Genomic DNA, 144,179 nt, shown 5'->3' on the forward strand with positions numbered 1-144,179 from the left:
TTATTTATAAGTTCCTGTCATGCTGCTGCCTTCTTTCATAGATGCCCTGCCCCTCATGGAGTAGTCTAGTCACAGTCTGCCAGCAGAGGTGGTGCTGAGCTTGCTGCAGGCTCTGCCCCACTGCTGTGTGAACTGCCTCAATAGTGTCGGACTGCCTCGGTGGTGGTGGACGCCCTTCCTCCCACTGAGCTGAATGATCCTGGGTCTAGCTACATTTGCTGAGAAACTCTCAATCCAGAGGGTTTCAGATTGTTTGTTTTGTGGGGGTGGTACCTGCCAAGCCAAATCGCCTAGCTCCCTATCTCAGCCCCCTTGCCTTTCAGTTGAATGGGTGGCTGTATTTCCCTGGTATTCCAGGTGCCAGTTGAAATGGCCATCCAGACTTGTGTGAGTTTCTGTGCCCTGACACGGCACCAGCCAAAACTGTAGTGCTAAAAACTTGTGGTGCTTTTTGGCCCAGGAATCTCCTGGTCTGTGGGCAGTGAAAACTTGTTTGGAAATGCAGTGAGCACTAACCCTCTGTAGTGTTCTTGCTGGGAACTGCACTGCGGAGCCGTTCCTATTTGGCCATCTTGGACCTTAGGTCTTGACCATCTTTTTATATGGCCATTCAAACTCTCTCTTTCACTACTTGCTAGTTCATATTCCTTCCCTTATTCATACTGGCTGTTTACCTTTTTCTTAATAATTTGTAGTTGTATATATTAATATATCTATACTCTGGACACTAGCCCTTTGTTATTAAATGTATTAGAACTCCCAGTTGGTGGCCTGTCTTCATTTTGTGGTGTCTTTTTTTTTGTACCAAAGACTTTAATGTTAATCTAAATAGTTTATATTTTTCTTTTTAAAGAAGGAAATAAATTTGAGGATGTCCTGTCTTCTTCACTGCTTACAATTCCCATGAAAATGTTGAAAAGGGGAAAATTGATGATTCACTTCTCTGACTATGATAATAAATAATAAGTGATGTTAATAGGGAAAAACCCAGATGGTTTTTAACATTTTTATACTAGAGCTTTAAAAAGCTGCTTAAATGTCAATTTGTGCTAAATGACATGCTTTAAAAGAGGCCTGCAAAATTAACTATCGAGGTTATAAATCCTAAGAAAAAAACCAAAGCTTAGGTCACATGAATGTCTGCCAGGCTGGGTAATTTTCACTTTAACCACTTTTTAGTTGACAGCAGTAATCCGTAAATGTTGCAACCTTATTATATATAGGACAGGGTGGCTGAGTCATCTTGATATTAAAAGGAAGGAGTTTAAGTGTGTTGTGGATTATCTTTATGCTATAGTGTTAATGAGGAAGATATATTTGAAAGGAACATAGCTCAAAACAATGGGTCTAAAACATTTTTACTCACATTTCATCTACATAGAAAGGGCGATCTCTGGTCACCATGGTAACCGTTTTTACACATAGACTCATTGGTCACGTAAGGACACCAAGTAGACTAAAAATAAAAACTCCAAATTTTACATTTCAAGACCAAGAGTGAATCCTCTCACATACAAAATATTTCCATAATTAAACATCTCATAGGCCCTCATTTTTTCTCCAAATGGTGTATTTAACTCTTGATGGAAACATGCATATGTTTCTGACATTAATTCTGAAAACTTGCTTATGACATTTAAAATAAAGTCGTGGTTTTGAGTTATTATTAGCATTCATTTTTTTATATCAATGCATGACATTGGGATAAAATTCAAAATAATAAACTTTTAGAATAATAATTTAAACAATTTATATTTCTTCTCTTTTAAAAGTGATCTTTTGCAAACTCCTCCCTTCTTCCCAATCCTCTAGAGCAAGCTAAGCTCTGTATCATTACAGTGACCATCTCAGAGGGTGAGACTTTTATTGGCCCCATTGTTGAGGAAGCCAGCAAACTGTGTGCATCTAGCATTGGTCAGCCAACTCCTGTGTTTTTTCTGGATGTTGATCTAGCACTCAATTCTGTTTGATTTTGATCCCAGTTCCATATTCTAACTTGTAGAAGAAACCCAGACTTTCTTGGGTTCTGTGACATCTTTGACTTTTGACTCAGACCCTGGGCAGTGTTATGAGGCCTCAGTTGTTCTCTAGGTGGCTTGTTTCCTCAACCCTGTGCTAACCCTCAAGCTGATTCTTAAAACCTGTATTTTAAAAAATGTTTATTTTGTATACTGTTGAACCTTTGTATTCTGGAGTTTCACATCTGCAGATTCAACCAACTATGGATCAAAAATATTGAAAAATTATAATAGTAAATACCAATACAACAATAAAAATAATTTAAAACCAACAAAGCATAACAACTATTTACATAGTATTTACATGGTATTATGTGTTATAAGCAATCTAGGGATGCTTTAAATTATACACAGGGATGTGCTTAGGTTATATGCAAATAACACACTATCTATATCAGGGATTTGAGCATCTGCAGATTTTGGTATCCATGGAGGTCCTGGAACTAATCCCCCTTGGAAACCTATCCAAGAGAAAATCTGGGGATACATATACAGTACTAAGGTTACTATAGTGAGGCAGATTAGCATATCTGTCATCTCATGTAGTTGCTTTTTGTGACAAGAGCAGCTAAAATCTACTTATTTAACAAAAATCCCTAATGCAATAAAATTTATTAACTTTAGTCTTCATGTTGTATCTCAGCAAAAATCCCTAATGCAATACAGTTTATTAACTTTAGTCCTCATGTTGTATCTCAGCTCTTTAGACTTTTTTGTCTGCATGTCTGATACTTTGTGTCCTTTGTCCTACATCTCCCCATTTCCTGCCGCTCCCTCAACCCATGGTAACCACTGTTTCATGGTCTGGCTCTAAGTACTTGAACTTTTTTAAAAAACATATTCTACATGCAAGTGAGATCATACAATATTTTTCTTTCTGCATCTGGCTTATTTCACTCAGCATTTTGTCCTTTAGGTCCATGTATGTTGTGGCAAATGGCAAAATCTCCTTTTTAAGGTTGAATAATATTTCATTGTGTGTGTGTGTACACATGCCACATTTTCTTAGTCTGTTTATTCATCAGTGGACATTTAGATTATTTCTCTATCTTGGCTATTGTAAATAATACTGCAGTGAACATGGGAGTGCAGATATCTTTACAAGGTGGTGATGTCTGCTCCTTTGGGTATATATCCAGAAGAGAGGTTGCTAAGTCATATGATAGTTCTATTTTAAATTTCTAGAAACCTCTGCATTGTTTTCCATAATAGCTATACCAATCTACATTCCCACCAACAGTGTACTGTGTCCTTTTTCTCGAGATCCTTGCCAACATTTGTTATCTCTTGTCTTTTAAATAATAGCCATCCTTATGAGTGTGAGATAATATTTTACAGTGGTTTTAATGTGTGTTTTCCATATAATTAGTGATATGAAGCACCTTTTCATAAGCCTGTTGGCCATTTTCATGTTATCTTTGGAGAATTGTCTGTTCAGACCTTTTACCCATATTTTCATTGGGTTATTTGTTTTTCTGTTATTGAATTATAAGTGTTCTTTACACATTTTAGATATTAAACCCTTATCAAATATGTGGTTTACAATTATTTCTTCCCAGTCCCTAGGTTGCCTTTCATTTTGTTGATTGTTTCCTTTACTTGGAGAAGCCTTTTAGTTTGATGTAGTCCCATTTACTTATTTTTGATTTTGTAGCTTAAGCTTTTGTGTGATAACCAAAAATTATTGCCAAGGTAAATGTCAAGGAGCTTTCCTCCTATGTTTTCTTCTAGGAGTTTTATGGTTTCAGATCTTATATTTAGGTCTTTTATCCATTTCAAGTTGATTTTTATGTATGGTATGGGTCCAGTTTAAATCAGTTTACCCAGCACAATTTATTGAAGAGACTCTTCTTTCCCCATTGTCTTCTTGATGCCCTTGTCAAAAATTAGTCATCCATATATCTTAGTCCATTTAGTTTTGCTATAACAAAATACCTGAGACTTGTTAATTTACAAAGAAAAGAGGTTTATTTGGCTTACAATTCTGGTGGCTAGAAAGTCCAAGAATATGCCACCAACATCTGCTTGACTTCTGTTGCAGGACTTGTGCCACGTCATAACATGGCAGAAAAGCACAAGGGGAAGCAGGCATGCCAAAAGAGGCCAAATAGTGGAGACAAACTTGCTTTATAACAACCTACTCTCTCATGCAAATCTGTTTCTGTAAGAATGAGAAATCACTCACTCCTGAGATATGGCATTAGTCTATTTATGAGGAATCTGCTTCCATTATCCAATATCTCAAGTAGGCCTCATATCACAATATTGCTACATTGAAGATAAAGCTTTTTACATAGAAACTTTTGGGGAACACACTCAAACCATGGCACTCTATATGTTTGAATTTATTTCTGTACCCTATATTATGTTCCATTGGTCTATGTTTTTGTTTTTATGCCAGTAATATGCTGTTTTGATTACTATAGCTTTATAATATAATTTAAAATCAGGAAATGTGATGCCTTCAACTTTGTTTCTCTTTCTCAGTATTGTTTTGGCTATTTAAAATTTTTCTGTGGTTCAATACAAATTTTAGAATTAAAAAAATCTATGAAGAATGTGATTGGAATTTTGATGGGGATAGTGTTAAATACATATGTTGGGGTAGTATGGATATTTTAAGAATATTAATTTTTCCCATCCTTGAAAGTGATATATCGTAGCATTTATTGATGTTTTATTTAATTTCCTTCATTAATGTTTTATATTTTTTAGTGTACAAATCTTTCACCTACTTGGCTAAATTTATTCCTAGTTATTTTATTTTTTTGATGCTTTCATAAATGGGATGGTTTTCTGGATTTCTTTTTCATCTAGATCATTATTTTTGTATAACAATGCTACTGATTTTTGTATATTGCCTTTTTATCCTGCAGTTTTACTGAATTCATTTGTTGAAACCATTTGTGTGTGTGCATGTAATCTTTGGGTTTTTCCCCAAATAATAATATTATGTCATCTGCAAATATAGAAATAGGTAAATAGAGAAATGTATACATTCCTGGGCACATGCATCCTCCCAAGACTAAACCAGGAAGATGTTGAATCCCTGAATAGACCAATAACAAGTTCTGATATTGAGGTAGTAATTAATAGCCTACCAACCAAAAAAAAGCCCAGGACCAGACGGATTCACAGCTGAATTCTATCAGAGGTACAAAGAAGAGCTGGTAACATTCTTTCTGAAACCATTCCAAACAATAGAAAAATTGAGACTCCTCCCTAACTCATTTTATGAGGGCAGCATCATTCTGATAGCAAAACCTTGTAGAGACACAACAACAACATAAAGAAAATTTCAGGCCAATATCCCTGATGAGCATCAGTGCAAAAATCTTCAATAGAATACTGGCAAACCAAATCCAGCAGCATATCACAAAGCTTATCCACCATGATCAATTTGGCTTCATCCCTGAGATACATGGCTGGTTCAACATATAGAAATCAATAAATCAATCCATCACATAAACAGAAACAATGACAAAAACCACATGATTATCTCAATAGATGCAGAAAAGGCCTTCAATAAAATTCAACATCTCATCATGCTAAAAACTCTTAATAACAAGACATTGATGGAATGTATCTCAAAATAATAAGAGCTATTTATGACAGACCCACAGCCAATATCATACTGAATGGGCAAAACTGGAAGCATTCCTTTTGAAAACTGGTACAAGACAAGAATGCCCTCTCTCAACTCCTATTCAACATAGTATTGGAAGTTTTGGCAAGGGCCATCAGGCAAGAGAAAGAAATAAAGAGTATTTCAAGTAGGAAGAGAAGACATCAAATTGTCTATGTTTGCAGATGACATGATTCTATTTTTAGGAAATCTCATCATCTCAGCCCAAAATCTCCTTAAGCTGATGAGTAGCTTTGGCAAAGTCTCAGGACTCAAAATCAATGTGCAAAAATCAAGCATTCTTATACACCAATAATAGAGAGCCAAATCATGAGTGAACTCCCATTCACAACTGATACAAAGAGAATAAAATATCTATGAATACAGATTACAAAGGATGTGAAATACCGCTTCAAGAAGAAATACAAACCACTGCTCAAGGAAATAAGAAAGGACACAAACAAATGGAAAAACATTCCATGCTAATGGATAGGAAGAATCAATATTGAGAAAATGATCATACTGCCCAAAGTAATTTATAGATTTATTGCTATCCCCATGAAGCTGCCATTGACTTTCATCACAGAATTAGAAAATTATTTTAAATTTCATTTGGAACCAAAAACGACTCCTATAGCCAAGGCAATCCTAAACAACAAACAACCAACCAAAAACCACAAAAAAAAACCGAAAACAAACAAACAAAGAAACAAAGCTGAAGGCATCATGCTACCTGACTTCAAACTATACTATAAAACTACAGTAACCAAAACAGCATGGTACTAGTACCAAAAAAGATATATAGACCAATGGAATGAAACAGAGGCCTCAGAAATGGACACCACACATCTACAACCATCTGATCTTTGACAAACCTGACAAAAATAAGCAATCAGGAAAGGATTTCCCATTGAATAAATGGTGTTGGGAAATCTGGCTAGCCATATGCAGAAAACTGAAACTGGACCCCTTCCTTACACCTTATACAAAAATTAACTCAAGATGGATCAATGACTTAAATGTAAGACCTAAAACCATAAAAACCCCAGAAGAAAACCTAGGCAATACCATTCAGGACATAGGCTTGGGCAAGAACTTAATGACTAAAACACCAAAAGCAATGGTAACAAAAGCCAAAATTGACAAATATAATCTAATTAAATGATATAGCTTCTGCACAGCAAAAGAAACTATCATCAGAGTGAACAGGCAACCTACGGAATGGGAGAAAATCTTTGCAATCTACCCATCTGACAAAGGACTTATATTCAGAATCTACAAACAACTAAAACAGATTTACAAGAAAAAAAAACAAACAAGCCCATTCAAAAGTGGGCAAAGAATATGAAAAGATACTTCTCAAAAGAAGAACTTTGCAGCCAACAAACATATGAAAAAATCCTAATCATCACTGGTCGTTAGAGAAATGCAAATAAAAACCACAATAATATACCATCTCATGCCAGTTAGAATGGTTATCATTAAAAAGTCAGGAAACAATAGATACTGGAGAGGATGTGGAGAAGTAGGAACACTTTTACACTGTTGGTGAGAGTGTAAATTAGTTCAACCATTGTGGAAGGCAGTGTGGTGATTCCTCAAGGATCTCGAAATAGAAATACCATTTGACCCAGCGATTCATTACTGGGTATATATCCAAAGGATTATAAATTATTCTATTGTAAAGACACATGCACATATATGTTTATTACAGCACTATTCACAGTAGCAAAGAGTTGGAACCAACCCAAATGCCCATCAGTGATAGACTGGATAAAGAAAATGTGGCACATATACACCATGTGTAGCCATAAAAAAGGATGAGTTCATGTCCTTGGCAAGGACATGGATGAAGCTGGAAAACATCATTCTCCACAAACACAGGAAGAGAAAACCAAACACCGCACGTTCTCACTCATAAGTGGGAGTTGAACAATGAAAACACATGGACTCAGGTAGGATAACGTCATACGCCAGGTCCTGTCAAGAGATGGGGGTTAGGGGAGGGATAGCATTAGGAGAAATACCTAATGTAGATGATGCGTTGATGGCTGCAGCAAACCACCATGACATTTGTGTAGCTAGGTAACAAACCTGCACATTCTGCACATGTATCCCAGAACTTAAAGTTTAATAATAATAATTTAAAAAGCTGGGAGCAGTGGCTCACGCCTGTAATCCCAGCACTTTGGAAGGCTAAGGTGGGTGGATATCCTGAGGTCAGAAGTTCAAGACCAGCCTGGCCAGAATAGTGAAAGACTGCCTCTCCTAAAAAAGCAAATACAAAAAATTAGCTGGGCATGGTGATAGGCACTTATAATCTCAGCCGCTAGGGAGGCTGAGGCAGGAGAATCACTGGAACTCATAAGGTGGAGGTTGCAGTGAGCTGAGATTGCACTATTTTACTCCTGCCAGTGCAACAAGAGGGAAACTTCATCTCAAATAATATAATTATAATAAAAATAATAATTAAAAATTATCAGGAAATGATGCTAACCTTTGTCAAATGCCTTTTCTTCATCAATTGAAATGAACATGTGGTTTTTCTCTTTCATTCTGTTTACATGATATATCACATTAATTGATTTGCATATGTTAAACCAGCCTTGCATGCTGGAAATAAATTCCAATTGGTCATGATAAATAATCTTTTTGATATGTTGCTTAATTCTGTTTCCTAATGTTTTATTGAGGACTTTTGCATTGATGTGCATCAAAAATATTGGCCTGTAGTTTTCTTTTCTGACAGTTTTTCGATCTGGCTTTGGTATCAAGGTGATACTGACCTTATAAAATGTGTTTGGAAGTATTTTCTCTAGCTCTGTTTTTGGAAAAGTTTAAGAAGTGTTGGTAATAATTCTTCTTTAAATATTTGGTAGAATTCAGCTGTGAAGCTATCTGGTCCTGGCCTGTTCTTTGTTGGAATATTTTCAAACCTGTTTTAGATAGTGATATGGAGCAACTTTAAAGTGTTATAAAGATGTTTCCCCCGATAATGGTGTTTTCTTTTTAGTTAAAAAGGTTGATGTGTCAGATTTGGGGAACAGGTGTATTTCAGTGTTCTCTGTCTCCCTCAGATAGGTTGTTCTCATCTTTTTTAATGTGGGGAGTTCTTTTTCCCAAGACAGACCAGCCCTGGGACTCTTGGCTTTCAAATAAAAGCCTTCACATTTTCCCCCAGAGCAAGGAAAGCCCACAATTCCCTAAAACAAAGCCCAAATTACTCTCTTATGAGTGAAACAAAAATACAGGCCTGGGTGGAGTGGGGGTGGGGCGCACTTAGCCATATCCCTAAATGATGAATAGCGTATGAGGCTTTTGTTGCTGTTGTTGCTATTATTATGGTTTTCATCATTGTTAGTTTTTTTTGTAGTTCACCAGCAAACAACTCACCTTTTCTTTTCAGAGGGTACCTCAGCTTCCAGGTAACAACAGTGTGTGTTAAGTTCTGTAATGGCTTTGCATGCAATTCCCACATGCCCCGTTAGCTCTTCTTGTTGTATCGATCCTTTGACCATTATGTAATGACCTTCTTTGTCTCTTTGATCTTTGTTGCTTTAAAGTCTATTTTATCAGAGATGAGAATTGCAACTCCTGCTTTTTGTTGCTCTCCATTTGCTTGGTAAATCTTCCTCCATTCCTTTATTTTGAGCCTTTGTGTATCCTTGCATGTGAGATGGGTTTCCTGGATACAGCACACTGATGGGTTTTGTTTTTTTATCCAGTTTGCCAGTCTGTGTCTTTTGATTGGTGCATTTAGTCCATTTACATTTAGGGTTAATATTGTTATGTGTGAATTTGATACTGCCATTTTGATGCTAGCTGGCTGTTTTGACTGTTAGTTGATGTAGATTCTTCATTATATTGATGCTCTTTAGCATTTAGTGTGATTTTGGAATGGCTGGTACTGGTTGTTCCTTTCTATGTGTAGTGCCTCTTTCAGGAGCTCTTGTAAAGCAGGCCTGGTGGTGACAAAATCTCTGAGTACTTGCCTGTTCACAAAGGATTTTATTTTTTCTTCACTTCTGAAGCTCAGTTTGGCTGGATATGAAATTCTGGGTTGAAAGTTCTTTTCTTTAAGGATGTTGAATATTGGCCCCCACTCTCTGGCTTGTAGAGTTTCTGCCGAGAGATCTGCTGTGAGTCTGATGGGCTTCCCTTTGTGGGTGACCCGACCTTTCTCCCTGGCTGCCCTTAGTATTTTCTCCTTTATTTCAACCCTGGTGAATCTGACAATTATGTGCCTTGGGGTTGCTCTTCTTGCGGAATATCTTTGTGGTGTTCTTTGTATTTCCTGAATTTGAGAGTTGGCCTGCCTTGCCAGGTGGGGGAAATTTTCCTGGATGATATCCTGAAGAGTATTTTCCAGCTTGGATTCATTCTCTTCGTCCCCTTCTGGTACACCTATCAAACGTAGGTTAGGTCTCTTCACATAGTCCCACATTTCTTAGAGACTTTGTTCATTCCTTTTTGCGCTTTTTTCTCTAATCTTTGTTTCTCATTTTATTTCATTGAGTTGGTCTTTGACTTCTGATATTCTTTCTTCTGCTTGGTCAATTCGGCTGTTGAAACTTGTGCATGCTTCACGAAGTTCTCGTGTTGTGTTTTTCAGCTCCTTCAATTCATTCATATTCCTCTCTAAGTTATCCATTCTTGTTATCATTTCCTCGAATCTTTTTTCAAATCTTTTTTCAAGGTTCTTAGTTTCTTTGCATTGATTTAGAACATGTTCTTTTAGCTCACGAATGTTTCTCCTTACCCACCTTAAGAAGTCTAATTCCGTCATTTTGTCACACTCATTCTCCGTCCAGCTTTGTTCCCATGCTGGTGAGGAGTTTTGGTCCTTTGTAGGAGGCGAGGTGTTCTGGTTTCGGGTGTTTTCCTCCTTTTTGCACTGGTTTCTTCCAATCTTTGTGGATTTATCCACCTGTTGTCTGAGTAGTTGCTGACTTTTCGATTGGGTCTCTGAGTGGACGCCCAGATTGTTGATGATGAAGTATTTCTGTTACTTGGTTTTCCTTCTACCAGTCTAGCCCCTCTGCTGTACGACTGCTGAGGTCCACTCCAGGCCCTGCTTGTCTAGGGTACACCTGTAGTAGCTGCAGAACGGTGAGGGATGCTACCAGTTTCTTTGCTATCTTTGTCCGAGAATGGTGCCCGCCTAATATCAGTCTGATCAGTCCTTTTTGAGGTGACTCTGGATATACAAGGGTCAGGGAGCTGCTTGAGGAGACAGTATGTACTTTATAGGAGCTCAAGTGTTGAGCTGTGAACTCCGTTGTTCATTCAGGGCTGTTAGGCAGGTGTGTTTAATTCTGCTGCAGCACAACTCTTAGAACCCCTTTTTTTCCTCAGATGCTCTGTCTCGGGGGGGTTGGGACTTTCTTCGTGAGTGTCCGTGGCACTATCCTGCCCAGCTAGGAGGCAGTCTAGTCACTGTTTGCCTGCTGAGGCTCTGCCCTGCTGATGTGGTGTGGGCCCTGTTGCTGCGGGCTCTGCCCTGCAGCCGCAGGCTCTGCGGCAGGCCCCGCCCTGCTGCCACCAGCTCTGCCCTGCAGCGGAGTCTCTGTTATGGTGTGTTGCCTCGGCAACGCCAGGCTGCATCAGCAACGGGAGTGTACCTCCGTAGGGGTGAATATCCTCAGTAATGGCGAATGCCCCACCCCCACCCAGCTGCACCATCCTGGGCTCAGCTGTGCTTGCAGTGAAACTCTTCACCCAGAGCGTTTCCAGTTGCCGTTTTGTTTGTCCCTGTGGGGGTGAAACCTGCCGAGCCCGCTTGCCTGGCTCCCTGCCTCAGAGTGCCTTTTTTTTTTTTAAGTTGAATGGATGGCTCTCTCCCAGGTGTTTCAGTCACCCGCTGTTAGAGCACTGGGATCTGTGTGATTTCCCGTGCAGCTAGCCACTGCGCTGGCTCACATGCCACTTCCCAGGAATCTCCTGGTCTGGCTCACTGTCCAAGTCCCGTTTAATCAGATGGATATGCTAATCTGCTCTCCCAAATCTCAGATTGCCAGTTTAGCAGGGCACCTGGGCCTGTGTGTTTTATGCGGATTGTTGGGGAGTGCCTGCGCTGTGGCGCCACGGGCTGAAGCGGCTGAAACAGCCTAACCGGCTGTGCTTGCATCCCATGTCTTTCCTACACCTGGGACTTTCCCCGTTCTGTGGGCAACAAAGATCCGTCTGGAAATGCGGCTTTGACTCACCCTCTGAGCATTCACTGAGAGCTGCGATCCCGAGTTGTTCTTACTTTGCCATCTTGAAAACCCCCACCCGAGATTATGCCTCTTGTAAAAATAATCATTATGGCACATAAGCAGTCTGTTGATGAGTCACAGCCACTAATTTATTTCCCAAATTATTTTGGTGATATGCCTTTTTATAGAATGACTGTTTACAAAACACTTATTAGCATTTATGAATTATAGTTTAAAAACATTAAAGCAGCCCAATTTGTAAGTTCAACTCAACTGGAAGTAATAGCAATGTTATTTTTTTTTTTTTTTGTTAATGTTATAACAGGGAGCATACATATAATGCATTAATTCCTCATTCTAAGAAACAGATAGAGTGCACAATTGCTTCATTTTAAGATTATTTTAAACTTAAATAACAGTATCTGGAGCAATATTTTTTAGAGACCTTGAAGTCTTGTGAGATATTTAAATTAAAAAGCTGATATAGAAAAATCTTAATGAAAAGTGTTGTTCCTTTCTGCATTAAAAATTCCTTTTATCTTTTAAATTATACAAATAATAAAGATATATCTTTTCTATTTCTTTATTGTGCTTTGTGGATAATGTTTTTTAAAAACAAATTGAAAGTTTGTGTCCACCTGAGTATAAAGTGCGTCTATTTATGGCATGTTTTACAACAGCATGTGCTCACTTAAAGTCTCTGTCACATTTTTTTATTACTTGCAATATTTCAAACATTATTATTATATCAGTTATGATAATCTGTGATCAGTGATCTTTGATGTTACCATTGTCATGGTTTAAGGGTGCCATGAACAGTACCCATAAAAGATGGTGAACATATTTAGTAACTGTTGTGTGTCTTCTGACTGCTGTACCCACCAGCTATTCCCCAATCTCTTGCCCTCTCCTTGGGCCTCCCTGTTCCCTGAGATACAACAGTATTGAAATTAGGCCAATTAATAATCCTACAATGACCTCTAAGTACTCAAGTAAAAGGAAAAGTTGCATATCACTCACTTTAAATCAAAAGCTAGAAATCAGCTTAGTGAGGAAGGCATGTCAAAAGCCGAGGTAAGCCAAAAGCTACGCCTCTTGTGCTAAATAGCCAAGTTGTGAGAGCAAAGGAAAAGTTCTTAAAAAAATTAAAATTGCTACTCTAGTAAAACTCACAAATGATAAGACAGTAATCAGCCTTATTGCACCGCATGTTCTCACTCATAGGCGGGTGTTGAACAATGAGAACGTGTGGACACAGGGAGCAGAGCATCACACACTGGGGTCAGTTGGTGGGGGGCTATGGGAGGGACAGTGGGGGCTGGGGAGGAATAATGAGAGAAATGCCAGATATAGATGAAGGGGAAGGAGGCAGCAAACCACCTTGCCATGTAAGTACCTATGCAACAACCCTGCATAATCTGCACATGTACCCCAGAACCTAAATTACAATAAAAAATAGAAAAAAAAGAATGTTTGGATGGTCTGGATAAAAGATCAAAGCAACCCCAGAATTCTCTAAGTCAAAGCCTAATCCAAAGCATGACCCTAATTCTCTTTAATTCAATGAAGTTCAAGAAAGGTGAGGAAGTTACAGAAACGTTTGAAGCTAGCAGAGGTTGGTTATGAGGCTTAAGGAAAGAAGAAACCATTCCCATAACATAACCTGTAAGGTGAAACAGCAAGTGCTGATGTAGAAGCTGCAGCAAGTTACCCAGATCTAGCGAAGATCATTCGTGAAGGTGGCTACACTGGAAAACTGAGTTTTCATGTAGACAAATCAACCTTCTACTGGAAGAAGAAAATGCATTCTAGGACTTTCTTGGCTAGAGAGAAGTCAAGGCCTGGCTTCAAAGTTTCAAAAGACTAGCAGCCTCTCTTATTAGGTGCTAATGCAGCTGGTGACTTTAAGTTGAAGCCAATATTCATTTATCATATTGAGAATCTATGCTAAATCTACTCTATAGAGTATAAATGCTCTATAAATGGAACAATAAAGCCTGGAGGGATGACAGCACATCTGTTTACAGCATGGTTTATAAATATTTTAAGCCCATTGCTGAGACCTACTACTGCTCAGAAAATATTCTTTTCAAAATATGACTACTCATTGACAGTGCACCTAGACACCCATGAACTCTGATGGAGACATACAAGGAGATGAATGTTATTTTCATGTCTGCTGATACAACAGTCATTCTACAGCCCAACGATCAAGAAGTAATATAGACTTTCAAGTCTTATTATCTAAGACATATACTTTGTAAGGCTACAGCTGCCCTAGAGAGCGATTCCTCTGATGGATCTGGGTAAAGTCAATTGAAAACCTTCTGAAAATAAATCACTATTCTAGATTCTATTAAGAACATTCATGATTCATGGGAGGAGGTAAAAATATAAACATGTGCCTGGGAATTGGCTTGACTAATTATCTCTATCTCTCTATATCTATATCTCTCTGTAGATCTCTCTCTCTCTCTATATATATACATATGAACTATATATATATCATAATATAATATATAATATGTATCAAATGTATATATTTCATATCTGTGTGTGTGTGTGTGTGTGTGTGTGTGTGTATGAAATCTCAATGTGAACAGGAGTTTGGGGGAAGTTGGTTCCAAGCCTAATAGATGACTTTTAGGGGTTCAAGACTTCGATGGAGGAAGTTACTGCAGATGTGGAAATAGCAGGAGATCTAGAATTAAAAGTGAAGCCTGAAGATGTGACTGAATGGCTACAATCTCATGATAAAACTTTAATGAAAGAGGAGTTTCTTCTTATGGATGTGCAAAGAAAGAGGTTTTATAAGATTGAAATTACTTCTTGTGAAGATGCTATAAACATCGTTAAAATGGCAATAAAGGATTTAGAATATTACATAAATGTAATTGATAAAGCCGTGGCAGGCTTTGAGAGGATTGACTCCAATTTTGATAGCAGTTCTACTGGGAATAAAATGCTATCAAACAGTATTGCATGGTACAGAGGAATCTTTCATGAAATGAAGTCAATTGACCTGACAAACTTCATCGTTGTCTTATTTTAAGTAACTGTCACAGCCACTCCAACCTTCAGCAACCACCACCCTGATTAGTCAGCAGCCTCCATCAAGATCAAGGCCAGACTATACCCTGGCAAAAAGATTACAACTTTTTGAAGACTCAGATGATCATGAACATTTTTTAGCAATAACGTATTTTTAAATTAAGGTATGCACTTTTAAAGCCATCATGCTATTAGACACTTAATAAACTACAGTATTAAAGATAACTTTTATGTGAACTGGGAAACTGAAAAATCGGTGTTATTTGACATATTATGGTATTTGCTTTATTGTGCTGACCTGGAAGTGAACCTGCAGTATGTCCATACATGAGAAATTTCCTGCTAAAAAGTCAGACAATAAGGAGTAATATGGAGGAATAAGTGAAAAGGTGAGTTTCTTTGTATGAGTACATGTTATGTCTTACAGACACAGACATTTGTCTTCTATATATTATGATCATTTTCTGCTGGATGGAACAAGGTCCATCCTTCCTCTCTCCTTTCTTTGTGGTTTTTTTTTAAAAACCATATAGAAGCTGTAAGTTTTGGTACAGTACAGTTTATCAGCCTTTCTATTTATAGATTCTCCTTGTTTTCAAATTCCTTTATGCATAGATATTTAATTTTATGTTTGGTGGGGAGAAGAGTTTAAGTCTTCCCCAGTTTAAGATATAGCTGGTTGTTGCATCATTTTTAGGAAAGCACCTCATTTACACCTAGATGTTAAACATTAGCTTTAAGTATTACATTCCCATCTATATGCAGAACCATTTTGGGGCCTTCCAGCCTATTTCACTAATCTGCTTTTGTATATATCAGTTCCAATTACGTTAAACACTCTGTTTTTATTATCTAAGTTTATAGTATTTTTGAATAAATGTTAGCGTAGTTCTAATGTTTTTTCTTTTTCAAACATTTTTAGATATTATTATTTTTTCTTCCAGATTAACTTTAGAATCAGCTTATTAAGTTACATACGCAACAAAAGTCTTATAGAGATTTTGAATGAGATTACATTAAATAGATTAATTTGGAGAAGACCTCTAAGAATGGGTGGGTCTCTCTATTCAAATCTTATTTTATTATCTTCCTCAAAATGCATTTGAGGAAGATAATAAAATGCAAATCTGTCAGTTGCATTTTATTATCTTCCTCAAATGCATTTTGGACATTTTTTGCTTTTGAGACAGGGTCTTGCTGTTCTGCCCAGGCTAGAGTGCAGTGGTGCCATCTTATTCCCTGTAGCCTCTGCCTTGCAGGTTGAAGTGATTCTTGTGCCTCAGCCTCCTAAGTAGCTGGGACTATAGATACATATCACCACCACACCTGGCTAATTTTTGTATTTTTAGTAAAGACAGGGTTTTGCCATGTTGGCCAGGCTGGTCTTGAACCCTTGGCCTCAGGTGATTTAATAGAGCTGGGGTTTTCATCATGTTGGCCAGGCTGGTCTCGAACTTCTAGCCTCAAATGATCCACCTGCACTGGCGTCCCAAAGTGCTGGGATTAAAGGCAAGGTGCCCGGCCCATTTTGAATATTTTTGATAAATGTGTTCATTTATATTTTATACTCCTTTTGCTATTATAAATGGTAGTTTTTTACTTTGTTTAAAATGGAATATTACTTGCATATCACAAGGCTATAAATGTTTTTATGCTGATCTTATATCTACCTATGTTACTAAATCCCCTAAAAATTCTAAGAGTTTTCAGTTGGTTTCTCTTGATTTTCTGTGTAAGCAATTATATTTCTCTGCAAATAATGACAACTTTATCACTTTAAAATAATTTATCTCATATAGTTAACTACGAAATTGCTTTGGACAGGAGGTCAGGTATGTGAACTGAATAGTCCTGGCAATAGTGGAAATCTTTGTTTTGCTCTTGGTATTAATGGAAGTACTTCCAATGTTTTCACGGTGAGTATGATGTTTGTTTTCTGTTTCTAGTGGATGTCCTTTATGAATTAAGAACATGTCCTACTATTCCTAGCTTGATAAGATTTTGTGTTTTATTGTTTTCAGTCAATAGATGCTAAACTTCCTTGAGTAGTCTTGGGCTGCATAATCTATGGCTCTTCTTTTAAAATCTGTTCATGTAGCAAATTGCATCAATTGATTTATGAAAATTAAATTACCCTTGTATTACTGGGGTAAATGCTACTTTGTCAGTCTATGAGTCTGTGTTTTTAGTGGAAAGGAGCAAACCAACTCATGCTAAGTTGAGCAGAGAAGCCTATGAAAAGCTATCAGAGAACTCTTAGAATCTCTGGGAGATAAAAAAATTGGGCTTACAGGCTACACAGTCCGGAACAAAGCCTCCCATAATTTTATAGAACTGGTCTAGTGAAGACTCACTGCAGAAACTGCTGCACACATACACCACAACTTTTCTCGCCTAAGTTGGACTGTGGATACTCTTGTTGGCCTCACCACCTTTGTACTTGGATGTAGCCTTTACCACCAAGTAAACGTATCCTGGGCACTCTCTGCTTCTTGTGCCAGTTGCTTCCAACTTGATGTCTAGGGTGGTGGTGTCTTATGGGCAAAGCCTAGGCCGTGTATCTCTTATTTTAGCTTCAAGGAAAGCTTGAAAAGAGGGCATGGGCAGCTTCTTTGATGAGCATTTGGGAATTCCCTAAACCAAGAAAATGCCAGATACTATGCCCAGAAGAATGACTAATGTTCCCAACAATTCTGGTATGTTATTTTGGAAGTAAACTGCTGGATGCAGTTTGCTAATATTTTATTTAGGATTTTTTACATCAATGTTTATGAATAAGGTCATCCATAGTGTTCTATTATTGAGCAATCTTTATTTACTTTTGATATAAACTTATGCTCTTCTTATAGAATGATATGGGAAGATTTGCATGCTCTCTATGTTCTGAAAAAGTTTATATAACATAGTAATTACCTGCTTTTTATAGGCCTAGCACAACTTACTTATAAAACCATCTGTGACTGGAGCCTATCTTTAGGATAAAGCTTTGACAACTCTTACAATTATTTTTTATAATTATTGCTATAACCATGCTTCCCCCCTCTTTCTGGTCTAGTTTGATAATATATATTTTTAAAAATAATTCAACTGTATTTTTAAATTAACTGGTATTGGAAAGTTTGGCATTCTCTTATAGCTTAAGGTGCAATCCCCTGTGCACCTGTAGACATACCTCTTTTCTCATTATGAAGAAAGTTTATTCTCATTATGGAAATTGTTTATTTTTTCTCTTTGGTTACAGGTTCAAAATTATTGTCTATTTTATGAGACTTTTGATTTGATTGATTTTACTCCTTTATGTTTTCTGTTTCATTCTTTTAAATCTTTATACATTCCTTTTTCTTCTTTCTCTGAAATTATTTTGTTATTGTTTCTCTAGCCTCTTTATTAGGATAATTTATTACTTTAATTTCTTTACTTAAAATGATAAATTATATCACACAAACAGAATATGCAGAAGGATATATCTGTATTCCACACACAACTTGGACGAGTCCTAATAATTTGCCAAATTTGCTTCATTTATTTAAGAAATAAGATATTTCAGGTGTTAAGTCTCTGATGTATCCTTCACTAGAGATGACTACTATTCTAAAGTAGGTATTCATCATGTTTTTTTTTATTTAGTATACTAATGTATGCCCACAAGCAATATAGACTTTATGTAAGGTTTTAAAACTTTGTGTAATTGGATATCCTTTAGCAAATTGATGTTGTTTTGCTTAATGCATTATGTGTTTAAAATTTATCATCATGTTGATGAGTCTGGGGAAAATGCTTTATTTGGGATAATACTAAAACAGCAGAAGAAGGTGATATAAGAGTTCAGACACTGTTGCAGAGTGCAGGCAGAACTTCAGTTGCCATCAGGTTTGGAAATCAAGTGCCATCTTTGCCATTTTTTGTCCAAAGTTCTTTATTAAGTTTATTCAGAATTTTCTTATGGTAGCCAAGTGAAAATTATTTAGATAATGTGATTAGCATTATTAAAATTTGCTTCTTATTTAGGGGCCATAAATTTTGTAAAGGCTGTTTTTTTTTTTTTAGCTTAAAATTAGGGCACTAAAATCATTTCAAAAATAGTTGAATTTTCTGAGTGTAGGGATAACTTAAAGTAATACTGGTGAATCTGCTTAACACTGTTCTTTAGAATATCATGAATACTGAATGTTCATCTACCTCTTTTCTTAGATTTCTTTTTTCCCCTTCTCTCTCATCTGTTATACTCCATCTTAATTAAATACAGTACAGAACTAAAATATCTAATAGCTTGATGTTCCCAGTTCTAAATTTTAATACAGAATACTTTTATTTCTTTTTTAGTATAAAATTTTTTTGAAGTTTTATTTAGGACAGAAATGTCAATTTTGAAATGGAGGATGTCTCTTCTTCTGATTTAAGGCATTTGAAACTACCATAAAGTCTTGAAATTGGCATTTTACATAGTGTTTCACAGAAGATCCAATCTATAAGGTTGTCCTAAGCTAGATGGTTTGTTTGCATCATGGCATCGAATCTTTCATAAAAGCATTCTATGATGTCTCCACATCAAAATTATATATTATAAGTTAAAGTGTTATGTGCAACTCAGGAGGCTTCCTTAAAAAGGAGTGTGTCCTTCCTCACACATCTTGCTTCCTGATGACTGGAATGGAAGCAGATAGTTGGAGCTTGAGTAGGCATTGAGGACCAAGAGGTGGTATTCATGTATTGTGTGCAATGGAGCAACAAGACAAAGGAGACTGGTGATCATGGAGCTACTGTGCTGCCCTGTATATTTTGCTTTCAGGCTTTATGGAGTATTTTTTCTGAAAAAGTAGACACAACTTAAATCTACTTGCTAACCCTATCCTAATGGCAGTATTTACCCATGTATCTACCCTCGTGCCCCACTCCCCACTAATGGTATAATCACCAGTAATTCTTACTTTTGGGGGGCATTGAGACAGGGTCAGCTCTGTCACACAGACTGGAGTACAGTGGTGCATTCTTGGCTCACTGCAACCTCTGCCTCCTTGGCTCAAGTGATCCTCCCTCCTCAGCCTCCTAAGTAGCTTGGGCCACAAGCATGCACCACCATCCCTGGCTAATTCTTAATTTTTATTTTGTAGAAATGGGATTCCACTGTATTTCCGGGCTGGTTTTGACTTTCTGGGCTCAAGAGCTCCACCCGTCTTTGCTCCCCGCAGTGCTGGGATTGAACTTCCAATAGACTTCTCACCACAGTTCACTACCTGCTTCCAAGACCTAAGAATGGTTGTGCCCTGGAATTGGCTCCTTCTTTAGCAGGAAGTACAAGGGCATTTTGAACAGGATAGGAAGATTCTCTAATTAATAAGAACAGTTAGTTATAGGTGTCCTGTGGCTACTGGATAGTCTACTTGGAGAAAGTGGGGATGGAGAGGTAGGAGGACTTTATGACTCCTTTGTCTGTAGAGTTTTATTTCTGTTTTAATAATAGGCTGTCTGAACTGATATCCTGAGGGCTAACTGATGCCCATGCCTTAGTCTTCAGTCTTACTGAGTCTTCTCATTTCTGATTCCTTGCTTTCTGGCTTCTTAGATCAGGTTTGACTCCCAAGCTTTGGCCAGCCCTTTCATCCCTTAGATTTCTTACTGGCTCCTTATGAGAGACTAGATGTTTTTCACATTTCAATCTTGATTGAGCCAAATATTCAGTGAGTTGTAAACATGGAACATTTTATTTAACATCATATAGTCATTTATCAAAATGCTTTTTTGACATTATGCCATCTGTTTACATTGATAAATACAATAATAAATTGCTGTATAAAACATAAGCAAATATATTGTCCCATATCACACACTGACTTTTTAAAGAGAACTCATGGCAGAAATTTCTCTCAAATCTCCATGCCAGAAAAAAAAAGAGTTGTATTTGTTCTTAGTAATGGAAATGTTTTTCTGCTATGTCTCTGTGACTTCTGTGTCTAGATATTAATATTAATATATAAATGTTAAGTGTCTATTCTTACTTTTACTGTAATAAATGCAATCAAAATTTGTGGTTTATCTATAGCTTACCTGTGATTTTATTTACTTTTTCACCCCAATTTTATAATCTCATTTTTAACCTTTCATGTGTCTATTCAATAAGTTACCTTAAATTCTTTTTAGGAGAATCTATGATAAAACATATAATCATAATTTGAAGTCTGCATCATTAATTTCCTGCATAAGTGACTCAAAGTTGTACTAAGTGTTGCCTTTACCATCTATGTCCAACATTAGCCTAATTTCTGCATCATCAGCAGGAATGTTTGAAGCAATTGTGATCTAAGAGATATCAATTATAGATATCAATCTACAAGTATTGGAGTCTGCTTGTTGAGGTTCTACTGAGTGTAAATTCGATCCTGTGGATCTGAAAAGGATTGTGGGATATAAGCAGATGGAACCAAGGGACAGAAGCCTGGGGAAAGTGATCAGGCCTGGAGACCTACAGGCAAGATTTTGGAGTTTATACCAGAGGTGAGAGCATTAGCAGTCAGCATGGGAGATGTCTAGGGAAAGGTAAAAACAGAAGAGCACAGCTCTAGAGACTGAAGCCTGGGGGAAGCTCTCCAGGAAGAGAAGGAGTTTGAAAAGGATACTGACTGGCGTGAGATGGTATCTCAATGTGGTTTTGATTTGCATCTCTCTGATGACCAGTGACGATGAGCATTTTTTCATATGATTGTTGGCCTCAGGTATGTCTTCTTTTGTAAAGTGTCTGTTCATATCCTTTGCCCAATTTTGAATGGACTTATTTGTTTTTTTCCTGTAAATCTGTTTAAGTTCTTTGTAAATTCTGGATATCAGCCCTTTGTCAGATGGGTAAACTGCAAACATTTTTTCCCATTCTGTTGGTACCGATTCACTCTAGTGACTGTTCTTTTGCCGTGTAGAAGCTGTGGAGTTTCATTAGGTCCCATTTGTCTATTTTGGCTTTTGTTGCCAATGCTTTTGGTGTTTTGGTCATGAAGTCCTTGCCTACTCCTATGTCCTGGATGTTTTTGCCTAGATTTCCTTCTAGGGTTTTTATGGTGCTATGTCTTATGTTTAAGTCTTTAATCCATCTGGAGTTAATTTTAGTGTAAGGTGTCAGGAAGGGGTCCAGTTTCTGCTTTCTGCACATGGCTAGTAAGTTTTCCCAACACCATTTGTTAAACAGAGAATCCTCTCCCCATTGCTTGTTTTTGTCAGGTTTATCAAAGATTGTATGGTAGTAGATATGTTGTGTTGCCTCCGATGCCTCCGTTCTGTTCCATTGGTCTATATCTCTGTTTTGGTACCAGTACCATGCTGTTTTGATTACTGTAGCCTTGTAGTATAGTTTGAAATCCGGTAGTGTGATGCCCTCAACTGTGTTCTTTTTGCTTAGAATTGACTTGGCTATGCGGGCTCTCTTTGGTTCCATATGAAGTTCATGGTGGTTTTTTCCAGTTCTGTGAAGAAAGTCAATGGTAGCTTGATGGGTATAGCATTGATTCTGTAAATTACTTTGGGCAGTATAGCCATTTTCACGATATTAATTCTTCCTAACCATGAACATGGAATGTTTCTCCATCTGTTTGTGTCCTCTCTGATTTCGTTGAGCAGTGGTTTGTAGTTCTCCTTGAAGAGGTCCCTTACGTTCCTTGTGAGTTGTATTCCAAGGTATTTTATTCTTTTTGTAGCAATTGTGAATGGCAGTTTTTTCTTGATTTGCTCTTTAAGTCTGTTATTGGTGTAGACGAATTCTTGTGATTTTTGCACATTGATTTTATATCCTGAGACTTTGCTGAAGTTGCTTATCAGTATCAGGAGTTTTTGGGCTGAGGCAATGGGTCTTCTAGAAATACTATCATGTCGTCTGCAAATAGAGACAATTTGGCTTCCACCTTTCCTATTTGAATACCCTTTATTTTTTTTACTAGCCTGATTGCTGTGGCTAGAACTTCCAGTACTATATTGAATAGGAGTGGTGAAAGAGGGCATCCTTGACTAGTGCCGGATTTCAAAGGGAATGCTTCCAGTTTTTGCCCATTAAGTATGATACTGGCTGTTGGTTTGTCATAAATAGCTTTTATTACTTTGAGATACATTGCATCGATACCGAGTTTATCGAGGGATTTTAGCATAAAGGGCTGTTGAATTCTGTCAAAGGCCTTCTCTGCATCAATTGAGATAATCATGTGGTTTTTGTTTTTGGTTCTGTTTATGTGGTGAATTACGTTGGTAGACTTGCGTATGTTGAACCAGCCTTGCATCCCCGGGATGAATCCTACTTGATCATGATGTATAATCTTTTTGATGTGCTGTTGCAATTGGTTTGCCAGTATTTTATTGAAGATTTTGCAGCTATGTTCGTCATGTATACTGGGCTGAAGTTTTCTTTTCTTGTTGAGTTCTGCCGGGTTTTAGTATCAGGATGATGTTGGTCTCATAAAATGATTTGGGAAGGACTCCCTCTTTTTGGATTCTTTGGAATAGTTTCAGAAGGAATGGGACCAGCTCCTCTTTGTGTGTCTGGTAGAATTCGGCAGTGAACCCGTCTGGATCTGTGCTTCTTTTGTGTGGTAGGCTCTTAATTGCTGCCTCGACTTCTGACCTTGTTATTAGTCTATTCATAGTTTCAGCTTCCTCCTGGTTTAGGCTTGGGAGGACACAGGAGTCCAGGAATTTATCCATTTCTTCCAGGTTTACTAGTTTATGTGCATAGAGTTGTTTGTAATATTCTCTGATGATGGTTTGAATTTCTGTGGGATCTGTGGTGATTTCACCTTTATCATTTTTTATTGCATCTATTTGGTTGTTCTCTCTTTTCTTTTTAATCAATCTGGCTAGTGGTCTGTCTATTTTGTTGATCTTTTCAAAAAACCAGCTCTTGGATTTATTGATTTTTTGAGGGGTTTTTCGTGTCTCAATCTCCTTCATTTCAGCTCTGATCTTAGTTATTTCTTGTCTTCTGCCGGGGTTTGAGCTTTTTTGATCTTGCTCCTCTAGCTCTTTCAATTTAGATGATAGGGTGTCAATTTTGGATCTCTCCATTCTCCTCATATGGGCACTTATTGCTATATATTTTCCTCTGGAGACTGCTTTAAATGTGTCCCAGAGATTCTGGCATGATGTGTCTTCGTTCTCATTGGTTTCGAAGAACTTCTTTATTTCTGCTTTCGTTTCATTGTTTATTCAGTCCACATTCAAGAGCCAGTTGTTCAGTTTCCATGAAGCTGTGCAGTTCTGGTTTGGTTTCTGAATTCTGAATTCTAACTTGATTGCACTATGGTCTGAGAGGCTGTTTGTTATGATTTCAGTTGTTTTGCATTTGTTGAGCAGCGCTTTACTTCCAATTATGTGGTCAATTTTTGAGTAGGTGTGATGTGGTGCTGAGAAGAATGTATATTCTGTGTATTTGTGGTGGAGAGTTCTGTAAATGTCTATCAGGTTTGCTTGCTCCAGGTCTGAGTTCAAGCCCTGGATATCCTTGTTGATTTTCTGTCTGGTTGATCTGTCTAATATTGACAGTGGAGTGTTAAAGTCTCCCACTATTATTGTGTGGGAGTCTAAGTCTCTTTTTAGGTCATTAAGAACTTGCCTTATGTCTCTGGGTGCTCCTGTATTGGGTCCATATATGTTTAGGATCGTTAGCTCTTCTTGTTGTATCAATCCTTTTACCATTATGTAATGGCCTTCTTTGTCTCTTTTGATCTTTGTTGCTTTAAAGTCTATTTTATCAGAGATGAGAATTGCAACTCCTGCTTTTTTTTGCTCTCCATTTGCTTGGTAAATCTTCCTCCATCCCTTTATTTTGAGCCTTTGTGTATCCTTGCATGTGAGATGGGTTTCCTGGATACAGCACACTGACGGGTTTTGGATTTTTATCCAATTTGCCAGTCTGTGTCTTTTGATTGGTGCATTTAGTCCATTTACATTTAGGGTTAATATTGTTATGTGTGAATTTGATACTGCCGTTTTGATGCTAGCTGGCTGTTTTGCCTGTTAGTTGTTGTAGATTCTTCATTATGTTGATGCTCTTTAGCATTTAGTGTGATTTTGGAATGGCTGGTACTGGTTGTTCCTTTCTATGTGTAGTGCCTCTTTCAGGAGCTCTTGTAAAGCTGGCCTGGTGGTGACAAAATCTCTGAGTACTTGCTTGTTCGCAAAGGATTTTATTTTTTCTTCACTTCTGAAGCTCAGATTGGCTGGATATGAAATTCTGGGTTGAAAGTTCTTTTCTTTAAGGATGTTGAATATTGGCCCCCACTCTCTTCTGGCTTGTAGTGTTTCTGCCGAGAGATCTGCTGTGAGTCTGATGGGCTTCCCTTTGTTGGTGACCCGACCTTTCTGTCTGGCTGCCCTTCGTATTTTCTCCTTTATTTCAACCTTGTTTAATCTGACAATTATGTGCCTTGGGTTGCTCTTCTTGCGGAATATCTTTGTGGTGTTCTCTGTATTTCCTGCATTTGAGTGTTGGCCTGTCTTGCTAGGTGGGGGAAATTTTCCTGGATAATGTCCTGAAGAGTATTTTCCAGCTTGGATTTATTGTCTTCGTCCCCTTCTGGTACACCTATCAAACGTAGGTTAGGTGTTCTCACATAGTCCCACATTTCTTGGAGACTTTGTTCATTCCTTTTTGCGTTTTTTTCTCTGATCTTGGTTTCTCGTTTTATTTCATTGAGTTGATCTTCAACTTCTGATATTCTTTCTTCTGCTTGGTCAATTCAGCTATTGAAACTTGTGCATGCTTCATGAAGTTCTTGTATTGTGTTTTTCAGCTTTTTGAATTCATTCATATTCCTCTCTAAGTTATCCATTCTTGTTATCATTTCCTCAAATCTTTTTCCATATCCTTTTTCAAGGTTCTTAGTTTCTTTGCATTGATTCAGAACATGTTCTATTAGCTCACAAAAGTTTCTCATTATCCACCTTCTGAAGTCTAATTCTGTCATTTCATCACAGTCATTCTCCGTCCAGCTTTGTTCCCTTGCTGGTGAGGAGTTTTGGTCCTTTGTAGGAGGTGAGGTGTTCTGGTTTCAGGTGTTTTCCTCCTTTTTGTGCTGGTTTATTCCCATCTTTGTGGATTTATCCACCTATCGTCTGTGTAGTTGCTGACTTTTCGATTGGGTGTCTGAATGGACACCCAGATTGTTGATGATGAAGTATTTCTGTTGCTTGGTTTTCCATCTACCACACTAGCCCCTTCGCTGTATGAATGCTGAGGTCCACTCCAGGCCCTGCTTGTCTGGGTTGCATTTATAGCAGCTGCGGAACAGTGAGGGAAGCTACCTGTTTCTTTTTCTGCTATCTTTGTCCCAGGATGATGCCTGCCAAATGTCAGTCTTTTGGATATAGAGGGGTCAGGGAGCTGCTTGAGGAGACAGTCTGTACTTTATAGGAGCTCAATTGCTGAGCTGTGAGCTCTGTTGTTCATTCAGTGCTGTTAGGCTGCTATGTTTAATTCTGCTGCAACAGAACTCATAAAAAAAACCCTTTTCTTTTCTCAGATGCTCTGTCTGTGGGGGTTGGGGCTTTATTTTTGAGTGTCCGTTGTGCTGTTCTGACCAGCTAGGAGGCAGTCTAGTCACTATTTGCCTGCCAAGGCTCCACCCTGCTGGTGTGAGTTTTGCCCTGTTGCTGCAGGCTCTGTTCTTTTGCTGCGGTCTCCGCCCTGCTTCCTTGGGCTACATTCTGGGGCAGAGTCTCTCTGTTGTACCGGGTTGCCTCGGCAACGGCAGGCTGCGTCAGCAATGGGCATGTACCTCAGTAGGGGCTGATTGCCTCGGTAATGGCAGACGCCCCTCCCCAACAGAGCTGCGCTTTCAGGGAACCTCTCCACCAGGAGCGTTTGGAATTGCCATTTTGTTTGTCGCACTGCACTACCTTAAATGCTGTGTTTCTGGAATCTCCTGGGCTGGCTCACTGTCCAAGTCTCGTTCAGACTCAAGTTCAGCCCTCTCAAGTCTCAGGCTGCCGGTTCAACAGGGCACCCAGACCAGTGCGCTTTGTGTGGAGCGCTATGGAGTGCCGCTGTGCTACAGCGCAGGCCGCTGCTGCACTGGCTGCCGGCTACACCAGCCAAAACCTTTGCCTGGTGTCCCACGTCTCTTTTATACCTGGGAATTTCGCCGTTCTGTGGGCAAGAAAGATCCGTCTGGAAATGCGGCCTTGACTCACCCTTTTCGCGCATCCACTGAGCACGTTTTCCATTTTATTAATTTGCTTTTGTTTTTGTTTTTTTTCAACTACAGTGAGAACTAATGATTAAACATATGAACTTGGAGAGAAAAATGAGATTCTGAAGCTTGGAATGGAGGAAAATGGTAGAAAATGATCAGACAGAGAGCCCAGGAAAATGACAGTTTAAAGGCAGAAGTGGCATCTCTTCTTAAAGAAAAGATAGGAATGAATGGAGGTAAAGACAGATATTTAATGTAAATTGAAGGTGAGATGAAAGAATATATAAGTGATGGCTCAGTATCCTCAGGAAAGAAAGAAAGAGAAGGTTTTAAATAATCATGTGTATAGAGGAGAGAGATGGGTTACTTTTGATATAAACAGCCACTGTACAGTGAGAGGAGTCAAAAAGAGTGACAACAAAAGAACCCCAAAAGTGTGGAGAAAGTCAGTTCAACAGTTCCAGAAACTCTGATGAAAATGTACCTTGTTAAGACATTGTGCTAGGCACAAGATCAGAGAAGATACAGTCTCTTTCATCATAGAAATCACATTTAGTGGGAGAGCAGCCACATGGACCAGAACCAGTTTACAGTAGATAAAAGTGAAACATTAGCATAGTCACAGGATGAGTTTCAACAATGTTTGCCAGACTTAGGATAGGAGGAGAGGATGTCGAGTTGGGGGCTGTGAAGATTCAAGTCTGCCCTTGATCTTATGGTGTATTAAGAATTCTAAGCAACATTGATCTTGGTGAACATGATAACCAGTCGAGGAAAGGAATACAAATAGTAAAGGAAAGCACTTCTCCTATGTGGAGGGAGAGAAAATGGTGTCAGGTGAAGAGGTATTATCTCAAACAAGACCATCAAGTTAGACATCTTTCAAGGGATAAGAGGCCCAGAGGTTAAGCCTTGATAGTGGGTCACTGAGACATTGTGGAAGGAAACAGATAAGCCAGAAATGTTGTGAAGATGTAATAAGGGCTGCACATGTCATAATGGGATATAAACAAATAGGAGGTATACAGGGCTTGTGGGGAGTTGGTTCCCCACAAATCTGAGAGAAACTAAGACACATAAAAGTCCTACTCCTCCATGAAAGTTTCTAAAAACAGGAGTTCTGATTCTAAAATTGTGTCCATTTATATTGGTTTATCTTTTTAAGACATTTTGTTGTTTCAGAGCTACCTTGCCATGAAGATTCACTCCCTTTTCTTTGCTCTTTTATTTCTTGGCCTGCTGTCTTCCTCAGGTAAGCCTTTAGTAATAGTAAGGCAAGCATTAGAGTGAATGAGAAGCCAGTATGAAATGGCATAAGCAACCATCTATTGCCAGTATTACTTAGTAGCTGCTCAATGAACATTTGTTGGATGAATTTGTTTAATGCATGAATTAGTTTTTCTTTCTAGTCTAAAAATAATAGAATTTGAAGAATTCCATGATTCCCTTACTATTTCATACCAAATTTCTCATCTCAGTGCTGGGATAGAATCAGGTTATTTCCAAGAAAGAGAATTTAGAGATTATCTCCTCTGCCCTCTCATTTTATAAATAATTATTTTGAGAGCTTGAGTCAGATCCTCTAACTCCTAGTACACCACAAAAATGTTATATCCACTCTCATCTTTTTCTACCTAATCTAAATAAGTACAAATGAGAGTTTTGTTGTGAGCCTTAAATGTGCGAATTTATGTCAAGGGATTTTTAGGAAGTACTTGGCAACTAGTAAGTGCTTAAGAAATGTTAACTAATATTATTAGTATTACTATTTTCACTTTTTTTTTTTTAGTTTATCTTCTTCAGCAATTTCTTCTTTCGGTTCAGAATATCCTCAAGCAGGATGACCCTGGAGAAAAACTGTGAAATTATTGAAGTTTATCTTTAAAACTATAAAATGATAAGGACCTGATAGGGTTAAAATGGAAAGAAAGGAATGGTGGAGAGAGATAATGTTAGGAAGATGAAAACATTGATGGTGTTGCAAGAAAAGGGTGGAGGAGTCAATTATGGCACAGACGGAATTTGTGAGGTATTTGGAAAGTTGTGGTGCTGCTAATAGAAATGTGGATTGAGGGAAAGGGAGCTGATTGAGATGAAGCTAGTGAAAATGATTTTAGAAATTGTTACCTTGATGTGACAGGGAGACATCTAACTGGAAATAATACAGTAGAGCTATGAGACGAGGAAGAAGCTTGTGGCTGGTGATAAACATTGTGGGATCCATCCAAAAAAAGGATAGCAATAAAGTTATGTGAATGAATTACTACCTCAAGGGCAATTCCCCCTGTCTCCTTTCTCTTTCTCTTGGGCCTGTTCTAGACGTGGTGGTGAAAAGCATTTGTATTAGTGGAAGACAAGGGCAACACAGAACACATCCACTCTCTCGCCTTCCTTTTTCTTCCTTCTCCCTCTTCTTTTGATTTTTTTGTTTGTTTCTGAACATATAAGGAAGCTTATAAATTACATACAGTGCATGAGTTTTTTAAAAGCGAAATAATTAGTAAGAAGATTCAGGTAGAGGAAAATAAAAATAGAAATTTGCAAGAGTGATGATGTCGTTTCCCAAAATGGCCCTGGGTGAGGTAACTGAAAGTGGAAGGTAGTGGAAGTCCTTGATGTGGATTTCAGATAGGAATGGAGTGGCATAGGTTACCTCCTGAGAAATTGAGCCTAAGATTTATGCCCCAGTGGCCCTCTCCTGCCTGCAATGGCAGAACATCCAGCATGCATGATGTTCAGTACTGATCTTCCAGAAAGCCCAGCATCAGGTTCTCTCTTAGGATTATCAACAGACCAAAGGGAGGTCAACTGCTTTTCTGCACCAAGTGAGGTGTGCTGGAAGGCCCTGTCAGTCCTTTCTGAAATATATTTTTAAATCTGATTAAAAACTATTTTGCTACCATGGGCCATTCTCACCAATATTCTCCCTCAAAACTTTATATTTGAAGTCTCTGGTAGAACTTTGTAAATATATTTGCAAGTAAATGTATCCTTGTTTTTGTTCATCTTTATGTTTATTTTTAGGAACTGAAGATGCTTATGAAGTCATTAGTATCATGGAGTGTAAAAATCAAACACTGTGTAATTCTCAGAATACAACTAGACACTGCTCGGATAGGAAGGAGATTGGACTATGTGTCTTGCGTCTTGGAAAAAATGCAAAGCGACTCACTAACCATAAAGAAACAGCAAATTAGGAAGACAGGATGATCAATTTCCTTGTCTTATTAAAATAAAGTCTGCTTTCTTTTCTCTCTCCTTTTATTCTCTAGTGACACATTTATTTATTCATGGTTTAGACAAAAGTTTATCAAGAAACTTTTCAAGCTTAGGATGAATTATAATGAGAACCAACATTTCTTTAGTTCCAGCAGATGAGAAAATACATACTTGAGAAACCAAAAGAATAGCTATCCTATTTGGGTTGTAGGGGAAGGTTTTGGGAAGTGTGAAGCAGGGGAGGGAAGGATCTGAGGGGACAACTATAGTGTGAGATACAATGGTAAGGGCAGATGTGAAAAGAGGTTATCAGGTTTTACTGTAGATTTCAGTGTTTTGCAGAAGATTTTGGTAAAGACAATTAGCTTTTAAATTTTTATTTTTTGTTAAAATCTTTGATTATAACATTTTAGCACCTGCATTACTAAAGCGAATACATTCTCCAGCTTTACAAGCCACATGCACTCTACCCAAACCAGACCTGAAAAGGCAGGAAAGTAATTGTTGAAGCCAGGGACTCCTTTCCACTGTTCCTAGTGTCTATGATGCCGATGAGACCTGCAGCCCAGCACCTTGTCCTACACAGATCCTGATTCCACTATGCTAGCTTCCCTCTGAAACCACTGTGTTAAATTTTTAGGAAAATACAGTATGATGGAGCAATTCCAATTTGGGTAGAAGAGACCAACTACCCATGAAGTAATATCTTCATTTTTATTATTTTTTTCTTTGAGATAGAGTCTCCCTTTGTCACCCAGGCTGGAGTGCAGTGGCAAAATCTCAGCTCATTGCAACCTCCACCTCCCAGGTTTAAGCAATTCTTCTGCCTCAGCCTTGGGAATAGCTAGGATTACAGGCTCCCGCCACCATGCCCGGCTAATTTTTGTATTTTTTAGTAGAGAACAGATGTCATCATCTTGGCCAGGCTGGTCTCAAACTCCTGGCCTCAAGTGATCCACCCTCCTCAGATTCCCAATGTGCTGGGATTACAGGCGTGAGCCACCGCTCCTGGCCTGCATTTTAAATAGGAAGCTTATTGCTAGTAGGTGAATTTCAGACTACGTAACTAAAGAATTTCAGGCAAATATAGGAAGGTCAGTGAGGATTCCGGCTGGAAACTGAGATACTGGAAGAAGTTCACACTGTAAGGGCAGGGCTCCAGCACTGAAGAAGAGGTCTGGAAGCATCGGGGACAGGAGCAATGAAGGAAGGCTTCAAATGACCCCTCAACCTGAAGGCCCATGCCGGGAACATCAGCAAGGAGAACACAAGAGAATGCGAGGGAAAAACACAGCAAGTCAAAAACAATGGTTTTTCTTCTATTATTAAGAGGATGGAAGAGCAGCAGTAAGGCTTCTCAACGGAAATACTCATACTGATGAGCATAGAGGAAGAGGTTTTGTTTGCCCTCGTAAGAATTCAGGGTGGCAGCTGCAGGCCCTGCCTTTGGGGTCCAGGTGATCCGCTAAAAGGAGATTGTCTCTTCCCTGGGTCCCTCCCCTCCCCAGGTGAACTGGGTCCCTTTGTGATGCTGATGAAAACGCCTACGAGGGGGATGTGACAATGACTCCTACCTCTCACCCCAGACCTTTCCACCCCAAGGTAGGCGCTTCCCGCTCCCCATCTTGGGACCCAACCCCAGGAAGTCAGATATCCTTGCCCAGCAGGTTGCCTGGCTCCAGGCAGTGGAGGAAGCGGTCTGGGCGCAGCCAGGTGCAGGGCGCGGTCTCGGCGGCGCTGCTCGTGGCCCTGGACAGCTGGTCAGCTAGCGCACACACTCCTGGATGAAGGTAACCCACGCGGGGGAGATCCGGCTCCCAGGTGGCCATCCTAGTTCCCACAAAGCCCTCCCTGTTCTTTGGAGCTGGAAATTGTAGCCTCAGTCCCCATACCCAATGTCCTGTGTGCTTTTTAAAAGGTGCGTTAAAGACGTAAAATGTACTGTTGATGCTTCTCATGCTATAAATGCATCACTTCCTGTTTCTGTACTCAGTAACCCCTTCCCTCACATACCTGGGGCTGGATTCCCTAGTTTTCCGATTGGTCTCCCAGTGTCAGGCTTGCTCTCAAATTCATTCTTCATTCTTCCACTAGAGAGATGAGGATAGGGAAGAGGGGAGGGTGAGAAGAAGCTGGAGGAGAGATGATTTTATGGCTTATCCATTTGCATGTGTGTGGAGGCGGAGACTGAATTTTAATCCATGTGTTTACAGATATGTGAACCCAAGCAAATAAATGAAAATCAGTAACAGCAGCAATGGCAGAAACAACCAAGCAAGACGATTATCATAACACCTGCGGTGCTTGCTTAATTGCCTATGCGAGATGGGTACTATTAGTATCACCTGTGTACGGATGCAGAATCTATGGCACCTGAGAGATTGAATAACCTTGGGATCATGCAGGTTGCAAAGGGTGATGCTGGGATTCAGATCCAAATACTTACCCATTCTCCAAAGAAAGCAACCAGAAACAATTGTATAATTTGAAGATACAAACTTGAGGCAACCTATGAAGACAAAGGCTGGGACAGGCACATAGCAGGCAATATCACAAGCTTGATTGAGTAAAAATTGGGAGTTCTTCATTTCCACAGAAGTATATGTGTTGCCTTTTAAGCAAAGTGGTAGTGTTACCAGAAAGAGGTCCTGATCCTGACCCCTTTCCACTTCTTGGATCTCACTTTTGGACGAATCCATAAGGTGAAAGCAAGTTTATTAAGAGAGTAAAGAAGTAAAATAATGGCTACTTCATAGCCATAGCTGCACTGAGGGCTGATGGTTGGCTATTTTTATGGTTATTTCTTGATTATATTTAAATAAGGGGTGTATTATTCCTGAATTTTCTGGTAAAGGGATAGGTAATTCCCAGAACTTAGGGTCTGTCTCCTTTTTAGACCTGATAGGATAACTTCTGAACGTTGCCATGGCATTTGTAAACTGTCATGGCACTAGTGAGAGTGTCATTTAGCTAATGCCATATAATTAGTGTATAATAACCAGTGAGGATGACCAGAGGTCATCATCTTGATTTTGGTGGCTTTTGATTGGCTTCTTCACTGCATCCAGTTTTACCAGCAGGGTCTATGTGACTTGTATCTTATAATACTAGTCCTGCTGACCTCCTGTTTCATCCTGTAGCTAAGAATACCTAACCTCCTGGGAATGCTGCCCAGTGGGTCTCAGCCTTATTTTACTCAGCCCCTATTAGAGATGGAGTTGCTCTGGTTCAAATGCCTCTGGCAGTAGGGAGCAGGAAATAACAGGAATTGAAAATAATATACAGAACAGGAATGAATTTTAAAACACAGTCCCTATTTACAAATATGCTTTCAGTTTATAATATCTCCAATGGACTCTAAAAATACAGATATATTATGAGAGACTCCAAGTATTTTAAGAAAAATATGTGCATTAATATCAGAAAGACATCAATTGGGATGTATCTGGATCTAGTCACATTAAGATAAGACAATGATACCAAAAGGCTTTGAGCCTAATCATGATACATTCAGTAGTGTAATGCTTTAATCTTGGGGTTAACAAGCTAGAAAATAGAGTGCATATCAATATATTTACTTGTGAATTTATAGTAATTGGTTGACCAAAATATATGTTAGGCAATGCTTGCTTATTTTTCAAGCTATGTTAATAAAATGAATTTGAAATTCAGATCTTAAAAAGCAAAGAAACAAAAAAATTGCCATTATCGAGTTCCCATCACCCTGAGCTGCATCCTGGATGTCCTGCCAGCTGAAAGATATCTGAGAGGCTATACCAGAACTAATTAACTAAGCAGTCTTGGGACCTCCCCAGCCATGGCCAAAGAAACAGATATTGGAATTTTTGTTCTTTGAAAATTTTTGCTTTCTGAAAACAAGTAGCTATATTTTGGTTTCAGCTTAATTTAGCAAGTTTACTGGATATTTACTGTTTTTTTTGCATGGTCTCAGTTTAAACATAAATCTGTATTTGGGAGTCTCTTGGTCCTATTCATGTAGCAATACCATTTATGCTTCAAATAGGTGCCGAGATAATGGGATAATGTTTTATCAACCAAATTTACCAAGATCATATTTAGTGCTGGTGATGGGGAGGAAAATTGTTATAAGCTTTCTAAAAAACTGTCAGTATGAATCAGGAAACTTTAAATGCTCTTAATATTTTTTTCACCATCTAAATAGATTTCATTAGTAAAAAATAACCTTTTTTAGTCACATGGTCTCATGTAGCATCATGGCTACAATGGTAGTGCGAGTCCTGGGACAAAGAACTTTGAAAGGCTCTAGTGGTAGCCATCGGAACAGTTCTTTAAGAGATGCAATTTTATTAGTAAAGATGTTACCTTTATTATAAACAACTCAATTCCTTTTAATAACTAACCAGAAGAGATGCAGTGATATAGATAAGCCATATGAGCTATATCAGTATGTATATATATTACATATGTTATAAACCTAACAATTCCACTGCTAGTATTATACATGAAGTAATTAGAAATGTGAAAGAGATTAAGGTATATTTATTGCTTTTTTTCCCTTTTAGTTGAAATTCTCTTTTATATGACCATATATGTTGGAGTTACTCACTCTTCTCATTTTCTACTTTTTCACAAACCCCCTTCATCTTGCCTATAACTTCAGTTATTTTCTGCCTGTAGAGATTTGCACATTTACCTCTCATCTCAAAGCACAGCAAACTAACTAAATTGACACTTACTACTTGGATGTCTCAGACATTTCAAATTCAGTAGCCCCAAATTGAACTTACGTTTTTCTATCTGGTCTCCTTCCAAGTTCCTATGAGGAAACAAGGTTATTTCTATACTAAAGATACTCAGTGACCTCCCACTGCTCTTAAAATAAGGCTCTGACATGGTAATTATAAGGGTGAATATTAAATTTTAGAAATTAGTAGGACCAAACCAGGTAATTTGTTAAATATCATCCTTTTTCCTTCAATTTTAGGTTGTTGAATATTATACTAAACTGCTGGACATACTAAACTAAGTAGAAATACACCTGATATCTGACCCCAACATTCTTTTAGCTCAATTGGTAATTCTTAACTTTCTTTCCAAAGAAACATATTATGGGTAGCAATAAGGTGATCCTTAAAACAGAGTTGAGTTTCTGGAATGAAAAGTGCAAAATGCATAATGATTTGTATTATTGAGTTTTATCAATGATTATTATCCTACAAAATATTTTCTCATGGATATAAGGTAGATTATTTTGTTTGTAACTCAGGAAAACCGCTGGTACATGATCAGAAATAGATGGGTTATTTAGTTAGCATTCCTTAAGTCATGTGTGTAGCATCATTCTCTTGGATTCACCCTTGCAAAGAATTGAACAAAATAGAAGCCAAAGAAGCACACAGAAAAACAAAATCAATCCACTCTGCTCAAAGAGCACACAGTCTAGTGAATATGATGAACATGAAGTCAACTTTGTAGTTGTGAGAGCACTGGTTCTGAGAGCAGCACTTCTCATCAGGGGCTGTACATTAGATTCACCTGAAGAGTATACAGACGTTCAGATGCCCAGGCTGTACTTCAGAATCTCTGAAGGTATGATTCACAATGTGCATTTTTAAAAGCTTCCCAGGTGATTTCAGTGGACAGTAAAGTTGGAGAATTAAGTATGAATGCAACACTTGGTTAATGAATGCCTTTCTTTTAAACATTGATAGCCTTAGAGATGAGACTGAGTTTAAAACAAATGCATATTTTATTTGAATTTAAAAAATATTCAAAAGTGGGCAAAGGATATGAACAGACACTTTACAAAAGAAAACATGTATGAGGCCAAAAAACACGAAAAAATGCTCATCATCACTGGTCATTAGAGAAATGCAAATCAAAACTACATTGAGATACCATCTCACACCAGTTAGAACGATGATCATTAAAAAATCTGGAGACAACAGATGCTGGAGAGGATGTGGAGAAGTAGGAACACTTTTACACTGCTGGTGGGAGTGTAAATTAGTTCAACCATTGTGGAAGACAGTGTGGCGATTCCTCAAGGACCTAGAAATAGAAATTTCATTTGACCCAGCAATCCCATTACTGGGTATATATCCAAAGGTTTATAAATAATTCTATTATAAGGACACATGCACATGAATGTTCATTGCAGCACTGTTTACAATAGCAAAAACTTGGAACCAATCCAAATGCCCATTGATGATAGACTGGACAGGGAAAATATGGCACATATACACCATGGAATACTAGGCAGCCATAAAAAACGATGAGTTCGTGTTCTTTGTAGGGACATGGATGAACCTGGAGACCATAATTCTCAGCAAACTGACACAAGAACAGAAAAATCAAACACTGCATGTTCTCACCCTTAGATGGGTGTTGAACAATGAGAACACATGGACACAGGGAGGGGAGCATCACACACTAGGGTCTGTGGAGGGATCTAGGGGAGGAACAGTTGGGGGTGGAGAGTTGGGGAGGGATAACATGGGGAGAAATGCCAGAAATAGGTAAGGTGGAGGAAGGCAGTAAATCGCATTTCCATGTATGTACCTATGCAACAGTCTTGCATGTTCTTCACATGTAACCCAAAACCTAGAACACAATAAAATATATATTTAAAAAAATTCTGTTTTCCACTGACTTACAGAATAAAGTATAAGTCAAATTCAAATAAGAACAATAATAAAAAATTGAATATTTGACATTATTATTAATAGTGCACAAATTATGAAGATTTTAATTATAAAAGAATAATTTTCTTTAAAAAGATAAAAAATTGTGATAAAATAAGAAAAAAAAATTTTAATTTTATTTTACATTAAGGGGTACATGTGCAGGTTTGTTTCACAGATGAACCTGTGACTTGGGAGTCTAGTGTAGAGATTTTGTCACCCAGATACTAAGCATAGTAGCCAATACTTTTTTTCTGAACCTGCGTTAGTCCATCTGTATGCTGCTATGAAGACATATCTGAGACTCGGTAATTTATAAAGAAAAAAGGTTTAATTGACTCACAGTTCTGCATGGCTAGGGAGGCCTCTGGAAACTTACAATCATGGTGGAAGGCAAAACTGGAACATCTTACATGGTGGCAGGCAAGAGAAGTGAGAACCAAGGGAAAGGGGAAGCCCCTTATAAAACCATCAGATTGCATGAGAACTCACTATCACGAGAACAGTGTGGGGGAAACTGCCCACATGATTCAATTATCTCTACCTGGTCCTGCCCTTGATACGTGGGGATTATTACAATTCAAGGTGATATTTGGGTAGGGACACAGAGCCAAACCATATCAGAACCTCTCTCTCATCCCACCCTCCACTCTCAAGTAGGTCCCAATATCTGTTGTTCCTTCTTTCTGTCCATGTGTTCTCATTATTTAGCTCTGACTTATAAGTAAAAATATGTGGTATTTGGTTTTCTGTTACTGTGTTAGTTTGCTAAGGATAGTGGCTTCCAACTCTATCCATGCTCCTGCAAATGACATAATCTCATTCTTTTTTATGGCTGCATAGTATTCCATGGTGTATATGTACCACATTTTCTTTATCCAGTCTATCATTGATGGGCATTTAGGTTGATTCCATATCTTTCCTATTGTGAATAATGCTGCAGTGAACATATGCATCCAAGTGTCTTTATGGCAAAATGATTGCTATTCCTTTGGCTATATACTGAATAAAGGAATTGCTGGGTCAAATGGTAGTTCTGTTTTTAGTTCTTTGAGGAATCACCACACTACTTTCCACAATGGTTGAACAAATGCAGATTTTAATGTGAAGATCACAGAAGCAAATTTGAAGTTCTTTTAATACTGTTTCACTGACTGAGAAAGGGAAGAATGAGGAATCAAGATGGTGTGACTTTTAGACAATGCAGCTATATGTAACATTTCTTAATTGGCTGTGATACTTCATAGCCCAATTTCTTAGACTGGGGGCAGGAAACATCCGAGAAAACAAATTTCTTTCATGTCCGTCTCCAGAAACATGCCTATCAGCATGCCTGGAAACCTGAGTGTGGAAAGGTGTCCTGCCATAGCCTGTTGGCCATCTTGTGGAGGCACCAGAGCATTGATTGTAGAAGCACTCACTTTTTTTACTTCAAGTAATTTTTATATATTCACATATTAGGATGCAATAGTTCATGTGATTAACTTATTTTTTCCTCTTAAATATGTGATAGATATAGAACCAAAGCTACCAGTGCTTAAATGTACACTTTGAGAGCTGGTCCTAAGTTTTTTCTGGGATGATACTTTTTGTTTTACCAACCAGAGCTTCTCTTAGTAACCTAGTGATTCACATCCTCCTCAGAAAGCCATCCCATCCATTCCGGGCTCCACAGTAGAGTGGGGTTTTCGTGATTCTGAGATATGATTGATATTCAAAAGCTCACTGGAACCAACTATGCCTTAAAGCAGAAATTAGCCCCAAGGCATTCTGAAGACTCTTCTGGTCCTCCTCCTATCAAATTGGGTTTAAGCAATTCTAACAAATCATCTTCTAAACCATTAATTACTAATACTTTTTAATTAGAATTTCCTCACTTTCATAAAATACCATCAATTTTATTGATTTCACATATTTAGGAAAGAATAACAAATCCATCTAAATTTATGAATCAGCACGTATTTAGAGGATTTTAAAACTGTGCTGAAGCCATAGTTTTAATTTGTGAAATTCAATGTACTTTGCAAATAATTTGTTCTTATAAATACTGTTCCAAGTATGTTGGTGGCACTGATACCTGATGGAGACATAAACCAGAAAAAACGGCAAGTGTTATGCTTTAATGGAAGAGATTCTTAACCAAAATTATTTTGAATAATATTACCAAACCCATTATCAGCCTGATCACCATTTGAATAAATATTCACTCTTGAAGAAACCCTGCTTGTTAAATTGTAGGTCAGATTTAGAGTCTTACAACCTGGTTTTCTGTTCCTGAAGGTGATAAATAATATTTTTCAGAAGTCATGGTTGCCTTTCAAGATATGCCTCAGACTAAGCTGTCACTCAGATATTCCTACCTTTGTAAAGCCTTGGTTATAAATTTATGATAAATTTCTCTAAGCATTTTAAAATCAGTTTATATGTTTGACATGGACTACAAGTTATAGTGTGGGAAATTAAAATGTAGAAGTAATAGGTTCTTTATGCATCAGCATTTTCCCTAGAATTTATGTAACCTCTAAACACACATTCCATGATATAATAAATTACTTTTTAAAATTTTATTTTGATCTGATAATACATAAACACAATGTTTTAAGGAACAAAGAGTAGCCCTCAGATATATCCCATCCCAACCCTGATTCCTGCTTCTAGTCTTTTAATTTAATGTTTTCTCCTAGTACTTACCTCTATATTTCTCAGTAATTTGTGTGTATTGCTACTTTCTGGCCTTTTTGTTATAGCTATTACATATTGGTTTTCTATCCTGGAAGATGATGATTTAGCATCTCTCTCAGACACAGAATCTCTCTCTCTCTCTCTCTCTCTCTCTCTCTCTCTCTCACACACACACACACACACACACACACACACACACTCTCCCAACTTCATATATACTTCCCTTCCTCCATTCTTTTTATCTTGCTATTTCACAACTTTTGGTTAAGTCCATATTCAGTGACATGCTTATTATGAAACACACATAGTGTTTCATTATTATATTTTCTTATTGCTTTTCCTGAAGTTAACCATACCTTTGTGGTTTGTTGCTTGTTTTTTTGGTTAGCTATTATTTACTTAACACTTAGCTTATGAAAAACACTGTGCTAAACACTTTTATGATATATTAATGGTTTGCCCTTATGGGGTAGGTATTATTATCACCCCTATTTTTACAAATGTAACTGAGGCACAGAGGTGGAATAACTTGCCCAGATCACAAAGCTAGCAGATGACTAGCTAAGATTTGAACCTAAGCATTTTGACTCCCCCTTAACCACAGAAAAATACAAAGAAATGTCCAAAGTTTTTGAGGCTTGTTTCTTGAGAGAAGATCAGTATTATTAATGAAAATGAAAGAACTGGACATAGGACATAGCCTGGATTTTTCTTGGCAAACAGAGAACGAAAGGAAATGATGAATTTGTTTTGGACATGTGAGAATGATGTGATATCAAGGTATGTAAATTTTTTACACAAAAATTATTTATGTAATAGGCAGTTGGACATATGCTGGGAAAGAAACTTCAACTATGGATGTGAGTTGGAGAATCTTTGACATAGAAAATGTACGCTATTAGATGAGAGAATGTGATTTCTCCAAGCAAGTGAATACGCAGAAAGAAAAGCAGAAAAGATGGGGCCGAACTTTATGGTAAATGTGAAATTAAGACGGGGTGAAAGAAGAGAAGCTCAGGTCAGAGTGAAACAATGATAGAGGTGGGAGGATAATGAGAGAGGGGTTAAAATCCCCGCTAGAAAAAACTTTCCCAAGAGATGAGCATAAAACAAAGAGGGTTGTGTCCTTTAGAGAAATGGACAAGGGTGATGAGCAAGAAGAAATCAATTTTGGAGAAAGGTGGTATTGACAACCTCCACCACAAACTGTTACAATTATTAAGTATAAATAACCAGAGATAGTACTACATTCTATTTTGTCTTGTTTACATATTTTTTCATTTCTGATGTTTTATTATTTGTTTTTAGTAGACAGAAGGAATAAATTATTATTGCTTATCTAAATATGTCTGGGCCAGATCCCAGAAATCTGGCCAGAACTTAGGTACTGGCAAAGTCAGAGAACCACAGAATGTCAAAAATGAGAAGGACATCAAGAGTTCATCCTGGTTCATTTCATTTTATTTATGGAGAAACTGAGTCTCAGAGTGGTTGAGTGACTTCTACTATTGAAGGCTTTTGAGATGGGCCTGGAGGTCTGATCTGAAACCAGGCCCATGCTCTCTCATGTATCTCAATGTGCCTTTGAAACAGCAGGTGCAGTTAACTAAAAACCTTACTCTCCCTTCTGACTTCCATATATCTCAATTTGCAAATCCAATGCTGCATCATGGAGGGATATCCTAGACCAAGTAAAGAGATTTTTCTAAATCCTTAATTGTTGAATCAGAAAACTGAGACATGTCCAATTTGTTTGGACCCACAATTTTGGTGCCTTGATGCCTCTTTTAAATGTAATGGGGCATAGTTAGGATGAGTAGTGTCAGAATAAAATACATACTTTTTTCTTAAAAGACTTTTAAATTGTGACATTTAACTTGTACCATTGAAAAATATTGAAAATAATTGTGGTTGGGATTTTAAGAATACATTTCTGTGGTTTAGCATAGCATAGGCTGGAGTCACATCTGTGATTTTCTACCTATACTGCCTGTCTTTTTGGCTCCTGATGCATCTTTTTATTCATCAGGCAGAAGATTTGATCTAATATGTTGAGGAAAGTTAGCTGACTAACCAAAAATTTCACCGTATCCAGGAACCCGTAGGAAGTGTTGTCTTTTCTAGAGGAAACTGTGAGCTATATATATATTTTATTATAAAAACATGTGTCTGCCATTTCAAACTACTAAACACTTAGACTAGTGAGAGTTTGGACTGTCCTATACAAGGACCCAGACAGAGTGTGATTGTAGAATAATGTGCTCAGAGATCACAGAGTCTGTGTCTTTGGACTGGTCTATTCTTAACGGCTGTGGGGAGATAAGGCAATTTACCTCACTTCATCAGAGACCTTATTGAAGTGATAGAAAAAGCTTCTATTTTAGAGTTTAAACTTAACCAAAACTTGTTACTTAAAAGCCAAAAAAAAAAAAAAAAAAAAAAAACAAACTTAAGGACTTCGACACCGTTTATTTTTCAGCTCTATGTGACTCATTTTCATCTAGCAGTACCTCTCCAAAACCTGAATCTCCACGAGAAAGCTATACAGCAATTAACAAGTATTGCAAGGATTGCTTTTGCAATAAAGGTAAACCTGGGAGCTATTGCTTATAATTTTCAAAAATGTGCAAGTGGTAGGATGGTTCCAGGGGCAGTGCATGACTATATATATCATGTAAATAGACCAGCCTAAAAAACACAACACATTGCTTTGTTTCTATCAGGCCGTACCACAACCCATTTTTTCTGAATATTTTTTGCTGCTTTGTGCTTTTCTTTTTTTAACCCCTTTCTGACTGCATAGATCATATGTACTCATTGTTGAAAATATGGAAAGTAAAGGAAGTACAAATTCCACTACCCACAGTGCCTTCTGGATTTCCTAGAGCTGTGACAACACTCTCAAATATGTTAATGAAAGAGACTCTTGATAAAAACTGAATTTTACTTTTTCTTTGCCATTAAATTTGTATCTAACAGAATAAACTTAAGGAGAAATTAGCCCTTCCTGCGTTCATCAATGTCATTTTCCTTACATAGTTGTTATTATTACTAACTAATAATAAGCTTTCTCTCTGAGCACTTAGCATGTGTCAGTTGAATGCTAAGCATTGCACATAAACACTCTCACTTGGTGAAAAACCTAGGAGCCTGGCACTGTCCCCAGTAACTGATTACCGATCATTTAGTGGGAGCTCAGAGTGCTTATATAACGTGCCCAAGGCCATGTGGGAGATAAGATTCAACTCCAGCTCTCTGAAATCATCACCACTATCTTAGATGAGAAAGTAATGGAGGGAAGATGCTAATTTATTGAGATTCTCCATTAGGTAAGTAATTGTGCTGGATACTTCACGTGCTGTTTGTGTTCAATTCTCACAGCCTCACAAGACAAATATTATTGCCACTTACAAATGTGGAAGGAAACTTAGGCTTAGTGGGACTAAATATTTTATTAAAAGTCACACAGCTGATAAGTGGGAGAGCTAGAAAAATGACTTTGCTTTCTCTGTTTCCAAAGCTGTCATTTCTACTTGACCACATGAAAAAAATTTTTTTTGACATCTCTTTCCCCCACCTGACTTTGTAAGATCAAAATGTGTTGCCCATTTTGGTAAATTTTCACAAGACAATGTACAAACTGGATTGAAAGGCTTTTTCAATGAATGAATGAATCTATAGAATCCTGCTAATCTGGACTAATGTCCAGCTTTGGAGATTTTACCAGAGACTCAGCATAATGCCTAAAGATTGTACTGAATGCATACTCTGATGTCTCAATATTTTAATGTTTAGTCTCAGTTTACAATAAACAAGGAAGAGTAGATTTGACAGTCTAGCTTAAAAGACATAGCATTTTTAAAATGTGTGGAGGAATTCAAGCCTATTACTTAAGTTTTCCCAAAGTGTTATCCCACTTATCAATGAAATACTAAATGAAAAAATAAACAGATCTGTTATCACTTAGAATACGTGTTTGCCCACAAAAATAACTTTTTAAAGAAATCATAAATGGCTTAGAAAAATGATATGAGAAACCTGGGTTAGCAGCAGTTACTATAGATTATTTATTTATTCAACAAATATGAGGGAAAGGAAGTGTGGTATATAGGGGAAATGACTGTTTAAATAATGAGGTCAGAGAAGCTCTCCTTGTAAGATGGAAGCTGTAATTCCTGCCTTATAGTGACAACCCAAGAATGTGGGAGAAGTATGCAGAGCTCCCTGTGCATACATAAAGCTATGATTTTATTTTATAGATGAGAAAACAGATGTGGTTTAATGGGGTTTCACTCAGTTGCTGCCAATTGGCAAAGCTTAGATTGAATTCAGGTTTTCTGATTCTAGGGTCTGTGATCTTCTCATTTTGCCTGGCAGTTGTGTTGTTTCCTCTGGGTACTGATCACACTTGTACAAATGGACAGATGTTGAAAATACATACACTGGTGGATGAACCTAAAATGAATGCCAATATTTCATTTTTATAAAAGTTTCTATTTGATGTATTTGTGTTTTGAGAGTATATTTGCTGTTCAATATAATTTTGTGTCTATTGAATGTGTTTTAAAAATTATAATCTCTAAGGATGTGAATTAATGTACATTAATGTGTAACTAATGTTACAGCTTCTTTTCTAGTCACTTGGGTTTTCATGTTGTTTTTAAGAACTGAGTGCAATTATAGGAAACACATTTGGAATCATGGCATAAGTCAGCCCTAAAGGAATAGCTAAAGTCCTGGAATGAACCTTGTAGAGTCCGGTCAAGACAAATAAGGGTGGTGATTTAGAATAAAGAACCAATTATGCAAATACCATTATGATATAAAAATATTGTTAGATTTGTTGGGAAGAATTTTTATATGTAGCAGTTCTAGTTAATTATTAAATTTATTTTAAAAATCATACCATTAAGAAAAGAGCAGACAAAGAGATTTTAGTATATATAATCAGAGTTAAAGATTACATACAAAGAGTACATTTAGTTATAAGGAAAAAAGTAGTATCCCAATGTAATTGGCAAATAATAAAATTTCATCAAAGAATAAAATGTAGAACTATTGAGGAAACAGTAAAAATGTTTCTGGTTGCTAGTAATCATGGCATGTGAATTAAGACAAAATAACTTATTTTTCCACTTAATGAAAGGATATGATTTAGAAAATGTCATGAAAATGGCATTTTTATATCTTGCAAGTGGGAAGACAAATTGATGCAACCCTCTTGAAAAACAATTTGGTGATATGAATCAAGAGCCCTGAAAAGGCTTATGCCATTATACTTAGTAAGTCTATTTATAGAAATTTGTTTTTTAAAGATAAACTAAAATAAGGGAAAACCCTTATTGGGAAAGATGTTCATTTCAATATTGTCTAGAACACAAAAAATATTGGAAGAAAAAAATCTAACAATAAATAAATAAAGTCATGTCGGGTAAATTAGAGTGGATCTCTGTGGTAGAAGATTATGCAACTGATAGAAATGATGATAATAAAATTCACATAGCAACATAGAAATGCCTTAACTAGAATCCTTAGTGAAAAATGAGCATATGAAATAAAATGCAGGTGATTGTCACTATATACAATTATTTAGAGAAGACTGAAAGGAAACATTAAAAGATTTGTAAGTTATTTAGAGATAGTGGAATTATAGATCTTTTATTTTTACTTTCCATATATAATCTTCAATGTTGTTATAATGATTTAACAATGAAAATGTAATTGATAGTGTATTGTTACTATTTCCTTAATTCCAGAATGGCTGTAATGTTGGCAGTAAATATGAAACCTTCTTTTACACACCAATATTTTCAAGAATGGCATATTCACATTCAGTGTGTGGCAAGTTGCATCATTTTTCTTTGAACTGGCCTGATAATTTTCAAGCTAACAAACCTGTTCTTCCGTGAAAGTAAGTTGCCATTAACGACCTTACTCTTACTATGCATAAGCAATAGTTAACAAAGAACTATTATTTTGAAATGGCAAACGCTTCCTTTACGCAGATGTTTTTATACATTCACAATTCACAAGCAATCAGCCTGACTAAAGCACTGGGATTTAAAAAATGTGTTGAGACAGCATCTTCACATGCCTGGGAGACAATTCAACCCAGAGGTTCAAATGTAGAATGCATGTTTATAAGAAAGGTCACTGATTTTTCACCACTTAGGAAAGACATGCTACATGTGCCAAGAGAGATATACTTTAAGGTTTTCATGCCTTGAAAGATAGATAAAAATCACTTTCTATCATTCACCTCCTAGATTTTCTAAAACCGACTTTGAGAGACATCCAGTTCTGTAGGTTAAGTGGAGAATAATGCAAATAGCTTGAGTTTAAACTATATCCAATTTTATAGAAGATTCCACATTTCTGAGCTTTTCTTCTTAAGCCTGCATCTCTTTTTCTGTTCCCCATCTTGATTCATGTTTCTGTCTTCCAGGCATTTTCCTAAGAGAAACACCTAGAGGTTATTCCAGACTCCTCTCTCTCTTTCATTCAGAGACTGTCTATCAGCTTTTATCAACTGAACCTCTAAAAAATGCTTCTTGAGTTGAGGCTCTTTCTATACCTGAAATATTGTATTAGCTTTTTGTTAAGTTCTTCTAGACTTACCTTTTTCAAACAATATTTAAAAATTTTTAGCTTTTGCTTGGGTGTGGTGGCTCACACCTGTAATCCCAGCACTTTGGGAGGCTGAGGTGGGCAGATCACTTGAGGTCAAGAGTTCAAAACCAGCCTGGCCAACATGGTAAAACTCCATCTCTACTGAAAGTATAAACATTAGCCAACTATGGTGTTGTGGGCCTGTAATACCAGCTACTTGGGAGACTGAGGCAGGAGAATCACTTGAACCTATGAGACAGAGGATGCAGTGAGCTGAGATCACATCACTGCACTCCAGCCTAGGTGATGAAGGAGACTCCATCTCAAGAAAATAATATATACTTTTTAGCTTTTATATTAAAAAATCTTTGGTGACTCTTTACTGTCTTCAGGATAAAGTCCAATTTTCTTTTTTTTTCTTTTTGTTACAACATTATCAATGTAATTAATACCACTCTACACTTAAAAGTGGTTAAGATGGTAAATTTTTTTCTGTATATTTTACCACAATAAAAACACTGTAGAAAAAGTATGTTTTTAAAAAAGTGGTTCAGTAGCTTGTCTAAAATCACATAGCTATTAAGTACAGACATTATTATTCAAACACTCCTTGTCATACCCCAAAACATAGTCCTTTTCCATCATAGTCATGGTTTGCATACTGCTTCATAAACAGTACAGTATTTTATTTGAATAAAGATTCTTTACTGCCCTTTTGTACACTTTTAATATAAAAATGATTAATGCTTACTTCTTCCATTACTATTTCAGATTTAAACTGTGACCTTAGTTTTGGGAAATGTAGTGTATCTTCACGTGTTTGGAAATTGAAGGGTTAGCCCTATAGTGCCTGAATGTTTCTTCTTAGTCATTGCTTCTATAATCCATATATTTTTCCCCAAATAAAAAGTGATGTCTTAAATTGTGACTTAGCAAGCTTCCTATACATTGGCCTTGCATGTAAATGGAGATAATAGGAAAAGATTTTTCTTCAGAACTATAATTTTAAAAATGTATCTCTAATTACTATTCATAAACATCCTTTGAGAAGTTTTTAAAATCACCTATACACTTTAAGTGAATGATGCCAAACTTCAACAGTTAGCTGCTATAATGTAATCTGATCTTAGAATTCATCTAGTGCTTAATGGTAAATTTTTTCTCATGTCTGGGACTAACTCTTCCAAGCCTTGTCAATAGATCTGGGTCACTTAAGCACAGCACTCTTTATCACACTCTGAGGATCCTGTGACTCTCTGGTATCTCCCCAAAAGTTGATTGTTTTAAAATATATATTGGTAAGTGGTCACCCACTTTTTAACTCTTGTTTCTCTATTTTTTCACCTCTTCCTCATGCACTTCATACCTAGACACAGTCCACTATTTTCATTTCCTTAATTCCAAGAGTCCTTTGCTTGATTCCATGCCCTTGTATTAAAATATTTTCTGTGGTACATGACATAGAACCATTATCTGCTCGTATATGCCTCCTTACTACATTATGAGTCACTCAGAACAGGGCCTATGTCTTGTTTATCACTGTATACCAATCATCTAGCCCAGGATAAAGACTCTAGATACATTAATTAAGTGAGTAAATAATTAATCCGATAGTGTAGAATGCAGATTTAAGTTAAGGTGACCCTCCAAAAAGATGGCTCTTTGGTTTTCATAGGTGTGGAGTTTTGGATGGGGAGATGCTGGGAAGGGGAAAGCCAGACTTGTGCCAGACTTGACCTGGAAGCAGGGCTTTGAATGTTCACAAGCAGTTCTAACTAAAGCTAGAAAGAAGAGAGCTAAACTGGGAATGAATATGGTAGGAGCTGCATTCCAGGTCAGGAATTAAAGATTAAGTCAAGAGTATAATTAAATATGATTAGAGGAACAGAGAACTTGTGTCATATTTTCTGGAACCTCTCATAGATAGCTTTTCTTGATGCAGATGGGCCAAATTTATATGTTCTGCTAAGAACCTGAAATGGAGAGAATCTGTAATTATTGAGAAGTAGATAGAACCCACTAGTTTGACAGGCAGCTGAGTTGAGGGCAGGGATGGCTTTTGCTCTTGAATATTAAGAAACTTAACCAACACATACATGCATTGACAACTAGAAGTGGATCAAATGACATTCCAGTTAGAAGAAATAGAATGTATAAAGCCTCAGAGATGTGAAAGTGTGTACCATGTTTGAGGGATTTCTGATACTTTCATTTGGTGAGAAGATACCCTGTGAGGGAGCAATAGAAGTGGATTAGTGACTTTTGGGAAGGGTGAAAGATCCAAGGTGACCTCCATGGTCCGTGCCTCCTAGTGTTCACATGTAATTCTCTCTCTGTAAGTATGGGCAAAAACAGTGACTGCATTCTAATTAACAGAATATTGAATTGTGGTGATCTATTACTCCTATGATTATACTACATTCTATAATACTCTATGTTGGTAGCAGACTCACTCCCTGTCTCCTCTTGCTGGTTTTGAGGAATTAAGTTGCCATGCCTTCTGTAGCCACAAGAAGCTGAATGCTGCCAACAACCAATTATAAGCAGGGAAGCAGATTCTACCCTAACTGAGCCTCCCTGTTGTAATCACCCCCATTTGAGTGCAGGCAGAACCTCTGACTTGATTCTAACCAATAAAATAGGACAAAGGTGATGGAATATCACTCCTATAATTTCATTATGTTATGTTAGTCTGCCTTGCTAGCATACTGTCTCTTTCTCTCTCTCTGCCTTTTTATTTTTAAACAATTGTAAGCCTTAGTGAATCCTATAGCTACAAGAAAGTGAAAATGAATGCTTCCAATAACAACATGAGCAGGGAAATGTATCCTTCCCTAGTTGAGCTTGCCGATGAGAACCTAGCTCAGGCCAGGTCTTTGTGCTGTAGTAATTTGTTACTCAGCAACAGATAACTGATACAATAGCAGGAAGCAGAAGCCCCTGATAATCTCCACTTTAATCTCCAACAATCTATGTAAACAGTAAACATATTTTTCCAGGGGGAGACAATTATATTTTACTTTATCAAGATTTGTCAAAGCCTCATCAAGTATTTTATTAATTTTCCATTAGTTTGAAGAAGTAAAAAATTATTAAAGCCAGTTGTACAGATTAATCTTCTACTTTCTTTTTTCTTTTGCCCTTTTATATGTGCTGATCTTTATCTCCAATATAAGCTATGTCCAAAGCCAACTCTCCTCGTCTAGTTTGAGGTGAAATGCCTTTTACTACCATCAACTGCTTTTAGATCATCCTAATAGCTCATTATTATCTTAAAAATCATTTTCTCACTTTATAGATATGTGGTACCTTTTAAGTGAATTCCAGCGATCTCTGAACATGCCACATAGGTGAATATTAATTTGAATATTATATGCATTTATTATCTAGTTTACTTTTGGAAATAAATTGTAAAGGAAAACTATGAAAAAATATACTTACTCTAGACATTCTCTACAATGATTTACGACAGATGAAAGAAACAATAAAGGATGCTAATAAAGCGGTTTCTTTGGACAGTATGAACCTGGTAGGTTTGATACATTTTAATTGCAAAATAAATGAAAAATGATGGTACATTATTATAATTTTTTTCCTTTATTAGTATGCTTGCTATTTTTTACATATTATAATTACTCATCTCTATTTTTATGTATGTCTGTGCCATGGTATATTTCCTTGACTAGTTTTTAAGCCAGTAGGAATCGTATTGTGGGATGCAAAACAAAGTTTAGGAAGACTTAAGTAAGTTAAAGAATGTTTGCAACCAATAACCTTGTTCTATAGATGATTCACTTCTGCACATCATCTCCATAAAATGTGCCTTATAAAAAATAACTTCACTTTTAGAGAAATAGGTTGATAAAATGTGGCATTAATATTATTAATGACTTTCCATCAGGGTATACGCAGTTTACCAAAAAGAAAAGCAGAGCTAATGGTAATAGATGTAAATGTATGAAGAAGATAATTTTAGTTCTATAGCTGGAGAAGCCTGGAAGATATCTGTTCCAACTTTCTCATTTTACAGTTGAGGACACTGATATCCAGAGAACTGATTGGTTAAAGTTATGTCTAAGTTTAGATCATGTGAATAGCTCCTCTGGGTTTCCAGTGCACAATCTGCATGGCTGTACGATTAGTACAACCCTGTTTGATTTTATTCCATTTCTCTGAAGTTCAAAGATTAACTATTTTTTTGGATGACCTTTGTGTTTTCCAAGATGTGTACTGTGTTAGAGCTCTTGTGTGGAATTCATGCAAAAAGCCATTTATGATTTGAACTATGGTCTCAGACTAAATCCTTCTCACGTTTGTACTTTATAATTTTAAGAGGGGCCATCATCAAATCTATTACAGATGTAAATGAGCAGTTTGAAGAGAATAAAGATCACAAAAAGGCAAATGCAATCTTTGTGTTATTTATTTTTTCTAAAACAAAAAAATGGGATACATGTGCACAATGTGCAGGTTTGTTACATAGGTATACATGTATCGTAGTGGTTTGCTGCACCTCTTGACCTGTCCTCTATGTTCCCTCCCCTCATCCCTCACCCCCCTCATCCCTCCCACAGGCCTGGTGTGTGTTGTTCCCCTCTTTGCATCAATGTGTTCTCAAAGTTCAACTCCTACTTATGAGTGAGAGCATTCAGTGTTTGGTTATCTATTCCTGTGTTAGTTTGCTGAGGATAATGGCTTCCAGTTTCATCCATGCCCCTAAAGTACATGATCTCATTCCTTTTTATGACTGCATAGTATTCTGTGGTATATATGTACCACAGTTTCTTTATCCAGTCTATCATTAATGGGCATTTGGGTTGCTTCTTTGTCTTTGCTATTGCAAATAGTGCTACAATAAACATACATGTGCATATGTCTTTATAGTAGAATGATTTATATTCCTTTGGGTATATAACCAGTGATGAGATTGTTGGGTCAAATGGTATTTCTGGTTTTAGATCCTTGAGAAATTGCCATACTGTCTTCCACAATGGTTGATCTAGTTATATTCCCACAAACAGTCTAAAAACATTCTTGTTTCTTCACAGCCTCACCAGCATCTATTGTTTTCTGACTTAATAATCACTATTGTGACTGGCATGGGATGGTATCTCATTGTGTTTTTGATTTGCATTTCTTTGAGGATCAGTGATGTTGATCATTTTTTCATGTTTCATGGTGTGTAAATGGCTTCTTTTGAGAAGTGTCTGTTCATATCTTTTGCCCAATTTTTGATAGGGTTTTTTTTCTTGTAAATATGCTTAGGTTCTTTGTAAATTCTGGATATTAGACGTTTGTTAGATGAGTAAATTGCAAACATTTTATCCCATTTTGTAGGTTGCCTGTTCACTCTGATGATAGTTCCTTTTGCTGTGGAGAAGCTCTTTAGTTTGATTAGATCCCATTTGTCAATTATAGCATGTGTCACAATTGCTTTTGGAATTTTTTGTCATGAAGCCTGCCTGTGCCTATGTCCTGAATGATATTGCCTAGGTTTTCTTCTAGGGTTTTTATGCTTTGGGGTTTTACATTTAAGTCTTTAATCTATCTTGCCTTAATTTTTGTATAAGGTGTAAGGAAGGGGTTCAGTTTCAGTTTTCTGCATATGGTTAACCAGTTTTCTCAGCACCATTTACTGCAGAGGAGAGGTAGGTTTGTTGAATATCAGATGGTTGTAGATGGGCGGTATTATTTCTAAGGTCTCTGTTCTGTTCCATTGGTCTTTATGTCTGTTTTGGTACCAGTATCATGCTGTTTTGGTTACTGTAGACTTGTAGTATAGATTGAAGTCAGGTAAGGTAGCATGATGGCTCCAATTTGTTCTTTTCACTTAGAATTGTATTGGCTATATGTGCTCTTTTTTGGTCTATATGAAATTTAAAATAGTTTTTTTCTAATTCTGTGAAGAATCTCAATGATAATTTGATGGGAATAGCATTGAATCTATAAACTACTTTGGGCACTATGGCCATTTTCATGATGTTGATTCTTCCTATCCATGAGCATGGAGTGTTTTTCCATTTGTTTGTGTCCTCTCTTATTTCCTTGAACAGTGGTATGTAATTCTCCTTGAAGAGTTCCTTCACATCCCTTGTAAGTTGTATTCCCAGGTATTTTATTCTCCTTGTAGCAACTGTGAATGGGGGTTCATTTATGATTTGGCTATCTGCTTGTCTATTGTTGGTGTATAGGAATACTTGTGATTTTTGCACATTGATTTTGTTCTGAGACTTTGCTGAAGTTGCTTATGAGTTCAATAATTTTTGGGCTGAGATGATGGGGTTTTCTTTATTTTAATTTTACTTTAAGTTCTGGGGTACATGTGCAGATCTTGCAGGATTGTTACATAGGTATACACATGCCATGGTGGTTTGCTGCCTCCATTCCCCCGTCACCTACATTAGGTATTTCTCCTAATGTTATCCCTCCCCAATCTCCCCACTCCCTGCTATCCCTCCCCCAGCCTCCCACCCACCAACAGACCCCAGTGTGTGATGTTCCCCTCCCTGTGTCCATGTTTTCTCATTGTTCAACACCCACTTATGAGTGAGAACATGTGATGTTTTGTTTTCTGTTCTTGTGTCAGTTTGCTGAGAATGATCATTTCCAGATTCATCCATGTCCCTACAAAGGACATGAACTCATTCTCTTTTATGGCTGAATAGTATTCCATGGTGTATATGTACCACATTTTCTTTATCCAGTCTATCACTGATGGGCATTTTGGTTGGTTCCAAGTCTTTGCTATTGTAAATAGTGTCACAATGAGCATACATGTGCATGCGTCTTTATAATAGAACAATTTATAATCCTTTGGGTATATACCCACTAATGAGATTGCTGGGTCAAAAGGTATTTCTATTTCTAGATCTTTGAGGAATCACCACACTGTCTTCCACAATGGTTGAAATAATTTATATTCCCACCAACAGTGTATAAAGCATTCCTATTTCTCGACATCCTCTCCAGCATCTGTTGTCTCCAGATTTTTTAATAATCGCCATTCTAACTGGCATGAGATGGTATCTCAATGTGGTTTTGATTTGCATTTCTCTAATGACCAGTGATGATGACCATTTTTTCATATGTTTGTTGGCCACATAAATGTCTTCTTTTGAAAAATGTTTGTTCATATTCTTTGCCCACTTTTTGATGGGGTTGTTTGTTGTTTCCTTGTAAACTTGTTTAGGTTCTTGATAGATTCTGTATATTAGCCCTTTGTCAGGTGGGTAGATTGCAAAAAAATTTTCCCATTCTGTTTGTTGCCACTTCACTCTTATGCTCGTTTCTTTTATCTGGAGTTAGTTTTTGTATAAGGTATAAAGAAGGGGTCCAGTTTTAGCTTTCTGTGCATGGTTAGCCAGTTTTCCCTACACCATTTATTAAACAGGGAATCCTTTCCCCATTGCTTGTTTTTGTCAGGTTTGTCAAAGGTCAGATGATTATAGGTGTGTGGCATTACTTAGGGGCCTCTGTTCTGTTCCATTGGTCTATATCTCTGTTTTGGTACCAGTACAAAGCTGTTTTGATTACTGTAGCCTTATAGTATAGTTTGAAGTCTGTTAGCATGATACCTCCAGCTTTGTTCTTTTTGCTTATGATTGTCTTGGCTATGCAGGCTCTCTTTTCATTCCATATGAAGTTTAAGGTGGTTTTTTCCAGTTCTTTGAAGAAGGTCAGTGGTAGCTTGATGGGGATGGCATTGAATCTATAAATTACTTTGGGCAGTATGGCCATTTTCACAGTATTGATTCTTTCTAACCATCAGCATAAAAAGTTTCTCCATCTTTTTATGTCCTCTCTTATTTCCTTGAGCAGTGGTTTGTAGTTCTCCTTGAAGAGGTCCTTCACGTCCTTTGTTAGTTGTATTCCTAGGTATTTTATTCTCTTTGTAGCATTTGGGAATGGGAGTTCACTCATAATTTGGCTCTCTGTCTGTTGTTGGTGTATAGGAATGCTTGTGATTTTTGCACATTGATTTTGTATCCTGAGACTTTTCTGAAATTGAGAAGTCTACTTCTATCAACTCATCCATCTAGTCCTCCATCCAATTCTGTGCTCTTGATGGATAGACAGTATAATCATTTGGAGGAAAAGAAGCACTCCAGCCTTTGTGGTTTTCAACACTTTTTCATTGATTCTTTCTCATTTTCATGAGTTTGTCTAGTTTCAGTCTTTGAGGCTGCTGACCCTTGAATTGGGTTTTTGTCAGGGCCTTTTTGTTGTTGATGCTGTTGTTGTTGCTTTCTGCTTTTTGTTTTGCTTTCAATAGTCTGGTCCCTCTTCTGTAAGGCTGCTGCAATTTGCTGGATTCTCACTTCAGGTTCTATTTATCTGGTTTGCTCCTCTGCCCAGAGATGTTATTTAAGGAGACTGGAGAGCAGCAAAGATGGGTGCTTCCTCCTTCTTCTGGAACCTCTGAGATGCCATTAGTCAATAATGTGCTGATAATAAGTGGCCAATTTGTTATATGATCCAAAATTTTGAAGATTTCAAGGACAGAAATTTGTGTGTGTGTGTTTATTAAATATTGGATTTAAAAAATTTTTTATTTTAAGTTCTGGGATACATGTGCTGAACGTGCAGGTTTGTTACATAGGTATACATGTGCCATGGTGGTTTGCTGTACCTATCAACCCATCATCTAGATTTTAAGCCCTGCATGCATTAGGTATCTGTCCTAATGCTCTCCCTCTGCTTGCCCTTCACCCCTGACAGGCCCTGATGTGTGATGTTCCCCTCCCTGTGTCCATGTGTTCTCATTGTTCAACTCCCACTTATTAGTGAGAACATGTGGTGTTTGGTTTCTGTGCCGGTGTTAGTTTGCTGAGGATAATGGTTTCCAGCTTCATCCATGTCCCTGCAAAGGACATGAACTTATTGTATTTTATGGCTGTATAGTAATCCATGGTGTGTATGTGCACATTTTAAAAAATCCAGTCTATTGTTGATGAGTATTTGGTCTGGCTCTAACTCTGCTATTGTGCATAGTGCTGCAATAAACATACATATTCATGTGTCTTTATAGTAGAATGATTTATAATCCTTTGGGTATGTACCCAGTAATGGGTAACTTGAGAGTCATCAGCATTTGAAGATATTGAAAACTATAGTCCTGGATTAGGTCATTAATAGAGAATGGAGAAGAAAAGGGAATTTAGGATAAGCTCTAAGGTAAACCAATATTTAGAATTTGAACACAGTATAAGGAATAAGTAAAATAAAATGAGAATGAGTGTTATAGTCTGACTAGTTCTTGCCTGCTGCTCAGAAAAAAACCAATACACTGAGAACAGCAGGTATTGTAGCAGAGAACCAGTTCAGTAATCACAGGGCAGCTGCGTGAGGAGAATGAGAGATATTTGTCAAATCTGCCTCTCCAATAATTAATAGGCTAGAATTTTTAAGGATACACTGGTGGGCAGGGGGCTGGGAAACTGAATCAGTTGATTGGCTGAGGATATAATCACAGGCGTGTTGAAGCTGCAGCTGGGTCAGTTCCCAGCCAGAGGTCACAGGACCAGTTGAATCAGTTCTTTGGTATGGGTCACAGATCCAGATGGAATCTCTTGGTCTGCCAAAATGATAACTCTGAAAAATAAATAAAAAACCAGACCTTTAGGTTTCACAATAGTGATTTCTCTATAAGAGCAGCAGGAGAAGTTACACAACTTGTGACCTCTGGGGCAGTAAGCAACTATAGTAAAGTAAGCTAAGCAAAGCAAGCAATGGATGGTTATAGTTTTACATGCTTATTCTTTAGCAAAGTTTAGACCCCTACCATAACTCTAACACTGTGATCTTTTACTAGTACTTACAAATGTGGTTTTAATCTTTGAACAAGGAGGAGGTAAGTTCAAGGAAAGGCCTCTGCACAAGGATGAGCACAAGCATTTTAGCCTGTGCTCAGTTTTCCTTACTGCTGTGATTTTTGCAAAGCTGATTTTAGGAGCAGATAAGACAGGAAGAAATGGAGAAATTTGGTGTCAGGAATATGTAATGAAAGGTAAATCTTCTTTCTACTCTACATTTCTAGTCCTCTCCCTAGTGGTAGTTTCTGATGTATCCTTCCAGGAGATATAAGATATATCCTTCCAGAAGGTGTAAGCTGATAGTTTATATAAGACAATTTATATTTTTAAAAAGATATTCAAATCCAAATAGGAATATACAATAATATTATTTGTGACTTTGAAGTTCATCTTGATGGTCTTACCATATAATAACCCACTGACCTCTTCCTTACTGTGACTTCATTGTACTTGAAGCTTATCTTCAAAGTCTAAGCAAGCCTCTGCTATTCAGATGAGACTTATAAAAGAATATTCTATTTACATGCAAACACACACACACACACACACACACACACACACACACACACACACAAGGTGGGGGGAGAGAGAGAGAGAGAGAGAGGGGAGAGAGAGAGGAGAGAGAATAAAAACCCACCTAAAACGAAGCACTCTAATTTGAGTTAATGAGTTAATGATACTTGGAACATCAGATTTGACCCTAATTTTGAGATTTAATAATTGCCAGAACTGAGAATGATAGAAAACTAACAAGAATGTTATCCTTAACTTCAAGAAGAAAGAAATCTGGAAAAATTAGAAAAAGTTTCCCTTATATAGTTTTCACACATTTAAAATAATGGAATTAAATGAATGGCCTCTGACAATACAGTGGAATGTAGTTATTAAAACTATCCAATCATAAACTCTGGCTGCTGGAATCCTTGCTCCAATTAAGTAAGTAAATAAAGCAGGTTACTGAGGTTTTATGGAGTTATAAGTAGAAAAATTCAACATGCTCTTTTCTAAACAAGTTAGTTATTAGCAGGTCTAAATTTCTTCTCTATGCCTATATGTCTGAGCAGTTGGGTTTCTTACTGAAGTGAATCAATCAGCCTTATAAAATAACTAATCACTGGATACCTATACTACCATCAGATTATTTGGATTCATTTATTAGATTGCTTGTAATTGTAAAACAACTTTTTATACTACAGAAATAGACCAAATAATAAGAATAATATAATTAATTGCTGTAACAAACATATACCATTAAACAGCAATGACTTTGAGATAAAAATTTATCATACTTTTGTTCACTTACTGACCATTGCATTCAAGAATCATTAATGAAGTGTTAGAAACTCACATAGTATAGTTGAATGTCATCTTTTTTCTTTTATAGGTTTGTAAAAATATGTCCAATTCATAAGTATTTCTTGAAAGTTATGCCCTTCAAAAGTCCTAAAATGACTGCTTTCTATGATAAGTAAGTGCTAGAACAGATGATACAAATTTAATTTACTTTTAAAAATTTATTGTTTTAGTAAAACAGGCTTTTTTTTTCATTCTGTTAGTATAAATATGCATGAACACAAAGCCCTGTGAGTCAACCTGAGAACCTGGGAGTGAAGAAGACTGAGGCCTGGGCAGCTATATCACATCTGTGTTCTTTTAATGTGAAATTACATTCTAAATCCACAAAAAGGCCATTCCATGAATCGCAGCTTATACTTTCCCTGGAAGGACTCATTTTGATCTGTTGCACAAGACTCTATGGCTTCAGGTTTTGGCTTGCTCCTGTTTTTTCCTCCCTCCATCTGGTCAAGCTTGTGTGTTTTGTCATGATCATTATCCTCAAAATCCTTATCGTTATGCCTTTTCTACCTGTCTTCTGCTGGTGGAAATATTTAGAAAGCTTGATCTCTATGATTCTTTCAGCTCAGGGTGAGTCTTTGTCCACTTATCATAGGGAAGAAGGGCTCCTCTTAAGGTGTTGTTTTTCTCACAGATTCCCACATATTCAAATTTTTCCTACCAAGCCCAGGGTGATCATTTTTTCAGAATTTTGTCTGGGTTAACAAGATGGCAAAATATAAGGTCACTGACTTTAGTTTCTTTCACAGAAATATTGATTAGCAACTATCTACAGACAAGAATGCCTTTGTGAAAAATACCAGAACCCGAGAGGAGGTCGTGGTGAGAAGGGACAGGGTAGGTGAGACTGAACCACTCCCTTGGAGTACAAAAACTAAGAAAAGTCACATTACAAGGGTAAGATAAATGGCTTCATTTTGACCATGTTGCCCCTCTCACAGGCTGGCAGATTGCCACTCCAAGAGGGACCCTTTTGTTCTCCAGTGAGAATAAAAGAGCCTGAGGTAGTCAGCTTCCCTAGCATTTTAGAGTGCTTCCCAGGAGGCCCACTTATATCTCACTTCAGGGGGAACACTGGAGGAATTTGCATGGCTAGAACACAAGGGGTGAGCTAAGTACAAAAAAAGGGAGGCAGAGCTTAGCGTTATCAGCAGACAAATCTTGGTGCTGGCACTAGATCCCTGCCAGCAGCCTTCACTAACTAAAGAGACCAGCCACTGGCTCTGCCCACCCACAAAACTAAACCAGTTGCCCCAACTGGCCAACAAGGATGGTCAGAACTCTGCCCAGCTGAGATTGCTATCAGTAGTCTGGCCAGGCCAAAGAGCCTAGACTGTGACCAAACTGACTAGCAGAGCACAGCCTATAGCCCTGCCTGACAAAGAAGCCTGGTTAGTGACCCTTCCCATCCATGGAACAGTTAGCAGCCCTACCTAGGCAAGGGGCCTAACCAGTTACCTTGCCCAACTTTGAGTCACAGACTATGGCCATGCCCAATTGCAGAGTCCAGCCACTCACCCTGCTTGACCATAGAGCATAGCTAGTAGACTCACCTGACCAAGGACCCCAGCCAGTAGTCCTGAGTTGACCTCATAACACAGGCACTGGCCCTGCCCAACCAGAGACCCTGGCAGCAAGCCAGTCAGTGGGAATGTAAATTAGTACAGTCATTATAAAAAACAGTATAAAGTTTCCTAAAAAAATTAAAAATAGGCCTATCATTCATTTGATTCAGCAATCCTATCTCTGGATATATATCTGAAGGAAATAAAATTAGTATCTGGAAAAGATATCTGCATCCCCATGTTCATTGTAGCATCATCCACAATGGCCAAGACATGGAATCAACCTAGGCATCCACTGATGGAGGAATGGGCAAAGAAAACTTGTGTGTGTGTGTATACACATGGCATATATATATACATATACACACACACACAATATGTGTACATATATATATACATGCACACGTGCGCACACACACATATTGCCGTCAGTAGTCTGGCCTATATACATACACATATATACATACACACACATACACACACATTTACAAAGGAAAACTCTTCAACCTTATTCCCCCACAAAAAAAGGGAAATTCTGTCATTTACAACAATGCGGATGGACCTGGAGGATATACTAAGTGAAATAAACCAGACAGATTAGAGACTAGGGCCCATAGTCACCTTGCATTTTCCTAGTGTATAACAGGGAACAGACAGAACGTACATCCTACTAATTTGCTTATAGCATGTTTGATAGCGTTAATTTCAGCACACAGAACAAACTTTTTGTAGAAAGTGGATTTCTCCACTTTCAGGTCTCAGTATAGTTTTCCCAGAGATTTAGGAATATTAGAAGCACTTCCTCCCATGCTCATATTTTAGGATGGTTATTTTTTTAATCCCCTGAATTGCAAAGGAAGAATTTTGTGCATTGTATTTGACTCAGAGGGAATACTATATGCTAAATATTAAATACTTGTATATAATTCCTCTCCAAAATGCATAGAAAAAGTTTTTCCTAAATCATGTAACATTTTTTTCTCAACATGAGCAATCATGTGTGCATTGACCAAACAAAAAGGTAGTGCTCATCTGCTGTGTGTCTGGCTTTGAGTACTTGTATTAATCACAGGTTAGATAAACCTTGCTCTCAAAGAGCTTAGGTCTAGTGAGAGAAGAAAATAAATACAAATTATGTGAATTTGCAACCTGATTTGATGAATTAGGTAAAAAAATTCATGTAGATACTGTCTCAGTCTGTTTGGTGTTGCTGTCAAGGATTACCTGAGGCTGGTTAATTTATGAAGAAAAGAGGTTAGCTGGGTGTGGTGGCTCACACCTGTAATCCCAACACTTCAGGAGGCCAAGGAAGGAGGATATTTGAGCCCAGGAGTTTGAAACCAGCCTGGGCAATATAGTGAGACCTCATTTTCACGAAAAAGAAAAAATAATAGGCATGGTATCACATGCCTGTTGTCCTAGCTACTCAGATGACTGAGATGGGAGGATAACTTCAGCCCAAGAGTTTGAGGTTGCAGTGAGCTATGAGTACGAAGAAGCATGGTGCCGACATCTGTTTCTAATAAGGGCTCCAGGCTGCTTCCACTCATGACAGAAGGCAAAGTGGAGCAAGCATGTTTGGAGATCACATGGCAAGAGGAAGCAAGAAGCATGGGGAGGTGCCAGGCTCTTTTTTAACAACCATCACTTGCAGGAACTAATAGAATGAAACTCACTCCTTATGATGAGGAGGGCACTGAATCATTCATGAGGGATTTGCCCCCAATGACCCAAACACCTCCTGATAGGGATTCTTTTCCAACATTGGGGATCAAAGTTCAGCATGAGTTTTGGGAGACAAACATGAAAACTATAGCCAATATATTCTGCAGAACTTGGTGATTATTGATAACGGAGTTGGAAGTTCAGAGAAGTCTTTACATTTATTCCCTACAGATTGGAGGAACAGATTGCTGATTGTTTTTTAAAAGCAAAATGTTTTTGAAATTTTGCCTGAAATGCAAATGAAAATTTTGCATGAAATTTTTGGGCTTCAGAGAGATAAAAAACATAAATATTTGGCAACCTAAGTGTCTAATGTTGTGTGGTTAGAAATTTTTTAATGTCTCTTTAGTAAGCGCTTAAAGTAAAAGATTCACACCAACTATTCTAATGCAATACTCATTGAATTTAACAGCTTTTTTTTTGCTATTTAGCTACTATTTTTCCCTTCCTCTTTAAAAATGAATGTTACACATATGAAATACTAGAAATATATGCTAAGATGTAGCCATAAATGGTATAGTCTAGAGTTGTTAAAATGTGTTTTACCTAAATAGTTGTTCCAAGGAAGAAGTTAACTATAATATTTATTAAACTGGGAAAAATTGCTTTGCTTACTTTAACCTCGTATCTTTTCAAGATTGTATTCCTAATGTCAAGATTTTTGCAATAAAAATTAAAAGTCTGCATTGTTGTTTTTAAAACAAGTGCTTTTCCATTCCACTTTTATTATATTTCATTTTCCATTCATATAGGCTGCTAATTCTACTCTCTATGAAAAACAAAGTACTGTTTCATCTTTCTGTTGATGGCGGTCTTTATTCTCTGCAGCTTGCTTGGAACCAGGCTCTGTACTCATGTTTTTAGAAGTATGATCTGGGATATAATGAAATAAGGAAACAGAAACATGCAAAAGCATTACTTTCTCATTACCTGCCTCCTTCTAGCATCACTTGAAGGATGTCAGAGCATGTCTTATTTGTGGGCATCAGCCCTGTGTGCTTTCTTTGAGAGGGAGAATAGTTATCTGAGGTCAGCCACGTGTTACCAGACAAATATTCCAAGTCTACCTACAGTTGGTATGAGAAGAGAGAATTGCACGGAATGTTACCTACACATTTACCTGTAGGTCTTTGTGGAAATGCAAACCTGCAAAAGGCTGCACTACACAGACTTCTTTTGTAACTGCCCAAGAAGTTCTTCCTGCCTTCTGCACAAAGACCATGTCATTGATGTAAAAAAAGAGTTTAATAGACATAAGGCCAGCCATGTCATATGAGAAATGGAGTTAGTACTTAAAACAGTCTCATTCAAAGCTTGTAGGTTAGGGGTTTTACAAAGGCAGTTTGGGGTAATGGGTGGGAGTGGCTAGGCTTGCTGTTGATTGGCTGTGGCAGAGATAAAATCATAGGGGTTCTGTGAAGCTGTCCTGGGCACTGAGTTGCTTCTGGGTGAAGCCACAGGAACGAGGTTGGCATGTCTAGGTAGAAACATGCAGGTAGAACCATGGATGTCAGACATGCAAAAAAAAAAAAAAACAAAACAATCTCTGAAAAGGTACCTCAAAAGGCCAATCTATGTGCTTACTTCAACAGCACATATACTAAAATTGGGACAATACAGAGAAGCATGGCCCCTGAGCAGGGATGACACACAAATTTGTGAAGCATTCCATATTTTTAAATAAAATTTTTATAAAATTTGTTAAAAACAAGGGGGCCAATCTGTAGTAGGCTGTTATCTCCAGGAATGGCTGGCAAACTATGTCTACACCTTCACAGAATTCAGATCCCTCTCCTCCCCCAGCCTGATGGCCTTGCATTATCGTTACAAAGGTAGACGAGTTTGGGGAAAAGCCTGTTATCATTTAAACTATAAACTAAATGTCTCCCGAAGTCAATGTACTAGTCTGTTTTCACACTTCTATAAGGAAATACCTGAGGCTGGGTAATTTATAAAGGAAAGAGGTTTAATTGACTCATAATTCCTCCTGGCTAGGGAGGCCTCAGGAAACTTACAATCATGGCAGAAGGTGAAGGAGAAGCAAAGACACATCTTATATGGTGGCAGGTGAGAGAGAACTGCACAAAGTGGAAAGAGTCCCATACAGATCAAACAACTAGATCTTGTGAGAACTCCCTCACTATCGTGAGAACCACATTGGGGAAACTGCCCCCATCATCCAGTCACCTCCCACCAGCTTTCACCCTCAATACCCTGGGGTTTATGGGGATTACAATTCAAGATGAGAGAATTAAGTGGGAACACAGAGCCAAACCATATCAGTCAGTTTAGCCTAAGCCCAGGAATAATTAAGGGAAAGGCAAGATAGGGGGTGGATTAAATCATATATATTTTACTGCCATAATTTTTTCACTGATCTAATTTTTGCAAAAGCAGTTTCACTTTCAACCCAATATATAGGCATCAGAAAAAATGTGCAGGTACAAAAATCTCAGACTTCTGATCTCCAGCCTAGGAATCTGCCTCTGACATTGGCACCATTTAAATTTGTTCCTTTTTAAATTTAAGTAATTATGTGCAAAGGATGTGTCCCAGCACTATATTAGTTGTAGGAGATAAAATTGTAAATAAAACCAGATGTGGTTCCTGTTGTCATGTAGCTTACAGTCTAGAAGATATCTTAAATAATTACACAAATACATGTACACTTACAGCCTGAGTGGACACAGTGTTATGAGAGTGGGGAACAAAAGAACCTGACCTGGTTGCTGGGGTGGTCAGGAATCCCCAGAGGAGCAGTGTTCGTGCTAAATTAATTTGAGGAAGCAAGATTCTAGGGTAGGAGGCAGGATGTTCTTGGGAGAGGGGAGAGCATGTGCAAAGGCACTGTGCTCTGCAGGATGATGTAAGGAACTGAAAGAAGTCAGTATGGCTTCGAGTGCAGGATCAGGCAAGATGTGGTCCCAGAGAGGCAGACACATCAGGGTCTTGTAGAATTAAGGGTTCACTGCATGAGGAGTTGGAGGCCACTGAAGCTAGGGGCTAGCATGGAGAAAAGAAGTTAGGGTGAGATGATATATACAAAGGTCCCTAGATTCTTTGTAGGCTTAGCATCCATAAATATCCCAACCAATTTCTCTTCTATTATCATCCATGCATAGTCAAACCTATATTTACTTTTGAATAAAGGATGATAATTTTGTGTGCATATAAAAATGAATTCACAAATAGAAGATAAAAAAGTTAATAGTACCAAAAAAAGACAGAAAAAATGTATTATATCTCTAATGAAAACTTCTGCTATACTGTTTCTCTTGCTTGATCTAAAAACTTACTCTTTCTGAGGAAGAAATTACATTCTTGTAGTACCCATCCTATAAAATGCTAATTTGTTTTTTTCATCATTAAACTACTTTTGGTTCTCAAGGAGTGCCCCTATCTCTTTCATGTTTAGATAATCCAAACCCTTAGTCAGTTTTAAAATACTATGTTGATATGATTTGGCTGTGCCCCCACCCAAATCTCACCTTAAATTGTATCTCCTACAATTTCCATGTGTTGTGGGAGGGACTGAGTGGGATGTAATTGAATCATGGAGGTGGGTCTTTCCCTTTATGTTCTCATGATAGGAGTAAGTTTCATGAGATCTGATGGTTTCCCTGCACAAGTTGTCTTCTTTTGTCTGCTGCCATGTGAGATATGCCTTCACCTTTTGCCATGATTATGAGGCCTCCCTAGCCATGTGGAACTATAAGTCCATTAAACCTATTTTTCCTTATAAAGTCTCAGATATGTCTTTATTAGCAGTGTGAAAGTGGACTAATACACATGTCTAGACCAGAGAAACGAGTTTCCCATTTTTTTTTTTTTTGAGACGGAGTTTTTCTCTTGTTACCCAGGCTGGAGTGCAATGGCGCAATCTTGGCTCACCGCAACCTCTGCCTCCTGGGTTCAGGCCATTCTCCTGCCTCAGCCTCCTGAGTAGCTGGGATTACAGGCACGTGCCACCATGCCCAGCTAATTTTTTGTATTTTTAGTAGAGATGGGGTTTCACCATGTTGACCAGGATGGTCTCAATCTGTTGACCTCGTGATCCACCTGTCTTGGCCTCCCAAAGTGCTGGGATTACAGGCTTGAGCCACCGCGCCTGGCCTGAAACCAGTTTCTTTGAGAACACTACTCTGCAAGTCCATTCATCCATTCTTAGCCAGGCCATCAGAGAAATGGAATTCCATAGTCAAATATTTACTTGTTCACCCTTTTGGGTCTTATCGTAATTTACCTTTACTGGTTTGTGGCTTCAGATCCATGTAGAAAGGCAGGTAAACTGTCTGGAAGTGCTCTGCATATAGGGAGATATATCTGTTAGAGGTTGATGGCAAGCAACAGACCAATACAACTGTATTAATATGAAACATTGGCTGACCAGATTTCAGAAGGAACAAAAACCAGGGCCATCTCAGGATCTTGGGTAGCAGTCTTCTCAGGGTGCCCTGGAGACATTTTGCTTCATGTATTTGAGAGATTAATACATTAATATATTATGGCAATGGCCCCATCTTAATATTCTAAATATAATTTAAAAGACCAAATCAAAAAATCCAAATACAAAATTTTGCACAGAGAAAAGAACATTTTGCTCCTGTTTCAGAAGGTGTCTGGAAACATGTATTAATAGCTATGAAAATTATTATGCCTTTTAACTCAGTAACCTTTAAATTTTAAGTTCAGTGGTATATGTACAGATTATATAAATAAACTTGTGTCATGGGGGTTTGTTGTACAGATTACTTTGTCACCTAGGTATTAAGCCCAGTACCCATTAGTTAGTTTTCCTAATCCTCTCTCGCCTCCCATCCTCTACTCTCCAATAAGCCTCAGTGTGTGTTGTTTCTTTCTATGTGTCCATGTGTTCTCATTTAGCTCTCACTTGTGAGAACATGTGGTGTTTGGTTTTCTGTTCCTGCATTAGTTTGCTGAGGATCATGACCTCCAGTTCATCCATGTCCCTGCCAAAGACATGATCTCATTCTTTTTATGGCTGCATAGTATTCCATGGTGTATATATTGCCACATTTTCTTTATCCAGTCTACCACCAAGGGGCATTTAGGTTGATTCTATGTCTTTGCTACTGTGAAGAGTGCTGCAATGAACATATGCATACATGTGTCTTTATTACTGAATGTTTTATATTCCTTTGGGTCTATACCCAGTAATGGGATTGCTGAGTTGAATGGTAATTCTGCTTTTAGGTCTTTGAGGAATCACCACAGTGCCTTCCACAATGGTTGAACTAATTTGCACTCTCGCCAACAGTGTGTAAGCATTCCCTTTTCTCCACAACCTTGCTACCATCTGTGACTTTTTAATACCAGCTATTTTCACAGGTGTAACGTGGTATCTGATTGTGGTTTTAATTTGCATTTTTCTAATGATCAGTGACATCGAGATTTTTTTTCCTATGATTGTTGGCTGCATGTATGTCTTCTTTTGAAAAGTATCTGTTGATGTCCTTTGCCCATTTTTTAATGAAGTTGTTTCTTGTAAACTTGTTTAAGTTTCTTATAGATTCTAGATATTAGTGAATCTTTGTCAAATTTTTGCATAGTTTGCAAAAACTTACTCCCATTCTGTAGGTTGTCTGTTCACTCCGTTCATAGTTTCCTTGCTGTGCAGAAGCTCTTTTGTTTAATTAGATCCCATTTGTCAAGTTTTGCTTTTGGTGTATTTGTCATGAAGTCTTTGCCCACTCCTATGTCCTGAATGGTGTTGCCTAGGTTGTCTTCCAGGGTTTTTATAATTTTGTTAACCTAGGTAATCTTAATCCTACAGCAATGAAAACATTTATTTGTTAAGTTTATATTTTTCAGTAAAATTTTAAAATACATGAAACCTTGAGTTTCACTTTGAGAATACCTTCATATATTATGGTTCTGTGAATTTAAACTTTAATCAGTATTTCAAAATATTAATCTGATGGCTTTATGACCACGAGACTTAACACTCTTCATCAAATTTGAGAGTTAGAGTTGTAGTAGTCCCTCCCAACTGATTTAGGCAGAGAACCTTAATACAGGGAGTGGTGTAGAACCTCTCTCTGAAGCTTGAGCTCACAAATATTCCTTTGCCTTCAGCTGAGAATGCTTTTGACTTGGAATCTGAATCAAACTTAGTGACAAGTCTTAGGAAGTGAAAGAAATTATTTTAATTAAACGATAATGGTTTTGTGTTATATAAAAAGAAAGTAAGCAAGTTTCAAAATGGAATACTGAATAGTTATTCTAATAAGAAAACCAGACTTATGAACATAGCAAATTTATTACTTTCTTGAATAAAAATTTATTTTGTGCTATTTACCTCTGTTTTCATTTTAAAAATGGAGTGCATTTCTCATATTTATATTAATTTTTAAATGATAATAGGTATTGCTGTGTCATCTCACCTAGAATGTAAAAATAGAATATGCATACTGAAGCTACATTGCTATTAGAACTGGAGATATATATACTATGTTCATTGATAATTAAAACTCATTTTCAATATTTATTATTTTAAAAACAAATTTTCAAGCCAGACATACTATTAATTCAAAGTCAAAACTAACAAAATCAGTCCTCCAAGATTAGCCATTTGTTCACAAAACTGAAAATGCTTCTCAATTCTGTAGCTAGAGTATGGATGTTCATTATTGAGTTTATGGATTACTATGGTTAAACAATGGGAACCATCTTTATGAAGATTTATACTGAAGCTAAACTAAAGATTGAGGAACAAGCAAGTTTAATGTACATATAAATAAATATGCTTATTATAATGTATATTTTTGTGAGCTGTTACTGGTTGCTTCAATTTTTTCAATGTTTATATACCAAGTGCCTCCATTTCTTCTTCACTTCCATTTTATATAAAAACTTTAAATCAGTCTTTTAGTCAAATTAGTCTATTGAAAACCTTCAGAGAAATCTAATAATTTTCTAATTGTCAGTGCCAATAATTTTAAAAAATATATTTAAATCAAAGTTTAATATACATGCAGAAAAAATGCACAAATCATAACTGTATAGCTCAATGTATTCTCTTTTTTAAAGGCAACCACTATCTTAACCTTATGGTGTAGTTTTGCCTAATTTTTTAGCATTCTATAAATATAATCACATAGTACTTTTGTCTGTATGTGTGTATATGTTTGTGTGTTTGTGTGTAGCTATTTGTTTTAGTTTTAGTAGAGTATTCCACTATAGAAGGCACTGTGATTTATCTATTTTACTCCTGATGGATATTTGTGTTTATAGCCAGGTTTGGGCTATTATGAATAATACTTCTATGAACACTTTTGTGCACATATTTCTATTAAGTTCAGAAGTGGATTGTTCTGTCATAGGATGAATATTTTTGACTTTTGTATATAATGCAACGTTTCTCCAAATGGTGGTAACAATTTATGCTACCATCCGTAATGTATTCTAGTGATCTACTTGTTCAAATATGGTATTTTGAGTTTAAATTTTAGCTATTTTAATATGTGATTACTTTTTTTTTGAGATGGCGTTTTGCTGTTGTTGCCCAGACTGGAGTGCAATGGCACAATCTTGGCTCACTGCAACCTCCGCCTTCTGGGTTCAAGCAATTCTTCTGCCTCAGCCTCCCGAGTAGCTGGGACTACAGGTGCACACCACCATGCCCAGCTAATTTTTGAATTTTTAGTAGAGACGGGGTTTCACCTCGTTGACTAGGATGGTCTTGATCTCTTGACCTCGTGATCCACCTGCCTCGGCCTCCCAAAGTGCTGGGATTATAGGCATGAGCCACCGAATATGTGATTACTAATATTGCATTTTTATTTTCATTTCCTTGATTACTAATAAGTTCATTACTTTTCACAAAGCTGATGTTTATTTGGATTTTCTATTTTGTGCAGTGCTGACTCGAGGCTTCTGCTCATTATTTAAAAATAAGATTATTTTTTTCTTATTAATTTAGATAGGAGTTTGTGACCAGTCTGGCCAACATGGTGAAACCTCATCTCTACTAAAAATACAAAACAATTAGCTGGATGTGGTGGTGTGTGCCTGTAAATCCCAGTTACTCAGGGGGCTGAGGCAGGGGAATTGCTTGAACCAGGGAGTTGGAGGTGGCAGTGAGCTGAGATTGTGCCACTGCACTCCAGCTTGGGTGACAGAGTGAGACTCTATCAAAAAAAGAAGAAGGAGAAAGGCTAACCATGCAGGGATAAACAGAAGGGACTGAAATGACAAGACCCTATAATAACAGACCCACTAAGGAGGCTTCCAAGGAGAGCATGTGGTCAGATGGAGTAGAGAACACCTTTCCAATTAGAAAAGCCTGGTAATAACTCTACCTTTATCATCTAGCCTCTCTGAGCCTACTTCTCATATAAATCAGGAATCTTTTGCTGGCAAGTAATTGAATTCTAACTCAATCTTGATTTAACAAAAGAATAAATTTCTTGGATAATTACTGGCTTGGCCTCACAAAGCTGAACAGTCAAGCTTTGGGAAAACATGAACTCAGACAGCTGGGGGAACTCAAGAAATTGAACTACAGATTTAAAAGCTGCCAGAATTATCTTTTCTTCTCTGAGGAAGGTGGGAAAGGTTTCACAATGGGGTAAGGGATATGACTACTCAAAACTTGGTGCTCATCTCTTCTTAGCTTCATTGCCGAAGAGAAAAGGGCTCTTTCCACAGTTGAAGTGCAATGGTACAATCTCGGCACATTACCACCCCGACTCCCTGGTTCAAGGGATTCTCCTGCCTCAGCCTCCTGAGTAGCTGAGATTACAGGCACGTGCCACCATGGCCAGCTAATTTTTGTATTTTTTGTATGGATGAGGTTTCACCATGTTGACCAGGATGATCTCAATCTCCTGACCTCATGATCCACCTGCTTTGACCTCCCAAAGTGCTGGGATTACAGGCGTGAGCCACTGTACCCTGCCTGAAGTTTTGAGAAAAGACTAGTTTGTAACCTTAGGCAAGTTTCTTAAATCTCTGTGTCTCTATCTCCTCTTCTGACAAATGGGAAAAACAATAGAACTTACATCATAGGGTTGTTCTAAGGGTAAATGACTTAAAATATTTAAAGTGTTTGGAATAGTTGCCCTCACAAAGCTGTTATTGTTGTGTGATTGATTGTTGTCATTGTCTCACCCCTGGGACATTTCTGTGGCCAGAGTTTGACCTAAATATATCTGGGAAGAGGAATGAGCATTGTCATTGGCATCACAGGAATGGGGCAGAGCAAGAGCCTCAAAAAAAGATGTGGGAAAGGAAGACGTATCAGCCAAACAAAAACAGCTTTCCACTGTATTCCTCATCCATAAAACAGCTTTATTATTAAGTTCTATGTTACTCTGAGAATAATGATGTATGCAAAGTGCCTGTCATGTGGCAGGCCTTCAAGATATGGTAGTTACATAATCTACACATGACAAAACCACAGCCTCAGCTAGACACAGTAATGGGCATGAATGAAATGGTTATTTTGAAGGAAAATCAGAAGGATCTAGATTGGTTTGTGAATTGGTTTGTGGCTGTCACTTCGGATGTTTTCCTTTTAGGCTGTGCCTTGCAACAGAGAGCAGTGATATACACATGTGTTCACATTAAAAGCATGTTTTGTTATTTCCTCCTATGGCCCTGGGAGGAAGTGGGAGTTTTCCTCAGGAGGAGGTGCATCCTGCAGTCTCTCTAGCCGGGTGGTATGTGATCTATGCTACAGTCTAAGCAGCCTGAAGGGCGCCAGGATCTTGTGTTATACTTCTTTCAGTCAGAGGCTGTAGCCTCTTTAGTCACTGTCTCAGCAGACAGATAAGTGTCCACAGCTGGCCAGAGAGAATACTGCTATCGCAAACTCATACTGGGAGAGGGTGTCCCTTTTTGTGAGGCTAACAGGAGTATTTTGGTTCTTGCCAGTTGCTACCAGATGACTCAGTTATTCTATTCTTTGCTTCATCTTAATATTTGTGTTATTCAAATTTCAAACCAATACTTACATCGTCATATTACATTGTGATGGTTAATTCTATATATTAACTTGATTGGGTCGTGGGTGTCATGGGCTGTTGGCTAACCATTATTTCTCATCCCCACGTGCCTCTGAGGATGTTTCTGGAAAAAATTAGCATTTGAATGGGCAGACTGAGTAAAGCACATGGCCTTTCCCAGTATGAGTGGGCATCATCCAGTCCATTGAGGACCTGAATAGAACAAAAAGGCCAAGGAAGGTTTAATTAACTCTGCCTGACTACTTAGTCTGGGATGTCAATCTTCCTCTGTTGGTGCTCCTGGCACTCAAGTCTTTAAACCCAGACTGGAATCTATACTATTGGCTCTCAGGCTCTCGGAACTGGGCACTACAACAACAGCTTTCCTGGGTCTCTAGCTTGTAAATTGCAGATTGTAAACCTTCTCAGACTCCATAATACCTGAGAAACAACTTAAATACCATCATATGTATGCATTATCTCCCACTGGTTCAGTTTCTCTGGAGAACCCTGACCAACACATATAGTTCATAAATTTTGGTCTCTAGTCTTCTACTAATTAAATTAGTAATCTAATGATCATCTTCTTTTTTTTTTTTTTTTTTTAATTTTTTATTGGATTATAGGTTTTGGGGTACGTGAGCAGAGCATGCAAGACAGTTGCGTAGGTACACACATGGCAGTGTGCTTTGCTTTTCTTCTCCCCTTCACCTACATTTGGCATTTCTCCCCAGGCTATCCCTCCCCACCTCCCCCTCCCACTGGCCCTCCCCTTTTCCCCCCAATAGACCCCAGTGTTTAGTACTCCCCTTTCTGTGTCCATGTGTTCTCATTTTTCATCACCCACCTATGAGTGAGAATATGCGGTGTTTCATTTTCTGTTCTTGTGTCAGTTTGCTGAGGATGATGTTTTCCAGATTCATCCATGTCCCTACAAACGACACGAACTCATCATTTCTGATTGCTGCATAATATTCCATGGTGTATATGTGCCACATTTTTCCAATCCAGTCTATTATCAATGGGCATTTGGGTTGATTCCAGGTCTTTGCTATTGTAAACAGTGCTGCAATGAACATTTGTGTACATGTGTCCTTATAGTAGAACGATTTATAGTCTTTTGGATATATACCCAGTAATGGGATTGCTGGGTCAAATGGAATTTCTATTTCTAAGGCCTTGAGGAATCGCCACACTGTCTTCCACAATGGTTGAACTAATTTACACTCCCACCAACAGTGTAGAAGTGTTCCTTTTTCTCCACATCCTCTCCAGCATCTGTTGTCTCCAGATTTTTTAATGATCGCCATTCTAACTGGCGTGAGATGGTATCTCAATGTGGTTTTGATTTGCATCTCTCTGATGACCAGTGACGATGAGCATTTTTTCATATGATTGTTGGCCTCATATATGTCTTCTTTCGTAAAGTATCTGTTCATATCCTTTGCCCACTTTTGAATGGGCTTGTTTGTTTTTTTCCTGTAAATCTGCTTGAGTTGTTTGTAAATTCTGGATATCAGCCCTTTGTCAGATGGGTAGACTGCGAAAATTTTTTCCCATTCTGTTGGTTGCCGATCCACTCTAGTGACTGTTTCTTTTGCCGTGCAGAAGCTGTGGAGTTTCATTAGGTCCCATTTGTCTATTTTGGCTTTTGTTGCCAATGCTTTTGGTGTTTTGTTCATGAAGTCCTTGCCTACTCCTATGTCCTGGATAGTTTTGCCTAGATTTCCTTCTAGGGTTTTTATGGTGCCAGGTCTTATGTTTAAGTCTTTAATCCATCTGGAGTTAATTTTAGTGTAAGGTGTCAGGAAGGGGTCCAGTTTCTGCTTTCTGCACATGGCTAGCCAGTTTTCCCAACACCATTTGTTAAACTTGGAATCCTTGCCCCATTGCTTGTTTTTGTCAGGTTTATCAAAGATTGTATAGTTGTATGTATGTTGTGTTGCCTCCGGTGCCTCTGTTTTGTTCCATTGGTCTATATCTCTGTTTTGGTACCAGTACCATGCTGTTTTGATTACTGTAGCCTTGTAGTATAGTTTGAAATCCGGTAGTGTGATGCCCCCGCTGTGTTCTTTTTGCTTAGAATTGACTTGGCTATGCGGGCTCTCTTTTGGTTCCATATGAAGTTCATGGTGGTTTTTTCCAGTTCTGTGAAGAAAGTCAATGGTAGCTTGATGGGGATAGCGTTGATTCTGTAAATTACTTTGGGCAGTATAGCCATTTTCACGATATTAATTCTTCCTAACCATGAACATGGAATGTTTCTCCATCTGTTTGTGTCCTCTCTGATTTCGTTGAGCAGTGGTTTGTAGTTCTCCTTGAAGAGGTCCCTTACGTTCCTTGTGAGTTGTATTCCAAGGTATTTTATTCTTTTTGTAGCAATTGCAAATGGCAGTTCGCTCTTGATTTGGCTTTCTTTAAGTCTGTTATTGGTGTAGACGAATGCTTGTGATTTTTGCACATTGATTTTATATCCTGAGACTTTGCTGAAGTTGCTTATCAGTTTCAGGAGTTTTTGGGCTGAGGCGATGGGGTCTTCTAGGTATACTATCATGTCGTCTGCAAATAGAGACAATTTGGCTTCCACCTTTCCTATTTGAATACCCTTTATTTCTTTTTCTTGCCTGATTGCTCTGGCTAGAACTTCCAGTACTATATTGAATAGGAGTGGTGAGAGAGGGCATCCTTGTCTAGTACCAGATTTCAAAGGGAATGCTTCCAGTTTTTGCCCATTCAGTATGATATTGGCTGTTGGTTTGTCATAAATAGCTTTTATTACTTTGAGATACGTTCCATCAATACCGAGTTTATTGAGGGTTTTTAGCATAAAGGGCTGTTGAATTTTGTCAAATGCCTTCTCTGCATCAACTGAGATAATCATGTGGTTTTTGTTTTTGGTTCTGTTTATGTGGTGAATTACGTTGATAGACTTGCGTATGTTGAACCAGCCTTGCATCCCTGGGATGAATCCTACTTGATCATGATGAATAAGTTTTTTGATTTGCTGTTGCAATCGGCTTGCCAATATTTTATTGAAGATTTTTGCATCTATGTTCATCATGGATATTGGCCTGAAGTTTTCTTTTCTCGTTGGGTCTCTGCCGGGTTTTGGTATCAGGATGATGTTGGTCTCATAAAATGATTTGGGAAGGATTCCCTCTTTTTGGATTGTTTGAAATAGTTTTAGAAGGAATGGTACCAGCTCCTCCTTGTGTGTCTGGTAGAATTCGGCTGTGAACCCATCTGGACCTGGGCTTTTTTTGTGAGGTAGGCTCTTAATTGCTGCCTCAACTTCTGACCTTGTTATTGGTCTATTCATAGTTTCAGCTTCCTCCTGGTTTAGGCTTGGGAGGACACAGGAGTCCAGGAATTTATCCATTTCTTCCAGGTTTACTAGTTTATGTGCATAGAGTTGTTTGTAATATTCTCTGATGATGGTTTGAATTTCTGTGGAATCTGTGGTGATTTCCCCTTTATCATTTTTTATTGCATCTATTTGGTTGTTCTCTCTTTTATTTTTAATCAATCTGGCTAGTGGTCTGTCTATTTTGTTGATCTTTTCAAAAAACCAGCTCCTGGATTTATTGATTTTTTGAAGGGTTTTTCGTGTCTCAATCTCCTTCAGCTCAGCTCTGATCTTAGTAATTTCTTGTCTTCTGCTGGGTTTTGAGTTTTTTTTATCTTGCTCCTCTAGCTCTTTCAATTTTGATGATAGGGTGTCAATTTTGGATCTCTCCATTCTCCTCATATGGGCACTTATTGCTATATACTTTCCTCTAGAGACTGCTTTAAATGTGTCCCAGAGGTTCTGGCACGTTGTGTCTTCGTTCTCATTGGTTTCGAAGAACTTCTTTATTTCTGCCTTCATTTCGTTGTTTACCCAGTCAACATTCAAGAGCCAGTTGTTCAGTTTCCATGAAGCTGTTCGGTTCTGGGTCGGTTTCTGAATTCTGAGTTCTAACTTGATTGCACTATGGTCTGAGAGGCTGTTTGTTATGATTTCAGTTGTTTTGCATTTGTTGAGCAGTGCTTTACTTCCAATTATGTGGTCAATTTTAGAGTAGGTGTGATGTGGTGCTGAGGAGAATGTGTATTCTGTGTATTTGGGGTGGAGAGTTCTGTAAATGTCCACCAGGTTTGCTTGCTCCAGGTCTGAGTTCAAGCCCTGGGTATCCTTGTTGATTTTCTGTCTGGTTGATCTGTCTAGTATTGACAGTAGAGTGTTAAAGTCTCCCACTATTATTGTGTGGGAGTCTAAGTCCTTCTGTAAGTCATTAAGAACTTGCCTTATGTATCTGGGTGCTCCTGTGTTGGGTCCATATATGTTTAGGATCGTTAGCTCTTCTTGTTGTATCGATCCTTTTACCATTATGTAATGGCCTTCTTTGTCTCTTTTGATCTTTGTTGCTTTAAAGTCTATTTTATCAGAGATGAGAATTGCAACTCCTGCTTTTTTTTGCTTTCCATTAGCTTGGTAAATCTTCCTCCATCCCTTTATTTTGAGCCTTTGTGTATCCTTGCATGTGAGATGGGTTTCCTGGATACAGCACACTGATGGGTTTTGGATTTTTATCCAATTTGCCAGTCTGTGTCTTTTGATTGGTGCATTTAGTCCATTTACATTTAGGGTTAATATTGTTATGTGTGAATTTGATACTGCCATTTTGATTCTAAGTGGCTGTTTTGCCTGTTAGTTGTTGTAGATTCTTCATTATGTTGAAGCTCTTTAGCATTCAGTGTGATTTTGGAATGGCTGGTACTTATTGATCCTTTCTATGTGTAGTGCCTCTTTTAGGAGCTCTTGTAAAGCAGGCCTGGTGGTGAAAAAATCTCTGAGTACTTGCTTGTTCGCAAAGGATTTTATTCTTCCTTCACTTCTGAAGCTCAGTTTGGCTGGATATGAAATTCTGGGTTGAAAGTTCTTTTCTTTAAGAATGTTGAATATTGGCCCCCACTCTCTTCTGGCTTGTAGTGTTTCTGCCGAGAGATCTGCTGTGAGTCTGATGGGCTTCCCTTTGTGGGTGACCTGACCTTTCTCTCTGGCTGCCCTTAGTATTCTCTCCTTTATTTCAACCCTGTTGAATCTGACGATTATGTGCCTTGGGGTTGCTCTTCTTGTGGAATATCTTTGTGGTGTTCTCTGTATTTCCTGCAATTGAGTGTTGGCTTGTCTTGCTAGGTGGGGGAAATTTTCCTGGATGATGTCCTGAAGAGTATTTTCCAGCTGGGATTCATTCTCTTCGTCCCCTTCTGGTACACCTATCAAACGTAGGTTAGGTCTTTTCACATAGTCCCACATTTCTTGGAGACTTTGTTCATTCCTTTTTGTGCTTTTTTCTCTGATCTTGGTTTCTCATTTTATTTCATTGAGTTGGTCTTCGACTTCAGATATTCTTTCTTCTGCTTGGTCAATTCGGCTATTGAAACTTGCGTTTGCTTCGCGAAGTTCTCGTATTGTGTTTTTCAGCTCCTTTAATTCATTCATATTCCTCTCTAAGTTATCCATTCTTGTTATCATTTCCTCGAATCTTTTTTCAAATCTTTTTTCAAGGTTCTTAGTTTCTTTGCATTGATTTAATACATGATCTTTTAGCTCACAAAAGTTTCTCATTATCCATTTTCTGAAGTCTAATTCCGTCATTTCGTCACAGTCATTCTCTGTCCAGCTTTGTTCCCTTGCTGGTGAGGAGTTTTGGTCCTTTCTAGGAGGCGATGTGTTCTGGTTTCGGGTGTTTTCCTCCTTTTTGCGCTGGTTTCTTCCCATCTTTGTGGATTTGTTTGCTGGTCGTCTGCGTAGTTGCTGACTTTTCGTTTGGGTCTCTGAGTGGACACCCAGAATGTTGATGATGAAGTATTTCTGTTGCTTGGTTTTCCTTCTACCAGTCTAGCCCCTTCGCTGAACGACTGTTGAGGTCTGCTCCAAACCCTGCTTGTCTGGGGTGCACCTCTAGTAGCCGTGGCACAGCGAGGGATGCTACCAGTTTCTTTTTCTGCTCTCTTTGTCCCAGGATGATGCCTGCCTAATGACAGTCTTTTGGATATAGAGGGGTCAGGGAGCTGCTTGAGGAGACAGTTTGTACTTTATAGGGGTTTAATTGCTGAGCTGTGCACTCTGTTGTTCATTCAGGGCTGTTAGGCTGCTATGTTTGATTCTGCTGCAAAACAGCTCATTAAACAACCCTTTTTTTTTTCTCAAATGCTCTGTGTTGAGGGGTTTGGGCTTTATTTTTGGATGTCCGATCAGGTGTCCTGCCCAGCTCGAAGGCAGACTAGCCACTGTTTGGCTGCCGAGGCTCCGCCCTGCTGTTGTGTGATTCACGCTGTTCCTGCCGGCTCTGCTGTGGTCTCAGCCACGCCCTGCGGCGGAGTCTCTTCGTTGTAGCGTGTTGCCTCAGCAACGGCAGGCTGCGTCAGCAGTGGGCGTGTATCTCAGTAGGGACGGGTTGCCTTGGCAACGGCTGGCTGGGTCAGCAGTGGGCGTGTATCTCAGTTGGGGTGGGTTGCCTCGGCAACGGCTGGCTGCCTCAGCAGTGGGCGTGTATATCAGTTGGGGCAGGTTGCCTCGGTAGTGGTGGACGCCCCTCCCCCACAGAGCGTCTCGGACCATCTGCCCGGGATAGTTTGAAATCGCGGTTTTGTTCGTCCCACTGGGTATCCCAAACGATCTGTCCCTGCAATCCCCTGGGCTGGGCTACTGTGCAAGTCTCGTTCAGTCTCAAGTCCAGCCCTCTCAAGTCTCAGGTTGCCGGTTCAACAGGGCACCCGGACAAGTGCGCCTTGTGGGGATTGCTGGGTAGGGCCAGCCGCCGCTGCCGGCTTCGCCAGGCAGACCTACTGCCTGGCGTCCCGTGTCTTTTTATACTTGGGAGTTTCCCCGTTCTGTGGGCAACAAAGATCAGTCTGGAAATGCAGCACTGACTCACCGTTTGCGAATTCAACGCGGGCTCCAATCCTGGGTTGTTCTCACAGCGCCATCTTGAGTCCCCTCATGATCATCTTTTAAATAATCCATTATATGATACAATAAGAATGGAAATCTAGGCCAAAGAAAAATATCCCAGACCTTCTTCAGCCTCAGAAATAAAAGATAGGCTAGAATTAATGATATCCCAGGTTTTTACGGCCTCAACTGAGAGTTAGGAAAATATTTTTTCATTTTAAATCCTTTAGAATGTGTAAGGTAGAACACACAAATACTCAATGATCCTTGTGTCTGTGAACTGCTCAGGATGAGCAAGAAAAAATGCACTGCAAATCCTAGCAAGCTTTTCACTGTGACATTGCTCTGGAGAAAAATAATGTGAAAGGAGTTTTATAAGCATTTGATTGACATTGATTCTCACAGGAAAGAAAAAGCCTGGGAAGAGAATGAGGAAGAAAAAATTGAACTTTTGATTTTTAGTACAAGAGCACAACTGAGTAAAGAGAATTAAATAAAGGAGATTAGGGAACAAAACAGAAAAGAAGGTAAAATATAGGTGGTAAAAAGGAAGCTACAGAGGATCCCATAGAACAGGAGATTATGAGCTATCTTTGTTTAAAGATAATACTCTCTAATGTGTGGGAAATTGGGAGAGGATTTATTATTTCTGAGGGTTATTTGACTTCATGTTAAGTGTTGATGACATTCATTAACCAGAGTTTTATTTGACATGCAAAATCCCTAGTTTGCCCCTAAAATTTTATCATTTCTTTATCATCTTAATCCCTGAGGCTGCTAAATGTGTGTGCACATACACCTGTGTGTGTGTGTGTATGTGTGTTCTTTGTAGGAACACATCTAAGATGGGTGCAACTAGCACTACTATTTCCTTCTCTGACATAATTGTAATACAATATATATTATAATTATTATGCATTATTACAATTATTGTAATATAATTATATTGCAATTCTGTTAGAGAAGAAAAAAATAGTGCAGGCTGCACTCATCTTGGATGTGTTTCTATGACAAATATATCTCATCTGCTCATATATCAACTTTATGCTAACTTTGTTATTAATACATTGGTTGACTTTGGAGTTAGAGCCTTCTAAATTAGCTAATTATATTGAGCAAATGAATTAATAATCATCATTCCCCATTCTAATTAATTAATAGCCCCAGAGAAGTAGCAGTAACAATGTCTACTCCTCTAGTATTTTACAATTTACAAAGCGCTCTCAAAGATTTTATCTCATTTGACAAATGATGTACAAGTAAGTGCAGCATGCATGGAACTAGCTCTTTTGGCAAACAAAATGCCATCATTAAGTAAGGGTGTGTATCTCTTTTCTTACAACCATAGGTATTGACTTCTATACCAAGGCCTATTTCAATAAAAAATTTAAGTAGACAAATATCAATTGCAATATGAACAATAGGTTTAATTAATATGAAAAACACAGAAAACATGTTAATAGCCAAAATCGCAGTGCTCTGCCCACTGAGCATCAGAGAGAGCCACAGAAAAGTAAAACAAGCTCCACTGCTGATTAAGATGAATTGAAAAGATTCCCAGAAAGTAGAAAAGTACGGCTCAATTTTGCTTTAAAAACGTTATATATATTTAGCACATATGCTTCTTTTTGTAATTAATTTATGGCTGATTATCATTTTAAAAGAGTCTTTGATTTAATGTTTTTCTTACAGCTTTATTGAGGGTTAACTAATATATGATAAATAACATGTATTTACACTGTACAATTTGATGAGCTTTAGCATACATGTACGCTCATAAAACCATTACCACAATCAAGATAATGACATACCCATTAGTCCCTGATGTGGTTAGACTTTGTGTCCCTATCCAAATCTCTTCTTGAGTTGTAATCCCTGTAATTCCCATAATCCCCATGTGACAAAGGAGAGACCAGGTGGAGATAATCGAATCATAGGGACAGTCTCCCCCATGCTGTTCTTGTGATAGTGAGTTCTCGTGACATCTGATGGTTTTATAAGGGGCTTTTGCCCCTTTGTTCAACACTTCTCCTTCCTGCCACCTTGTGAAGAAGGTGCCTTTCTTCCCCTTCACCTTCTGCCATGATAGTAAGTTTTCTGAGACCTCTCTAGCCATGGTGAACTGTGAGTCAATTAAACCTCTTTCCTTTATAAATTACCTAGTAAACGGTACGTTTGTATTCAACTCTCAGTAAACTGGGTAATTTATAAAGGAAAGAGATGTAATTGACTCACACTTCACCATGGCTGGGGAGGGAAGGTGAAAGAGCCCCTTATAAAACTAAAACCAACACATCTTATGAGAACTCTCAGGCGGTTCTTGATAGCAGCATGAAAATGGACTAATAAACCCTAAAAGATTTCTAAGGCTCCTCTGTAATTCTCTTCATACTCTACTATTCTCCAGGTAAGTGCTCATCTGCTTTCTATAGATGAGTCTGCATTTTCTAGAATTTTATATAAATAGAATAAATACTCTTTTTTTGTCTGAATTATTTCACTCAGCACAATTAATTTGAGATTCAACCCTGCTCTTAATGTGTGTAAATAGTGCTTTTTTTTATTGTTGAGTGGTATTCCATTGGATGAATAGTCTACAATTTGTTTATCTATTCACCTGTTGATGGATATGTATTTTTTTCTCTCATTTTGGGCTCATTACAAATGCTGGGAATATTTATGTACAAGTCTTTAGTATGGACATATTTTTTCATTTATCTTGGGTAAATACTTAGGAGTGGATGGCTGGATCATATGGTAAGTATATGATTAACTTTTTAAGAAACTGCCAAACTGTTTTCAAAAATAGAAGTAAAGGAAATTGTTTACAAAACAAACATTTCTTCAACATAAAATTTAACATACACTGTTTAAAACAGTTGATTCCTGGGGCACAGTGAGAGGGATGGGGAATATTGTTCACATTAATTAATGAATGTTTTAGTACTTTTGATTGACATGCTATAGTTTACACCAATAGATATTTTTTCAAAGTATTTCATACTAGTGTGCCAAATATAACCTCACTATTCATCAAAGGCATCCATTTTATTGCAAGGCTATAGCAAAAATATGTCAGTCATTTGTTCTGCATCTTCCTCTGTTTATATTGAGGTTAATGGAAAGATCATTACTAAAATATCCATGTTGGGAATCTCATTATATGGAGAATTTAGTTATGTATATAGATTACTTAGTTACAAATACAGATTAATTGAAAACAGGGACCTAAAAAAGTGATATATTTCTGGAAGTACACACACATAGAGAGGTGTACACAAGCTTACAGATGTCTGTACCAAGCTCCTCTTTCTATAGGAGATTTTCTTCCTTTAACAAGAAAGGACAGGGAAAATCATTCTTCCTTTAACATAAAAATAGCTATAGTTCCCATTCCAGATACAGAGCCAGCATCTCCCATTCTCCAGCCTCCTCCCTGCCTCTTCCCATATTACGAAAGATTTTGGAGCTCATGCTTCTCCTAGTTGTCTCTTGCTTTAAATTCCTGCTTCCACTGTACTCCTGATCTCCTTTGTGTCTTACCTCCTGTAGCTGATCTCACGTGTGTGCCCCCGACATCAACACAAACATGGAATGGTTCACTTTTCTTTAATCCCACAAAGATATATAAATATATGTTTTGGTATGTAGCCGAGTAGTAGTCTAGGTTTGCAGACATGGAAGGTGCAGTAGGGATTCCATCACAGTACAGCACACAATTTAATTGAATATTAAGCATTATTTTTCCAGAGGTCTTCAGCTACCTTGCCTTAGAAAATTTCTGCTCACTGGTAAAACACGTCTCTACCAAAAAGTATAAAAAATTAGCCAAGTGTGGTGGTTGTAATCCCAACTACTCTAGAGGCTGAGATAGGAGAATCGCTTAAACCCAAAAGGTGGAGGTGGAGTCAAGATTGTGCCTCTGCACTCCAGCCTGGGGGACAGAGTGAGACTCCAACACACACACACACACACACACACACACACACACACACACAGAGAGAGAGAGAAAGACAAAAGAAAATTTCTGCCCACTACCATATTCCTCTTCCCTTCACTTTTTCTCTAGTCCTTTGTCAGTCTCCCTTCTTTGACCTTTCTGAAATCCCTCTCTTTCACTCCGCACATAGATGGTTTCAGAAATGCCTGTGTTTTAATACGGATATAGCAGTATTTCTCAAACTTAATATACATATGGATCACCTAGAGATTGTATTATAATACAGATTCTGATTCAGTGGGTCTTAGTCTGTTTTCTGTTGCTCTAACTGAATAGTTGAGATGGATGATTTATAAAGAAAAAGAATCTATTTCTTACAGTTCTGAGGGCTGGGAAGTCCAAGGTTGTGGGGACACTTCTGGTGAGGGCCATCTAGCTGCTGGGATCTCTCTGCGCAGTCCCGAGGTGGCTTAGGGCATCACATGGTAAGGGGGCCAAGTTGCTAGCTCAGGATTCTTGTACCCCACTCTTATGACCTTGTCTAATCCTAATTACCTTACAAATGTTCTGCCTCTCAAATACTATGGTTGCATTTCCCACCCTCTTCATATTATCACAATGGAGATTAAGTTTCAACACAACTTTTGTAGGGGACAAACATTCAAACTGTAGCAGTGGGTGTGGGGTGGGGCCTGAGATTCTGCTTTTCCAACAAGCTTCCCTGGCAATTCTGCTGGTCCAAGGACTAGACATTTAGAAACACTGGACAGGAGCAGTCCAACTCTGATCCTGATCTATTTCTGAATTTACCTTTGTCCATCCCAGGCATTCTCAACTGGGTTCATTTTTGCCCCCCTCCCCATGAGGGAAATTTGATAATGTCTGGAGATATTTTTGGTTGTCACAACTGGGGAGAGGCCAAGAATATTCCTGAACACCCTACAGTGCACAGGCCATCCCCCAACAAAGGAATTATCCAAATTCCTTTGGATAATTCCCTGCCAAAAGGAATTATCCAGCCCAGAATGTCAATAATGCTGTGGTTGGCAAACCCCATTTACTGCAATACTCTAAACTGCTTTTCTGAACAAAAGACCACCTACCTGCTGTCTCCACCCTAAAAGAACACTTGTGTGGATATTTTGAATTTTAAGACTGCTGAGGCTTTACTTCCTTAGTTTAGTTTCTGATTTCTATTTGGAGAATGTATCTTACTCTTCTAGAAATTAAGCCCTATTCTTCTTGTATTTGAAAACAGAAGGCAGCTAAAGTCAGTTGTACTGTGTTTGTTTAAGTATCAATAAAAACTTTTTCAGCCAAGAACAAGTGCAATATAATGTATATTTATTGTTGTGAGTACATGTGATTAATAAACCCGTACTTTATCTTCTCCTATGGTTTTATTCTCTGATATCTTGGCATTAAGAACAAAAAAGAGATCTCAAACTTCCTCCTAGCATTAAAAAAATAATTTTATGAATATATGAGGAAAGGAACTACTTTACTTAATGGAATTCTGGTTTAGATTAAAGAATGCCCTCTGCTTTTCTCAACTTCTACCAGTGATATGCTGTTCACAGTCCTAGTTATTTGAAGGTTCTTTTTAAGTAAAGTATAAGATTGATGATGAACAGTCCCCAAATAATACTAAAATACCTTTCCAGAATCGGGAACTTACCAACGGTGAACATTGAGGGAGGGATTCGTACTCCTAACATTCCTAAGGAGAAATGGAGGAATTAGTATTATCATACTAATCCTAGACTATTTCCTTTCACATAATTCATACCTCTATGGGGTATGAATTATGTGAAAGGAAATAGTCTAGGATTAGTATGATAATACTAATTTGTACCCCATGGAGGGAATAGTCTTGGATTAGCATGATAATTAAAAGTAAGGGCCAGGTGTTTTGGCTCATGCCTGTAATTCCAAAAATGTGGGAAGCTGAGGCAGGAGGATTGTTTGAGGCAAGAAGTTTGAGACCAGCCTGGACAACATAGTGGGACCCTGTCTCTACAAAAAATTTTAAAGTTAGTCTGGTGTCTAGTAAAGTAGTTCCTTTCCTAAAGCAGAACTAGGCGTGGAGGCATGTGCCTGTAGTCCTAGCTACTTGGGATGCTTGAGGCAGGAGGCTTGCTTGAGTCTAGGAGTTTGAGGCTACAGTGAGCTGTGACCCTGAAGCAGGAGCAGTCGCAAACAAACCTCTTGAGCAGCGAAGAGGGAAAGAAGTGGTGATAATACCTTAACAGCCTCGCTCCTCAACAAAGAAAATCATTGCCCTTTTAAAGGCTCGCAATTCTAGAAATTATATGTGAAAGAGTCCTGAGCCATGAAGTAGGTGTGGGGTATGTGACTTGGTGGGAGTTTGATTGTGTTTAAGCAAAAACAATGCCTTCTGGAAAGATTCCTCCATACCATGCCTGTGATCTCTAGGAGGGCAATTAAGGATGGCACCCGGTCTGCCTGCCTTTACTTCTCCTACTGAAATGTAATATAGAAGTCTAGGGGGAAGGGCTCTTAGCAGCTTAAGAGGATTAAGGGTCTCCTTCCTCAATCCTATGGTCCTGCCACTGCACGGAGCAAGATCTTGTCTCAATAAAAAATAAAAAATAAAATTTAAAAAGGTCTGTAGCTAGAGTTCCTGGCTTTGAAACTTAGCTTTGCCAATTGCTGTGTGACCTCAGCAGGGCAAGACAAAGCAAGCTCTGTAACCTTGGCAAGTAGCTATAGGGTACAAATAATGTAGGGTTTAGAATGGCACACCTGGGACTGTACACAGACAGCACAGCCATAGGTGTAGTCTTGGTCCTTGGGCACTTTTAAAAATCATTATTTGCCTTTTTTTCTTCTTTTGTAAACAAAGATAATAACTACCTACCTCATAGGGTTGGTGAGAGTTTTAAATGGCATCACATTTATGAGGTATTTAGGACAGAAGCTAGCACATGATAAACATTTGATAAATGCCACATTATCATTAATTTTCTTTATAATGTAGGGTAGAGAGATAGTAGGGATTTCTGTGACTTTGGGAAGAACTACGGAGTAGAGGAAGTAGAAGGAGATTGGATATTAACAATAATATCAAATATTCTCTATTGTTAATATAATATTAATGCAACTCTACTCAAAATTAATAGGACAAAATTCTAGACAATTAATTATTATGAATCCAAACAGCAGGCTCAATTCCCACCCTACTTGATCCATTCAGCCTCATTTATTTTAGAAAAGCATTTACAAAACTGACCTAAGACCATTATCCCAGATTTTCTGAGGTATTGATCAATGGATCAGACATATAAAGAGCATCTTCTACATCTTTAAGCAACCCCTGCTAAAACCATATCTATTACTTTACCCAGTATAGTAAAGATTGATGTGATTTGTTCCAGAACTTACAGTTAGGCAAGTGATAATCTCTGGAGAAAACATTATAGATAGTTACACAGCTGTGAAGTTATCTGCCTCACCTGCCAGGAATATCAGAGCTAAATTTAATACTTAGAGAATTACATCACCCTCAGTTTCCTTTTTCTGTATTAACTTAGAGCTCTGTCTGAACTTTATTTCCCTGGGTATGACTATGTGCCTTTTTTATAAGATCAAATTCTGTTATGGAAATAGGAAAGAAACAGATTACACATTTACTTTAAAGGTAGTAATATGTTTGATAATATCTCTACCATTTTTCAAGATATTCAAGCTCAAACTGTATAATCCTCTACTTTTCCTTTTCTTCATTCCTGAAAGCTATATCACGTTGATTTTTTTCTCTAGAAAATGTGTATAGCCATTTCCCCCTTCATCCCATTGTTTGCTCTGTAGTCCAGGATCTTACCCTATTACATCTAGATTATTATGGCATCCTCCCATCTGACTTCTTGGCCTTCAGTGTGTCCCCTTGAATCCAGCCTCAATATTTATATTCAGTAAGTGCCACTTTCATCAGGACAGTCATGTGCTCAAAAACTGAATTTGATTCTTGATTTTGTCTCTAAGTTTTACCTTCATTGCCTGGCCCTTTGACCGTATCATGCTTGCGTCTCTGACCTTTCTTTCTTTTAACCTCTAGTATTGAAACTCCACTCTTGTTTAGCTTGTTTCCTCACTGCCCCATGCCTCTGTCTCCAAACCTTTGCTTATGTTTCTTTCACCCAGAGTGCTTATCTTCTCCCCTCCCCTGCTCAGTTGAAGTGCATTTTTGTTGTAGTTTCAAAAGCATTATCTTAACAGTGGCATCAAAGTTTCTCTTAGGGAGAGAATCATGTTTGTTTAGGGAACAAATTTTGATAAGGTGTGCTTTGAGTGAAAGGTGGAACCTTGAAAGCATGGGTTGCAACATCCAAGGAAGAAAAATAGCCAAGTTTTCTGCATTAGAGATGGAGATGGAGAGAACTGGGAATGACAGACAGGAGAAGGGAGGAAGGGTAGGGTCAGGCAACAAGGCAGAATGGTTTAAGAATAGGGATGTTCAGTACTCAGTTGGAAATTATTTTCTTTGCTGGTCTCCATTGTCTCCAATTTTCACTTTGATTTGCTCTTGACACACAGACTTAGCATGAGCGGTTTTTTTTGTTAGAAATCACAGAACTTAGTTGAGTTTCACATTTGATTCAATGCAGAAAAGCACATTATTTTCTCTTTAGCTAGATTTTAAGCTACTTGAGTATAGAGGTTACAACTTATATTCATTCAGAGCTCACCGCAGGGCCAAGCACAGTGATGGCCAAGCGCATATGCAGCTGACCATTGATGGAATCTACTTTAAGTAGACATGATGACTAATACAGACATGTGCAGCTGGCAGAATAATACTATGCCCACAGGTTAGAGAAAAGCAAATTGTTGAAAAACAAGTTTTTGGGAAGTGAGCTAAAATGTTCTAGTTTACAGCAGAAGTTGGCAAGTTTATTTTTTTTTCCCTGTAAAGGGACAGTTAATAAATATTTTTGCTTTGTAAAGTGTAGTCTTTTTGTCACACTGTTCAAGTTTGATCTGTGGCCTATGCAAAAGAAGCCATAGGTAATAGGTAAACAGATGACTGTGGCCGTGTTTTGATAAAACTTTATATATGGACACTGAATTCTGAATTTTATATGTGCTCATGTGAAGAAGAAATATTCTTTTTTAAATAGTTTTCAACAAGTTAAAAAAAACAGCCATTCTTTTTTTTTGAGACGGAGTTTCGCTCTTGTTACCCAGGCTGGAGTGCAATGGTGCGATCTCGGCTCACTGCAACCTCCACCTCCTGGGTTCAGGCAATTCTCCTGCCTCAGCCTCCTGAGTAGCTGAAATTACAGGCATGCACCACCATGCCCAGCTAATTTTTTGTATTTTTAGTAGAGACGGAGTTTCACCATGTTGACCAAGATGGTCTCGATCTCTTGACCTCGTGATCCACCCGCGTTGGCCTCCCAAAGTGCTGGGATTAGAGGCTTGAGCCACCGCGCCCGGCCAAAAACAGCCATTCTTAACTCTTAGGCAGTCTAAAACTAGTTGGTGGACCTGATTTGACATTTTAGTCTCAACAAGTGACTTCTGATTAGAGAATCTGCCTTATCTGTTTGTGTGTTTTATGAAATAAGCTCTTATTTTAAAAATATACTTTCTATCTTGGGAATTCTGTATACAATTTTGTTTAACATTAGGATTTCCTGCTTTAAAAAAAAATTGAGAACTCTTGATCATGATTTTAGACCATCATCAAATGGTTATTTTACCCTAGAGTTACTATTAGAGCTTTGAACTGTAAATCAGAGCTATCAGTTGTAAATGTCTTGAATATATGTTTAGAGAAAACCTATATAGGGACATGATTATTCAAGCACTTCCATATTAGATGGGTGTATTTCAAAACCTGTTTTTTTCTTTAATCACTAGAACAGTTAGAGATTCTGTTTCAATTAACTTCTTAAATGTATATCCATTTGTTTGTCTTTGCTTTGTTGACGCTAAAAAAAAAAAAGGAAAAAGGGATATAAAGAAATATATGTAAATTTACATCTTTGCCAATTTTGGAGGACCTAAACTTTATCTACATTAAATGTGTGTGACATCCCTGAGCTTGGTATCTGATGACTTTAGGAATATTATATAAGCTTGAAAACCAGCATTCTTTTAACTTCTGGGAGTTAAAAGAACTTGTTCTAACTCAATGTAAAGAAACTAAGAACTTTGGAAAAAGGTTTGACGAAATGCTAACAAGAATACACAATATAGAGAGGAATATAAATGAATTAACACAGTTGAAAAACACAACACGAGAACTTAGTGAAATATGACAAGTTTTAATAGCCAAATTGATCAAGCAGAAGAAAGGATACCAGAGGTTGAAGACCAACTTAATGAAATAAAATGAGAAGACAAGAATAGAGAAAAAAGGATAAAAAGAAATGAGCAAAGTCTCCAAGAAATATGGGACTATGTGAAAAGACCTAATTTACGTTTGATAGGTGTACCTGAATACGACAAAGAGAATGAATCCAAGCTGGAAAATGCTCTTCAGGATATTATTCAGAAAAACTTTCCCAATCTAGCAACGCAGGACAATACTCAACTCCAGGTAATACAGAGAACACCACAAAGATAGTCCTTAGGAAGAGCAACCCCAAGGCACATAATCGATAGATTCACCAGGGTTGAAATAAAGGAGAAAATTCTAAGGGCAGCCAGAGAGAAAGGTCAGGTCACCCACAAAGGGAAACTTATCAGACTTATAGCAGATCTCTCAGCAGAAACCTTACAAGCCAGAAGAGAGTGGGTGCCAATATTCAACATCCCTAAAGAAAAGAACTTTCAGCCCAGAATTTCCTATCCAGCCAAACTAAGCTTCACAACTAAAGGAAAAATAAAATCTTTTACAAACAAGCAAGTACTCAGAGATTTTATTACCACCAGGCCTGCTTTACAAGAGCTTCTGAAAAAAGCATTACACCTAGAAAGGAACAATGACTATTAGCCTTTCTAAAAATATACTAAAAAATAAAGAGCATCAACATAATGAAGAATTTACATCAATGAATGGACAGAATAGCCAGTTAACATCAAATGGCAGTAATTCTAAATTTAAATCGACTAAATCCCCCAATGAAAAGATACGGCCAAAACCCTACTGTATGCTACATCCAGACCCATTTCACATGCAAGGATACACAAAGACTCAAAACAAAGGGATGGAGAAAGATTTACCAACCAAATGGAGAGCAAAAATAAATAAATAAATAAAAAGCAGGAGTTGCAATTCCCACCTCTGATAAAATAGATTTTAAAGCAACAAAGATATAGTGGTAAAGGATCAGTACAACAAGAAGAGCTAAGGATCCTAACACCCAGATACATAAGACCTATAAAGAGACTTAGACTCCCTAGACTCCCACACAATAATAGTGGAAGACTTCAACATCAATATCAGATAGATCAATGATACAGAAAATTAATAAGGATATCCAGAACTTAAACTCAGATTCGGAACAAGTAAACTTAATAAACATTTATAGAGCTCTCCACTTTAAATACACAAAATATACATTCTTGTCAGTACCACATCACACCTACTCATAGGTTTAAATGAAATATTGATCGGCCATTATTAAGCACAATTATTGGCATAAAAGAGGTTTTCAATACTCATTTTTAGAATAAGGCAACATTCCCGTTCTCTCTCCCCCTTTTTCTTCCTTTTTCTTCCTCTCCTTCACTCCTTTTTTTCTTTCTCTCCTTCTCTCCTTTCTTAAAAAAAAAGAAGAAAGACAGGAGAGATTGGATATAGCTAGCTGGGAACATGTAAACCATTTAGTATGTAGCATTGTGAAAGTGGCTATTCACTTATAGGAGAGAATGTAAAAAAAGAAAAAAAAAAAAAGAAAGCCAACATTTAGAAGAATATTTTGGCTTCAGAGTGAAAATAATGCAAAGTTGTGGTTTTCTTGCAGAAATTCCTAAAGTTAGAGCTGTATTTGCCTAAGGAAGAAATTCATAATTCAGTATGCTCTGTTAGCATTTCTGAATCCCATAAAAGCTGGAGTCTTATCCATATGCCACCCATCAAACTTTTATTTTGCTTTTTTTCCCACCAAGGGTCATTTAGCTTTAAGATTTCCTTAACTGTTTTCATAAAGATATCACAGTATACTGAAGGGATTGTCACAAATATTTTTTAAAAATCATCCTGATAACTTATTTTATGTTGATTATACCCCTGACTCACCATGGTTACAGCATATTCTGTTCTAAATTTGTCCAAAAAGGCTAGAGAAAGAAATGAGGAAAGAGAAAAGGATAATGATACCAGAAAAGTGAAAACACACTTTAGTAAACCCATGGAAAGAGGCATAGGAGTTTTCACTCAAATGAATGTACATACATTCTATCCCACAGTAGAATGAAATAGGACATGACTCATAACCCAATTGCCACCCAGTGTGATTTATCAATATAATTTGCTTTCTTGTTGCTATATTAAATTGTGCTTGGAGAAGATGCCAATTTCTTCAAGTTTTAATATTTTTTAAAATTGCGATTGGTATTCAGTTTGTATCATAACAAAAAAATGAAGAAAGGAAGAAAACAGTTACATTTGGTTTATTAAAAATGTCTTTCTTCTAGATTATTGTGGTCTCTGGATGTCCCTCACACAATCACAGTGGTAAAGCTAACAGAAAAGCATATTTCATTTTTCAGCATTATATCTTTCAACCTAGTCATGTATGCTTAAAGTTGGGGATATATATTAATTAGAAAATCCATATTGATGACTCAATAAAAAAAGGAAATATATTTTTCCCAACTAGAAGCAAAACTACTGGAAGTATAGGCAGACACACACACACACACACACACACACACACACACACACACACCAAATTTGGGCCCCAACTGAGTGTAAGATCAATGATGACCAGTTCAGTTTTGAAAATCCAGTAAAACTATTGTATAAATGTAGAAGTGATGATTTGGTAGGTTGACCTTTTCACTTTTCTTCAACTGATTATTTTTGTGTTACTTTGCTATAATCTGTGTGTTAGAAATTAACATGGTGATAAGAAGTATAAGATTATGTATGATCAATCAGAGAGAGAGAGAAAAGAGAAAGGAAGGAAAGGAAGAAAGTTTTCATGTTGGTCCCTGTGAATGGCTGGATAATCTTTTTCCCCTAGTGCCTACTTTTCGAGATAGTAGTGACTATGAATTTCACTCAGCTTAGGAGGATAAAAATTAATTTTTAATTTACAAGCTTGCCAAGCAGATTACTAAGCAGTTTAGGGGGTTGTTTGTTTGTATTTATGTTCTCAGACAATGATAGAATTAACTTCAATTGTATATAATAAGATTTGAGAGATTTTAAGTGTAAAAGCCACAAATGCAAAGCTTTTGGTAATTTTCTGAGCTTTCACCACCTCGCCAATCCCACCATGAACCCTATATTTAAGAAAAGAAAATATTTTTTTAAATCTTTTTTTTTTTTTAATAGAGATGGTGGTCTCACTATGTTGGCCAGGCTGGTCTGGAATTCCTGGCTTCAACTGTTTCCCTCCTCGGCCTTCCAGTTGCTAGGAATTACAGGTGGGAGCCATCACAACTGGCCGAAATAAGTTTTTTAAGGATACTAATTATTTTAGAAGATTTCCTTAGTTATATCTCTATTCAGTTATAGTCAAAGACAGGAGTTGACAAATTAAGGCCCAGGGTCAGATTCAATTAGTCATTTGTTTTTATAAGGTCACAATATAAGAATGCTTTTATATTTTTAAATGATTAAAAAAAACTATCCTGAATAATTTTCAAGTGAAAGTTATATAAAATTCAATTTTCAGAGTTCACACTAGAGATTTTGGAAGGCAGCCACGCTCATTCACTAATGGATTGTTTATGGCTGCTTTTGCACTGTGACACTGGAGTTGAGTGGTTGAGACAGAGACGGCATGCCTGCGAAGCCTAAAATATTTACTATTTGGCTGTTTACAGAAAAAGCTTGTCAACTCCTGCTCCAAGATAGTCTTGTCCACAGATTATGCATCCAACTTAAGGAACAAGAAAAAAAAAAGCCTGGCTATTAACTTAGATAACATAAACAAATTAGATGGTTGGCAAGTCTATCTTATTCGGCTGTAAATGCCTGGCCAAGAACATTAGAATTTTGTGAAGAACATTAGAATGAAAGTTAGTAGGCATTATATTGCTTAGAGTGTATCTAAAGAGTTTGTTTTGGTTGTTGTTTTGTTTTGAGACAGAGCCTTGTTCTGCCACCCAGGTGGGAGTGCAGTGGCATGATCTCCACTCACTGCAGTCTCCGCCTCCTGGGTTCAAGTGATTCTCCTGCCTCAGCCCCCTGAGTAGCTGGGATTACAGGTGTGTGTCACCACACCTAGCTAATTTTTGTATTTTTAGTAGAGACAGCGTTTCACCATGTTGGCCAGGCTGGTCTTGAACTCCTGAACTCAAATGATCCACCCACTCTGGCCTCCCAAAGTGCTGAGATTATAGGAGTGAGCCCCTCCTATTTTTTCTATATAATAAAATTGGAAATAGTTTTATCCTTCTTTACCAGAACTTGTACTGCATCATAAACAACAATAGTTATAGATGAGGCTACTTTATAACTTGTAAAGAGTGATACAGATGTCATGAATTAAGGTATATTTGAAATATACTCATCCATCAAGAACATCTAATAAGTAGTCTCAAACTTTTTCTGATCGTGTGCCACCAGCAACAAAATTTATGAAATGTAATTCCCACTATTTCAAAAAAATAGCTTCAGATACAATTCACATCCCATATAATTCACCCAAAGTGTACAATTCAATAGATTTTATTTCCATTCATGAAAACATAAACAGCCATTATCACAGTAGATTTTAGAACATTTTCATCACCTCAAAATGAAGTTCCATACTCTTTAATTATCATTTTTTTTATGCCCCCATTTCCATAGCCCCTAGCAATTACTTACATGCATTTTGTCTGTATACATTTGCCTATTCTGAACATTTCACATAAATGGCATCATATAATATGTGGGCTTATATTATTAGCTTCTTTCACTTAGCATAATGTCTGCAAAATACATCCATGTTGCAGAATGTATCAGATGTATCAGTACTTAATTCAGGCAGACAGAAGAAGTTAGCTCTCTGAGTCTCTTCTTATAAGGGCACTGATCTCATCATAAGAGCCCAGCCCTGATAATGTCATCTGAACTCAATTACCCCCCAAAGGCCCCTCTTCCAGTGCCATCACATTGGGAGTTAGGATTTCAACAGATGAATTTCAGAAAGAGTCAATTCAGTCCATAGTACTATTTGTCAGATCTATATTCGTCATCATTCTTTTTAATTTGCAATGCAGCTGCCAAGTACTTTTTACCAGGAATCCAAGTAACAGATTTGCCATTTTCTTACTGTTTGTCTATATCTGCATTATCATTTCTACTTTTATTTCCTGTTTTCTTTTTTTTCCTTGAGATGGAGTCTCACACTGTCACCTAGACTGGAGTGCAGTGGCATGATCTTGGCTCACTGCAACCCCCACCTACAAGGTTCAAGCAATTCTCTTGTGTCACCCTCCTGAGTAGTTGGGACAACAGGTACACACCACCACAGCCAGCTAATTTTTGTATTTTTAGTATAAACGAGGTTTCACCATATTGGTCAGGCTGGTCTCAAACTCCTGACCTCAAGTGATCCACGTGCCTTGACCTCCCAAAGTGTTGGGATTACAGATGCGAGCCACCTAACTTCTTTTTCTTTCTTTCTTTTTTAAAAATTATTATTATACTTTAAGTTCTGGGATATATGTGTAAAACTTGCAGGTTTGTTACATAGGTATACGTATGCCATGGTGTTTTGCTCTAGCCATCGAGCCATCATCTACATTAGGTATTTCTCCTAATGCTATCCCTCTCCTATCCACCCCATGACAGGCCCCGGTGTGTGATGCTCCCTTTCCTGTGTCCATGTGTTCACATTGTTCAACTCTCACTTATGAGTGAGAACATGCAGTGTTCAATTTTCTGTTCCTGTGTTAGTTTGCTGAGCATGATGGTTTCCAGCTTCATCCGTGTCCCTGCAAAGGACATAAACTCATCCTTTTTTATGGCTGAATAGTATTTCATAGTGTATATGTGCCACATTTTCTTTATCTAGTCTATCATTGATGGGCATTTGGGTTGGTTCCAAGTCTTTGCATTGTGAATAGTGCTGTAATAAACATGCATGTGCATGTGTCTTTAGAGTAGAATGATTTATAATCCTTTGGTATATACATATCCAGTAATGGGATTGCTGGGTCAAATGGTATTTCTAGTTCTAGATACTGGAGGAATCACCACACTGTCTTCCACAATGGTTGAACTAATTTACATTCCCACCAACAAGTGTAAAAAACATTCCTATTTCTCCACATCCTCTCCAGCATCTGTTGTTTACTGACTTTTTAATGATCGCCATTCTAACTGGTGTGAGATGGTATCTCATTGTAGTTTTGATTTGCATTTCTCTAATGACCAATGATGATGAGATTTTTTTCCATGTGTTTGTTGGTCACATAAATGTCTTCTTTTGAGTAGTGTCTGTTCATATCCTTTGCCCACTTTTTGATGTTTTTTTTCCTTGTAAATTTGTTCAAGTTCTTTGTAGATTCTGGATATTAGCCATTTGTCAAATAGGCAGATTGCAAAAGTTTTCCCCCATTCTGTAGTTTGCTCATTCACTCTGATGATAGTTTCTTTTGCTGTGCAGAAGCTCTTCAGTTTAATTAGATCCCATTTGTCAATTTTGGTTTTTGTTGACATTGCTTTTGGTGTTTTAGTCATGAGGTCTTGGCCCAGGCCTATGTCCTGAATGGTATTGCCTAGGTTTTCTTCTAGGGTTTTTATGGTTTTAGGTCTTATGTTTAAGTCTTTAATCCATCTTGAGTTAATTTTTTGTATAAGATGTAAGGAAGGGGTCCAGTTTCTGCTTTCTGCATATGGCTAACCAGTTTTCCCAACATCATTTATTAAGTAGGGAATCCTTTCCCCATATTTATTTTTGTCAGGTTTGTCAAAGATCAGATGGTTGTAGATCTGTGGTATCATTTCTGAGGCCTCTGTTCTGTTCCATTGGTCTATATATCTGTTTTGGTACCAGTACCAAGCAGTTTTGGTTACTGTAGCCTTGTAGTATAGTTTGAAGTCAGGTAGTGTGATGCCTCCAGCTTTGTTCTTTTTGCTTGTGATTGTCTTGGCCGTACAGGCTCTTTTTTGGTTCCATGTAAAATTTAAAGTGTTTTTTCTAATCTGTGAAGAAAGTCAATGGTAGCTTGATGGGGATAGCATTGAATCTGCAAATTACTTTGGGCAGTATGGCCATTTTCATGTTGTTGATTCTTCCTATCCATGAGCTTGGAATGTTTTTCCATTTGTTTGTGTCCTTTCTTATTTTCTTGAGCAGTGGTTTGTAGTTCTCCTTGAAGAGTTTCTTCACATCCCTTTAATTTGTATTCCTAGGTATTTTATTTTCTTTGTAGCAATTGTGAATGGGAGTTCACTCATGATTTGGCTCTCTGCTTGTCTTTTTTTTTGGTGTATAGGAGTGCTTGTGATTTTTGGACATTGATTTTATATTCTGAGACTTTGCTGAAATTCCTTATAAGCTTAAAGAGATTTGGGGCTGAGACAATGGGGTTTTCTGAAAATACAATCATGTCACCTTCAAACAGAGACAATTTGACTTCCTCTCTTGTTATTTGAATATGCTTTATTTCTTTTTCTTGCCTGATTTCCCTGGTCAGAACTTCCAATACCATGTTGAATAGGAGTGGAGAGAGAGAGCATTCTTGTCTTGTGCCAGTTTTCAAAGGAAATGCTTCCAGCTTTTGCCTATTCAGTATGATATTGGTTGTGGGATTGTCATAAATAGCTCTTATTATATTTAGACATGTTCCATCAATACCTAGTTTATTGAGAGTTTTTAACATGAAAGACTGTTGAATTTTGTTGAAGGCCTTTTCTGCATCTATTGAGATAATCATGTGGTTTTTGTCATTGGTTCTGTTTGTGTGATGGATTACGTTTATTGATTAGTGTATGTTGAATCAGCCCTGAATTCCAGGGATGAAGCCCACTGATCTTGGTGGATAAGCTTTTCAAAGTGCTGCTGGATTTGGTTTGCCAGGATTTTATTGAGGATTGTTGTATCAATGTTCATTAGAGATATTGACCTAAAATTTTCTTTTGTTGTTTCTCTGCCAGGTTTTGGTATCAGGAAGATGTTGGCCTCATAAAATGAGTTGGGGGGGCCTCCATCTTTTTGTATCATTTGGAATAGTTTCAGAAGGAATAGTACCAGCTTCTCTTTATACCTTTAGTATAATTTGGCTGTCAATCTGTCTTGTCCTGGGCTTTTTTTTGGTTGGCAGGCTATTAATTACTGCCTCAATGTCAGAACTTGTTATTGGTCTATTCAGGGATTCAACTTCCTAGTTAAGCTTGGGAGGGTGTATGTGTCCAGGAATTTATCCATTTCCTCTAGATTTTCTGGTTTATTTGCATAGAGGTGTTTATTGTATTCTCTGATGGTGGTTTGTATTTCATGGGATCACTGGTGATATCCCCTTTATCATTTTTTATTGTGTCTATTTGATTCTTCTCTCTTTTCTTCTTTATTAGTCTGGCTAGCAGTCTATCTATTTTGGTGATCTTTTCAAAAAACCAGCTCCTGGATTCATTGATGTTTTGAAGGACTTTAGTATCTTTATCTCCTTCAGTTCTGCTCTGATCTTAGTTATTTCTTGTCTTCTGCTAGCTTTTGAATTTGTTTGCTCCTGCTTCTGTAGTTCTTTTCATTGTGATGTTAGGGTGTCAATTTTAGACAATTTCCCACTTTCTCCTGTTGGCATTTAGTGCTATAAATTTCCCTCTAAACACTGATTTATTTATGTTCCAGAGATTCTGGTATGTTGTGTCTTTGTTCTCACTGGTTTCAAAGAACTTATTTATTTCTGCTTTAATTTCATTACTTACCCAGTAGTAATTCAGGAGCAGGTTGTTCAGCTTCTATGTCCTTGTGAAGTATTGAGTTCCTTAATCCTGAGTTCTAATTTGATTGCACTGTGATCTGAGAGACTGTTGTTATTATTCCCATTCTTTTGCATTTGTTGAAGAGTGTTTTACTTTCAATTATATTATCAGTTTTAGAATAAGTACAATGTGGTGCTAAGAAGAATGTATATTCCGTTGATTTGGGGTAGTGAGTTCTGTAGATGTTTATTAGGTCCACTTATTTCAGAGCTGAGTTCAAGTCCTGGATATCCTTGTTAAGTTTCTGTTTCATTGATCTGTCTACTACTGATCACTAGGTGTTAAAGGATCCCACTATTATTGTGTGAAAGTCTAAGTGAATTTGTAGGTCTCTGAGAGCTTGCTTTATGAATTGGGTACTCCTGTATTGGGTGCATATATATTTAGTTAGCTGCTCTTGTTGCTTTTATCACAACCATTTACCATTATGTAATGCTTTCCTTAGTCTTTCTTGATCTTTGTTGGTTTCAAGTCTGTTTAGTCAGAGAATAGGATTGCAACCCTGCTTTTATTTTTGGTTTCCATTTGCTTGGTAAATATTCCTCCATCCCTTTATTTTAAGCCTATGTGTGTCTTTGTATGTGAGATGGGTCTCCTGAATACAGCACACCAATGGGTCTTGACTCTTCATCCAATTTTTCAGTCTGTGTCTTTTAATTGGGGCATTTAACCCATTTACATTTAAGGTTAGTATTCTGAAGTGTGAATTTGATCCTGATATTGTGATGCTAGCTGGTTATTTTGCCCATTAATTGATGCAGTTTCTTCATAGTGTTGATGGTCTTTACAATTCAGTATGTTTTCGCAGTGTCTGGTACTGGTTTTTCCTTTCCACATTTAGTGCTTCATTCAGGAGCTCTTGTAAGGCAGTCCTGGTGGTGACAAAATCTCTCAGAATTTGCTTGTCTGTAAAGGATTTCATTTCTCTTTTGCTTATGATGCTAAGGTTTTGCTGGATATGAAATTTGGAGTTGAAGATTTTTTCTTTAAGAATGTTGAATATTGATTCCCACTTTTTTGTGGCTTGTAGGGTTTCTGCCAAGGGATCCACTAGTCTGATAGGCTTCCCTTTCTGGGTAACCTAACCTTTCTCTCTGGCTGCCCTCAACATTTATTTCTTCATTTCAACCTTGGCAAATCTCACAATTATGTGTCTTGTGGTTGCTCTTCTCGAGAACTGTCTTTTTGGTGTTCTCTTTATTTCCTGAATCTGAATGTTGGCCTGTCTTGCTAGTTTGAGGAAGTTCTCCTGGATAATATTCTGAAGAGTGTTTTTCAACTTGATTCCATTCTCCCCATCATTTACAGGTACACCAGTCAAATCTAGGTTTGGTCTTTTCACCTATTTCCATATTTCTTGCAGGCTTTGTTCTTTCCTTTTTATTCTTTTTTTCTCTAATCTTGTCTTCATGCTTTATTTCATTAAGTTGATCTTCAATTTCTGATATCTTTTCTTCTACTTGATTGATTTGGCTATTGATACTTAGGTATGCTTCACTAAGTTCTCATGCTGTGTTTTTTAGCTCTATCAGGTCAGTTCTTCTCTATATTGATTATTTAAGTTAGCAATTATTAAGTTAGCAATTCAAGGTTCTTAGCTTCCTTGCATTGGGTTAGAACTTGTTTCTTTATCTCAGAAGAGTTTGTTATTACCCAACCTCTGAAGCCTACTTGTGTCAATTCATCAAACTCATTCTTCATCCAGTTTTGTTCTTTTACTGGTAAGGAGTTATGATATTTTGGAAGAGAAGAGGCCTTCTGGTTTTCAGAATTTTCATCCATTTTGTGCTGGTTTTTCCTCATTTTTATGGATTTGTCTACCTTTGGTCTTTGATGTTTATGTCCTTCAGATGGGGTTTCTATGTTGACATGCTTTCTGTTGATGTTGATGCTATTCCGTTATGTTTGTTAGGTTTTTTTTCTATCAGTCAGGCCCCTCTGCTGCAGGTCTGCTGAAGTTTGCTGGAGGTCCACTCCAGAACCTGTTTGCCTGGGTATCACCAGTGGAGGCTGCAGAATAGCAATAATTGCTGTCTGTTTCTTTCTCTGAAAACGTCGTCCCAGAAGGGCACCTGCCAGATGCCAGCCAGAGCTCTCCTGTATGAGGTATCTGTTGACCCCTGTTGGGAGGTGTCTCTCAGTCAGGAGGCATGGGGTTCAGGGACCCACTTGAGGAGTCAGTCTGTCCTTTAGCAGAGCTCAACTGCTGTACTGGGAGAATTGCTACTCTTCAGAGTCAGCAGCCAGGAATGTTTAAGTCTGCTGAAGCTGAGCCCTTCCCTCAGGGAGATAGGAGTTTTTCTATAAGCCCCTGATCGAGACTACTGCCTTTCTTTCATAGATGTCCTGGTTAGAGAGGAGGAATCTAGAATGGCAGTCTGACTACAGCAGCTTTGCAGAGCTGAGGTGGGCTTTGTCCAGTGTGTACTTCCCCACTGTTTTTTTTACACTGTGGAAGGAATTCCGCCTACTCAAGCCTCAGTAATGGCAGATGCCCCTCCCCACATCAAGCTGGAGCATCCCAGGTTGACTTCAGACGGCTGTGCTGGCAGTGAGGATTTCAAACCAGTGGATCTTAGCTTGCTGAGCTTTATGAGGGTGGGATCCGCTGAGCTAGACCACTTGGCTTCCTGGCTTCAGCCCCCTTTCCAGTGGAATAATGGTTCTTTCTCACTGGCATTCCAGGCGCCACTGGGTTATGAAAAGAAACTCCTGCAGCCAGCTCTGTGTCTGCCCAAACGGCCGCCCAGTGTTGTGCTTGAGACCCAGGGCCCTGGTGGTATAGGCACCCGAGTGAATCTCCTGGTCCGCGGGTTGCAAAGACCATTGGAAAAGTGTAGTATCCAGCTGGAATGCACTGTTCCTCATGGTAGGGTTCATCACAGCTCTCATTGGCTAGGGGAGGGAGTTCGCCAACCCCTTACACTTTCTGGGTGAGGCAATGCCCCACCCTGCTTTAGTTCACCCTCCATGGGCTGCACCTACTATCTAACCAGTCCCAATGAGGTGAACCCTGTACTTCTATTGAAAATGCAGAAATTACTTGCCTTCTGCATTGATCTTTCTGGGAGCTGCCGACCGGAGCTGTTTTTATTTGGCCATCTTGAACTGTCATTTTTCCTATTTCCTGTTTGTTTGTTTTACAGAAATTTTTTAAAGCTGTTTATTCACTTTGTGAAGGTAAGTTTTATTAAAATTAGAGAATATAATCTGTAAACTCCCTTTTCCAGCACACATAACTGTAATATATTCAACACACTAAAAGCTAAATGAATAGGGATAAATAACACTATTACACTCTACTCCCCAGTCATGTTATAGAACACTTACTCTTCCTTTAAGACACCTTTCTACCATATTGAAAGACTCACATATAGAAAGAATGGGGCCTCCAAGTGTCTCTCTGAATACTGAACAGAAAAAGCCTAATGTATTATTTTTAAGGACAAAAATATGAAGAGATATCTTTCTTCTGCACATCCTGTCCCCAGATCATCTTATGCGTACCCTGGGAATGCACCCATCTTTGAAGACCTAGGAAACCTCACAACCTGAGAATTATTTTTAAGAGAATATTCTAAAAACCAATGTGCTATGGCAATTTTTGACTGTTAAGGGAAGGATTTACTAATTTGTGAAACAAGTTATAGTTCGTCAACTATATATAGTGTTTACTCTGTGCCAGGCATTATTTTAAACACTTTTATAAATATGAGCTCATTTAGTCCTCATAATGACCCTGTGGGATAAGTACAATTATTTTCTCATTTTACTTTGGAGGGAACTGAGGCATGGAGTTAAGAGGCTGTCTGGCTCTTAACCAGTACATTCAGCTATCTCTGCCTAGTTAACAATTATTAGAAAAATGTAACCCAAGTTTGGAATGCAAATGCAAGTCCCAAGCCTCTTTTCCCTTTCTCTGTCCCACCACCTCAAAGCGAGAGTCATTTCATGCTTCATTCTAGGTATTTAGTCCTGCCACAGGTTGTTCTATTTTCTCAAATAGAGAATATTTCTCAAATAGAGTATATTTCCAGCTACTCTTTAGAATATACTCTTTAGAATATACTCTAAAAAGTAGCTGGAAATACAAGTGGAATTACACTATTATTTTATTCTGATTACAATAATGTTTATTCTGGTTAGAATAAACTATTCCTGTAGGAAAGACAGGGTTAGGAGACAGGATGCTATCACAGATGAAGGAAAATGAGGTCCTGTACACTTAGGGACTGATTAGAAAACATAAAAAAATGAGGAAGGAAACCAAGTATGCATTAGAAGGAAAACAAACTGGGTTTAACACAGTTCCTATGTTTGTGGGATTGTAGGGAGAAGGCAAAGAATAGTGAAATAACAGATAAAAAAGAAGAACTGGTCAAAATTAGGAAAGTGAGAAGACATACAGATTTTCTAATTTAATTGTACTTGTTGACCTTTGTTTAATTTTTAGCCTTTATTTTATGGAAAACTTTAAACAAATGCCAAAGTAGAAATAAGTATGTGCATGAACCTCTAGGAAAGCACTACCAGCTTCATGTCTAGTCTTATTACATTTGTAACCCCCACTCCCTTTTCTGCCATATTGCTGTAAAAAAAAAACTCTCAGATATCACATCATTTCATCCATAAGTATTTTAGCATGTACCTCAAGAAAAATGGTCTTTTAAAAAGCATAACTTAATGCCATGATCACACCTAAGCAAATTTAACTATAATTCTATGTGGTGTTCCAATTTTCCTGACTGCATTATGATTTTTTCCAGTTTGTTTGAATCAGGTTCAACATATAATCTACAAGGCTGATATGTCTCTTAAATCTATTTGAATTTGTAGGTTTCCCTTGTATTTTCCTGTTACTTAAAAAAAATCCCAACTTATTTGTTGAAAATGTGTGGGTATTGTAGAGAAATGATTAATTTGGTATTGCTCATGGTGTGTGGATGGTGCCAGTCACGCACCCAAGTGGAGCTGCCCAGGGAGCAGCTGGCAATGTGGGTCAGCAGCTTAGGTCAAAGCAAATTATATTGATTTGGTAAATATTTGAACAGTGGTTTTTATTGAAGTCATTGGAGCAGGTAAGGTCACCAATTGAGAGGCTACAGGGCAAAGAGTAGATCAAGAGCTGAGCTGTCAGAAGACAGCCAAGAACAGGCAGGGCCACAGCGAAGAGAGAGAACCACTTCAGGAAAATGTCAGCAGTGCCAATCTTGGTTTCTTGTTGTTGTTGTTGTTGTTTCATTGAGAATGAGGTATCTATACCCTCAAGCATTTATCTTTTGAGTTAAAAACAATCCAATAATACTGTTTAAGTTACTTAAAAAATATACAGTTAAGTATTGTTGACTATTGTCATCCTCTTGTGCTATCAAATAGTAAGTTTTATTCATTCTATTTTTTGTACACATTAACCATCACCTGGCTTAATTTACTTAGTGATCTCCAGTTTCATCCATGTTGTTGCAAATGACTGGATCTTATTCTTTAATAATACTCCATTGTGTATATGTACCACATTTTCTTTATCCATTCATCTTTTGATGGATTAGGTTGCTTCCAAATCTTAGCTATTGTAAACAGTGCTGACACAAATGGGAGTGCAGATATCTTTTTGATGTACTGATTTTCTTTCTTCCAGATCCCACCAAGCAGTGGAATTGCTGGATCATATGGTAGCTCAATTTTTAGTTTTTTGAGGAACCTCCAAACTGTTCTCCATAGTGATTGTACAAATTTACTTTTCCACTGACATTGTACAGAGGTTTCTTTTTCTTCACATCCTGTCCAGCATTTTTTATTGCCTGTCTTTCAGATAAAAGCCATTTTAACTGGGGTAAAAGAAAATCTCATTGTAGTTTTGATTTGCATGTCTCTGTGATCAACGATGTTGAGCACATTTCCATATGTCTGCTTGCCATTTATATCTTCTTTTGACAAATATCTATTCAAATATTTTGCCCATTTTTGGATCAGATTATTAAATATTTTTTCCTGGGCTGGGTGTGGTGGCTCAAGCCTGTAATCCCAGCACTTTGGGAGGCTGAGGCAGGTGGATCACGAGGTCAAGAGATCAAGACCATCCTGGTCAACATGGTGAAACCCCCTCTCTACTAAAAATACAAAAAATTAGCTGGGCACGGTGGTGCGTGCTTGTAATCCCAGCTACTCAGGAGGCTGAGGCAGGAGAATTGCCTGAACCTAGGGGGCAGAGGTTGTGGTGAGCCGAGATTGCGCCATTGCTCTCCAGCCTGGGGGTAACAAGAGCGAAACTCCGTCTCAAAAAATATATATATTTTTTCCTACAGAGTTGTTTGACCTCCTTACATATTCTGATTATTAGTTCCTTGTCAAGTGGGTAGTCTGAAAATATTTCTTGCATTCTGGGTATTCTGTCCTCATTTTGTTGACTGTTTCCTTTGCTATGCAGAAGCTTTTTAACTTGATGTGTTCCCATTTGTCCATATTTGCTTTGGTTACCTGTGCTTGTGGGGTATTGCTCAAGAATTCTTTACTGAGACTACTGTCCTAGATTTTTTCCCCAATGTTTTCTTGTGGTAGTTTTTTAGTTTGAGGCCTTAGACTTAAGTCTTTAATCCATTTTGATTAATATTTGTACTTGGCAAGAGATAGGGGTCTAGTTTCATTTTTCTGCATATGGATATACAGTTTTCTAAGCACCATTTATTGAAGAGACTGTATTTTCTCCATTGCATGTTCTTGAGAAGTAGGCTTCTCAACTTCAGAAAAGTCTCAGGATACAAAATCAATGTGCAAAAATCACAAGAATTCGTCTACACCAATAACAGACTTAAAGAGCAAATGAAGAAAAAACTGCCATTCACAATTGCTACAAAAAGAATAAAATACCTAGGAATACAACTAACAAGGAATGTAAAGGATCTCTTCAAGGAGAACTACAAACCACTGCTCAATGAAATAAGAGAGGACACAAACAGATGGAGAAACATTCCATGCTCATGATTAGGAAGAATCAATATCATGAAAATGGCCATACTGACCAAAGTAATTTATAGATTCAACACTATCCCCATCAAGCTACCAATGACCTTATTCACAGAACTGGAAAAAAGCACTTCAAACTTCATATGGAACCAAAATAGAGCCCACATAGCCAAAACAATCCTAAGCAAAAAGAACAAAGCTGGAGGCATCATGCTTCCTGACTTCAAACTGTACTACAAGGCTACAGTAACCAAAACTACATGGTACCGGTACCAGAACAGAGACCTAGACCAATGGAACAGAAGAGAGGCCTCAGAAGCAACACCACACATCTACAATCATCTGATCTTTGACAAAATTGAGAAAAACAAGCAACGGGGAAAGAATTCTCTGTTTAATAAATCGTGTTGGGAAAACTGGCTAGCATGTGCAGAAAGCAGAAACTGGACCCCTTCCTGACACCTTACACTAAAATTAACTCTGAATTAAAGGTCTAAACATAAGACCTAACACCATAAAAACCCTAGAAGAAAACCTAGGTAAAACCATTCAGGACATAGGCATAGGCAAGAACTTCATAACTAAAACACCAAATGCAATGGCAACAAAAGCCAAAATAGACAAATGGGATCTAATTATACTCCAGAGCTTCAGTACAGCAAAGAAAACAATCATTAGAGTGAACTGGCAACCAACAGAATGGGAAAAAATTTTTACAGTCTACCCATCTGACGAAGGGCTAGAATCTACAAAGAACTGAAACAGATTTACAAAAAACAAAAACAAACAAACCCATGCAAAAGTGGGTATAGGATATGAACAGACACTTTAAAAAGAAGACATTGATGAAACCAACAAACATATGAAAAAATGCTCATCATCACTGGTCATTAGAAAGATGCAAATCAAAATCACATTGAGATACCATCTCATACCAGTTAGAATGGTGATCATTAAAAAATCTGGAGATAACAGATACTGGAGAGAATGTGGAGAAATAGAAACAATTTTACTCTGTTGGTGTTAGTGTAAACTAGTTCAACCATTGTGGAAGATTGTGTGGTGCTTCCTCAAGGATCTAGAGATAGAAATTCCATTTGACCCAGCAATCCCATTACTGGGTATATAAATTGTTATATACCCAGTACTGGGATTATAAATTGTTCTGTTATAATGACACATGCACATGTATGTTCATAGCAGCACCGTTTACAATAACAAAGACCTGGAACCAACCTAAATACCCATCAATAACAGACTGGACAAGGAAAATGTGGCAATATACACCATGGAATACTGTGCAGCCATAAAGAAACAATGAGATCGTGTCCTTTGTAGCGACATGGATGAATCTAGAAACCATCATTCTCAGCAAACTGACACAGGAACAGAAAACCAAACTGTATGGTATCACCCATAAGCAGGTGTTGAACAATTAGAACACATGAACACCGAGAGGAGAGCATCATACACCATGGTCAGTAGGGGGTTCTAGGGGAGGGACAGTGAGGGTGGGGAGGTTTGGGAGGGATAATGAGGGGAGAAATTCCAGACATAGGTGATGTGGGGATGAAGGCAGCAAACCACCTTGCCATGTATGTACCTATGCAACAATCCTGCATGATCTGCACATGTATCCTAGAACCTAAATTACAAATTTTTTAAAAATCTATTTTGGTTGATGTAAGTATGTAGCTACTCCTACTCTTTTTTGATTTACAAAAAAAGTAGCTACATACTTACATCAAATGTAGGAATATCTTTTTCTATCCCTTTATTTTCAGTCTGTGTTTCTTCTTATAGGTGAAGTGTGTTATAGAAAACATACCAATGAGTCTTGTATTTTCATCCATTCAGCCTTTTGATAGGAGAGTTTAGTCCATTTACATTCAATGTTATTATTAATAAGTAAGAACTTACTCCTGCCGCCATTTTGTTATTTGTTTTCTGATTGTTTTGTGGTCTTCTTTCTTTCATTCCAGTCTTACTTTAGTGAAGGTGATTTTTTCTGGTGATATAATTTAATTTCTTGCTTTTAATTTTTGTGCATCTATTGTATGTGTTTTGGTTTGAGGTTACCATGAGGCTTGCAAATACTCTCTTATAACCCATTATTTTAACCTGATAACAATACTGTTCACCTAAACAAAAAAGTAAAATGAAAACTAATAAAAACTCTACCCTTCGCTTCATCCAACCCCCCCAGCCTTTTAACTGTCTGCTTTTTCTTTTTCTTTTTTTTTTGAGGCGGAGTTTCACTCTTGCTACCCAGGCTGGAGTGCAGTTGCGCGATTTCGGCTCACCGCAACCTCCGCATCCTGGGTTCAGGCAATTCTCCTGAGTAGCTGGGATTACCGGCATGCGCCACCATGCCCAGCTAATTTTTTGTATTTTTTGTTTTTTTTTTTTTTTAGTAGAGACGGGGTTTCACCATGTTGACCAGGATGGTCTCAATCTCCTGACCTCGTGATCCACCCGCCTCGGCCTCCCAAAGTGCTGAGATTACAGGCGTGAGCCACCGCGCCCGGCCCTGTTTTTTCTGTTTACATCTTCTTGTACTGTGTCTTGAAAAGTTGTAGTTATTATTTTTGATTGGTTCATTGTTTAGTTTTTCTACTTATGATAAAAGTAGTTTACACACCACAGTTACAGTGTTATAATAGTCTTTTTTTTTAATCTGTGTAGTACTATTACCAGTGAGTTTTGTAGTTTCAGTTGATTACTTATTGCTCATTAATGTTCTTTGCCTTCTGATTGAGGTGCTCCCTTTAGCATTTCTTGTAGGACAGGTCTGATATTATTGAAATCTCTCAGCTTTTTTTTCTGGGAAAAGCTTTATTTCATCTTTATGTTTGAAGGATATTTTCACCAGATATACTATTCTAGGGAAAAAGATTTTTTTCCTTCAGTAATTTAAATATGTCATGCTATTCTCTCCTGGCCTACAAAGTTTCCACTGAAAAGTCTGTTGCCAGGCATATTGGAGCTTCCTTATATGTTATTTGTTTCTTTTCTCTTGCTGCTTTTAGATGCAAGAGACCTTTGGGAATTTAATTATTAATTGCCTTGAAGTAGTCTTCTTTGGATTAAATCTGCTTGATGTTGTAAAACCTTCTTGTACTTGGATATTGATATCTTTCTTTAGGTTTGGGAAGTTCTCTGTTATTATCCCTTAGAATAAATTTTCTTTCTTTCTTTCTTTCTTTCTTTCTTTCTTTCTTTCTTTCTTTCTTTCTTTCTTCTTTCTTTCTTTCTTTCTTTCTTTCTTTCTTTCTTTCTTCTTTCTTTCTTTCTCTTTCTTCTTTCTTTCTTTCCTCTCTCTCTTTCTTTCTTTCTCTCTCTCTTTCTTCTTTCCTTCTTTCTCTCTCCCTTCCCTTCCCTTCTTCCCTCGTTCCCCACTTCCCTTCCCTTCCCTCCCCTCCCCTTCCCTTCCTTCCCCTTCCCTCCCCTCCACTCCCCTTACTTCCCCTCCCCTCCACTCTCCTCCCCTTCCCTTCCCTTCGCTCACCACAACCTCCATCTCCTGGGTTTAACTGATTCTCCTGCCTCAGCCTCTCAAGTAGCTGGGATTACTAGTGTGTACCACATCTGGCTAATTTTTGTATTTTTAGCAGAGACCAGGTTTTACCATGTTGGCCAGGCTGGTTTTGAACTCCGGCTCAGAATGCAACTGTGAAGACAGGGCCTTTAAAGAGGTAATCAAAGTAAGATGAAGTCGTATCAGTGGGCCCTACTACAACGTTAAGTGTGTCCCTGTAAGACAAGGAGATTAGGGCACAGGCATGCACAAAGTAATGACATATGGACACACAAGGAAAAATGACCATCTCATCAAGGCAAGAAGGCTTCAGAAGAAACCAACCCTGCCAACACGTTAATCTTGGACTTTTAGGCTTCACAGATATGAGGAAGTAAATTTCTGTTGATTAAACCACCTGAGCTGTGCCACTTTGTTATGACAGTCATGGCAGACTAATACAAGCACTCTCATGTGAAAGTCACCTTCATCCTACAGACATTGAAAATGGCTCCTATCATCAGCAGCCACCCACAGGAGCATAAGCAGTCATGACCTTAGGTACCACTCCAGTGGAGAGCACAGAATTGTCCCTTCAAACTGAGTAAATGCCCTCTTTGAAGTCAGTGTAGCTGTCTCTAGAGAAGTCATTGGAGCAGAACAGCCTTCTGGACAGTGCGTGTTTAATAAAAGCTGTGAAAAAAAAAACTTAAAAAAAAAGAGTATGTTGTTAGGAAGTAAAAATAGATTTTGGAAAGCTAATTTTAAAAAAGCCATTCTTTCAAGCTTACCAATTTATTATTAGATTCTTTCAAATTTACCAGATTATTATCAAGCATTTTAGGGGGTATTGTTTAATCCTAACATGTGATCCCTAAAATCTAGCCATCTACCTTTTAATTTTCCTTCTGTGAACCTAATTCTTAAGGTTCCCAGTTTTCCTCCACTTAGTGTCCTGACTGTCCTCAGGCTACATTTTTTTTGAAAGGATCATTTAGTAAGGAATGAAAACAAGGTAGGGGAAGCATTTGGAGAATTGATTGCACTGCACACATACATTTATATGGTGACTTGGGTGAGGTGATTATGTGCATTTATCATTTGTGTGATTATCTTAAAAGGAGCCCCTGAATAAGATAAAAAGAATTTGCTGAACTGCAAAGGCAGGAATTGGGATTAGACAAACTGAGAAGAAATGGATCTTGCTTGGGTTACCTTCTGCTGTTTGTCTTAAATGAAATTTGTCCACTAGTCCATGGACACATTCTAGTCGAGATTGGTAACCAGACTGCAATAGGATCTTTATGGCTCCCTGCTGAACATATCATCAAATGTTTAATATGCATCTGCTTCACTTTGGTGGCCTGTTTGTCTATAATACCTTCCTTATGTTGAAGACTTTAGTTGGTGACCACCTTGAATGCCAGAAGTAGCAAGTTATTTATTGTTAAACATACACATACTTGTATCGATTGGACTCTATTCTGACTACTTGAAAATTTAGAAATAAGACACTTTAAATGCTAAGGGTACAAACAACACTGCAAGGGCACAGGAGTTTTCTTCCTCTTGGTTGGTAAAGCACCTTGGAGAGTAGGGCAGACTCCCAAGTAAGGACTATGAAGTAGAGAACCCTGGGAAGAGCTTGGCCTTGGAAAGCTGGGGATCCCATGGAAAGACAAACATTAATCTAACATAAGCATACCATGTCTTCTTGACTCCCAAGATTACCCTAGAAAAGCACGAAGACTTGGTCAGACTGGGGTCTAGCAAAGCTCTGTGTCACCAGAGATATTTAAGTGTTTTCTTGACTAGTGAGTCCCAAATCTTGTAAATTGTCTCACTCAGATTACTTGCCTGCTGGATAGAAGCAGAATATTATCCTCCAGATATATATAAAAAGTAATGAATAGACAGACTGATATAACTCTTGGATATGGTTATAGAAACTGGGAATAATTTAGATTTGTATGTCCCCTGAGCAAACTAATTTTAAAAGGAGACAAAACCCAAGTATTGCTTACCTCTGTTATTGTTAATATCTTTTTGCTGTACTTGACTGGGTCTGACTTTAGTTTATTGATATCCTTTTGTTCTGTTTTAAAAGGTTTGTAGATACACTATTACCAAGAAGCAAATAGGGATTCCTAATCGTTAAACAGACACTAAGTCAATTGGGTAAGTCATGGAAAAAGTATGTGGGCAATGTGGCATAGAGGAGGCCCTGTTAGTCTAGCCAAAGTAACTTCACATGGAGTCAGGAGGAATGTGAATAAGTGCTACCTCCACACGCCTTTCGACCTGACAAATGGCTATTCTATTTAGGCTGCCTCTGGTCATTGTGGGGGAAGGACAAGACATAATGCTGAAAAGAACTTGCCACAATTAATCTTCTGGGTGTGAGACTCATTTCCTGGAGGGGTGGTAGGCAATATTACTAGCAGTAAAACAATAAAATTTACTGGGGCACAGCCTTGTCTCACTGATACTAAAGGGATATTCTATTTCAGCCTACAGGAAGATATTACTTATCAGCTTCAGGATGAGGTGAGGCACAGTGATTCATGCCTGTAATCCCAGCACTTTGGGAGGCAAAAGCAGGAGAATTGCTTGAGCCCGGGAGTTTGAGGTTGTAGTGAGCTATGATTGTCAACTGCACTCCGGCCTGGGTGACAGAACAAGACCTTGTCTCCAAAACAAAACAAAATAGAAAAACCAAAACAGATTCCCCCAGCTAGGAGACACACTGTTCAGCAAGAGCAGTCAGAGGAGGGGACTGTGCTCCACCTGCACCCATTTGACCACTCTAAAATTAGCCCATGATTTCCTTTCATTCCTTGTATCCTATCATCCTACACTTGAAATTTCTCTGAAACTATCACTATGGCTGCAGCAATCTAGTGTTTGGGGCTTATTCTGGGCTGTCATTTCCTATATTTTCCCAGAGCTCTGATCCTGCCTGCTTTTTACTTTTCAGGTATTTCTCAAATGTTCTTATTCTCCTTTTTTTATTTTCTAGTACTGGTAATAATGTATTACTTTTAGTTTTTTTTTTCTTTCTTAGAGGTTGGAAGAGATAAGGAAATTTTCCATCTTGGTTCAACTAAAGATATAAATTTATTTTTAAAAGAGAATCATATTTTGCTGGAAGAAATCTAACTATACCCACTGGATGATAAACTCTCATCTTACCCACAGTGCTAAGTATTTAAATGACTAGATAGATCTTTTTTCAAAACTATATTCTAGGAAACTATATACCAAGGTCAAAAAGATCACAGTTACTAAAACCTTTAGATTTATTTTAAAATTACATTATTCTAAAGAGGCTACCTAATTTATATAGAAGTAAAATTCTTTCATGTTAAAGAAGAAGCAAAATTTACTCATAAAACAAAGAGGCTGTGGTTAGTGGCTCATGCCTGTAATCTCAGCACTTTGGGAGGATGAGGCTGGCCGATCACTTGAGGTCAGGAGTCAGAGACCAGCCTGGCCAACAAGGCGAAACCATGCCTCTACTAAAAATACAAAAATTTGCCGGGTATGGTGGGCACCTGTAATCCCAGCTACTCGGGAGGCTAAGGCAGGAGAATCACTTGAGCCCAGGAGGTGAAGGTTACAGTGAGTGGAGATTGTGCCCCTGCACTCTAGTCTGGGCAATAGAGTGAGACTCTGTCTCAAACAAACAAACAAAAAACAAAGGGACTAGGATATCGAGTTTATCAAACAGATGCTTAAACAAATACTCCTACATTTTCCTACCTATTTGCTAGGCAGAAGATATTTCATATTACTTTGTTACCTGTTCCCCTATACTTGCCTTATGTTGAACACTTTAGTTGGTGACCACCTTGAATGCCAGAAGTAGCAAGTTATTTATTGTTAAACATATACATGCATGTATTGATTGGACTCTATTCTGACTACTTGAAAATTTAGAAATAAGACACTCTAAATACTAAGGGTACAAACAATAATACTGAAGGGGCACAGGAGTTTTCTTCCTCTTGGTTGGTAAAGCACCTTGGAGAGTAGGGTAGACTCCCAGGAAAGTACCCTGAAGTAGAGAACCTTGGGAAGAGCTTGACCTCAGAAAGCTGGGGACCCCATGGAAAGACAAACATTAGTCCAGCATGAGCATATCATGTCTTCTTGACTCACAAGAGATGAAGAAGTTGCTGGGTAGACAGGCCCTGCCTACCCTGCCCCTGATGCTAGGGAAAGGAAGACCAAGCTGCAGAGAGGCCTTCACCAAATCCTTTAGCAGGAAATTGGCTCCCTGCCTTCTCCATCATTATCAGCCCACAGGAGGAGGGGTCACTTTGCCTGTGAAATTGCCACCACTTAGGGTACCCCCAAATCAGAGCTGAGTTCCAGCTGGCCAACAGCAACAACAACAAATAACACGTAAGAGAAACCAACAGCCATAAATGAAAGTTAGATTAAAAAAAAGAAATCCTTTGTGAGATAAATCTGTTCAATGAGACAGATTAAAGATGGAATTATGAGAGGTTAATTAATGAATACACAGTTAGATAGAAGAAATAAGACCTAGCATTTGATAGATTAGTAAGATGACTATAGTTAACAATAATCTAGTGTACAAATGTTCCTAGAATAAAGAAAATGTAAATGTTTAAAGTGATGGATATCCCAATTACCCAATTTGATTTTTATGCATTATCAAAATATCACATCTATCCTGAATATATGTATATTATATATTGACAAAAAATTTTAAAACCATAACTATAAAATATTAGTATGGTTTAAGGAGAGTCAAGTAGAGGTTACAGGATACTTTTTCTTATAAACAGTAACAGACATAATTCTTTATTTAAATAATTCTGTAAATAAAATAAAGCATACAAACTGTATATTCCAAGTAGACTTGGAATATATAGCAGAACTATATTGTATTAGTTTCCCAGGGCTGCTTTAACAAAATTGATGGCAGCCGTGATCCATCTGGAGCAGCCACTGCAAAAATGCCAGCTGCAGTGGAGGAGGTGTGGCTGGGGCTGTGCACTCCATGGAGCTAGTGGTAGCTGGGAACAAATGTAAGCCCCACCCCCTTCCCAGCTGGCAGCGTGAGAACCTCATGCTTCCCAGGTGCCACTGTGGCTGCCCGGCACAGCTCCAGACCAGAGCATCTCTGTGTTCTTGGGAGCTGGGAGCAGGTGGGAGCCCTGTTCTCCTAGTAACAGCTGCAGCTGCCTAGCCATGGCCGCAGACCCACGCATCTCTGTACTTTCAGACTTGGGAATCCCAGCTGCCCCCACAGCAACAGAAGTGCCTGCTCCTGCTGTCTGGCCTCTCTCTGCTCCCAGCACACTCCAATTTCTGAGCAAAGTTGAGGCAGAGCCCGGTGCTGTCACAACCTGGCCAGATGTACGCATGCTCTGGGCAGGGCTGATACACCAGCCCCATCCTGTCTTAGCCCTCTCTGGACTTCGGGGTGTCAATGAGCACAGGAGGGAAGTTGAGGGGGCTGCTGAGGGCAGCTCAGTGCTGGCCTGCAGACACCCCTTGGCATGAACAGCCTGGTGCCAGGAATGGTGGTGGCAGGAGGCAGATTGGCTCCTTGGTGAAAAGTGGGGGGGTCCCTACTGAAGCCCCACCTTCAAGCAGGGGAGGGCCTGAAGCCTGAGTGCCAGTCTGCCAGTTCCGTCAAGGAGAATGGGAACTTACGGTGCTTTTTCTGGGCCCTCCCATGGCCTCCCATAGACCAGTAGGCACACACTTCCTCTCTGCTGAAGCCCATAAAAACCCCCAAACTCAGTCAGACTCGGGCAGACTTAGGGATGACCTGCCTGCAGAGAATAACCACCCACTGTGGTTCTCCTCTCTGCTGAGAACTGGACACTCGCTGATATGACCTGCCTGCTGAGAGGAGCTGTGCACTGCAGGTCTCCTCTGAGCTGTTTTGTCATTCATTAAAGGGCCTCTTTGCCTTGTTTACCCTCCACATGTCCACTTACCTCATTCTTCCTGAAAGTGGGACAAGAACTCAGGACCTGCTGAATGGTGAGGCTGAAAAAGCTGTAACACAAACAGGGCTGAAACACCCCCTTTGCTCGATGAGAAGGAGAGAAGAGAAAAAGAGAGGAGAGTTGTGGTTCTTCAGAGAGTCCAGACCTAGGAGCTCCCTGAGTCAGGGCTGTGACACCTTCTTTGGGGCACTGCAGTCGCTGGTATCTCCAAGCTTCCAGGTTCCACTATATTCCTTAGTGTCAGCAGTGGAAGTTGTTTGTGGTATGCCTGGTCCAGCCACAGCCTTCCAGGGAGCTAGCATCTGGAGCTGCCCACCCTACCACAGCCAGCATGCCTGGCTGTGCACAGTGACCAGACCTCACACTCACTAGCTGACACCCTCCTCACTGCTCTGCACCTGGCTTGCTGTTGGCAGGCATGGGATTCAGGCTGGTAGCATGAGCCAAGTGCAGCCTGCCAGGCCTTTTAGGCAGAACAGGCCCAGGAGACCCAAGCAAAATTCAGGCAAAGGCACCACCAGCCACAGAAAAGTGACACTCCAAGGATTCCACGACAAAATTGTAATAAACTAGGGGCTTAAACAACAGAAATGTATTCTCTTACAGTTCTGGAGGCTAGAAGTCCAAAATCACAGTTTAAGCAGGACAGTGCTCTCCCTTAAGACCTGGGGGAAAATCCCGTCTTGCCTCTTCCATCTTCTGGTGCTTGCTGACAGTCTTTGGCGTTTCTTGAATTTTAGCTGCATCACTGCAACCTCTGCTTCTGCCATCACATGGGTTTCTTCCACTGTGTATCTCTGTATCTTTAGATTTCCCTCTCCCAAAAAGGATACCAGGCATTTGATTCAGGATTCGCCTCAACTTACTTACATTTGCAAAGACTGTATTTCCAAATAAGGTCACAGTAGGCATTAAGGACTTTAACATATCTTTTTGGAGGATACAATTAAATCTACAACATATCTCAAAGCACAAAGCAAAATTGTAATGAGAGAAACCATAAGAGAAAAGGGAATAGAATTGGATGATACCTCCATGAAACATGGAAATAATAGCCATTCCAGCAAAGACATAAAACCATAAATCAAAATAATATTGTAATGAAACCAATAGAGGAAGAAAGTGTCCTTGAGCTAAAGAAAGGTCTGAATCTTTAGATTGGAATGTTTGTCAAGTGCCTGATGGCACTGATGTATATATATTTTGTATATATAGTATTTAGACATATTCTAGGAAGTTTTTAAATTGTAAGGATAACTAGAAAAGCTTCTGAGCTTTCTGTGAGAGAGGTATTACACTACCTGATTTCAAACTATACTACAAGGATACAGTAACCAAAATTGCAGGGTACTGGTACAAAAACAGACACGTAGACCAATCCAACAGGTTAGAGAACCCAGAAATAAAGCCACACACCTACAACCATCTGATCTTCAACAAAATTGACAATAAAAAGCAGTGGGAAAAGGACTTCCTAGTCAACAAATGGTGTTGGGATAACTAGCTAGCCACAGGCCAAAGATGAAAACTAGACCCCCTCCTTTAACCATATTAAAAAACAACCCTAGGTGGCTTAAGACTTTAATGTAAAAACTAAAACTATCAAAACCCTATTAGAAAACCTAGGTAATACCATTCTGAACATTGGCCTTGACAAAAAGTTCATGACGAAGATGGCAAAAGCAATTGCAACGAAGCAAAAAATTGACAAGTGGGACCTAATTAAACAACAGAGCTTCTGCACAGCAACAGAAACTGTCAACAAAGTAAACGGCCTACAGAATGGGAGAAACTATTTGCAAATTATGCATCTGACAAAGGTCTAATATCCAGAATCTATAAGGAACTTAAAACAAATCGACAAGTAAAAAAATAGCCTCATTAAAAACTGGGCAAAGGATACGAACAGACACTTCTCAAAATAAGAAATACATGCAGCCAACAACCAAATAAAAAGATGTTCAGCATCTCTAATCATTACAGAAATGCAGATCAAAACCACGATGAGACACAGCTCATACTTTTTATTCAACTTTACTAAAAAGTTGAAAGATAACAGATATTGGTGAGGTTGTGGAAGAAAGGGAACACTTATACACCCCTGGTGGAAATATAAATTAGTTCAACCAGTGTGGAAAGAAGTTTGGAGAGTTCTCAAGGAACTTAGAAATACCATTCAACACAGCAATTCCATTGCTAGGTATATGCCCACTAAAATATCATTTTTTTCTTCTATAAAGATACATGCATACATGCCAATTGTAGCACTTTTCACAATAACAAAGACATGGAATCATCTGGATGCCTATCAGTGGTAGACTGAATAAAGAAAATATGACACGGGAGGACTCAAGATGGCGCTGTGAGAACAACCCAGGATTGGAGCTCTTCTCGTTGAATCTGCAAATGGTGAGTCAGAGCGGCATTTCCAGACTGATCTTTGTTGCCCACAGAATGGGGAAACTCCCAAGTATAAAAAGACACGGGACGCCAGGCAGTAGGTCTGCCTGGCGAAGCCGGCAGCCGGGGCGGCAGCGGCCGGCCCTACCCAGCAATCCCCACAGGGCGTGCGTGTCCAGGTGCCCTGTTGAACCGGCAACCTGAGACTTGAGAGGGCTGGACTTGAGACTGAACGAGACTTGGACAATAGGCCAGCCCAGGGGATTGCAGGGATTGGGATACCCAGTGGGATGAACAAAACCGCGATTTCAAACTATCCCGAGCAGACGGTCCGAGACGCTCTGTGGGGGAGGGGCATCCACCACTACTGAGGCAACCCGCCCCAACTGAGATACACGCCCACTGCTGACTCAGCCAGCCGTTGCCGAGGCAACCCACCCCAACTGAGATACACGCCCACTGCTGACCCAGCCAGCCGTTGCCGAGGCAACCCATCCCTACTGAGATACACGCCCACTGCTGACGCAGCCTGCCGTTGCTGAGGCAACACACTACAACAAGAGACTCCGCCGCAGGGCATGGCGGAGACCACAGCAGAGCCGGCAGGAACAGCGCGAATCACACAACAGCAGGGCGGAGCCTCGGCAGCCAAACAGTGGCTAGTCTGCCTTCTAGCTGGGCAGGACACCTGATCGGACATCCAAAAATAAAGCCCAAACCCCTCAACACAGAGCATTTGAGAAAAAAAAAAAAAAGGGTTTTTTAATGAGCTCTGTTGCAGCAGAATCAAACATAGCAGCATAACAGCCCTGAATGAACAACAGAGTGCACAGATCAGCAATTAAACCCCTATAAAGTACAAACTGTCTCCTCAAGCAGCTCCCTGACCCCTCTATATCCAAAAGACTGACATTAGGCAGGCATCATCTTGGGACAAAGAGAGCAGAAAAAGAAACTGGTAGCATCCCTCGCTGTGCCACAGCTACTAGAGGTGCACCCCAGACAAGCAGGGTCTGGAGCGGACCTCAGCAGTCATACAGCAAAGGGGCTAGACTGGTAGAAGGAAAACCAAGCAACAGAAATACTTCATCATCAACATTCTGGGTGTCCTCTCAGAGACCCAAACAAAAAGTCAGCAACTACGCAGACGACCAGCGGACAAATCCACAAAGATGGGAAGAAACCAGCACAAAAAGGAGGAAAACACCCGAAACCAGAACACCTCGCCTCCTAGAAAGGACCAAAACTCCTCACCAGCAAGGGAGCAAAGCTGGACGGAGAATGACTGTGACGAAATGACGGAATTAGACTTCAGAAGATGGATAATGAGAAACTTTTGTGAGCTAAAAGATCATGTATTAAATCAATGCAAAGAAACTAAGAACCTTGAAAAAAGATTTGAAAAAAGATTCGAGGAAATGATAACAAGAATGGATAACTTAGAGAGGAATATGAATGAATTAAAGGAGCTGAAAAACACAATACGAGAACTTCGCGAAGCAAACACAAGTTTCAATAGCCGAATTGACCAAGCAGAAGAAAGAATATCTGAAGTCGAAGACCAACTCAATGAAATAAAACGAGAAACCAAGATCAGAGAAAAAAGTGCAAAAAGGAATGAACAAAGTCTCCAAGAAATGTGGGACTATGTGAAAAGACCTAACCTACGTTTGATAGGTGTACCAGAAGGGGACGAAGAGAATGAATCCAAGCTGGAAAATATTCTTCAGGACATCATCCAGGAAAATTTCCCCCACCTAGCAAGACAAGCCAACACTCAATTGCAGGAAATACAGAGAACACCACAAAGATATTCCGCAAGAAGAGCAACCCCAAGGCACATAATCGTCAGATTCAACAGGGTTGAAATAAAGGAGAGAATACTAAGGGCAGCCAGAGAGAAAGGTCAGGTCACCCACAAAGGGAAGCCCATCAGACTCACAGCAGATCTCTCGGCAGAAACACTACAAGCCAGAAGAGAGTGGGGGCCAATATTCAACATTCTTAAAGAAAAGAACTTTCAACCCAGAATTTCATATCCAGCCAAACTGAGCTTCAGAAGTGAAGGAAGAATAAAATCCTTTGTGAACAAGCAAGTACTCAGAGATTTTTTCACCACCAGGCCTGCTTTACAAGAGCTCCTAAAAGAGGCACTACACATAGAAAGGATCAATCAGTACCAGCCATTCCAAAATCACACTGAATGCTAAAGAGCTTCAACATAATGAAGAATCTACAACAACTAACAGGCAAAACAGCCACTTAGCATCAAAATGGCAGTATCAAATTCACACATAACAATATTAACCCTAAATGTAAATGGACTAAATGCACCAATTAAAAGACACAGACTGGCAAATTGGATAAAAATCCAAAACCCATCAGTGTGCTGTATCCAGGAAACCCATCTCACATGCAAGGATACACAAAGGCTCAAAATAAAGGGATGGAGGAAGATTTACCAAGCTAATGGAAAGCAAAAAAAAGCAGGAGTTGCAATTCTCATCTCTGATAAAATAGACTTTAAAGCAACAAAGATCAAAAGAGACAAAGAAGGCCATTACATAATGGTAAAAGGATCGATACAACAAGAAGAGCTAACGATCCTAAACATATATGGACCCAACATAGGAGCACCCAGATACATAAGCCAAGTTCTTAATGACTTACAAAAGGACTTAGACTCCCACACAATAATAGTGGGAGAGTTTAACACTCCACTGTCAATATTAGACAGATCAACCAGACAGAAAATCAACAAGGATATCCAGGGCTTGAACTCAGACCTGGAGCAAGCAAACCTGGTGGACATTTACAGAACTCTCCACCCCAAATCCACAGAATACACATTCTTCTCAGCACCACATCACACCTACTCTAAAATTGACCACATAATTGGAAGTAAAGCACTGCTCAACAAATGCAAAACAACTGAAATCATAACAAACAGCCTCTCAGACCATAGTGCAATCAAGTTAGAACTCAGAATTCAGAAACCGACCCAGAACCGCACAGCTTCATGGAAACTGAACAACTGGCTCTTGAATGTTGACTGGGTAAACAACGAAATGAAGGCAGAAATAAAGAAGTTCTTCGAAACCAATGAGAACGAAGACACAACGTGCCAGAACCTCTGGGACACATTTAAAGCAGTCTCTAGAGGAAAGTATATAGCAATAAGTGCCCATATGAGGAGAATGGAGAGATCCAAAATTGACACCCTATCGTCAAAATTGAAAGAGCTAGAGGAGCAAGATCAAAAAAACTCAAAACCCAGCAGAAGACAAGAAATTACTAAGATCAGAGCTGAGCTGAAGGAGATTGAGACATGAAAAACCCTTCAAAAAATCAATAAATCCAAGAGCTGGTTTTTTGAAAAGATCAAAAAAATAGACAGACCACTAGCCAGATTGATTAAAAATAAGAGAGAGAACAACCAAATAGATGCAATAAAAAATGATAAAGGGGAAATCACCACAGATTCCACAGAAATTCAAACCATCATCAGAGAATATTACAAACAACTATATGTGCATAAACTAGTAAACCTGGAAGAAATGGATAAATTCCTGGACTCCTGTGTCCTCCCAAGCCTAAACCAGGAGGAAGCTGAAACTATGAATAGACCAATAACAAGGTCTGAAGTCGAGGCAGCAATTAAGAGCCTACCTCACAAAAAAAGCCCAGGTCCAGACGGGTTCACAGCTGAATTCTACCAGACACACAAGGAGGAGCTGGTACCATTCCTTCTAAAACTATTTCAAACAATCCAAAAAGAGGGAATCCTTCCCAAATCATTTTATGAGACCAACATCATCCTGATACCAAAACCCGGCAGAGACCCAACGAGAAAAGAAAACTTCAGGCCAATATCCATGATGAACATAGATGCAAAAATCTTCGATAAAATATTGGCAAGCCGATTGCAACAGCAAATCAAAAAACTTATTCATCATGATCAAGTAGGATTCATCCCGGGGATGCAAGGCTGGTTCAACATACGCAAGTCTATCAACGTAATTCACCACATAAACAGAACCAAAAACAAAAACCACATGATTATCTCAATTGACGCTGAGAAGGCATTTGACAAAATTCAACAGCCCTTTATGCTAAAAACCCTCAATAAACTCGGTATCGATGGAACGTATCTCAAAGTAATAAAAGCTATTTATGACAAACCAACAGCCAATATCATACTGAATGGGCAAAAACTGGAAGCATTCCCTTTGAAATCTGGCACTAGACAAGGATGCCCTCTCTCACCACTCCTATTCAATATAGTACTGGAAGTTCTAGCCAGAGCAATCAGGCAAGAAAAAGAAATAAAGGGTATTCAAATAGGAAAGGTGGAAGCCAAATTGTATCTATTTGCAGACGACATGATAGTATACCTAGAAGACCCCATTGCCTCAGCCCAAAAACTCCTGAAACTGATAAACAACTTCAGCAAAGTCTCAGGATATAAAATCAATGTGCAAAAATCACAAGAATTCGTCTACACCAATAACAGACTTAAAGGAAGCTAAATCAAGAGCGAACTGCCATTCGCAATTGCTACAAAAACAATAAAATACCTTGGAATACAACTCACAAGGAACGTAAGGGACCTCTTCAAGGAGAACTACAAACCACTGCTCAACGAAATCAGAGAGGACACAAACAGATGGAGAAACATTCCATGTTCATGGTTAGGAAGAATTAATATCGTGAAAATGGCTATACTGCCCAAAGTAATTTACAGAATCAACGCTATCCCCATCAAGCTACCATCGACTTTCTTCACAGAACTGGAAAAAACCACCATGAACTTCATATGGAACCAAAAGAGAGCCCGCATAGCCAAGTCAATTCTAAGCAAAAAGAACACAGTGGGGGGCATCACACTACCGGATTTCAAACTATACTACAAGGCTACAGTAATCAAAACAGCATGGTACTGGTACCAAAACAGAGATATAGACCAAAGGAACAAAACAGAGGCACCGGAGGCAACACAACATACATACAACTATACAATCTTTGATAAACCTGACAAAAACAAGCAAGGGGGAAAGGATTCCCTGTTTAACAAATGGTGTTGGGAAAACTGGCTAGCCATGTGCAGAAAGCAGAAACTGGACCCCTTCCTGACACCTTACACTAAAATTAACTCCAGATGGATTAAAGACTTAAACATAAGACCTGGCACCATAAAAACCCTAGAAGGAAATCTAGGCAAAACTATCCAGGACATAGGAGTAGGCAAGGACTTCATGAACAAAACACCAAAAGCATTGGCAACAAAAGCCAAAATAGACAAATGGGACCTAATGAAACTCCACAGCTTCTGCACGGCAAAAGAAACAGTCACTAGAGTGGATCGGCAACCAACAGAATGGGAAAAAATTTTCGCAGTCTACCCATCTGACAAAGGGCTGATATCCAGAATTTACAAACAACTCAAGCAGATTTACAGGAAAAAAACAAACAAGCCCATTCAAAAGTGGGCAAAGGATATGAACAGATACTTTATGAAAGAAGACATATATGAGGCCAACAATCATATGAAAAAATGCTCATCGTCACTGGTCATCAGAGAGATGCAAATCAAAACCACATTGAGATACCATCTCACGCCAGTTAGAATGGCGATCATTAAAAAATCTGGAGACAACAGATGCTGGAGAGGATGTGGAGAAAAAGGAACACTTTTACACTGTTGGTGGGAGTGTAAATTAGTCCAACCATTGTGGAAGACAGTGTGGCGATTCCTCAAGGCCTTAGAAATAGAAATTCCATTTGACCCAGCAATCCCATTACTGGGTATATATCCAAAAGACTATAAATCGTTCTACTATAAGGACACATGTACACAAATGTTCATTGCAGCACTGTTTACAATAGCAAAGACCTGGAATCAACCCAAATGCCCATTGATAATAGACTGGATTGGAAAAATGTGGCACATATACACCATGGAATATTATGCAGCAATCAGAAATGATGAGTTCGTGTCGTTTGTAGGGACATGGATGAATCTGGAGAACATCATCCTCAGCAAACTGACACAAGAACAGAAAATGAAACACCGCATATTCTCACTCATAGGTGGGTGATGAAAAATGAGAACACATGGACACAGAAAGGGGAGTACTAAACACTGGGGTCTATTGGGGGGAAAAGGGGAGGGCCAGTGGGAGGGGGAGGTGGGGAGGGATAGCCTGGGGAGAAATGCCAAATGTGGGTGAATGGGAGAAGAAAAGCAAAGCACACTGCCATGTGTGTACCTACGCAACTGTCTTGCATGCTCTGCTCATGTACCCCAAAACCTATAATCCAATAAAAAATTAAAAAAAAAAAAAGAAAATATGACACACATATACCATAGAATACTATACAGCCATAAAAAAAGAATGAAATCATGTGTTTTGCAGCAATGTGGATGCAGCTGGTGGCCATTGTCCTAAGAGAGTTAATGCAGGAACAGAAAAGCAAATACTACATGTTGTAAGTGGGAGCTAAACACATGGAGTTACACATGTGTACATGACTACACAGGGACACAGAGGGGAACTATAAACACCAGGGCCCACTTGAGGCTGGAGGGTGGGAGGAAGGTGAGGATTGAAAAACTACTTATCAGGTACTATGTTCACTTCCTGTTTGATGAAATCATTTGTATACCAAACCCCAGTAACACATAATTTACCAAAGTAATAAACCTGCACATGTACCCTGAACTGAAAATAAAAATTGGAAGAAGGAAAGAATAATGACTTTGTTTTTACTTAAATTAACTGCAGCCTCTAGAAATCTCACATGTTAGCATCTTCATATAATTATCTCAAAGAAAAATGGTTTTAGATTTAAAAAAGGCTTATTTTTATGTATGTCTGAATTAAGTGTACATTAAAATAAAATGGATAAATATAAGCAAAAGATTGGCTAAATGACATTTCTAAAATGTGTTTAAAAATTCAAATTGATTATTTTGTCAAATTGTACCAATGTATGTATATTAGTAAAATAATTAGGTTGGGTGCAGTGGCTCATGCCTGCAATCCCAGCACTTTGGGAGGCCGAGGGGAGCAGATCATGAAGTCAGGAGTTCAAGACCAGCTTGACCAACATGGTGAAACCCCATCTTTACTAAAGATACAAAAATTAGTCAAGAGTGGTGGTGCGTGCCTGTAAACCCAGCTACTCAGGAGTCTGAGGCAGGAGAATCACTTGAACCCGGGAGGCAGAGGTTGCAGTGAGCTGAGATCACACAACTACAACACAGCCTGGGCAACAGAACAAGACTCCATCTCAAAAAATTAATAATAGTAATTAATTGGTTAATTGATTAAAATGCTCAGAAGCATATTCTTAGGTAGAAAGCAAAGTTTTTTTTTAAAGTATTAAAAACAGATTTTCTCAAAACTTAAACGATGTTCAAAATTTTGCTCTAGTGTTTCAGTTGCTAACATTCAAGAATATGCATCAGTAGAATATTGAAATCTAGCAATTACTCTAAATCGGAATATTTTAAAATCCATATATTTATTGATTTGTCTTGGAAGTAGTTCACCTATGACATGATATAAGAATGAATTTTAAACCAGAAATCCTGGCTCAGGCTTTTCAATATGTGTTATAATGAGAACATGAGAACTAAGCCATTATTGTTTATTTCAAAAAGACATGAAGCCTAACTCCTGAATCTTCTTAGTTTATTGAAGAGTCATATTGCACAACAAAACTTTTAATTTATGAGTGCACTGCCATTTAGCCACTGCCTCACAAATACTCTCAGATTCTTTCTTTTCCCCCATGCTCTTTTTGCATTCCCCAAATTCAGTGTCAAGCCAGAATTATATATTCAATGAAAATATGTTTCAAAGGTGTGGTAAAATATACTTTCAGAAAGTATTTGTCACCAGAAATGCTACAGAATGAGATGTGCTAAAGGATGTTCTCCAGGAAAATTATACCAGATTGAAAATAAGATTTATTTGAAGGGATGAAATGCACCAGAAATTTTTAAAATAAAAGTGGATAAATACTTCTGTTTTTTTCTTTCAAAATCTCTTGTAATATATCCTGTAATATAACAAACTATTTAAAGTAAAATGACAACATTGTAAGATGATATTTATAATAAGTGAAGACAGTGACTTCTGGTTTATGTTCTGAGACTAAAAACTTAGATGTCATCACTCCTGAATTTACACAGAAAAAAAATGAAGAAACTGAAAATTAATAACTCTTCTTAGATCCATCAGAGAATTGAGGTTACAGAGCAAATCACCATCCAAAAAAACTGGAGAAATTGACAAATACAGAGAATCTGAATTTATTAGAAAAAGCCACAGCTACAGCCTTTTAGGAGCAAAAGGACAATTGACTTGTTGAAGACTGAGCATGGATTATCTTGTGATATTAAAATTCCTAGGGGGCCCAGACTTAGGAGAGCTGACATGTTTTACCTCCAGGAGTCTCACCAGCATCTCAGCATGAAGATTCAGGAAAAATTCCCTCTTGCTTTCAGGGAAACTATTTTACCAAATCCTCATCAATGTGGAAGAAATAACTATTCAGTCTACCCACCCCAACTAGCCTTTGATGTCCAGGGAAGGGAAACACCCAACGTAAGCTCTTTCTAACTTTCCTGTTTCATCTAGTGAGTAGGGCTAAAAAACACTTGTGGAAATCACAGCCCACTACCCCTCTCACCATATGAACAGGCTTCCTGTATAATAACTGAGAATTATAGCATTAAAAGAACTTCAAGGCTCAGCTTTTATTGAAGAAGGACTCTCTAGGGTAATTCAAGCACAGCAGAGGAGACAAAGCAGACATTAGAGAAAATTTTTAGCCTCTGACATCTATAGTTATAGCAAATAGCAAACACAACCTAATTCTAACCGTAAACACAACTGAATTCCTACCCAGATAAACATAAAACCTCACACTAAAGGCCTGTTTATTTCAGTTTTGTACCCAATACATTACATCCAGTTTTAAACAAAACATGATTAGTGCATTAAAGGGAAAAATATAGTCTGAAGAGACAAACCAAGCCTCATAATCAGACTCAGATATGGCAGAGATTTTTCAATTATCAGCTAGAAATTTAAAATAATATGCTAAGGGGTTGTAGTAGTTGATTTTGACACTACCATAAAGAACTGCACGAGACTGGGTAATTGATAAAGGAAAGAGGTTTAATTGACTCACAATTCAGCATGACTGGGGAGGCCTCAGAAAACTTACAGTCATAGTGGAAGGCAAAGGGGAAGCAAGGTACCCTCTTCACAAGTAAGCGGGAAGGAGAAGACTGAGTAATGAAGGGGGAATATCCCATTATAAAACCATCAGCTCTCTTAAGAACTCACTCACCATCATGAGAACAGCATAGGGGAAACTACCCACATGATCCAATCACCTCCCACCAGGTCTCTCCCTAGACACATAGGAATTATGGAGATACAATTCAAGATGATATTCTGTGGGAATATAAAGCCTAACCATAACAGGGGTCTAACTGAAAAAGTATACAAAAGTATACAATATGTAAGAATAGATAAGTAGTATAAGCAGAGATGAAAGCACTAAGAAAGAATCAAAAGAAAATACTGTAAATAAAAAACAGTATAAAAGAAATAAAGATGCCATTGATGGGCTCATCAGTAGACTGAATATCACCGAAGAAAGTTGAAGATGTGTTCATATAAACTTCTCAAACTGAAAATCAAAGAGAAAAAGGAATGAAAATAAAGAATAGTATATCTGAGAACAATAATCCAGTAATTACAAAAGGTGTAACATATGTATAATGAGAATACAAAAAGTAATAGAGAAAAAAGAAGAAATCGTTGGGGCAATTATGGTTGAGAATTTTCTAAAATTAATAACAGACACCAAATCTTAGGTCTAGGAAGCTCAAAAAATACCAAGCAGTGTAAATGCCAACTCCCCTGACCCCACAAACCCAGAAACCAAACCAAACCAAAACTATAGCTACATATATGATATTCAAACTGTAGACAAAGAGAAAGTCTTGAAGGAAGCCAGAGGGGAAAACACCTTACCTATAGAGGAAAACATGTAGAATTACACAGACTTATCATCAGAAACCATGCAAGCAAGAATAGAGTGGGGTGAAATTTTTAAGTGTTGGCAATTGTCAGTTGACACCAACCTACAATTCTGTGTCTACTAAAATTATCCCTCAAAAGTGAAGGAGAAATGAAGACTTTCTCAGACTGGCAAAAACTGAGGAAATTTGTTGCCAGTAGACTTGCCTTGAAAGAAACACTAAAAGAGTTTTTTAGAAAGAAGGAAAATGATATCAGAAACTTGGATCTGCAAAGAAAGGAAGACTGTTGAAGGTATAAATGAAACGAATATAAAATATTTTAGTTTTCAAAATTTTAATTGATATAACAAATAAAAGTTTGTTCAGAATAATAATAGCAACAATGTATTTGGTAATTATAGCTTATGGGTCAGTGAAGTAGATGATAGCATCTTTAGACAGGACAAGAAGGGAAAATTGGGAATACTGTGTTATAAAGTATCTGCACTACCCATGGAGCAGTATAGTATTATTTTAAAGTGAACTTGGACTAACTGTATATGTATATTGCAAAATCTAGGGCAACCACTTAAACACTTTTTGAAAGTGGTTGAGAATTTTCTAAAATTAATAACAGACACCAACCAAATCATTGGTGTCGGGGGAAGGGAAGCAACATAGGATATCAGTATATTCTATAAGAGGAGAGAAAAGGGAATCATATAAATTAGTCAATTAAAGCCAAAGATGACAGGCAAGAGAGCAGAAAATAGGAAAACAAAAACCAGGACAACAAATAGAAAACAGTAACAAATATGGTTGATGTTAATCCAACTATATCAATAATCACTTTAAATTTCAGTGGTCTACCTATATTGATTAAAAGACAAAGACTGTCAGAATGGATGAATAAACAAGACCCTACAGTATATTGTCTACAGAAAACTCAGTCTAAGTAAAAAAACTCATTTTAAAAGTAAAGGGATGGAGAAAAATACACCATATTACACCAACATTAACTCTGAAGATAAATTTGTTAATGTTTTGAACTGAATAAAAAGGAAAATACAACTTATCAAGGTTTGTAGAATGCAGCAAAAGCAGTGCTTAGAAGGAATACTTTAGCACTGAATGTAATAGACAAGAAGAAAAACTATAATCAATAATATAAGCTTCCACCTCAAGAAACTAGAAGAAGATGATCAATATAAATATAAAGCAAGCAGAAGTAAAGAAATAATAAAATTTGGAGCAGAAATTAATTAACTGAAATGAGGAAATCAATAGAGAAAAATCAATAAAACCAAAAGCTGGTTATTTGAAAGTGTTAATAAAATTGATAAACCTCTGGCCAGAAATCAAGGAAAAAAGAGAAAACATAAATTACTAATATCGGATATGAAAGAGGGGTCATCATTGCTGATCACATGGACAGTAAAAGAACCTGCTTATCTGGTAGAACCCTCAATGACATAATTACATGCATGTGAATTATATATATGTAAAACATAAGGCATGAATGAATAATCACCAATCTAGAATAGAGTTTCAATTTAGAAGTTTAAACCAAGAGAAGGGATTAATTTATTTCTTATGCAATTAAAAATCTTTTTCGAAGAAAAGAGCAGTCAAAAACCTACATAACTATCTAATTAGCATTACACAAGGCACAGGTAAGTGTTGTTAATACAGGAATGCACACAAGTAAAGGTGTGAGAGAAAAGCTTCCTATCATGTCTGATGGCAGTATACACTTTCGCCAAGGGCTTGCAGTGTTTATCAGCAGCAAGACAGCAGGATTAAAAAAAAAGAGAGAGAGAAACAAAAATGGTGTCCACCCTCCTATGAAGGAGATGTCACCATCAGTCCCATCCTTTGAGCACCTACTCTCATTCCTAGGAGCCAACGTTTTATTGAGTAACCACCAAGAACCAAGACACTGTTCTTCATGTTTTAAAGCATTTCTTTGCCAGTCAATCCTCATAGTAGCCACATATGCATGGGCAACATGTTTATTATCCCTGTCCTGAAGAAAAAAAACCAAGTATAAGTATAGACATGCTAGTAACTTGCTTATGGTCACCAGCTAGAAGGTGGGATTCAAACTCACTCTGCCTTGCTATTAATACTGCCTTGTTACCTCGTTGTGTCCTTACCAAAACCTGGCCAAGTACTACACATTCTTATTTACCATATGAGAAAATTGAAACCTGATGAGGTCATGAAAGAGCTGTATGGTCACACCAATGGTAGACAGCAGAACCGGATCTCAAACCAGCTTTTCTCCAGCATTATTCTTCATGAGAAGAATAATTAAACTTGTTATGTAATAAAGTGTGTTTTTAAGGTATAATGTTTAGTTATTTTTCTAGCTTTATTCAAGTGTAATAAATGTACAAATAGAGATGTACATAATTAGCATACACAATTTGGTGAGTTTGGGCATATGTATATACTTACGTTACCAACACCATGATTCAGTTAATAAACACATTCATCACCTCTAAAAATTTCCATGTGTCCCTTTGTGAGTTTTGTTATGTTGCTTTGTGGTAGGAACACTTAAGTGATACCTACTCTCAATAAATTTTTAAGTGCACAATACCCCATTGTTAACTGTAGGCAGCGTGTTATGCAGCAGATATCTGAAGCTTACTCACTTGTATAACTTTATATCCACTGAACTAGTAAAGATATAGAAGTAGTCAATAGAATGTGTGGAGGGGATGTGAGGAGTTGTTGTTTAATAAACTGTTATGGAGGCATTGATAGCAAACACCTCCTTGGTGATGATTGAACCTCTTTGCCACTCTCTATTTCTTCTATACCTTAGTCAGTTTCCCCCGACCCAAGTTCCTTCCTTTTTCTTTTCTTGCTATTTCTCAGTATGTATTTCTTCTTTATCCTCTTAGTAGCTGCTTTCCTACCAGTCTTTCTCCCTTTCCCCTCTCTCTGCCTGGCTCTCATTACTCCACTGTCTGAATATTTATACCAAACTCCCAAGTTAAAAAACAAAATTCTTCATAGTTCTCAGTTTGAGAGATGGGCAGAAGATGAAGCACTTGTGCTGTTGGTTAAATTCAGGTCTTTGACTATTGATCGATTATTATCTGAAAAGTTAGTGTTTTCTTCTTGTTCATGTTCACAATTATTGTGGTTGCAGTGATCTTATATATGCATACGTTTATCCTTCTATATGACATTTACAAGTGTTGACAGAATATTGCCTTTTTCAGTAAAGATCTTGCCAGCTGGTGCCTGGGTGCTTAGACTGCCTATTGCTCTTAAATTGCATGCTGAAAACTTCATAATGAAACCAGAAAATCACAGAAGCATAAACACAGCTGCTTATGCCTATAAAGTAAGTGGTTTACAAGGGAAGGCATAATCAGTAGAATCAAGTATTTAGTCAATTACATTAACAGTAGACAAATAGAAATCATATGTATTTGACAGGAGGCCATTTCAAGAAACTTTGTATGCTGCAAACATAATGAGACATTTTAAAAGAAATGTCATCCATTCATGAATTTGAATAAAATACAAAGAGCTCTCTTGAAAAAAAAATCAGAAAATTAAAGTTCTAAAAATGTGAAGGTTTTGATTTTAGCTCATTTTATTTTTTAAGTTGGTTCAGAGGTGTTTTTTTCTATGATAAGTGATTTTTATGTGGTGACAAACAAAAAGATTTAATATATTTTAAATATGCCAGAGAGATTGTTTCAGAAAACCCTGTAGGCTTGGGAATTTTCAAGACTGTAAGAAACACAATCTCTATTAGAACTTGAGCTGGGTTAGGGGCAGGCCATACCAGCAGAGCACAGCAGGTGATTAAGGAAGTTCTCTCAATGGATGATACGAGGTAATCAGTGCACAGGTGAACCTTTCAGGGAATCTTGTAGCACGCAAAGGTCAGAGGTCAAGCCAGGAAGCTCAAAAGACCCACTGCTGGCTCATTGGTGGAATTTCAGCCCTTAAGATTCCACAACACAAAAAGATCAGTGAAGAAATTGAAAAGGAACCAGGAAAGATTCTTGTGCTGAGACTAGACTACAAAGATCCTGCTACTGGAACTGGGGCCATTTCCAGGACCTCCAGACATGAGGTACAGTTGTGAAATCATTTGTTTCTTAAATTTTACTGATTAAGGACTGTTTTGAGAGCTGAAGTGGGGCCAAGTCTTCAGGTTTCAGGTACACTGTCTTGCGATAGGGTCTGTGGGGGAGTAGGTGAAGCCAAATTGCAAATGAAATTTTACTAATCCAATATAATTGCAGTGGTGATAAATCAGTAAATGATAAATTTCCAGAGTGAACAATTAGCAGTTGCAAAGTTTCACAAAGCGTTTCTGAAAGCATTTCTAAATTCTCATTATTATGGGACTAGAAGTCCTTAGAGGACATTTTAATAAATAGATAAGATGCACGGTTGTATAATTAGCACATCAGCAGAGATCCCCAAACAACTGTGCTTGAATCAATTGCATTAGATTCACCTGGTGCACTGCAGATGGTTGAAGAAACTGGATCTGAAAGAAAAGCCAGAGAATCTGCACTTTCTGCAAGCTCCCCAGAGAGTCACTGATGTTGATGACTGAACTCCTCTTCAGAGTCCTGTCCAATTTATTCTACAGATAGCATTTTTTATTTTTGAGACGGAGTCTTGCTCTGTCACCCAGGCTGAAGCGCAGTGGCATGATCTCAGCTCACTGCAACCTCCACCTCCCAAGTTCAAGCTATTTTCCTGCCTCGGATTCCTGAGTAGCTGGGATTAAGGTGCACACCACTGTGCCAAACTAATTTTTTGTATTTTTCATGGAAATGGTGTTTCACCATGTTGGCCAGGCTGGTCTCGAACTCCTGTCCTCAGGTGATCCATCTGCCTTACCTCCCAAAGTGCTGGGATTACAGGCATGAGCCACCATGCCTGGCCCACAGATAGCATTTTAAATGTTTCAAATAATTGAAGCATTTGAAGTCTTTTTTTTCTCGAATAGTTAAGCATCCTTTCTTCTAATAGTATGTACATGTGAGTAAAGACACCTTCTTGTATGCCATAATGTATACCTGTAGCTCAGTGTTTCTCAGAATTATCATGAATTCCAGTTTAATAAATCTGAATTAACCTTTAATTCCAGAAAACCATCACCTTAAATCCCTCTATTTCATTATAATTCCATCATACGCCTCTGGGCCCACCTTCTCACAGAGAACAATGTTTTTGGAATAATCTCTGCTGAATTCCAATTGTGTGTGTCTTATGCCCCACTATTATTCCTGTCATGCTTGAGGGACTTTTGTCTGTTGTTACCGAGATGTGAGAAAAAGCCTTGATCCAGATCATCAGAATGTAAGGACTCTACAACCACTCAGATTTTGATCCCCAGTACACAGATAAAGACCCAGGGATTGCATCAGACTTGGACACCTGAGTAGGGTTTCTGCCACTGATTTTCTGAGCAACTCACTCTTTTTGGTTGACAGTTGAAAATGGTTTCTAAGTTTGTTCATAAATCCTAGGCTATCTCAGAATCCTGGAGGGAGGGGAGTCAAGTGACTCAAATTCAGTACTAGCCAGCTGTGTGTCCTTAAGCTAATAGCTGCTCTGCTCCAGGCTCAATTATCTTGTGTAGTGGTAGGAAAAAGGGTTTGAATCCTCACTACATTTCCTACTGTTTCTGTAATTTTTGGCAAGTTATTAACATCTATCATCTCAATCTCCTCACCTGTAAGCAGAAGTAATAAAAGGACTGTTATTTTATACTCTTATGAATTCATATTTATAAATTTATTGTTATAAATTATTGGAGCAGTTTACTCAGATATTGTAAGTTTTAGCTATTGTTTAGGAAGAAGGGAGATAATAGATATGAAAAACACTTTGAAATGACTGAAGTCCAGATGTACATAAGAAAAGTGAAAAAGATATAGTATTAGCTATCTAATTCTATGTAACAAATTACCCCCAAGCTTTGCAGCTTACTTACTATCTCACATAGTTTCTAAAAATAAATGGTTTTGCCTTAGTGTGTCTCCTAAGAGTCAGGAGCTCAACTAAGCTAGAGGACCTGAGATGTCAGTAGCTGATTAAACAACAAGTCCAAACAGAAGTGATAGGACTTTCATCACTTACTGTGATAGTGTTAGTAAGAGGCTAAGATGGGAGAAAGCTCCAATCACCTTCAGTTCCATTTTGCCCTCTTGGAATAGTTTGTTGGTTGAATTGTCTCAGTGTTGAAGGAGCCCTGAACAAAAGTCTGCTGAAGTTTTATGGACATGGGGTGGGAAGGAGGACTAGGAACAGGGAAGTACAGTGGTGCATTGTATAACATTTGGGTCAACAGTAGATTTCATATACCCAAGTGGTCCCACAAGATGATAATGAAGCTGAAAAATTCCTATTGCCTAGTGATGCTAGAGCCATCATACATCATAAAGTCGCAGCACAATGCATTCCTCATGTGTTTGTGATGATACTAGTGTAAACAAACCAATGGCATTATCAGTTGTATAAAACTAGAGCATATACAATTATGTACAGTACATAATACCTGATCATAATAATGACTATGTTACTGGCTTATGTATTTAGTGTAGTATAGTTTTAATCCTTATTTCAGCATGTACTCCTACTACTTATTTTTTTTAAAAGTTAGATGTAAAACAGCCTCAGGCAGGTCCTTCAGGAGGTATCCAAAAGAAGGCATTGTTATCATAGGAGATGATAGCTGCATGTGTTATGGCCGGAAGACCTTCCAGAGGGACAAGATGTGGAGGTGGAAGACAGGCATATTGATAACCCTAATCCTGGGCAGATCTAGGATAATGTGTGAGTTTTTGTCTTAGTTTTCAACAAAAAATCTTTTAAAAATTGAAATAATTTTTAAATGGGAAAAAATGCTCAAAAAATAAGGGTATAAAGAAAATATTTTTTGTATGGCTGTATAATGTGTTTGTGTCTTAAGCTAAGTGTTATTATGAAAGAGCCAAAAAGTTTAAAATTTTTTAAGTTTATAAACTAAAAAGTTCTAGTAAGCTAAGGTTAATTTATTTTTGAAAAAGAATTATTTTTATAAAGGCAGTGCATCCTAAATATATAGTGTTTATAGTCCACAGCAGTGTACAGTTATGTCCCAGGCCTTCACATTCACTCACCACTCCCTCACCAGAGCAATTTCCAATCTTGTAAGTTCCATTCATGGTAAGCACCCTATACAGGTGTACCATCTTTTATCTTTTAAAAGATAAAAAAAGGCTGGAGTGCAATGGTGTGATCTGGGCTCACCACAACCTCCGCCTCCTGGGCTCAAGCAATTATTCTGCCTTAGCCTCTCGAGTAGCTGGGATTAAAGGTGTGCACCTGTATTCCATGCCTGACTGTATCTTTTCTCTTTTTAGATATTTTTAGATACACAAGTACTTAGTATTGTGTTACAGTTGCCTACAGTATTCAGTATAGTAATATGCTGTATAGGTTTGTAGCCTAGGAACAACCAACCATACCAAATAGCCTAGGTGTGCAGTAGGCTATACCACCTAGGTTTGTGTAAGTACATTCTGTTTCTTGCGGTGATGTGCTGGGACCACCCATGTGATCACCTGAGGAACCTGCTACACTCCAGGCATGTGCTTGCTTTCTCACACACTAGTTTTGAAATGGAACCAGGACATTTAACATTCTAAGTTCACTTGTGATTTTGCCACATACAACAATTTGAGAACCACCAGATGATGAGGCTGAAAAGGAGGGGGAGAATAAGACAGAAACGACCAGAAAGGATTGGCAATGGCACAGTCAGGTGATCCTCACTTACCGTGCACTATACATGCTCTACTTGTTTTCACTCCCATTTCCCATGTTCCACTGCTGGCTAGACTTACCTGGAAACACACAAGGAAAGGTAATTGGGAATTTAAAAAATCAGGATTTAGTAACTAAGAACAGGTGTGGCTCTTCTAATGGTACCCAGCGATAGCACTATCCCAAACACCAGGGCTTGTTTTGGTTACAGAATCATAGAAGTAAGAAATTCAAGGCTGGGCGTGGTGGCTCACACCTATAATCCCAGCACTTTGGGAGGCTGAGGTGGGTGGATCATGAGGTCAAGAGATCGAGACCATCCTGGTTAACAAGGTGAAACCCCGTCTCTATTAAAAATGCAAAAATTAGCTGGGCATGGTGGTGTGCACCTGTAGTCCCAGCTACTCAGGAGGCTGAGGCAGGAGAATTGCTTGAACCCAAAAGGCGGAGGTTGCGGTGAGCCGAGATCGTGCCATTGCACTCCAGTCTGGGTAACAACAGTGAAACTCTGTCTCAAAAAAAAAAAAAAAAAAGAAAGAAGAAGAAGTAAGAAATTCACATCTCTTGTTCTTGGTAACATGTTAGAGCATTATCAACATTTCATATTTTGTCTGCCTTCCACACTGGCCCCAATAAACAGCAGTCTGGAAAATCCTAGAGAGTATGTATAAATTTCTTTCTTTAGGGTCTTAAAAAGCCCAAGGGTATGGTCTAAGAAATGTGAATACGTTTTCCACTCATCTATGGATTGCTTTCTGACCAGATTACATGTTACACAGAGGTCCAATTTAATGAAGAGAAAAGTCTCATGCTTAAGACAGTGAGGATTTACTTCTAGGGGTATTATGGGTCCAATACCCTGAAAAGCAATCCTGCTGAAACACACAGATCCTGAACAGCAAATATGTTTTTAAAAATGGCTGCGCTTGCAAGAAAGTGAATTCCCAAGAGTCAAAATTGAAAACTGAACTGAAATTGGGGCTGCAAGTGAACATGGAAGCCTGACCTACCCTAGGGCAGAGGCTGATACCTAGAATCTAGAGCTTTGGGGTTTATACTCACTAAGAAAATTAAAGGACAGGCTTTGTGCCTATGTAAGAAAGGGAAATAGAGCCTGGGATGCAAATATAATGTCAGGGCCTGTTGAAGGAGCTATGACTTCAATTAAATAATGAATTAGAAAAAAATCTGAAAAAGCAGCAGAAGGCAACTAAGAGGAGAGTATCAGGGCTGCAGCACTGGGTGGAAAACAACAACAACAAAAATAACATTATGTGTCTCCTGAGAATTTTTAATGTCATCCAGTCACTTATGATTGTGGAGTTTACATTTATACTGTGCATTGAGCCAGGAAAATCCCAAACTGGAGAAAGTGAAGTAGTCCAGGTTGGTAGTATTTCCTGGTGCCTGGCATAAGCAAATTCAAGTCATGGAGAAGCAGTACCTACTTGAACTCTTAGGATTCTCACACATTAGATTCAATTAGATTAGACCAAATATAAACTCCTAACTGAAAAATTACCAAACACAAGAAAGCAAACCATGATGACTGAAAGTCAGCAAACACAACCGACATTAGAGTTAGAACATATATAATTCAGGTAATGGAACTTTCTGATATGGAATATAAGTAAGTATTGAAAGAAAGGAAAATTAAAAGTAAAAAATATCTAGAATGAAAAAATAAAAAAATATTAGCAAGCAGAATCCACTACCATGTCAAGAAAATAAGTCCTGATCAAGTGAGATTTATTCTAGGAATACAGAGGTTGGTTTAATATTATGAAATTTAATATGTAACATATTAAACAGAAGTGGGAGCATACCTTTAGATAGCTCTATTGCAACATAACCTACAATAAATAGCACATATTTAAAATGAACTATTTAATGAATTTTGACACATGCACACCTGTGAAACCAGCACCAAAGGGAAGAAAATAAACACGTCACCTCAAAAAGTTTCCTCGTGCTATTTTGTAACTTTTCCCCTCCTTTTTCTTTTTGTGAGTCTTTTCCCATAGTCATGCAACCACTGATATGCTTTCTGTTACTATAGATTAGTTTGCGTTTTCTAGAATTTTATATAATTAGAGTCATACAGTATGTACTCTTATTTCATCTGGCTTCTTCCACTAAGCATAATTATTTTGGGATTTGTTTGTGTTATGCGTATCAGTAAAATCTTTTTTTTTTTTTTTTTTGCTGAGTGTTGTTCCAATCTTTGTTAGACTTTAGAACATTAGTGGTAGGTTATCTGCAGTTGAGTGGGCTCCAGCAATTCTGCAGGGTAGAGAGCAATGGAGGAATGGGAAAGGCCTCCACTTGCTCCTTAAGGTCAATAGCCATATGTCTATTTGAATTTAGAAGTAGAGGTAATCTTTAAATTTGGCTTATGCCCTTGGAGTAAACAGAGCTCTCATGGGACTGTGGCTTTAACTTGTTCTGGTTTGTGTCTGTATTGAGGCATAGAATCTGGCTAATGAGCTTTGAATTTATATATATCTATGTTCCTAGGTGGTTGCACTAGCATGCATGTTGGGAGACTTTGACCCACAGGCTAGATTTTCTTCTCGATTTTTTTCTGAAAAATCAAGGTCCAAAAGCTTGTTTAGTTCACTCTGGCCATACCCGGGTTTCTCTCAACCTCATCCCAGGACCCCAGAAGGAAACGAACCCAGCTCTTTGCTGGAGGTTATATAACATGTGGTGGGGGCTGAGGAGTCTGGGAGATCGCAGCTTTGAAACGATGACTTATAACTGTCTTCTCATGAACGTATTGATCATTTCTTGAATTTCTTATAAAATTCTCAGGTAGGAGGAAGAAGATACAGAACAAAAAGTAAGAAAGGAGTTCAGGAGGATTCATAACTCTTCCCAGGCACATGGAGACCTGTGAGTCCATAGCAGTTTCCTTAACTGTCTGTCATCCTAGGGTACAGCCAACATCAGACCTGCAGAAAGATGGGAAGCCAGGACCAAATGAATTGTCAGAGGGCTTAAGTGAAGGGTGTGGAATCGAGAGTAGATCAGAATGGTTCTGAGATATACCCCAGTGGTGAGCCTCATCTGATGTCTGTGAACCACTGAGAAGAATCAGTACAAACGTTGGCTGAGGGTCAGGAGGACAGATCTGAGTTGGCATGGAGGATCAGAAGGGTGAGAAAGGAGCTGGGGAACCAGCCTGTGACCATCTCAGGGAAGGTAAGAGTAGCTGGTAATAAGAAAAGTAAATGCATGATTTTCAGACTGTAAAGGTTTATCAGCTGAGGTCTTTTGCCATCTCAGGTCTTGTAGCTTCCTCCTTCCAATCCAGGCTGGAACCAGTTCTCAAGTAGATTGTCACAGAGGCCAACTGGAACACCTGCTAGGGGAATGTGGTAGCAGAAGGGAAATTTACTTTCTTATGGGTATCTTTCCTAAAAAATTTGATTATGTGCTTTAAAAAGTCTTTTGAATAGTGGCTCTTCTAGTGGTTTAGAAATTACTTGATTCAAACACAGAATTCCTGCTGAGTAAGCAATGTATCATATTTTTAAAATAATCGTGATTATATAATTCCAACATAACCATGATCCCCGCTCTGATCTTTGCTAATGCAGATAAGCAGGAATTACGTTTGTCAGCAGCAAAAGCAGCAACAGCAACAGCAGCCAAAGTGAATTTGGCTTGCTATGTGCCAGAGACTATTCTGAAAGCATTCCAAACATTAATTCATTTAATTCTCACCAGTCTTATGAGGCGGGCATTGTTATTCCCATTTTTATGGAGTCACCTTGGTACATTTCACTGAGCTAATAATGTTTTCATTGGGTTAATAGTTCTGTACAAAATTCAAGTAAGAAATATGTTAATAGTATGTAGATAAAATTTAAAATCAATTCAACTAATGATATGAAATGTTATAATCATAGTCATATTTAATCAATGAACTTCATTAATTAGAGTTTTGGGGATCATATACAGAGAAGAGGATCTTAAGCAGAATGTATCTGTGATTTCCATCTTTTCAAAAGGCATTTGCTTGATTACAAGAGAAATAATCTTTATTTTAGACACACAAAACAGAGGGATCTGTGGGTTTGGTTCTGTTTTAAACTTAAGTCTCAGTAACTTCTGATTACTCAATTTTGGTGACAATTTGTATTGACCACTTAGGACAATTTACAATATAATGAGCACATTTTTTTAGAAAGAGAAATAGAAATATGGATAGGATAAGTAAGTTATATTTTGGAACTAATTCTTACAGATGATTTGGTTTCATTAGTGTATTTGTATTTTTAACACTGTCATACTATGACAGGATCTCATTTTATTAGGGAGAAATTAAGTGTGAAATACAGAGTTTGAAAAGTTCGTTAGTAATATATAAAAGATTCTGGTGATACCCAGTTTTATGTAAAAAGGATAACCACAATATTAATAAAGGCAAAGTTTTCTTTTTTCACAATAAATTTAGTTCACCAATATGTGTATATAGGAGATTGACAAATCTCTTTCTGCTCTGGGTGCATTCAGAAAAGTGAGAAATAGGAGAACTTCTTTCAGAAGGACTGAAAAAAGGAATAATAGGTAGAGAAAGCAGGGTCATAAAGAGCATGAAACTGCCTTCCTGGCTAAAAATGTATCCTATTTGTCTGACTTGGATCTTTATATGATAGCTGGAAAGGGTAAAGTATTAAATCTGTACCTTCCATTGACATTTCAGCATCATGTTGCATTTTAGACTGCAGTCAGTTTTCCTAATTTCTTTCCACCTGTTTCCCTTGAATAAAAGAGTTGGGAGAGAGAAATCATATCGTAGGGATGAGGAGTTTAGTGTTCCGATAAGACAGATTCAAAATGAATGCCACAACAGAAATGCTGAACACCTGAACACCTTCAAGACCCTTTCTGAGCAGGCACTACACTGGGTTTCCCACAGAAGGGCGAGAATGATAATCAAGTGATTTGGCTATGACATTTGGTGTTACAGAGAGTTGTTAACAACTGAGGTGGACGCTACCCCTGAATCTTGTCTTTTCCTGCTCCCCTGCCTCATGAGGAGCTAGTCATTGTCCTGACTTCTGATAGCATCTGTATATAGCTGATTTCCACATTTTTAATTCAAGCCCAAACCTCTCTTCTCAACTATGAATCCATGTAATTTCACTGCTTATTGAACATCTCTACTTGACTATTTCCTAAGGCCCTGAATGCATCAGTGAACAAAACAGGCAAAAAAGTATCCTTGGAGAATTTATATACTAGGTATCTACTCAATATGTCCCAAACTGAATTCATATGCCCTAAATAAGCCCTATCTAATCAGTTGCTCTGCCTGGAAACAATGTCTTCTTAGCTTTACCTCTAAGGTATTTTTCTTATTTGTTGCCAACACAATAATACAAGAAATCCATCATTTCTCTTCTGAACTTCTAGAAAAGGCTTCTAATTGGCCTCCCTCCATGTTCTCCTCCAATCTGGGCCAAAATGATTACTTATTCCATTCTTCAAGAGTGATCCTTTTAAAATGCAAATCTGATTATGACTGGGTTGAACCCTGCTTAAAAATTCTTCAAATGCAACTTGAATAACATTCAGAGCCTATTAGACCTGCACAGTCTGGCTCCTGCCTACCACCCTTGCTCTCCTCTTTTACTTAACTCTGAGTTCTAGCCACAGTGACATCCAGTGTGCTTTTAACTATGCCAAAATTCTTCTCACTCTAGTGACACTTATTCCATTGAACCAACTCCAAATCTTTTTCAGATCTCAGCTTGAACATCTTTTTCTTGCCTACAATTTTTGCTAGGTTATATTGAGTCCCTTTATGCATACATTTCTGCATACCTACATATGTACATACACACACACTCTCTCACACACACACTCACACACACACTTTTTTCTTATGCTTTCTAACATGGTAATTAATTACTTGTGTGATGATCTGCTTAATATCTGTTTTCACCATTGGGGAGAACTATATCTCCTTCACCACAGAATATCCAGTGAAATAGTAGAATGTCACAGTGAAAATAGTAGATGCTCAATGAATATGTGTTATAGTTGAGTAGAAATATGTGTTACAGTTGCTATTGGGAAAGGTTATAACTTCTTCAAGTAAGTCAGTATTACACTAATGAGAAATAAATCATTATTAAGGGCTACATGAATGTTGATAATAAGAGTGACAGGAACAGAGACATGGCAGCTCCAACCTGGCAGTGATAATGGTAGAAATGTCATCAAAGATGAAAAGTGACTTTCATTTGTATAAAATGAACCAGCAGACACCCATGATTGTAGGTAGGATTTCTGGTGATTTGCCCTGCACTGAATGCCTTTGGATCTATGATCTCCCTATAGACAGATATTCGGATGTGATTGAGTAGAGTCGTATAGAGGGTAGCATGAAAGGCTAAACTGGAATGTGCAGAAACCCAGGTGGCTGGTAAATATGGAAAGAAATCCTACATGGTGCGTATGCAGGTAGGTTCTTGTAATGGCTTTTAAATCTGGTTTAGTATGCTCATGCATACATATGTAATGAACTGAAAAGCTTTAAGGTTGGGGGTGGTGCCCCGCATGAGCAGAACATGAATGTCTTTTGCACATAATTCCTGTTCACTTTAGATTTCAAGAAAACAGAGTAACCCAAAAAATCAGTTGCTGTGCAGTAATGATTTCATAATGAACATATTGTGCCTTGAGGTTTGGAACCTTCTAAAGTATTCAAAAAAAACTCTGAAATTTTTATTTTTCAACCTTGAAGGATAGGGCTGATTTTGTTTGGGGAAGAAAAATTGTCTATTTCCGAGAGCTTGTTATTTAATAAAAATAAATCATGATAAGTGTGTGTGTGTGTGCACGCGCGTGCGTGTGTGTGTGTGCACGCATGTGCGTGTGTGTGTGTGTATGCATATATGGCATATGTTTCCTGTATTTTCATCCCAAAAAGTTGAGTAAAACATTCAGAGTCTGCTTACTGCCAAATATTTGCATCAATGCATCATGGAAGTACTACTGTTGTTGAGCTCCTAGGTCAAGAGTGTAATTATCTGCAAAATTTTAAATTGATTTTAGTAATAAATTGCTTTTTTTTCAAAGATGCTTTGATCATAATGTACTGTTACCTTTTCTCACTAATTAAACTATGATACAGGAATCCAAATAGACTTCTAATTTTCTATTCCTATAAATGGCCTTGAATAAAGATGTGTTTGTTTTCTGGTCTGGTGATTTTTTGTCTGGTCCTGGTTAACAATAAACAGAACTATTTTTTAAAAGACAATTCTCAGCCACTATGGAAAACAGTTTGGCAGTTTCTTCAAGTAAACATGTAGCTACCATACAATCCAGCAGTTATACTCTTGGGCATTTATCCCAGAGAAATGACAACTTAGCCTCACATAACATACATGACTGTCCATAGCAGCTTTATTTGTAACTACCAAAGAATGGAAACAACCTAAATGCTCTTCAGTGGGTTAATGGTTAACAAATTGGTATGTGTGGTATGTACCATGTATATTAGGGTTCTCTAGAGGGACAGAACTAATAGGATGTATGTATATATGAAAGGAAGTTTATTCAGGAGAATTGACTCACACAATCACAAGATAAAGTCCCATGACAGGCCATCTGCAAGTTGGGGAACAAGGAAGCCCCAAACCTCAAAAGTAGGGAAGCCGACAGTGCAGCCTTCAATCTGTGGGCAAAGGCCCAAGAGCCCCTGGTAAACCGCTGGTGTAAGTCCAAAAGCGAAAAAGCTGAAGAACTTGGAGTCTGATGTTCGAGGGCAGGAAGAATCCAGCACTGAGTGAAGGTCAGAAGACTCAACAAGTCTGCTTTATTCTAGTAGTTGATTAGATGGTACCCACCCACACTGAGGGTGATTGGGCTTCTCCCAGTCCACTGTCTCAAATGTTAATCTCCTTTGACAACATCTCATAAACACATTCAGGAACAATGCTTTGCATCCTTTAATCCAATCATGCTGATACTTAATATTAACTATCCCACCATGGATTGCTACTCAGTAATAAAACAAAATGGATAATTATGCAGGCAACAATTTGGATGAGCCTCTAGGGAACTATGCTGAGTGGGGGGAAAAAAGGCAATCCTGGAAGATTGTAAACTATATAACTTCATCATATAAGATTTCTGAAATGAGAAAATTATTAAAGACAGAGATGATTAGTGGTTGCCAAGGGTTGGGAGTGGGAGGTGGTAGGTGAAGTAAAGTGGGGTTGAGAGTTAGTGTTGTTATAAAAGGGCAACACAGGGATCCTTGTCAAGATGAAAATATTCTGTAGCTTTATTATCCATTCACTAGCTGATAGACATTTGAATTATTTCCAACTTTTGACTACTATGAATAATGCTACTGTGCATATTCATGTACAGGTATTTATATGGACATGTTTTCATTTTCTTTGTCAGATCTCTAGGAGTGAAATTGCTAGTTAATAGTAAGTTAACTAAGGTAACATAATAGTAACTTACTAATAGTAAGTTAATGTTTAACTTTTGAAGTTGTTGCCAAAATGTTTCCCAAAGTGGCTGTACGGTTTTACACTCTCTTGACCAAATGCATGAGGGTTCCAGATACTTCACATACTTCACAGAGTTACTAACATTTGGCATTGTCTTTTTCTTTATACCCATTTTGATGGGTGTGGAATGATAGCTCACTGTGGTTTTAATTTGCATTTCTCTAATGACTACTTATATTGAGCATCTTTTCATATGCTTCTTAGCCATTCATATATGTTTACAATGAAATGTCTGTTCAAGCCTATTGCCCATTTTTAAATTAGGTTACTGAAGTTCTTATGGTTGAGTTTTAAGAGTTATTTACATATACTGGATACAAAAATACCTCTTTATCAAATAAATGATTGGCAAATGTTTTTTTCTTAGTCTATGGCTCATCATTATGTTTCCTTAATGATGCTTTTTAACGAGCAAATGTTTTTAATTTTGAAAGTCTTATTTACCAACTTTTTATTTAAATTGAACATGCTTTTGGTGTCATATTTAAGAAATCTTTTCTAGCCCAGTGTCACAGAGATTTTTCTCATGTTTTCTAGAAGGCTTATAGTTTTAGCTCTTATATTTAGGTCTATAATCCATTTTTTTATTTTTTTTCTTTATAGTGTGAGACAAGTCTATTTTTTTTTTGGCATATGGACAGCCAATTGTCTTAGTATCATTTGCAGAAAAGAGTTTTCTTTTTCCCATTGAATTGCTTGACAAAACTGTTGTCAAAACTCAGTTCACAATAACTGTAAAGATTTATTTCTAGACTCTCTCTTCTGTTACATCTCTCTCCTGTTACATTGATCTATATGTCTATTCTTATGTCAGTACTATACTGTTTTGATTATTGCAGCTTTATGATAAGTCGAAAAATCAAAAGTGTAAGGTCTTTACTTTTGTTCTTCAAAATTGTTTTAAGCCAGGCGTGGTGGCTCACGCCTATAATCCCAGCACTTTGGGAGACCAAGGTAGGCAGATCACGAGGTCAAGAGATTGAGACCATCCTGACCAACATGGTGAAACTCCATCTCTACTAAAAATACAAATATTAGCTGGGTGTGGTGGTGCATGCCTGTAGTCCCAGCTACTCAGGAGGCTGAGGCAGGAGAATTGCTTGAACCTGGGAAGTGGAGGTTGCAGTGAGCCAAGATAGTGCCACTATACTCCAGCCTGACAACAGAGTGAGACTCCATTTCAAACAAACAAAAATTGTTTTGACTATTCTAAGTTCTTTGTATTTCCATAGGAAGTTTAGGATTGATATATTTATTTCTATAAAAAATTTGCTGAAGTTTTAATCAGGATGGCACTGACTCCAGATAAATTTGGGAAGAATTACCGTCTTAATGATACTGAGTCTTCCAATCTATGAATGAGTTACGTCTTTCCATTTATTGAGTCTTCTTTAGTTCATTTTAGCAATGCTATTATGAGGGAAATTACGTTAATTTTGTTTTTAGATTAATTGCTAGTATATAAAAACATGATTGCTTTTTATGTATTAATATTATGTCTTTAACACTTGCTAACCCTATTTATTATTTTTGCAGCTTTTTTAGATTCTTTAGGATTTCCTACAAATAATACCATGTCATCTGCAAATAAAAGTTTTATGTCTTCCTTTCTAATCTGCATAACTTTAATTTCTCTTCTTGCCTTATTGTGCTGGCTAAACCTCTGGTACAATGTTGACAGAATCAGCAAGAGTGGATATCTTTGCCTTTTTCCCAATTTCAGGAACAAAGCATTTATTATTTCACCAGTATTATGTTAGCTGTATAGGTTTCTTTGTTGTTTGTTGTGCAGTATAAAGCCTAAAATTAGACTCAGAGTTATATGCTGCCTTGATGATTGGTAAAACTGAGATGTCCTCAAAAGGCCTAACAGCAAGTTTCTCATTCTGCTCTGTTCCTATGGCTAAGGTGGCATAAAAAATTCCCCTTATCAAACAGATCAGCTGCAGTTTCTGCTTATCTCTGAGTAGTGGATTTGCCAGCCCATGGAATTGTTCAAACAAGCCAGTCATATTCTCCTAAGGACACCTCAGACCTCCCGCAGATGGGGGTCACGTGACCCTCTTGATGCTACAAAGCCTGCCTCCCATATTCCCTGGATGTTCCATTTCCCAGTGCAACCCCTGAATGGCCCCACATGACATATGGTGTCCTCCTCCCCTAAGCTGTGAATATATGTGACAAATAACTGTTGTTGATCTCATCTGTCCAGTGTCAGGTGTTATGTGTCTAGTTATCCCTAGAATCCTAGAACAAGAATGCCTCCTTCACCAATGGGGTGAATAAGAGACAACAAAAACATTTTTTGTAGACTCCCT

The 144,179-nt window shown here is 38.1% G+C and overlaps 3 long non-coding RNA genes and 1 other non-coding gene across 4 annotated transcripts; 3 read left to right on the plus strand and 1 right to left on the minus strand.

The window, feature by feature from the left end:
• Positions 1-25,835: 25,835 nt before the first annotated feature.
• LOC144578223 (uncharacterized) lies at positions 25,836-30,314 on the plus strand. The gene is made up of 4 exons (XR_013523671.1): positions 25,836-25,893; positions 27,125-27,288; positions 28,235-28,304; positions 30,077-30,314. It is a non-coding gene; the product is annotated as an uncharacterized LOC144578223 (long non-coding RNA).
• A 9,676-nt stretch (positions 30,315-39,990) lies between these two features.
• On the plus strand, positions 39,991-46,645 carry LOC128928429 (uncharacterized). Its single transcript, XR_008473404.2, has 3 exons — positions 39,991-40,594; positions 42,098-42,205; positions 45,375-46,645. It is a non-coding gene; the product is annotated as an uncharacterized LOC128928429 (long non-coding RNA).
• A 6,068-nt stretch (positions 46,646-52,713) lies between these two features.
• Positions 52,714-113,441, minus strand: LOC144578278 (uncharacterized). The gene is made up of 3 exons (XR_013523751.1): positions 113,059-113,441; positions 64,929-64,988; positions 52,714-55,818 (listed from the first exon to the last, which is right to left on the minus strand). It is a non-coding gene; the product is annotated as an uncharacterized LOC144578278 (long non-coding RNA).
• Positions 62,262-62,363, plus strand: LOC118143927 (U6 spliceosomal RNA). Its single transcript, XR_004728412.1, has one exon. It is a non-coding gene; the product is annotated as a U6 spliceosomal RNA (small nuclear RNA).
• Positions 113,442-144,179: the final 30,738 nt, after the last annotated feature.

This window comes from Callithrix jacchus, chromosome 11, assembly GCF_049354715.1.
Source record: "Callithrix jacchus isolate 240 chromosome 11, calJac240_pri, whole genome shotgun sequence".
NCBI lineage: Eukaryota > Metazoa > Chordata > Mammalia > Primates > Cebidae > Callithrix > Callithrix jacchus.